The following is a 121896-nucleotide window of genomic DNA, read 5'->3' as shown; positions in this document are numbered from 1 at the left end:
ATAGTCTTAACTGTAATTGTTATTAATGCTACCTGAATATATTGTACATATTGTAGTTACGGTTTTACATGTATGTTTAGTGTGTATGTAATAAAGGTGCTCTTGTACCTTGCTATTGCGTGCTTACTGCTGTGATCCCAGAACCCATAGCGACCCCGGGGCCCCGTGCAGAGCTGTGAATGCTGCCTTTCTCAAGGCAGAGATGAGCAATAGGCGAAAATAATGCAAAGATCAACCCAGGGTCCTCACAAGCATTTTGGGTGTAGAACAGTGTAACATGACACCACAGACCTCTTCCTCCATATAATAATAACAGTAAACCACAGGTCACTCGCCCAGTATAATAGAAATAACAGGACACCACAGGCTGCTCCTCGTGTATAATAATAATAATAACAGGACCCCACAGTAGGGATGGCCATCGATGATTCTAAATCCTTGATGGTCTATGACCGATGGTAACTACTTTTACCATCGATGCGGGAGAACCAGATGGTTTTCCGCCATAGATGGTAAAGAGCTATAAAATATTTATTATTATTTTTTCTCTAGGGTGTCAGGTACACGTAGCATAGCTCCACCCCCGGACACCCATGAAGCCACGCCCCCGGGCTCTGATTGGCCCGCGTCTAGCTCAATACTATAGTAATGGGGACTCTTGATGGGAAAAACCATCGATGGTTCCCTTACAGATGGTTGCCCACCACTGAGGTTATCCACCGATGGTACCATCGATGGATAACCCACCGATGGCCATCCCTACCCCACAGGCTGCTCTCACTGTATAAAAATAATAATAAAAACAACAGGACACTACATACCCCTATCCCCGTATAATAACAACAACAAGAAACCACAGGACGCTCCAATTGTATTATAATAATAATAATTATAGGAGGGCACCACAGGCTGCTCCCCCTGTATTATAATAATAACAGGACAACACAGGCTGCTCCCCCTGTATACTAATAACAGGACACCACAGGCTGCTTCCCCTGTAAAATAATAGGACACCACAGGCCACTCCTCCAGTATAATAATAATCATAATAACAACAAGAAACCATAGGTCACTTACCCCATATTATAATAATAACAGGACACCACAGGCTACTCCTCCAGTAAAATATTGACAAGCTAACACAGGCCACTCCCCCTGTATAACACTAATAACACAACACCACAGGCAGCTCCCCCTGTATAATATTACTATTTACAGTACACACATTCCACTCCACCTGTAAAATACTTATAAGAGGACACCACATGCCACTCCCCCAATATAATAATACTAATTAAAAACCATTGGTCACTCCCCCTGTATAATAATAACAGGAAACCACATGCCATTCCTCTGTATATTAATAATAAATAATAGCAGGACACCACAGGACACTCCCCCTGTATAATATAATGATAACAGGACGCCACAGGCTGCTCCCCCTGTATAATAATAATAATAATAATAATAATAATAATAATAACAACAACAGGAAACAAAATGCCATCCCCCTGTATAATAATAAATAATAGCAGGACACCACAGGCTGCTCCCCCTGTATAATAAGGAGATTTATGGTAAGAAGTTAACTTTGTTAAATCTCTTTCTGTGAGGTACACTGGATTTCACAGGGAATAACATCGGGGTGTAGAGTAGGATCTTGATCCGAGGCACCAACAGGCTAAAAGCTTTGACTGTTCCCAAGATGCTCAGCGCCGCCTCCTCTATAACCCCGCCTCAATGCCAGTGAGCTCAGTTTTGTTAACCAGTCCAGTGCAGTAGCAGGTAAAAGAGACGACAACGGTTAGTAGCCACAGATAACCACATTCTCACGACAGGAGAAGGTATCAGCGGCTAATGCCATACCAACCCAAAGAAGCTAAGTGCGTCAGGGTGGGCGCCCTGTGGAATCCAGTGTACCTCGCAGAAAGAGATTTAACTATGGTAAGTCTTACCATAAATCTCCTTTTCTGCAGCGGGAATAACATCAGGGATGTCCTAAAGCAGTTCCCTATGGGAGGGGACGCACTGTAGCGGGCACAAGAACCCAGCGTCCAAAGGAAGCATCCTGGGAGGCAGAAGTATCGAAGGCATAGAACCTTATGAATGTGTTCACTGAGGACCATGTAGCCACCTTGCACAATTGTTCAAGGGTCCCACCACGGCGGGTCGCCCAAGAAGGTCCAACAGACCGAGTAAAATGGGCTTTGATGGTAGCAGGAGCTGGAAGTCCAGCCTGTACATAAGCATGTGCAATCACCATTCTAATCCAACGGGCCAAGGTCTGATTGTTAGCAGGCCAGCCACGTTTGTGAAAACCAAACAGTACAAAGAGAGAATCAGACTTCCTAACGGAGGCTGTCCTCTTCATGTAGATACGGAGAGGCTAGACCACATCCAAAAACCGCTCTTTGGAGGGCACATCAGGATAGACAAAGGCCAGAACCACAATCTCCAGGTTAAGGTGGAAAGAAGACACCACCTTTGGTAGATAACCAGGGCATGGTCTAAGAACTGCCCGATCACGGTGAAAAATCAGATAGGGGGACCTATAAGACAAGGCACCCAAGTCTGAGACCAGTCTAGCAGAGGCAATAGCCAGCAGAAACAAGACATTAAGAGAAAGCCACTTAAGGTCCGCAGATTCAAGAGGTTCAAACAGAGACTTCTGTAAGGCCTCCAGAACCACCGACAAATCCCAAGGAGCCACAGGCGGGACACAGGGAAGATGAATCCGCAAAACACCCTGAGTGAATGTATGAACATCAGGCAGAGTCGCAATTTTTCTCTGAAACCATACCGACAAGGCAGAAATATGAACCTTGAGGGAGGCCAGAGGAAAGCCTAAGTCCAGGCCCTGTTGGAGGAAGGCCAAAGTTTGGCCGTACTAAACTTGTAAACGTCATGATTGTTAGATGCGCACCAAGCAAAGTAAGAATTCCAGACCCTATGGTAAATCCGAGCAGAAGCCGGCTTACGGGCCTTCAACATAGTCTGAATGACAGCCTCAGAAAATCCTTTGGCCCTCAGTATGGAAGCTTCAAGAGCCACGCCGTCAAAGCCAGCCGGGCCAAATCCTGGTAGGCACAAGGGCCCTGAACGAGGCGATCTGGTCGATGTGGAAGCAGAAGAGGACGCTCTAACAAGAGACCCTGTAGGTCTGAGAACCAATGCCGTCTGGGCCATGCTGGAGCGATCAGAAGTAGGATTCCTCCTTCTTGCTTGAACTTCCTTATTACCCTGGGCAGGAGTGACACCGGAGGGAACACGTACGGCAGCCGAAATTTCCATGGAATTGCCAGTGCGTCCACGAACGCTGCTTGAAAATCCCTTGTTCTTGCTCCGAAGACCGGAACCTTGTGATTGTGTCGAGATGCCATCAGGTCTACATCTGGTAGTCCCCACTTGTCCAACAGGAGTTGAAATACATCTGGATGAAAACTCCACTCTCCGGCGTGTACGTCCTGATGACTGAGGAAGTCCGCTTCCCAGTTGAGGACCCCCGGAATGAACACTGCCGATAGGGCTGGCAGATGGCGTTCTGCCCATTGAAGAATTTATGACATTTCCAACATCACCATGCGGCTTCGAGTGCCACCTTGATGATTTATGTATGCCACCGTGGTGGCGTTGTCATACTGTACTTGAACAGGCCTGTTTTGTACCATATGCTGGGCCAGTTTCAGAGCATTGAACACTACCCGCAATTCCAGAATGTTTATTGGGAGGAGAGACTCCTTCCTGGTCCAGCGACCCTGAAGAGAGTGTTGCTCCAACACCGCGCCCCAACCCCTCAAACTGGCATCTGTCGTCAGAAGGACCCAGTTGGTGATCCAGAAGGGACGACCCCTGCTCAATCGTTGGTCCTGTAGCCACCAGGTCAGTGACAGATGAACCTCCGGAGACAAAAAGATCATTTGATTCCTGATCCGGCGAGGCAGGCCGCCCCACTTGGCAAGAATCAGTTTCTGCAGAGGGTGGGAATTAAATTGAGCGTACTCCACCATGTCGAAAGCCGACACCATGAGGCCTAGTACTGGCATCGCCGAGTGTATCGACACATGCGGACGAGAGAGGAAGCAACGTATCTTGTCCTGAAGCTTGAGGACTTTCTCCTTTGACAAAAACAACCTCTGGTTGTCTGTGTCAATAATGCCCCCAGATGCACCATGCTCTGAGCAGGGACCAGGGATGATTTCTTCCAGTTGATGAGCCACCCGTTGGCTTGTAGAAACTGGACCGTCAGATCCAAATGACAGAGGAGAACTTCTGGGGAATTGGCCAGGATCAGCAAATCGACCAGATACAGCAGGATCCTGATGCCCCGACGGTGGAGTGAAGCCGTCATAACTGCCATGACCTTGGTGAAGATTCTCTGAGCCGTGGTCAGTCCAAGCGGTAAGGCCCTGAATTGGTAATGGAGGTTGCCAATAGCAAATCGCAGGTATTGCTGATGTGACATGGCAATAGGGATATGCAGGTAAGCATACTGTATATCCAGGGATACCATATAGTCTCCTGGCTCCAAAGCCAGAACAATAGAGCAAAGGGTTTCCATACGAAACTTGGAGACCCTCACAAACTTGTTCAAAGATTTTAGGTTGAGAATGGGCCGGGAGGAACCATTCAGTTTGGGGACTAGGAACAGCGTTGAATAGTACCCCCTGCCCCTCTGAGCCAGAGGCATCGGCACTATCACTCCTGTGTCCAGGAGGGATTGTACCATTACACGGAGAGATGTCGCCTTCACCTGATCCGAAGGGGTGTCCGTCAGGCAAATGCGAGGAGGGGGACGTGTCTTGAAGGATATAGCGTATCTGTGAGTGACAACTTCCCGTACCCAACCATACCTGGGTAAACTGTAGAAGTCGGCCTCCCACCCTGGGATCCCCCAGGGGGAGGCCCGCCCCATCATGCCGCAGGCTTGTCTGATTTGGAAGCAGGCTGACGGGCAGCCCAGGCACGTTTAGGCTTGGGCTTAGTGGTTTTGGAAGTGCAAGACTGTTTCGGGTATGCCTGGCCCTTTGCTTTACCTGGAGGGCGAAAGGAACGAAAGGAAGTACTCTTAGCCTTCGGGGCTGAAGTAGTATTAGGTAGACATGCAGACTTAGCAGACGTTAAGTCAGCGACAATCTTGTTGAGATCCTCACCAAAAAGGATGTTCCCTTTAAATGGGAGCACCTTCAGGGTTTTCTTAGAGTCCAGGTCCACAGACCAGAACCGCAACCAGAATGGAAGTCGTAGAGGTCTTGGCCGCCAGAACACCAGCATCTGAAGCTGCCTCTTTAATGTAATGAGAGGCTGTGACAATATAGGAAAGACATTGTCTAGCATTTTCAGGAAAATTGGACGGCAGCTCAGCCTCCACCTCCTGAGCCCATGCCTCAATAGCTTCAGCAACCCAAGTAGCCTAAATGGTGGGCCTATGCACAGCTCCTGCAAGTGTATAGATAGCCTTTAAGCAACCCTCCACAAGCTTATCCATCGGTTCCTCGAGGGGAGGGACGGTAGTGACAGGCAGCGCAGATGACACCACCAGCCGAGCGATTTGCGAGTCCACCGGCGGTGGCGTTTCCCAAATTTTACTCAACTCTGCCGCAAGGGGATAATGAGCTAGCACCTTCTTGTGCAGGGTGAATTTCTTTCCTGGGTTCTCCCAGGATTCCTGACGTATGTCAACCAAGTGGTCAGAATGAGTCAAAACCAATTTAGTAACCTTCTGACGTTTGAATCTATCTGATTTCTTAGAGGTAGCAACAGGCTCTGGATCATCAATTTGAAGAATGAGCCTCTTCTAAGAGGTCAGGAACATCCGCCTGTGAAACAGACTCCCCATCAGAAATGTCAGGATCAGTGTCTGTGGGGTCAGTATACACGCCATCTTCATCGGAAGAGGTATCCGTAACATGCGTGAATTGAGAGGAAGTGAGGGAAACAGAAAGATGCAGCGCCAGGCAGGAACATTTACTCTAAATGGCGCCCACGGGCTGGGGGGAGGTGATACAGGTCAGAGCCTTATTCCCTAGCTGGATTTCACCTTTGGGTGCTGCGGGCCTTAATAAAACGGATTATTAGGTAATCTGACCTGTGCCCCTGCCCTGGTGGTCTAGTGGGGTCCATGTACTGCCACAGTGTCCACGCCACCGCGCGCGGTCCGCCTCCTGGGGGACCCTTTTACCTCCTCCCTGAATGCGGCCACGCGATCCCTGAGAACTGCGGTGAGTGTGTGTGCCCTGGGTGAAGAACCGGAGCCTCTGCTGTAAGTACCTGGCAACCAGGGACGCGGGAGTATACAGCACCGCTGGGAGGTGATGGAGCTGCAGCAGGAGATGTCAGAATGACATCTAGCACTAGAGTGCCTCTGATGCAGCCCTTGAAGTCTTCTATCTTCTTTACTATAGCTCTTCTTAGAGCTGCTGGAGCAGCCCTGCCTATTAGTGTCCTGCCTGCAGGCACCAACTTACAAACTAAGCTCCTGTGCACGGAGGCGGGGTTATAGAGGAGGCGGCGCTGAGCATCTTGGGAACATTCAACGCTTTTAGCGTGTTGGTGCCTCGGATCAAGATCCTACTCTACACCCCGATGTTATTCCCTGTGACAGTGCAGAAATAATGATAACAGGAAGCCACAGGTTGATCCCCCTGTATAATAATGGGATCTGGTCAGGATCCCAGCAGTGAAAATACTGCCACCGGAATCCCGATACTGCTTGAAATGTCAGCGCCTCCATCCCTGCTAGGTACACAATCCCGTCGCTAGAATCCCAGCCACCGGGATTCCAATTGTGTGTGGAAGCAGCCACAGACTGCTTCTCCTATAAAATAATAGGCCACCACAGGGCACTCCTCCTATTTACTATTACCAGGATACCACAGGCCACTCCCCCTGTATAATACTAATTATAGGACACCATAGGCCGCTCCCCCTGTATAATAATAATAGGATACCACAGGCTGCTCCCCCTGTATTATAATAATAACAGGACACCACAGTCTGCTCCCCCTGAATAATAACAGGACACCACAGGCTGCTCCTCCTGTATAATATTACCAGGACACCACAGGCCACTCCACCTGTATAACACTAATAACAGGACATCACAGGCTGCTTCCCCTGTATAATAATGATAACAGGACACCACAGGTCGCTCCCACTGTATAATAATAATAGTAAGACACTACGGACTGCTCCCACTGAATAACAACAGGACACCACAGGCCACTCCCTCTGTATAATACTAATAACAGGACACCACAGGCTGCTTTCCCCGTATAATAATGATAACAGGACACCACTGGCCGCTTCCACTGTATTATAAAAACAGGACACCACAGGTCGCCCCTCCTGTATAAGAATAATAACAGGACACCACAGGCTGCTCCCCCTGTATAATAATAATAACAGGACATCAAAGGCTGCTCCCCCTGTAAAATAATAATAACAATAACAGGACGCCACTGGCTGCTCCCTCTGTATAATAACAATAATAATAATAATAATAACAGGACACCAGAGGCTGCTCCCCCTGTATAATAATAATAACAGGACACCAGAGGCTGCTCCCCCTGTATAATAATTATAATAATAATAGTAACAGGACACCACCGGCTGCTCCTCCTGCACAATCAACTGATGTCTTTAGCCTCCTACATATCAGTCACCGGATATCCGCTTTACAATCCTCATAGGGCAGGCAGATCAGGCGGCTGCGGCACTGGAAGAGCTGTGGTACGCACATCCCGGAAGTACGCTGGAACGCACATACAGGAAGTGATATGGAACGCAGATCAATTTTGTGTGGTGGAACTCAAGAAAAGCGGAAGGAACGTACCGGAAGTGGGATGTGTAATTTCCTCTGTTTAAGAACAGACGTTGTGTGGCCGGGGGTGAGTATCTCTGTAGATGTGTAATGAGAGAGATGTGATGTAATGAGGCATAGGGGGCAATGAGGCAGGTGTGAGGGCGGGGCAATGAGGCAGGTGTGAGGGGCGGGGCTATGAGGCAGGTGTGAGGGTGGGGCAATGAGGCAGGTGTGAGGGGCGGGGCTATGAGGGTGTGACCCCCCACAGTGTGTGTGTGTGTGTATATATATATATATATATATATAAAAAATACCACAGACCCCCACTCCCAATCACCGTACCTGCAGTATATATTCCCAGTGTGGCAGCAGCATGTATACCCTCTCGTGCTCACCATGCCCACAGTATATATTTCCACTCACTCCCACTGTGCCCGCAGTTTGTATTCCCTGTCATGCCCACCGTGCCCGCAGTATATTTCCCCCTCTCGCACCCAGCTCTCACCGTGCCCGCTGTATACATACCCTCCATCATGACCCGCTCCACTAGGTACAAAATGCTCTGTTTCTGGACTTCCCTCTTAATTTATTATTGCCATCACCTGTGAAGAAACAGCTTTCTTATCATTTAACTAGTTCAATACAGGTGATGGAAATCATAAATTAAGAGGGAAGTTCAGAAATAGAGCATTTTGTACCTAGTGGGGCGGGTCATGATGGAGGGTCTGTGTATATATTCCCCCTCACACCCAACTCTCACCGTGCCCACAGTATATATTCCCCCTCACACCCAGCTCTCGCCGTGCCCGCAGTATATATTCCCCCTCACACCCAACTCTCACCGTGCCCACAGTATATATTCCCCCTCACACCCAGCTCTCACCGTGCCTGCAGTATATATTCCTCCTCACACCCAGATCTCACTGTGCCGCAGTATATATTCCCCCTCACACCCAGCTCTCACTGTGCCCGCAGTATATATTCCCCCCTCACACCCAGCTCTCACTGTGCCTGCATTATATATTCCCCCTCACACCCAGCTCTAACCGTGCCTGCATTATATATACCCCCTCACACCCAGCTCTCACTGTGCCCCAGTATATATTCCCCCTCTTACACCCAGCTCTTGCCGTGCCCGCAGTATATATTCCCCTTCACACCCAGCTCTCACTGTGCCCGCAGTATATATTCCCCTCACACCCAGCTCTCACTGTGCCCGCAGTATATATTCCCTCTCACACCCCGCTCTCACCGTGCCCGCAGTATATATTCCCCCTCACACCCAGCTCTCACCGTGCCCACAGTATATATTCCCCCTCACACCCAGCTCTCGCCGTGCCTGCAGTATATATTCCTCCTCACACCCAGATCTCACTGTGCCGCAGTATATATTCCCCCTCACACCCAGCTCTCACTGTGCCCGCAGTATATATTCCCCCCTCACACCCAGCTCTCACTGTGCCTGCATTATATATTCCCCCTCACACCCAGCTCTAACCGTGCCTGCATTATATATACCCCCTCACACCCAGCTCTCACTGTGCCCCAGTATATTTCTCTATCGTCCTAAGTGGATGCTGGGGTTCCTGAAAGGACCATGGGGAATAGCGGCTCCGCAGGAGACAGGGCACAAAAGTAAAGCTTTTACAGGTCAGGTGGTGTGTACTGGCTCCTCCCCCTATGACCCTCCTCCAGACTCCAGTTAGATTTTTGTGCCCGGCCGAGAAGGGTGCAATTCTAGGTGGCTCTCATAAAGAGCTGCTTAGAGAGTTTAGCTTAGGTTTTTTATTTTACAGTGATTCCTGCTGGCAACAGGATCACTGCAACGAGGGACAGAGGGGAGAAGAAGTGAACTCACCTGCGTGCAGGATGGATTGGCTTCTTGGCTACTGGACATGAAGCTCCAGAGGGACGATCACAGGTACAGCCTGGATGGTCACCGGAGCCACGCCGCCGGCCCCCTCACAGATGCTGAAGCAAGAAGAGGTCCAGAATCGGCGGCTGAAGACTCCTGCAGTCTTCTTAAGGTAGCGCACAGCACTGCAGCTGTGCGCCATTTTCCTCTCAGCACACTTCACACGGCAGTCACTGAGGGTGCAGGGCGCTGGGGGGGGGCGCCCTGGGAGGCAAATGAAAACCTTTAAAAAGGCTAAAAATACCTCACATATAGCCCCAGAGGCTATATGGAGATATTTACCCCTGCCTAAATGTACTAAATAGCGGGAGACGAGCCCACCGAAAAAGGGGCGGGGCCTATCTCCTCAGCACACGGCGCCATTTTCTGTCACAGCTCCGCTGGTCAGGAAGGCTCCCAGGTCTCTCCCCTGCACTGCACTACAGAAACAGGGTATAACAGAGAGGGGGGGCAGAATAAATGGCAATATATTAATATAAAAGCAGCTATAAGGGAGCACTTAATCATAAGGCTATCCCTGTCATATATAGCGCTTTTTGGTGTGTGCTGGCAGACTCTCCCTCTGTCTCCCCAAAGGGCTAGTGGGTCCTGTCTTCGTATAGAGCATTCCCTGTGTGTCTGCTGTGTGTCGGTACGTGTGTGTCGACATGTATGAGGACGTTATTGGTGTGGAGGCGGAGCAATTGCCAAATATGAGGATGTCACCTCCTAGGGGGTCGACACCAGAATGGATGCCTTTATTTGTGGAATTACGGGATAGCGTCAACTCGCTTAAGCAGTCGTTTGCCGACATGAGGCGGCCGGACACTCAATTAGTGTCTGTCCAGGCGCCTCAAACACCGTCAGGGGCTGTAAAACGTCCCTTGCCTCAGTCGGTCGACACAGACCCAGACACAGGCACTGATTCCGGTGGTGAAGGTGACGAATCAACCGTATTTTCCAGTAGGGCCACACGTTATATGATTTTGGCAATAAAGGAGATGTTACATTTAGCTGATACTACAGGTACCACTAAACAGGGTATTATGTGGGGTGTGAAAAAACTACCAGTAGTTTTTACCGAATCAGAAGAATTAAATGACGTGTGTGATGAAGCGTGGGGTGCCCCGATAAAAAACTGCTAATTTCAAAGAAGTTATTGGCTTTATACCCTTTCCCGCCAGAGGTTAGGGAGCGCTGGGAAACACCTCCTAGGGTGGACAAAGCGCTAACACGCTTATCAAAACAAGTGGCGTTACCCTCTCCTGAGACGGACGCACTTAAAGATCCATCAGATAGGAGGATGGAAAATATCCAAAAAGGTATATACACACATGCAGGTGTTATACTACGACCAGCTATTGCGACTGCCTGGATGTGCAGTGCTGGGGTAGTTTGGTCAGAGTCCCTGATCGAAAATATTGATACCCTGGACAGGGACAATATTTTACTGTCGTTAGAACAAATAAAGGATGCATTTCTTTATATGCGTGATGCACAGAGAGATATCTGCACACTGGCATCACGGGTAAGTGCTATGTCCATTTCGGCCAGAAGAACTTTATGGACACGACAGTGGACAGGCGATGCGTAGAGGAGTTATTTGAGGTCGGTCTATCGGATTTGGTGGCCACGGCTACGGCCGGGAAATCCACCTTTCTACCTCAAGTCACTCCCCAACAGAAAAAGGCACCGACCTTTCAACCGCAGCCCTTTCGTTCCTTTAAAAATAAGAGAGCAAAGGGCTATTCATATCTGCCACGAGGCAGAGGACGAGGGAAGAGACAGCAACAGGCAGCTCCTTCCCAGGAACAGAAGCCCTCCCCGGCTTCTACAAAAGCCTCAGCATGACGCTGGGGCTTCGCAAGCGGACTCGGGGGCGGTAGGCGGTCGTCTCAAAAATTACAGCGCGCAGTGGGCTCACTCGCAGGTAAATCCCTGGATCCTGCAGATAATATCTCAGGGGTACAGGTTGAAATTAGAGACAGAGCCACCTCGCCGTTTCCTGAAGTCTGCTTTACCAACGTCCCCCTCAGAAAGGGAGACGGTTTTGGAAGCCATTCACAAGCTGTATTCTCAGCAGGTGATAGTCAAGGTACCTCTTCTACAACAAGGGAAGGGGTATTATTCCACTCTATTTGTGGTACCGAAGCCGGATGGCTCGGTAAGGCCTATTCTAAATCTGAAGTCCTTGAACCTATACATAAAGAAGTTCAAGTTCAAGATGGAGTCACTCAGAGCAGTGATAGCGAACCTGGAAGAAGGGGACTTTATGGTATCCTTGGACATCAAGGATGCGTATCTCCACGTTCCAATTACCCCTCACACCAGGGGTACCTCAGGTTCGTTGTACAAAACTGTCACTATCAGTTTCAGACGCTGCCGTTTGGTTTGTCCACGGCACCTCGGGTCTTTACAAAGGTAATGGCCGAGATAATATTTCTTCTTCGAAGAAAAGGCGTATTAATTATCCCATACTTGGACGATCTCCTAATAAGGGCAAGGTCCAGAGAACAGCTAGAGATGGGTTTAGCACTATCTCAAGAGGTGCTAAAGCAGCACGGATGGATTCTGAATATTCCAAAATCCCAATTAATGCCGACAACTCGTCTGCTGTTCCTGGGGATGATTCTGGACACAGTTCAGAAAAAGGTTTTTCTTCCCGAAGAAAAAGCCAAGGAGTTATCTGACCTGGTCAGGAACCTCCTAAAACCAGGAAAGGTGTCTGTACATCAATGCACAAGAGTCCTGGGAAAAAAAATGGTAGCTTCTTACGAAGCAATCCCTTTCGGCAGATTCCATGCAAAGGGATCTGTTGGACAAATGGTCAGGGTCGCATCTTCAGATGCACCTGCGGATAACCCTGTCGCCGAGGACAAGGGTATCCCTTCTGTGGTGGTTGCAGGAGGCTCATCTATTGGAGGGCCGCAGATTCGGCATGCAGGATTGGATCCTGGTGACCACGGATGCCAGCCTGAGAGGCTGGGGAGCAGTCACACAGGGAAGAAATTTCCAGGGAGTGTGGTCGAGCCTGAAAAAGTCTCTTCACATAAGCATTCTGGAACTAAGAGCAATCTACAATGCTCTAAGCCAGGCGGAACCTCTGCTTCAAGGAAGACCGGTGTTGATCCAGTCGGACAACATCACGGCAGTCGCCCATGTAAACAGACAGGGCGGCACAAGAAGCAGGAGGGCAATGGCAGAAGCTGCCAGGATCCTTCGCTGGGCGGAGAATCACGTGATAGCACTGTCAGCAGTATTCATCCCGGGCGTGGACAACTGGGAAGCAGACTTCCTCAGCAGACACGACCTTCACCCGGGAGAGTGGGGACTTCATCCAGAAGTTTTCCACATGCTATTAAACCGTTGGGTAAAACCAATGGTGGACATGATGGCGTCTCGCCTCAACAAAACACTGGACAGGTATTGCGCCAGGTCAAGAGATCCGCAGGCAATAGCTGTGGACGCGCTGGTAACACCTTGGGTGTACCAGTCGGTATATGTGTTTCCTCCTCTGCCTCTCATACCAAAGGTATTGAGGATTATACGGCAAAGAGGAGTAAGACTAGTGGCTCCGGATTGGCCAAGAAGGACTTGGTACCCGGAACTTCAAGAGATGGTCACGGACGATCCGTGGCCTCTACTTCTGAGAAGGGACCTGCTTCAGCAGGGTCCTTGTCTTTTTCAAGACTTACCGCGGCTGCGTTTGACGGCATGGCGTTGAATGCCAGATCCTAAAAGGAAAAGGCATTCCAGAAGAAGTCATTCCTACCTTGATAAAGGCAAGGAAGGAAGTCACCGCGAAGCATTATCGCCGTATTTGGCGAAAATATGTTGCGTGGTGCGAGCAGCGGAGTGCTCCGATGGAGGAATTTCAACTGGGTCGTTTTCCTACATTTCCTGCAATCAGGATTGTCTATGGGTCTCAAATTGGGATCTATTAAGGTTCAAATTTCGGCCCTATCAATATTCTTCCACAAAGAATTGGCCTCAGTCCCTGAGGTCCAGATTTTTATCAAAGGAGTACTGCATATACAGCCTCCTGTGGTGCCTAAGGTGGCACCGTGGGATCTAAATGTAGTTTTAGATTTCCTCAAATCCAATTGGTTTGAACCACTAAAGAATGTGGATTTGAAATATCTCACATGGAAAGTGACTATGTTACTGGCTCTGGCTTCGGCCGGGAGAGTATCTGAACTGGCGGCTTTGTCTTATAAAAGCCCTTATTTAAATTTCCATTCGACATAGGGCAGAGCTGCGGACGCGTCCGCATTTTCTCCCTAAGGTGGTATCAGCGTTTCACCTGAACCAGCCTATTGTAGTGCCTGCGGCTACAGACGACTTGAAGGACTCCAAGTTGTTGGACGTTGTCAGAGCCTTAAAAATATACATTTAAAGGACGGCTGGAGTCAGAAAATCTGACTCGCTGTTTATACTGTATGCACCCAACAAGTTGGGTGCACCTGCTTCTAAGCAGTCGATTGCTCGTTGGTTTTGTAACAAAATTCAACTTGTACATTCTGTGGCAGGCCTGCCACAGCCTAAATCTGTTAAGGCCCATTCCGCAAGGAAGGTGGGCTAATCTTGGGCGGCTGCCCGAGGGGTCTCGGCATTACAACTCTGCCGAGCAGCTACGTGGTCAGGGGAGAACACGTTTGTAAATTTTTACAAATTTGATACCCTGGCAAAGGAGGACCTGGAGTTCTCTCATTCGGTGCTGCAGAGTCATCCGCACTCTCCCGCCCGTTTGGGAGCTTTGGTATAATCCCCATGGTCCTTTCAGGAACCCCAGCATCCACTTAGGACGATAGAGAAAATAAGAATTTACTTACCGATAATTCTATTTCTCGGAGTCCGTAGTGGATGCTGGGCGCCCATCCCAAGTGCGGATTATCTGCAATACTTGTACATAGTTATTGTTAACTAATTCGGGTTATTGTTTAGGAAGCCATCTTTCAGAGGCTCCTCTGTTATCATACTGTTAACTGGGTTTAGATCACAAGTTGTACGGTGTGATTGGTGTGGCTGGTATGAGTCTTACCCGGGATTCAAAATCCTCCCTTATTGTGTACGCTCGTCCGGGCACAGTACCTAACTGGAGTCTGGAGGAGGGTCATAGGGGGAGGAGCCAGTACACACCACCTGACCTGTAAAAGCTTTACTTTTGTGCCCTGTCTCCTGCGGAGCCGCTATTCCCCATGGTCCTTTCAGGAACCCCAGCATCCACTACGGACTCCGAGAAATAGAATTATCGGTAAGTAAATTCTTATTATTCCCCCTCTTACACCCAGCTCTTGCCGTGCCCGCAGTATATATTCCCCTTCACACCCAGCTCTCACTGTGCCCGCAGTATATATTCCCCTCACACCCAGCTCTCACTGTGCCCGCAGTATATATTCCCTCTCACACCCAGCTCTCACCGTGCCCGCAGTATATATTCCCCCTCACACCCAGCTCTCGCCGTGCCCGCAGTATATATTCCCCCTCACACCCAACTCTCACCATGCCCACAGTATATATTCCCCCTCACACCCAGCTCTCACCGTGCCTGCAGTATATATTCCCCCTCACACCCAGCTCTCACCGTGCCTGCAGTATATATTCCCTCTCACACCCAGGTCTCACCGTGCCCGCAGTATATATTCCCCCTAACACCCAGCTCTCACTGTGCCCGCAGTATATATTCCCCCCTCACACCCAGCTCTCACTGTGCCCGCAGTATATATTCCCCCCTCACACCCAGCTCTCACTGTGCCCGCAGTATATATTCCCCTCACACCCAGCTCTCACTGTGCCCGCAGTATATATTCCCCTCACACCCAGCTCTCACTGTGCCCGCAGTATATATTCCCTCTCACACCCAGCTCTCACCGTACCCGCAGTATATATTCCCCCTCACACCCAGCTCTCACCGTGCCCACAGTATATATTCCCCCTCACACCCAGCTCTCACCGTGCCTGCAGTATATATTCCCCCTCACACCCAACTCTCACCGTGCCCGCAGTATATATTCCCCCCTCACACCCAGCTCTCACTGTGCCCGCAGTATATATTCCCCTCACACCCAGCTCTCACTGTGCCCGCAGTATATATTCCCCTCACACCCAGCTCTCACTGTGCCCGCAGTATATATTCCCTCTCACACCCAGCTTTCACCGTGCCCGCAGTATATATTCCCCCTCACACCCAGCTCTCACCGTGCCCACAGTATATATTCCCCCTCACATCCAGCTCTCACCGTGCCCACAGTATATATTCCCCCTCACACCCAACTCTCACCGTGCCCGCAGTATATATTCCCCCTCACACCCAGCTCTCACCGTGCCTGCAGTATATATTCCCCCTCACACCCAGCTCTCACCGTGCCGCAGTATATATTCTCCGCACACCCAGCTCTTGCCGTGCCCGCAGTATATATTCCCTTTCACACCCAGCTCTCACTGTGCCCGCAGTATATATTCCCCTCACACCCAGCTCTCACTGTGCCCGCAGTATATATTCCCTCTCACACCCAGCTCTCACCGTGCCGGCAGTATATATTCCCCCTCACACCCAGCTCTCACCGTGCCGGCAGTATATATTCCCCTTCACCCCCAGCTCTCACCGTGCCCACAGTATATATTCCCCCTCACATCCAGCTCTCGCCGTGCCCGCAGTATATATTCCCCCTCACACCCAACTCTCACCGTGCCCACAGTATATATTCCCCCTCACACCCAGCTCTCGCCGTGCCCGCAGTATATATTCCCCCTCACACCCAACTCTCACCGTGCCCACAGTATATATTCCCCCTCACACCCAGCTCTCACCGTCCCTGCAGTATATATTCCCCCTCACACCCAGCTCTCACCGTGCCTGCAGTATATATTCCCTCTCACACCCAGCTCTCACTGTGCCCGCAGTATATATTCCCCTCACACCCAGCTCTCACTGTGCCCGCAGTATATATTCCCCTCACACCCAGCTCTCACTGTGCCCGCAGTATATATTCCCTCTCACACCCAGCTCTCACCGTGCCCGCAGTATATATTCCCCCTCACACCCAGCTCTCACCGTGCCCGCAGTATATATTCCCCCTCACATCCAACTCTCACCGTGCCACAGTATATATTCCCCATCACACCCAACTCTCACAGTGCCGCAGTATATATTCCCCCTCACACACAGCTCTCGCCGTGCCCGCAGTATATATTCCCCCTCACACCCAACTCTCACCGTGCCACAGTATATATTCCCCATCACACCCAACTGTCACCGTGCTGCAGTATATATTCCCCCTCACACACAGCTCTCGCCGTGCCCGCAGTATATATTCCCCCTCACACCCAACGCTCACCGTGCCCGCAGTATATTTTCCCCCTCGCACTCAGCTCTCACCGTGCCCGCAGTATATATTCTCCCACACACCCAGCTCTCACCGTGCCGCAGTATATATTCCCCCTCACACACAGCTCTCGCCGTGCCCGCAGTATATATTCCCCCTCACACCCAGCTCTCACCGTGCCGCAGTATATATTCCCCCTCACACCCAACTCTCACGTGCCACAGTATATATTCCCCCTCACACCCAACTCTCACCGTGCCGCAGTATTTATTCCCCCTCACACCCAACTTTCACCGTGCCGCAGTATATATTCCCACTTACAACCAACTCTCACCGTGCCGCAGTATTTATTCCCCCTCACACCCAGCTCTCACCGTGCCCGCAGTTTTTATTCCACCTCACACCCAGCTCTCGCCGGGCCCGCAGTATATATTCCCCCTCACACCCAACTCTCACCGTGCCGCAGTATATATTCCTCCTCACACCCAGATCTCACCGTGCCTGCAGTATATTTCCCCCCCTCGCACCCAGCTCTCTCCGTGCCCGCAGTATATATTCCTCCTCACACCCAGATCTCACCGTGCCTGCAGTATATTTCCCCCCCTCGCACCCAGCTCTCACCGTGCCTGCAGTATATATTCCCCTCACACCCAGCTCTCACAGTGCCCATAGTTTATATTCCCCCTCACACCCAGCTCTCACCGTGCCCGCAGTATATATTCCTCCTCACACCCAGCTCCTGCCGTGCCCGCAGTATATATTCCTCCTCACACCCAGCTCTTACCGTGCCCGCAGTATATATTCTCCCTCACACCTAGCTCTCACCGTGCCGCAGTATATATTCCCCCTCACACACAGCTCTCGCCGTGCCCGCAGAATATATTCCCCCTCACACCCAACTCTCACCGTGCCCGCAGTATATTTTCCCCCTCGCACCCAGCTCTCACCGTGCCCGCAGTATATATTCTCCCTCACACCTAGCTCTCACCGTGCCGCAGTATATATTCCCCCTCACACACAGCTCTCACTGTGCCCGCAGTATATATTCCCCTCACAACCAGCTCTCGCCGTGCCCGCAGTATATATTCCCCCTCACACCCAACTCTCACCGTGCCCGCAGTATATTTTCCCCCTCGCACCCAGCTCTCACCGTGCCGCAGTATGTATTCCCACTTACACCCAACTCTCACCTTGCCACAGTATTTATTCCTCCTCACACCCAGATCTCACCGCGCCCGCAGTAAATTTTTCCCCCTCGCACCCAGCTCTCACCGTGCCGCAGTATATATTCTACCTCACACCCAGCTCTCACCGTGCCGCAGTATATATTCCCCCTCACACCCAGCTCTCACCGTGCCTGCAGTATATATTCCCCTCACACCCAGATCTCACCGTGCCCGCAGTATATATTCCCCCTCACACCCAGCTCTCACTGTGCCCGCAGTATATTTTCCCCCCTCGCATCCAGCTCTCACTGTATCCGCTGTATATATACTCCCTCACACCCAGCTCTCACCGTGCCGCAGTATATATTCTCCCTCACACCCAGCTTTCGCCGTGCCAGCAGTATATATTCCCCCTCACACCCAACTCTCACCGTGCCGCAGTATATATTCCCGCTCACACCCAGCTCTCAACGTGCCCACAGTATATATTCCCCCTCACACCCAACTCTCTCCGTGCCGCAGTATATATTCCCACTTACACCCAACTCTCACCTTGCCGCAGTATTTATTCCTCCTCACACCCAGATCTCACCGTGCCCGTAGTAAATTTTTCCCTCTCACACCCAGCTCTCACCGTGACCGCTGTATATATTCTACCTCACACCCAGCTCTCACCGTGCCGCAGTATATATTCCCCGTCACACCCAGCTCTCGCCGTGCCCGCAGTATATATTGCCCCTCACACCCAACTCTCACCGTGCCGCAGTATATATTCCCCCTCACACCCAACTCTCACCGTGCCGCAGTATATATTCCCTCTCACACCCAGCCCTCACCGTGCCGCAGTATATATTCCCCCTCACACCCAACTCTCACCGTGCCCACAGTATATATTCCCCCTCACACCCAGCTCTCGCCGTGCCCGCAGTATATATTCCCCCTCACACCCAACTCTCACCGTGCCCACAGTATATATTCCCCCTCACACCCAGCTCTCACCGTCCCTGCAGTATATATTCCCCCTCACACCCAGCTCTCACCGTGCCTGCAGTATATATTCCCTCTCACACCCAGCTCTCACTGTGCCCGCAGTATATATTCCCCTCACACCCAGCTCTCACTGTGCCCGCAGTATATATTCCCCTCACACCCAGCTCTCACTGTGCCCGCAGTATATATTCCCTCTCACACCCAGCTCTCACCGTGCCCGCAGTATATATTCCCCCTCACACCCAGCTCTCACCGTGCCCGCAGTATATATTCCCCCTCACATCCAACTCTCACCGTGCCACAGTATATATTCCCCATCACACCCAACTCTCACAGTGCCGCAGTATATATTCCCCCTCACACACAGCTCTCGCCGTGCCCGCAGTATATATTCCCCCTCACACCCAACTCTCACCGTGCCACAGTATATATTCCCCATCACACCCAACTGTCACCGTGCTGCAGTATATATTCCGCCTCACACACAGCTCTCGCCGTGCCCGCAGTATATATTCCCCCTCACACCCAACGCTCACCGTGCCCGCAGTATATTTTCCCCCTCGCACTCAGCTCTCACCGTGCCCGCAGTATATATTCTCCCTCACAACCAGCTCTCACCGTGCCGCAGTATATATTCCCCCTCACACACAGCTCTCGCCGTGCCCTCAGTATATATTCCCCCTCACACCCAGCTCTCACCGTGCCGCAATATATATTCCCACTTACACCCAACTCTCACCTTGCCGCAGTATTTATTCCTCCTCACACCCAGATCTCACTGTGCCTGCAGTATATATTCCCCTCACACCCAGATCTCACCATGCCCGCAGTAAATTTTTCCCCCTCGCACCCAGCTCTCACCGTACCCGCAGTATATATTCCCACTTACACCCAACTCTCACCGTGCCGCAGTATATATTCCGCCTCACACCCAACTCTCACCGTGCCGCAGTATATATTCCCCCTCACACCCAACTCTCACCGTGCCGCAATATATATTCCCACTTACACCCAACTCTCACCTTGCCGCAGTATTTATTCCTCCTCACACCCAGATCTCACTGTGCCTGCAGTATATATTCCCCTCACACCCAGATCTCACCATGCCCGCAGTAAATTTTTCCCCCTCGCACCCAGCTCTCACCGTACCCGCAGTATATATTCCCACTTACACCCAACTCTCACCGTGCCGCAGTATATATTCCGCCTCACACCCAACTCTCACCGTGCCGCAGTATATATTCCCCCTCACACCTAGCTCTCGCCGTACCTGCAGTATATTTTCCCCCTCACACCCAGCTCTCGCCGTGCCCGCAGTATATATTCCCTCTCACACCCAACTCTCACCGTGCCGCAGTATATATTCCCACTTACACCCACCTTTCACCGTGCCGCAGTATATATTCCCCCTCACACCCAGCTCTCACCGTGCCGCAGTATATATTCCCCCTCACACACAGCTCTCACCGTGCCCGCAGTATACAGGTTGAGTATCCCTTATCCAAAATGCTTGGGACCAGAGGTATTTTGGATATCGGATTTTTCCGTATTTTGGAATAATTGCATACCATAATGAGATATCATGGTGATGGGACCTAAATCTAAGCACAGAATGCATTTATGTTACATATACACCTTATACACACAGCCAGAAGATAATTTTAGCCAATAATTTTTGTAACTTTGTGCATTGAACAAAGTGTATCTACATTCACACAATTCATTTATGTTTCATATACACCTTATACACACAGCCTGAAGGTCATTTAATACAATATTTTTAATAACTGTGTGTATTAAACAAAGTTTGTGTACATTGAGCCATCAAAAAACAAAGGTTTCACTATCTCACTCTCACGCAAAAAAGTCTGTATTTCGGAATATTCCGTATTTCGGAATATTTGGATATGGGATACTCAACCTGTATATTCCAGCTCACACCCAACTCTCACCGAGCCGCAGTATATATTCCCCCTCACACCCAACTCTCACCGTGCCGCAGTATATATTCCCCCTCACACCCAACTCTCACCGTGCCGCAGTTTATATTCCCCCTCACACCCATCTCTCACCGTGCTGCAGTATATATTCCCCTCACACCCAGATCTCACCGTGCCGCAGTATATATTCCCCCTCACACCCAGCTCTCACAGTGCCCGCAGTTTATACTCCCCCTCACACCCAGCTCTCACCGTGCTGCAGTATATATTCCCCTCACACCCAGTTCTCACCGTGCCCGCAGTATATTTTCCCCCCTCGCATCCAGCTCTCACTGTGCCCGCTGTATATATTCTCCCTCACACCCAGCTCTCACCGTGGCGCAGTATATATTCCTCCTCACACCCAGATCTCGCTGTGCCCGCAGTATATATTCGCCCTCACACCCAACTCTCACCTGGCCGCAGTATATATTCCCCCTCACACCCAACTCTCACCGTGCCGCAGTATATATTCCCCCTCACACCCAACTCTCACGTGCCACAGTATATATTCCCCCTCACACCCAACTCTCACCGTGCCGCAGTATATATTCCCCCTCACACCCAGCTCTCACCGTGCCGCAGTATATATTCCCCCTCACACCCAACTCTCACGTGCCAAAGTATATATTCCCCCTCACACCCAACTCTCACCGTGCCGCTGTATATATTCCCCCTCACACCCAAATCTCACTGTGCCGCAGTATATATTGCCACTTAAAACCAACTCTCACCGTGCTAGAGTATTTATTCCCCCTCACACCCCGCTCTCACTGTGCCTGCAGTTTATATTCCCCCTCACACTCAGCTCTCGCCGTGCCAGCAGTATATTTTTCCCCCCTCGCACCCAGCTCTCACCGTGCCCGCAGTATATATTCCCCCTCACACCCAGCTCTCACTGTGCCCGCAGTATATATTCCCCCTCACACCCAGCTCTCACCGTGCCGCAGTATATATTCCCCCTCACACCCAGCTCTCACCGTGCCACAGTATATATTCCCCCTTACACCCATCTCTCACCGTGCCCACAGTATATATTCCCCCTCACACCCAGCTCTCACCATGCCTGCAGTATATTTTTCCCTCTCGCACCCAGCTCTCACCGTGCCCGCAGAATATATTCCCCCTCGCACCCAGCTCTCACCGTGCCTGCAGTATATATTCCCCCTCACACCCAGCTCTCACAGTGCCCATAGTTTATATTCCCCCTCACACCCAGCTCTCACCGTGCCTGCAGTATATATTCCCCTCACACCCAGATCTCACCGTGCCCGCAGTATATTTTCCCCCCTCGCATCCAGGTCTCACTGTGCCCGCTGTATATATTGTCCCTCACACCCAGCTCTCACCGTGCCGCAGTATATATTCCCCCTCACACCCAGCTCTCACCGTGCCTGCAGTATATATTCCCGTCACACCCAGATCTCACCATGCCCGCAGTAAATTTTTCCCCCTCGCACCCAGCTCTCACCGTACCCGCAGTATATATTCCCACTTACACCCAACTCTCACCGTGCCGCAGTATATATTCCGCCTCACACCCAACTCTCACCGTGCCGCAGTATATATTCCCCCTCACACCTAGCTCTCGCCGTGCCCGCAGTATATATTCCCACTTACACCCAACTCTCACCGTGCCGCAGTATATATTCCGCCTCACACCCAACTCTCACCGTGCCGCAGTATATTTTCCCCCTCACACCCAGCTCTCGCCGTGCCCGCAGTATATATTCCCTCTCACACCCAACTCTCACCGTGCCGCAGTATATATTCCCACTTACACCCACCTCTCACCGTGCCGCAGTATATATTCCCCCTCACACCCAGCTCTCACCGTGCCGCAGTATATATTCCCCCTCACACACAGCTCTCACCGTGCCCGCAGTATACAGGTTGAGTATCCCTTATCCAAAATGCTTGGGACCAGAGGTATTTTGGATATCGGATTTTTCCGTATTTTGGAATAATTGCATACCATAATGAGATATCATGGTGATGGGACCTAAATCTAAGCACAGAATGCATTTATGTTACATATACACCTTATACACACAGCCAGAAGATAATTTTAGCCAATAATTTTTGTAACTTTGTGCATTGAACAAAGTGTATCTACATTCACACAATTCATTTATGTTTCATATACACCTTATACACACAGCCTGAAGGTCATTTAATACAATATTTTTAATAACTGTGTGTATTAAACAAAGTTTGTGTACATTGAGCCATCAAAAAACAAAGGTTTCACTATCTCACTCTCACGCAAAAAAGTCTGTATTTCGGAATATTCCGTATTTCGGAATATTTGGATATGGGATACTCAACCTGTATATTCCAGCTCACACCCAACTCTCACCGAGCCGCAGTATATATTCCCCCTCACACCCAACTCTCACCGTGCCGCAGTATATATTCCCCCTCACACCCAACTCTCACCGTGCCGCAGTTTATATTCCCCCTCACACCCATCTCTCACCGTGCTGCAGTATATATTCCCCTCACACCCAGATCTCACCGTGCCGCAGTATATATTCCCCCTCACACCCAGCTCTCACAGTGCCCGCAGTTTATACTCCCCCTCACACCCAGCTCTCACCGTGCTGCAGTATATATTCCCCTCACACCCAGTTCTCACCGTGCCCGCAGTATATTTTCCCCCCTCGCATCCAGCTCTCACTGTGCCCGCTGTATATATTCTCCCTCACACCCAGCTCTCACCGTGGCGCAGTATATATTCCTCCTCACACCCAGATCTCGCTGTGCCCGCAGTATATATTCGCCCTCACACCCAACTCTCACCTGGCCGCAGTATATATTCCCCCTCACACCCAACTCTCACCGTGCCGCAGTATATATTCCCCCTCACACCCAACTCTCACGTGCCACAGTATATATTCCCCCTCACACCCAACTCTCACCGTGCCGCAGTATATATTCCCCCTCACACCCAGCTCTCACCGTGCCGCAGTATATATTCCCCCTCACACCCAACTCTCACGTGCCACAGTATATATTCCCCCTCACACCCAACTCTCACCGTGCCGCTGTATATATTCCCCCTCACACCCAAATCTCACTGTGCCGCAGTATATATTGCCACTTAAAACCAACTCTCACCGTGCTAGAGTATTTATTCCCCCTCACACCCCGCTCTCACTGTGCCTGCAGTTTATATTCCCCCTCACACTCAGCTCTCGCCGTGCCAGCAGTATATTTTTCCCCCCTCGCACCCAGCTCTCACCGTGCCCGCAGTATATATTCCCCCTCACACCCAGCTCTCACTGTGCCCGCAGTATATATTCCCCCTTACACCCAGCTCTCACCGTGCCGCAGTATATATTCCCCCTCACACCCAGCTCTCACCGTGCCACAGTATATATTCCCCCTTACACCCATCTCTCACCGTGCCCACAGTATATATTCCCCCTCACACCCAGCTCTCACCATGCCTGCAGTATATTTTTCCCTCTCGCACCCAGCTCTCACCGTGCCCGCAGAATATATTCCCCCTCGCACCCAGCTCTCACCGTGCCTGCAGTATATATTCCCCCTCACACCCAGCTCTCACAGTGCCCATAGTTTATATTCCCCCTCACACCCAGCTCTCACCGTGCCTGCAGTATATATTCCCCTCACACCCAGATCTCACCGTGCCCGCAGTATATTTTCCCCCCTCGCATCCAGGTCTCACTGTGCCCGCTGTATATATTGTCCCTCACACCCAGCTTTCACCGTGCCGCAGTATATATTCCCCCTCACACCCAGCTCTCACCGTGCCTGCAGTATATATTCCCGTCACACCCAGATCTCACCGTGCCCGCAGTATATATTCCCCCTCACACCCAACTCTCACCGTGCCGCAGTATATATTCCCCCTCACACCCAACTCTCACCGTGCCACAGTATATATTCCCCCTCACACACAGCTCTCGCCGTGCCCGCAGTATATATTCCCCCTCACACCCAACGCTCACCGTGCCCGCAGTATATTTTCCCCCTCGCACTCAGCTCTCACCGTGCCCGCAGTATATATTCTCCCACACACCCAGCTCTCACCGTGCCGCAGTATATATTCCCCCTCACACACAGCTCTCGCCGTGCCCGCAGTATATATTCCCCCTCACACCCAGCTCTCACCGTGCCGCAGTATATATTCCCCCTCACACCCAACTCTCACGTGCCACAGTATATATTCCCCCTCACACCCAACTCTCACCGTGCCGCAGTATTTATTCCCCCTCACACCCAACTTTCACCGTGCCGCAGTATATATTCCCACTTACAACCAACTCTCACCGTGCCGCAGTATTTATTCCCCCTCACACCCAGCTCTCACCGTGCCCGCAGTTTTTATTCCACCTCACACCCAGCTCTCGCCGGGCCCGCAGTATATATTCCCCCTCACACCCAACTCTCACCGTGCCGCAGTATATATTCCTCCTCACACCCAGATCTCACCGTGCCTGCAGTATATTTCCCCCCCTCGCACCCAGCTCTCACCGTGCCTGCAGTATATATTCCCCTCACACCCAGCTCTCACAGTGCCCATAGTTTATATTCGCCCTCACACCCAGCTCTCACCGTGCCCGCAGTATATATTCCTCCTCACACCCAGCTCTCGCCGTGCCCGCAGTATATATTCCTCCTCACACCCAGCTCTCACCGTGACCGCTGTATATATTCTACCTCACACCCAGCTCTCACCGTGCCGCAGTATATATTCCCCGTCACACCCAGCTCTCGCCGTGCTCGCAGTATATATTGCCCCTCACACCTAGCTCTCACCGTGCCGCAGTATATATTCCCCCTCACACCCAACTCTCACCGTGCCGCAGTATATATTCCCTCTCACACCCAGCTCTCACCGTGCCGGCAGTATATATTCCCCCTCACACCCAGCTCTCACCGTGCCGGCAGTATATATTCCCCTTCACCCCCAGCTCTCACCGTGCCCACAGTATATATTCCCCCTCACATCCAGCTCTCGCCGTGCCCGCAGTATATATTCCCCCTCACACCCAACTCTCACCGTGCCCACAGTATATATTCCCCCTCACACCCAGCTCTCGCCGTGCCCGCAGTATATATTCCCCCTCACACCCAACTCTCACCGTGCCCACAGTATATATTCCCCCTCACACCCAGCTCTCACCGTCCCTGCAGTATATATTCCCCCTCACACCCAGCTCTCACCGTGCCTGCAGTATATATTCCCTCTCACACCCAGCTCTCACTGTGCCCGCAGTATATATTCCCCTCACACCCAGCTCTCACTGTGCCCGCAGTATATATTCCCCTCACACCCAGCTCTCACTGTGCCCGCAGTATATATTCCCTCTCACACCCAGCTCTCACCGTGCCCGCAGTATATATTCCCCCTCACACCCAGCTCTCACCGTGCCTGCAGTATATATTCCCCCTCACATCCAACTCTCACCGTGCCACAGTATATATTCCCCATCACACCCAACTCTCACAGTGCCGCAGTATATATTCCCCCTCACACACAGCTCTCGCCGTGCCCGCAGTATATATTCCCCCTCACACCCAACTCTCACCGTGCCACAGTATATATTCCCCATCACACCCAACTGTCACCGTGCTGCAGTATATATTCCCCCTCACACACAGCTCTCGCCGTGCCCGCAGTATATATTCCCCCTCACACCCAACGCTCACCGTGCCCGCAGTATATTTTCCCCCTCGCACTCAGCTCTCACCGTGCCCGCAGTATATATTCTCCCTCACAACCAGCTCTCACCGTGCCGCAGTATATATTCCCCCTCACACACAGCTCTCGCCGTGCCCTCAGTATATATTCCCCCTCACACCCAACTCTCACCGTGCCGCAATATATATTCCCACTTACACCCAACTCTCACCTTGCCGCAGTATTTATTCCTCCTCACACCCAGATCTCACTGTGCCTGCAGTATATATTCCCCTCACACCCAGATCTCACCATGCCCGCAGTAAATTTTTCCCCCTCGCACCCAGCTCTCACCGTACCCGCAGTATATATTCCCACTTACACCCAACTCTCACCGTGCCGCAGTATATATTCCGCCTCACACCCAACTCTCACCGTGCCGCAGTATATATTCCCCCTCACACCTAGCTCTCGCCGTACCTGCAGTATATTTTCCCCCTCACACCCAGCTCTCGCCGTGCCCGCAGTATATATTCCCTCTCACACCCAACTCTCACCGTGCCGCAGTATATATTCCCACTTACACCCACCTTTCACCGTGCCGCAGTATATATTCCCCCTCACACCCAGCTCTCACCGTGCCGCAGTATATATTCCCCCTCACACACAGCTCTCACCGTGTCCGCAGTATACAGGTTAAGTATCCCTTATCCAAAATGCTTGGGACCAGAGGTATTTTGGATATCGGATTTTTCCGTATTTTGGAATAATTGCATACCATAATGAGATATCATGGTGATGGGACCTAAATCTAAGCACAGAATGCATTTATGTTACATATACACCTTATACACACAGCCAGAAGATAATTTTAGCCAATAATTTTTGTAACTTTGTGCATTGAACAAAGTGTATCTACATTCACACAATTCATTTATGTTTCATATACACCTTATACACACAGCCTGAAGGTCATTTAATACAATATTTTTAATAACTGTGTGTATTAAACAAAGTTTGTGTACATTGCGCCATCAAAAAACAAAGGTTTCACTATCTCACTCTCACGCAAAAAAGTCCGTATTTCGGAATATTCCGTATTTCGGAATATTTGGATATGGGATACTCAACCTGTATATATTCCCCCTCACACCCAACTCTCACCGTGCCGCAGTATATATTCCCCCTCACACCCAACTCTCACCGTGCCGCAGTTTATATTCCCCCTCACACCCATCTCTCACCGTGCTGCAGTATATATTCCCCTCACACCCAGATCTCACCGTGCCGCAGTATATATTCCCCCTCACACCCAGCTCTCACAGTGCCCGCAGTTTATACTCCCCCTCACACCCAGCTCTCACCGTGCTGCAGTATATATTCCCCTCACACCCAGTTCTCACCGTGCCCGCAGTATATTTTCCCCCCTCGCATCCAGCTCTCACTGTGCCCGCTGTATATATTCTCCCTCACACCCAGCTCTCACCGTGGCGCAGTATATATTCCTCCTCACACCCAGATCTCGCTGTGCCCGCAGTATATATTCGCCCTCACACCCAACTCTCACCTGACCGCAGTATATATTCCCCCTCACACCCAACTCTCACCGTGCCGCAGTATATATTCCCCCTCACACCCAACTCTCACGTGCCACAGTATATATTCCCCCTCACACCCAACTCTCACCGTGCCGCAGTATATATTCCCCCTCACACCCAGCTCTCACCGTGCCGCAGTATATATTCCCCCTCACACCCAACTCTCACGTGCCACAGTATATATTCCCCCTCACACCCAACTCTCACCGTGCCGCTGTATATATTCCCCCTCACACCCAAATCTCACTGTGCCGCAGTATATATTGCCACTTAAAACCAACTCTCACCGTGCTAGAGTATATATTCCCCCTCACACTCAGCTCTCGCCGTGCCAGCAGTATATTTTTCCCCCCTCGCACCCAGCTCTCACCGTGCCCGCAGTATATATTCCCCCTCACACCCAGCTCTCACTGTGCCCGCAGTATATATTCCCCCTCACACCCAGCTCTCACCGTGCCGCAGTATATATTCCCCCTCACACCCAGCTCTCACTGTGCCCGCAGTATATATTCCCCCTCACACCCAGCTCTCACCGTGCCGCAGTATATATTCCCCCTCACACCCAGCTCTCACCGTGCCACAGTATATATTCCCCCTTACACCCATCTCTCACCGTGCCCACAGTATATATTCCCCCTCACACCCAGCTCTCACCATGCCTGCAGTATATTTTTCCCTCTCGCACCCAGCTCTCACCGTGCCCGCAGAATATATTCCCCCTCGCACCCAGCTCTCACCGTGCCTGCAGTATATATTCCCCCTCACACCCAGCTCTCACCGTGCCCGCAGAATATATTCCCCCTCGCACCCAGCTCTCACCGTGCCTGCGGTATATATTCCCCTCACACCCAGCTCTCACAGTGCCCATAGTTTATATTCCCCCTCACACCCAGCTCTCACCATGCCTGCAGTATATATTCCCCTCACACCCAGATCTCACCGTGCCCGCAGTATATTTTCCCCCCTCGCATCCAGGTCTCACTGTGCCCGCTGTATATATTGTCCCTCACACCCAGCTCTCACCGTGCCGCAGTATATATTCCCCCTCACACCCAGCTCTCACCGTGCCTGCAGTATATATTCCCGTCACACCCAGATCTCACCGTGCCCGCAGTATATATTCCCCCTCACACCCAACTCTCACCGTGCCCGCAGTATATATTCCCCCTCACACCCAACTCTCACCGTGCCACAGTATATATTCCCCCTCACACACAGCTCTCGCCGTGCGCGCAGTATATATTCCCCCTCACACCCAACTCTCACCGTGCCCACAGTATATATTCCCCCTCAAACCCAACTGTCACCGTGCCGCAGTATATATTCCCCCTCACACACAGCTCTCGCCGTGCCCGCAGTATATATTCCCCCTCACACCCAACGCTCACCGTGCCCGCAGTATATTTTCCCCCTCGCACTCAGCTCTCACCGTGCCCGCAGTATATATTCTCCCACACACCCAGCTCTCACCGTGCCGCAGTATATATTCCCCCTCACACACAGCTCTCGCCGTGCCCGCAGTATATATTCCCCCTCACACCCAGCTCTCACTGTGCCCGCAGTATATATTCCCCCTCACACCCAGCTCTCACCGTGCCGCAGTATATATTCCCCCTCACACCCAGCTCTCACTGTGCCCGCAGTATATATTCCCCCTCACACCCAGCTCTCACCGTGCCGCAGTATATATTCCCCCTCACACCCAGCTCTCACCGTGCCACAGTATATATTCCCCCTTACACCCATCTCTCACCGTGCCCACAGTATATATTCCCCCTCACACCCAGCTCTCACCATGCCTGCAGTATATTTTTCCCTCTCGCACCCAGCTCTCACCGTGCCCGCAGAATATATTCCCCCTCGCACCCAGCTCTCACCGTGCCTGCAGTATATATTCCCCCTCACACCCAGCTCTCACCGTGCCCGCAGAATATATTCCCCCTCGCACCCAGCTCTCACCGTGCCTGCAGTATATATTCCCCTCACACCCAGCTCTCACAGTGCCCATAGTTTATATTCCCCCTCACACCCAGCTCTCACCATGCCTGCAGTATATATTCCCCTCACACCCAGATCTCACCGTGCCCGCAGTATATTTTCCCCCCTCGCATCCAGGTCTCACTGTGCCCGCTGTATATATTGTCCCTCACACCCAGCTCTCACCGTGCCGCAGTATATATTCCCCCTCACACCCAGCTCTCACCGTGCCTGCAGTATATATTCCCGTCACACCCAGATCTCACCGTGCCCGCAGTATATATTCCCCCTCACACCCAACTCTCACCGTGCCCGCAGTATATATTCCCCCTCACACCCAACTCTCACCGTGCCACAGTATATATTCCCCCTCACACACAGCTCTCGCCGTGCGCGCAGTATATATTCCCCCTCACACCCAACTCTCACCGTGCCCACAGTATATATTCCCCCTCAAACCCAACTGTCACCGTGCCGCAGTATATATTCCCCCTCACACACAGCTCTCGCCGTGCCCGCAGTATATATTCCCCCTCACACCCAACGCTCACCGTGCCCGCAGTATATTTTCCCCCTCGCACTCAGCTCTCACCGTGCCCGCAGTATATATTCTCCCACACACCCAGCTCTCACCGTGCCGCAGTATATATTCCCCCTCACACACAGCTCTCGCCGTGCCCGCAGTATATATTCCCCCTCACACCCAGCTCTCACCGTGCCGCAGTATATATTCCCCCTCACACCCAACTCTCACGTGCCACAGTATATATTCCCCCTCACACCCAACTCTCACCGTGCCGCAGTATTTATTCCCCCTCACACCCAACTTTCACCGTGCCGCAGTATATATTCCCACTTACAACCAACTCTCACCGTGCCGCAGTATTTATTCCCCCTCACACCCAGCTCTCACCGTGCCCGCAGTTTTTATTCCACCTCACACCCAGCTCTCGCCGGGCCCGCAGTATATATTCCCCCTCACACCCAACTCTCACCGTGCCGCAGTATATATTCCCCCTCACACCCAGCTCTCACCGTGCCTGCAGTATATTTCCCCCCCTCGCACCCAGCTCTCACCGTGCCTGCAGTATATATTCACCTCACACCCAGCTCTCACCGTGCTGCAGTATATATTCCCTCTCACACCCAGCTCTCACTGTGCCCGCAGTATATATTCCCCTCACACCCAGCTCTCACAGTGCCCATAGTTTATATTCCCCCTCACACCCAGCTCTCACCGTGCCCGCAGTATATATTCCTCCTCACACCCAGCTCTCGCCGTGCCCGCAGTATATATTCCTCCTCACACCCAGCTCTTACCGTGCCCGCAGTATATATTCTCCCTCACACCTAGCTCTCACCGTGCCGCAGTATATATTCCCCCTCACACACAGCTCTCGCCGTGCCCGCAGAATATATTCCCCCTCACACCCAACTCTCACCGTGCCCGCAGTATATTTTCCCTCTCGCACCCAGCTCTCACCGTGCCCGCAGTATATATTCTCCCTCACACCTAGCTCTCACCGTGCCGCAGTATATATTCCCCCTCACACACAGCTCTCACTGTGCCCGCAGTATATATTCCCCTCACAACCAGCTCTCGCCGTGCCCGCAGTATATATTCCCCCTCACACCCAACTCTCACCGTGCCCGCAGTATATTTTCCCCCTCGCACCCAGCTCTCACTGTGCCGCAGTATGTATTCCCACTTACACCCAACTCTCACCTTGCCGCAGTATTTATTCCTCCTCACACCCAGATCTCACCGCGCCCGCAGTAAATTTTTCCCCCTCGCACCCAGCTCTCACCGTGCCGCAGTATATATTCTACCTCACACCCAGCTCTCACCGTGCCGCAGTATATATTCCCCCTCACACCCAGCTCTCACCGTGCCTGCAGTATATATTCCCCTCACACCCAGATCTCACCGTGCCCGCAGTATATATTCCCCCTCACACCCAGCTCTCACTGTGCCCGCAGTATATTTTCCCCCCTCGCATCCAGCTCTCACTGTACCCGCTGTATATATACTCCCTCACACCCAGCTCTCACCGTGCCGCAGTATATATTCTCCCTCACACCCAGCTTTCGCCGTGCCAGCAGTATATATTCCCCCTCACACCCAACTCTCACCGTGCCGCAGTATATATTCCCGCTCACACCCAGCTCTCAACGTGCCCACAGTATATATTCCCCCTCACACCCAACTCTCTCCGTGCCGCAGTATATATTCCCACTTACACCCAACTCTTACCGTGCCGCAGTATTTATTCCCCCTCACACCTATATCTCACCGTGCCGCAGTATTTATTCCCCCTCACACTCAGCTCTCGCCGTACCGCAGTATATATTCCCACTTACACCCAACTCTCACCGTTCCTGCAGTATATATTCCCCCTCACACCCAGCTCTCACCTTGCCCGCAGTTTATATTCCCCCTCACACCTAGCTCTCACGTGCCTGCAGTATATATTCCCCTCACACCCAGATCTCACCGTGCCCGCAGTATATTTTTCCCCCTCGCACCCAGCTCTCACTGTGCCCGCAGTATATATTCCCCCTCACACCCAGCTCTTGCCGTGCCTGCAGTATATATTGCCCCTCACACCCAACTCTCACCGTGCCGCAGTATATATTCCCCCTCACACCCAACTCTCACCGTGCCGCAGTATATATTCCCCCTCACACCCAGCTCTCACAGTGCCCGCAGTTTATATTCCCCCTCACACCCAGCTCTCACCGTGCCTGCAGTATATATTCCCCTCACACCCATATCTCACCGTGCCCGCAGTATATTTCTCTGACGTCCTAGTGGATGCTGGGACTCCGTAAGGACCATGGGGAATAGCGGCTCCGCAGGAGACAGGGCACAAGAATAAAAGCTTTAGGATCAGGTGGTGTGCACTGGCTCCTCCCCCCATGACCCTCCTCCAAGCCTCAGTTAGATTTTTGTGCCCGAACGAGAAGGGTGCAGGCTAGGTGGCTCTCCTGAGCTGCTTAGAATAAAAGTGTATTTTAGGTTTTTTATTTTCAGTGAGTCCTGCTGGCAACAGGCTCACTGCATCGTGGGACTAAGGGGAGAAGAAACGGACTCACCTGCGTGCAGAGTGGATTGGGTTTCTTAGGCTACTGGACATTAGCTCCAGAGGGACGATCACAGGTTCAGCCTGGATGGGTCCCGGAGCCGCGCCGCCGGCCCCCTTACAGAGCCAGAAGAGCGAAGAGGTCCGGTGAAATCGGCGGCAGAAGACGATCCTGTCTTCAGACTAAGGTAGCGCACAGCACCGCAGCTGTGCGCCATTGCTCTCAGCACACTTCACACTCCGGTCACTGAGGGTGCAGGGCGCTGGGGGGGAGCGCCCTGAGACGCAATATAACAGATAATACCTTAGGTTGGCAAAAGAATACATCACATATAGCTCTTGTGCTATATGGATGTATTTTAACCCCTGCCATTTTTACAGAAAAGAGCGGGAGATAAGGACGTCGTGAAGGGGCGGAGCCTATCTCCTCAGCACACAAGCGCCATTTTCCCTCACAGCTCCGCTGGAAGGACGGCTCCCTGACTCTCCCCTGCAGACTTGCTACAGAAGCAGGGTAAAAAAGAGAAGGTGGGGCACTATTGGCAGCTAAAAATTATATAAACAGCAGCTATAAGGGAATAACACTTATATAAGGTTATCCCTGTATATATATATAGCGCTTGGTGTGTGCTGGCAGACTCTCCCTCTGTCTCTCCAAAGGGCTTGTGGGGTCCTGTCCTCTATCAGAGCATTCCCGGTGTGTGTGCTGTGTGTCGGTACGTGTGTGTCGACATGTATGAGGAGGAAAATGATGTGGAGGCGGAGCAATTGCCTGGGTTAGTGATGTCACCCCCTAGGGTGTCGACACCTGACTGGATGATCGTATTTAAAGAATTAAGTGATAATGTCAGCACTTTGCAAAGAACGGTTGATGACATGAGACAGCCGGCAAATCAATTAGTGCCTGTTCAGGCGTCTCAGACACCGTCAGGGGCCCTAAAACGCCCGTTACCTCAGTGGGTCGACACAGACCCAGACACAGATACTGAGTCTAGTGTCGACGGTGAGGAGACAAACGTAATGTCCAGTAGGGCCACACGTTACATGATCACGGCAATGAAGGAGGCATTGAACATTTCTGACACTACAAGTACCACAAAGAAGGGTATTATGTGGGGTGTGAAAAAACTACCAATAGTTTTCCCTGAGTCAGATGAGTTAAATGAGGTGTGTGATAAAGCGTGGGTTTTCCCCGACAAAAAACTGCTAATTTCTAAAAAATTATTGGCACTATATCCTTTCCCGTCAGAGGTTAGGACGCGTTGGGAAACACCCCCTAGGGTAGATAAGGCGCTCACACGTTTATCTAAACAAGTAGCGTTAGCGTTACGGCCACCCTCAAGGAACCAGCAGATAGAAGGCTGGAAAATATTTTTAAAAGTATATACACACATACTGGTGTTATACTGCGACCAGCAATCGCTTCAGCCTGGATGTGCAGTGCTGGAGTCGCGTGGTCGGATTCCCTGACTGAAAATATTGATACCCTGGATAGGGACAATATACTGTTAACTATAGAGCATTTGAAGGATGCATTACTATATATGCGTGATGCACAGAGGGATATCTGCACCCTGGCATCAAGAGTAAGTGCTATGTCCATTTCTGCCAGAAGAGCGTTATGGACGCGACAGTGGTCAGGCGATGCGGATTCCAAACGACATATGGAAGTATTGCCGTATAAAGGGGAGGAGTTATTTGGGGCTGGTCTATCGTACCTGGTGGCCACGGCAACGGCTGGAAAATCCACCTTTTTACCCCAGGTCACTTCACATCAGCAGAAAAAGACACCGTCTTTTCAAACTCAGTCCTTTCGTTCCCATAAGTACAAGCGAGCTAAAGGCCATTCCTTCCTGCCCCGGGGCAGAGGAAGGGGAAAAAGACTGCACCATGCAGCCGCTTCCCAGGAGCAGAAGCCCTCCCCTGCTTCTGCCAAGTCTTCAGCATGACGCTGGGGCTTTACAAGCAGACTCAGACATGGTGGGGGCCCGTCTCAAGAATTTCAATGCGCAGTGGGCTCACTCGCAATTGGACCCCTGGATTCTACAGGTAGTATCGCAGGGGTACAAACTGGAATTCGAGGCGTTTCCCCCTCGCCGGTTCCTGAAGTCTGCTCTACCAGAGTCTCCCTCCGACAGGGAGGCAGTTTTGGAAGCCATTCACAAGCTGTATTCCCAGCAGGTGATAATCAAGGTACCCCTCCTACAACAGGGAAAGGGGTATTATTCCACGCTGTTTGTGGTACCGAAGCCGGACGGCTCGGTGAGACCAATTTTAAATCTGAAATCCTTGAACACTTACATAAAGAGGTTCAAATTCAAGATGGAATCACTCAGAGCGGTGATAGCAAACCTGGAAGAAGGGGACTATATGGTGTCTCTGGACATCAAGGATGCTTATCTCCACGTCCCAATCTACCCGTCTCACCAAGGGTACCTCAGGTTTGTAGTACAAAACTGTCATCATCAGTTTCAGACGCTGCCGTTTGGGTTGTCCACGGCACCTCGGGTCTTTACCAAGGTAATGGCCGAAATGATGATTCTTCTTCGAAGAAAAGGCATCTTAATTATCCCTTACTTGGACGATCTCCTGATAAGGGCAAGGTCCAGGGAACAGTTAGAAGTCAGAGTAGCACTATCTCAGGTAGTGTTACGTCAGCACGGGTGGATCCTAAATATTCCAAAATCGCAGCTGATTCCTACGACACGTCTACTGTTCCTAGGAATGATTCTGGACACAGTCCAGAAAAAGGTGTTTCTCCCGGAGGAGAAGGCCAGGGAGTTATCCGAGCTAGTCAGGAACCTCCTAAAACCAGGCCAGGTGTCAGTGCATCAGTGCACGAGGGTCCTGGGAAAAATGGTGGCTTCTTACGAAGCGATTCCATTCGGAAGATTCCATGCAAGAACTTTTCAGTGGGATCTACTGGACAAATGGTCCGGATCGCATCTTCAGATGCATCAGCGGATAACCCTGTCGCCAAGGACAAGGGTGTCTCTTCTGTGGTGGCTGCAGAGTGCTCATCTACTAGAGGGCCGCAGATTTGGCATTCAGGATTGGATCCTGGTGACCACGGATGCAAGCCTGAGAGGCTGGGGAGCAGTCACACAGGGAAGAAATTTCCAGGGCTTGTGGTCAAGCATGGAAGCATCTCTTCATATAAACATTCTGGAACTAAGGGCCATTTACAATGCCCTAAGTCAAGCGAAACCCCTGCTTCAGGGTCAGGCGGTATTGATCCAATCGGACAACATCACGTCAGTCGCCCACGTAAACAGACAGGGCGGCACGAGAAGCAGGAGGGCAATGGCAGAAGCTGCAAGGATTCTTCGCTGGGCGGAAAATCATGTGATAGCACTGTCAGCAGTGTTCATTCCGGGAGTGGACAACTGGGAAGCAGACTTCCTCAGCAGACACGACCTCCACCCGGGAGAGTGGGGACTTCACCCAGAAGTCTTCCACCTGATAGTAAACCGTTGGGAAGAACCAAAGGTGGACATGATGGCGTCCCGTCTAAACAAAAAACTAGACAGATATTGCGCCAGGTCAAGGGACCCTCAGGCAATAGCGGTGGACGCCCTGGTAACGCCGTGGGTGTACCAGTCAGTGTATGTGTTCCCTCCTCTGCCTCTCATACCAAAGGTACTGAGAATCATAAGAAGGAGAGGAGTAAGAAATATACTCGTGGCTCCGGATTGGCCAAGAAGGACTTGGTACCCGGAACTTCAAGAGATGCTCACGGACGAACCGTGGCCTCTACCTCTGAGAAAGGACCTGCTCCAGCAGGGGCCTTGTCTGTTCCAATACTTACCGCGGCTGCGTTTGACGGCATGGCGGTTGAACGCCGGATCCTGAGGGAAAAAGGCATTCCAGATGAAGTCATCCCTACCCTGGTCAAGGCCAGGAAGGACGTAACCGCAAAACATTATCACCGCATTTGGCGAAAATATGTTGCGTGGTGTGAGGCCAAGAAGGCCCCTACAGAGGAATTTCAACTGGGTCGTTTCCTCCATTTCCTGCAAACAGGACTATCTATGGGCCTAAAATTAGGGTCCATTAAGGTTCAAATTTCGGCCCTGTCGATTTTCTTCCAGAAAGAACTGGCTTCAATGCCTGAAGTTCAGACATTTGTAAAAGGGGTACTGCATATACAGCCTCCTTTTGTGCCTCCAGTGGCACCTTGGGATCTCAATGTTGTGTTGAGTTTTCTAAAGTCACATTGGTTTGAACCACTCACCACTGTGGACTACAAATATCTCACATGGAAGGTGACGATGCTGTTAGCCCTGGCTTCAGCCAGGCGTGTGTCAGAATTGGCGGCTTTATCATATAAAAGTCCTTACTTAATTTTTCATTCTGACAGGGCAGAATTGAGGACTCGTCCTCAATTTCTACCTAAGGTGGTTTCTGCATTTCACATGAACCAACCTATTGTGGTACCTGCGGCTACTAGGGACTTGGAGGACTCCAAGTTGCTTGACGTTGTCAGGGCCCTGAAAATATATGTTTCCAGGACGGCTGGAGTCAGAAAATCTGACTCGCTGTTTATCCTGTATGCACCCAACAAGCTGGGTGCTCCTGCTTCTAAGCAGACGATTGCTCGTTGGATTTGTAGTACAATTCAGCTTGCACATTCTGTGGCAGGCCTGCCACAGCCAAAATCGGTAAAAGCCCATTCCACATGGAAAGTGGGCTCCTCTTGGGCGGCTGCCCGAGGGGTCTCGGCTTTACAACTTTGCCGAGCAGCTACTTGGTCAGGGGCAAACACGTTTGCAAAATTCTACAAATTTGATACCCTGGCTGAGGAGGACCTGGAGTTCTCTCATTCGGTGCTGCAGAGTCATCCGCACTCTCCCGCCCGTTTGGGAGCTTTGGTATAATCCCCATGGTCCTTACGGAGTCCCAGCATCCACTAGGACGTCAGAGAAAATAAGATTTTACTTACCGATAAATCTATTTCTCGTAGTCCGTAGTGGATGCTGGGCGCCCATCCCAAGTGCGGATTGTCTGCAATACTTGTATATAGTTATTGTTACAAAAATTCGGGTTATTATTGTTGTGAGCCATCTTTTCAGAGGCTCCTTTTCGTTTTATCATACTGTTAACTGGGTTCAGATCACAAGTTGTACGGTGTGATTGGTGTGGCTGGTATGAGTCTTACCCGGGATTCAATATCCTTCCTTATTATGTACGCTCGTCCGGGCACAGTATCCTAACTGAGGCTTGGAGGAGGGTCATGGGGGGAGGAGCCAGTGCACACCACCTGATCCTAAAGCTTTTATTCTTGTGCCCTGTCTCCTGCGGAGCCGCTATTCCCCATGGTCCTTACGGAGTCCCAGCATCCACTACGGACTACGAGAAATAGATTTATCGGTAAGTAAAATCTTATTTTTTCCCCCTCGCACTCAGCTCTCACCGTGCCTGCAGTATACCCGTCACACCCAGCTCTCACTGTGCCCGCAGTATATATTCCCCCTCACAGCCAGCTCTCACCGTGCCCGCAGTATATATTCTCCCTCACACCCAGCTTTCACCGTGCCGCAGTATATATTCCCCCCACACCCAGCTCTTGCCGTGCTCGCAGTATATATTCCCACTTACACCCAACTCTTACCGTGCCGCAGTATTTATTCCCCCTCACACCTATATCTCACCGTGCCTGCAGTATATATGCCTCTCACACCCAGATCTCACCGTGCCCGCAGTATATTTTCCCCCCTCGCATCCAGGTCTCACTGTGCCCGCTGTATATATTCCCCCTCACACCCAGCTCTCGCCGTGCCGCAGTATATATTCCCACTTACACCCAACTCTTACCGTGCCGCAGTATTTATTCCCCCTCACACCTATATCTCACCGTGCCGCAGTATTTATTCCCCCTCACACTCAGCTCTCGCCGTACCGCAGTATATATTCCCACTTACACCCAACTCTCACCGTGCCTGCAGTATATATTCCCCCTCACACCCAGCTCTCACCTTGCCCGCAGTTTATATTCCCCCTCACACCTAGCTCTCACGTGCCTGCAGTATATATTCCCCTCACACCCAGATCTCACCGTGCCCGCAGTATATTTTTCCCCCTCGCACCCAGTTCTCACTGTGCCCGCAGTATATATTCCCCCTCACACCCAGCTCTTGCCGTGCCTGCAGTATATATTGCCCCTCACACCCAACTCTCACCGTGCCGCAGTATATATTCCCCCTCACACCCAACTCTCACCGTGCCGCAGTATATATTCCCCCTCACACCCAGCTCTCACAGTGCCCTCAGTTTATTTTCCCCCTCACACCCAGCTCTCACCGTGCCTGCAGTATATATTCCCCTCACACCCATATCTCACCGTGCCCGCAGTATATTTTTCCCCCTCGCACTCAGCTCTCACCGTGCCTGCAGTATACCCGTCACACCCAGCTCTCACTGTGCCCGCAGTATATATTCCCCCTCACACCCAGCTCTCACCGTCCCCGCAGTATATATTCTCCCTCACACCCAGCTCTTGCCGTGCCTGCAGTATATATTGCCCCTCACACCCAACTCTCACCGTGCCCGCAGTATATTTTCCCCCCTTGCACCCAGCTCTCACCGTGCCCGCAGTATATATTCTCCCTCACACCCAGCTCTCACTGTGACCGCTGTATATATTCTCCCTCACACTCAGCTCTCAACGTGCCCAGGGTATATATTCCCCCTCACACCCAACTCTCACCGTGCCGCAGTATATATTCCCCCCACACCCAGCTCTTGCCGTGCCCGCAGTATATATTCCCCCTCACACCCAACTCTCGCCGTGCCGTAGTATTTATTCCTCCTCACACCTATTTCTCCTTCATCCACTAGGGGCCACTGGAGCGTAGTTACAATGGGGAAATAGTAGGCAGTAATTGGGAGCTGGCACTTTAAAATTCTCACACTGTGGCTAGCTCCTCCCCTACTATCTCCCCTCCAAGCCAGTCTTAGTTAGTGCCCGATGTGAGCTGGTTCACTTGGGTTTAGCTGAAGAAAATTTTCTTTTTTCTTTATTATTTTATTTTTCTTCACACACACGCACAGACTGGCAGCTCTGCCACTGCCAGTCTGCACCGCGGGAGCTGCCGGCGGGGTCCCATCGCAGCTGCGTGCGGCTCGGGATGGGCCCCGGCTGAGGGAGACACTGAGCTCTCCTGAGTTGGCGGACACCGCTGCGTGCGGCGCGTGTAGGGGCCACTCCATCCAGCAGAAGATTCCGGCAGCATGGCAGCGGTGAGTATCAAAAATGGCCGGACACCGCTGCGTGCGGCGCGTGTCGGGGCCACTCCATCAGAAGATGAGTATCAAAAGGGACCGGACACCGCTGCGTGCGGCGCGTGTCGGGGCCGCGGGGTCGAGCTGGAGTACGCCTAAAGTGTGGTGAGTACAAACATCCCCCCTTCCAGACTGATGTATGTTTTACAGTTTCAAATTTCAACATATGTATGGACCCCTATACTCCAGTCATAGAAGGCTGGAGTGCATCAAAGGCGCTTACTAATTTGAACTTGGCGCCATTATATGGGGGGCGGAGCTTCAGCCCGCTCTGTAAGCGTGCTCAGCGCTCTTCACTACCCGGCTGCAGAAGGCAGCCGGGGGATACAGATCCAAGGCTGGTTGCCTTTTATAGTTGCCGCCATCTTATGTCAGTGTGGGCAAAAACATGGGGCTCTGCTCATGAAACGCTCCCCGGCCACAGCATACAAGCGGCCGGGGAGATACACGCTTCCCGCTTACTGTAGAGCAGGTTTGAATTTGGCGCCGAAGCGGAGGGGGCGGAGCTAACTCCTGCTCTGTTCGGCGGGCTAAGCGCTCTCCGTCCCCCGGCCGCTACAGGACACGCCGCTTCACTGTCACACCGCTCCCCGGCTGCTGCAAGCTCCCTTCCCTCTCCGGGCTGTTCAGGGAGGATAAAGGTAGGATGTGGGGGTGAAGGCTATTCCCGCTTTGCTCAGCGGGCTCCCGGCGGCGGATCGCAGCGTTCACTGCCTCTAGGCACAAATCCTGTCTCAGGGGGGTTTTAGTTTTTCTGTGCAGGGAGTTGCTGACATATTTGTAATATCTGACTTTGGCAGCCATTCCTCCCTGCAGGAGAGTCCTCTGCCAGGCATTTCATACAGGAGCCTGCTCTATTACAGGAGCTGGGGCTCATCTCATTAATGATTAAAAATTTCTTTACCCTACATATATTACAGTAGTTATCTACCCTATTGGGTTCACATACACGGTTGGATTTACTGTGGGTGTGTATATATATATATATATATATATATATATATATATATATATATATATAGATATGTATGTATGAATATATATATATGTGTGGAGGTATGTATATAGATATATGCATACAATACCGTATATAGGGCAGTGCGGATGGTGTAGTGGTTGTCATTGCTGCCTCGCGGCATGGAGGTCGTGGGTTTGGTTCCCACCGGTGCCCTAATTGTGTGTAGTTTGTACAGATGTGTCCACATACATCTTTAAGATAAAACAAACCACTTCCGCAATGTTTTCTAATAACACAATACCTCCTTGCCACATAACATTTTCCCCCATCTTTTCTCACAGTCTGGTCACCATTTTGAAAAGCCAGTGGAACCTCCGAGAAACATCGGGCGCACCTTAATTAGCGGTACACTACATACAGGGCGGGGTGTTGCCTTCCCTTTATTATTCCTTGGTGTCACTAGTTACTAATGCTATTTGTCATTTGGGGAATGCGTGTAAGGCATCGGACAAATAGCGCTGTGGCTCAGTACGCTAGTAGCGGGTATCTGTACAGGGGGACCAGGGTTTGAAAATAAAGAAACTTTAAGGGGAGCCCCTATAGCTTAGGGCTAAGACTCCTGTCCCACAGCGCGGCGCTACTGGTTCAGGTCTCCGCTGCTCCAGAAAGTTTATTTGAATCGTGTCGGTCACTACACATTATAGTGCAGACCTTACATAGGGCTGTGTTTCTTTAACCACCTTTTCTCCTCTCACCTGGGATAGTCAAAGAATTCCCTCTTAGGTGTGAAGTATGCGGTGGAGCCATCTGCTTAGCCCTCCACGCACCGGCAGAACACTCCTGTTTGAACAGCTCAGATTATGCAGGTAATGTCACTATTAACCAGAGATCTTGTACGTCATTTCACCTCTCCAGGTTTCTAAAGGAACTTTGCTAACCTTCCAGGTTACAATACTAATGATGTCTGTTTTCTGTGGAGTCTGAACCAGTGTCTCAGAATATCCAGGTGCATTATACAGCAGTTCGTCTGGTACTGCAGGTAAAGGAGGCGGACACGTCAAGTCCATCAGGGTTCGACGCCAATGACGAAATGACAGCGACTGGCCCAGTCTCGGATGAGCTGGGCAGGCTCCGGTAGGCGGCCGGCAGACACCCGAATACACAATATCAGGTATCAAACAATGTTTGTTTTCCCTACCCTCTCCCCACAGTCGGCAGGAGATGGTATCAGAACCTCTCTAGGGTATACCCCTCGATGTATCGCCGGTCCAACAAGCTGCCGTTTTCCTGAGCAACCTTGTTCAGGGACCCATCGAAGACATATACGGCAGCATGGTTCTACCTTGTCCGGAGCAGGTAGGTTGTGGAACAATTGTCCTCTAGGTTACAGGATGTTTCACATCAGGATCATTTGATACTTTGGTACAGGTCCGAATCACGATTCTGCTCTATGATCTTTGAAGGTCACCACGTCTGCAGACTCGGACCCTGCATTTTCGCTTGGGATGTCTTAAACCGACGACTTCTGGGGCTGGACAGTGACAGGTGAACATGTAATCCTACGGGGCAGATGGTTCAGGGGAAGGAACTTTCTGCAGGATTTCTTGAACCATTGGAGGTAAGTCCACTTTACTTTCTCCTAATACTGCCCCAGCTCCAAGACAGACCTTTACCGGTCTTTCCTTTAGATTTTTCCGTGCCCCTTCAAAAACTTTCGACTCCACACGGGCGATATTTCAGTCGCCAGGGGATCTCAAAAAAAAAAAAAAAAAAAAGCTGAAGCAGAAGTTCACATAAACCCACTACAGGTCAGACTTTCCTACCACCTGGAGGGTCCCAGGGTAGGCGCAGGTCGGTGGTCCTATGGGAAGAACTGAGAAGGCTTGGGCGGTTACAAACTAGATTTCGGAGTACAACCATCTCAGGAGTCCCTCGGCAGGGGTCGGCCGATTTACGATGACAAGAGAGTCATACTGCAGGTGGCGCTCCATATGCTTCTAACCGCAAAGGGTGTTAATCCCTGTTTTTCACATATCATTTGAATCGGGACAGTTCTCAGGCCTTTGTTTTCTTTTCACGTTCCGAAGCCAGTTGGCTCGGCCAGACCTATTCTGGCCTTAGAATCCTTTTCAGTCTGTGATTGCTAGTTTGAACAAGAAAGGGAGTTTTTACGTGTACCTTGTCTTCAGCGATGCCTGTTTACTGATTTCCGTTGGACGGGTTTTTCTCAGATTCGCATTACAGGATTCTCATTTTCACTGTCAGTCCTTTCCTTTCGGTCTGTCTTCCGCTCCCACAGAGTTCAGGAAGATCACAGAATAACTCTTTTTCAAGGGCAGTAGGTGACGTTGGTTCCCTAATGGGACAATCTACTGCTACTTTCCCACTCTGTACATTAGGTGGCTTCTGAATATCCGGAGGATCCAGGAGCTTCTGGTTCAACACAGATCCAATTTATGCTCCTCATAGACGTTTCTCAACACGGTCCGTCAGAGGATTTTTCCTTCCTCGGCACCAGGTACTCTATTTCTTCAGTCAAGTTGCGACGCAATGAGTGGTCGCCTACATTCCTCTCTGAGCGGGGGACAACAATCTTCTTTCCAGGTCAAGCCACCAGGTCAGACTCCCGGGTGAGAAAACATTCCCCGGAGTTTTGTCAGCTGGTCCGCTGTGGGCGGAGATTTCGGATCGACCTCAGGGCGTTCTGACTGACTTTTTAACCCTTTACTACTCTCGGACGTGAGCTCGGGCAGTAGCCGAGGAGGCCCTCAGGGCTCCGGGGAGTTTTCTGGTTATTCTATCCTGCCTCCCTTTTTGATTTCTACCTCAGGTTCGGTAACACAGGAGGGGATTATGCGTGCTAGTCCTCTCGGTGGCTCTGGTTGGGCCACACATGACTTGAAGATACAGATACACCTGTTGTCAGTAGAGGAGCCTTGGCTACTACCTCGACTGGACTGTCCACTTCAACAACTTTTTCTTTGTTCAATCTTACACTGGTTCCGTGTAACCGTGTGACTGTTCACGAGACCTCAGAAGGGAGTAGTTCCCTAGTTTGGTTAGGCCTACCGGGCCCCGATTTCAGAAGTCTGTTAGCTCTTCTCGCTTTTGCCACTTTTGGAAAACTGTATGGGACATAATAAGCATAAAAGGGGTTTTCCCCTTCTTTCAGTTACCATTCAGCCGTCATCCTTGGTTTCTCTGGGAGGTTTTGCTCCGCTGCGCTTCATACCACACTGACCTGAATTTTAGGTCTCTGCCTTTTTTCAGTTTTCTTCCAAAAGAGATTAGCCTAGCGGCCGTAGGTTCGGCCTCTTTTTCAGGGAGTGCTCTATTGGCAACTCACCCGGCTGAGCTTCGGTCTCAGCGGTCGTTTCTTCCAGAGGGGATGTCCATTTTTCCGACAAATCTGACACTAGTGTTTTTTGGTCCTCTTTGAATGTTGTCATGGCTCGCCGACTCTCCCTACAGAGGTCTTCGGCTATTCGACTAAGTGTTTTTTCTTCTTTGCGCTGTACAATGCTCCCGTGCTAAATAGCCGGGGTCCCAAAATATGCTGGGCCGTTGGATACATCTGACCATCAGACAGTCTTCTTGGAGGTTGCTAGAGAGCCTCCGTATTCCATTTCAGCGCACTTTACGCGCGTTGTAAGACCTTCGTGGGCGGCTGCCCGTGGGGTCTCCATAAATAGTTTGTCGGGCGGCTACTTGGTCGGACCGACATTCGTCTTGTCAAATTCTACAAGTTTGACACTTTTGCGGCCTCTGCATCACAGTTTGGCCGAGCAGTTTTTACAGGACTCTCAGCGCTCTCCCGCCCGTTTTTGGGAGCTCTGGGACGTCCCCATTGTAACTACGCTCCAGTGGCCCCTAGTGGATGAAGGAGAAATCAGGATTTTGGTACTTACCGATAAATCCCTTTCTCCGATTCCACAGGGGCCACTGGACGCCCGCCCAGCGCTGTTCATCATCCTTGTTTTTTGCTTAAACGTTTGCAGATCAATATATGACTGCTTGTTGAGTTCGGGCTAGCCTGGTTTTTGTCAGGTTCTGTTCCAGGTTTAGTTTGGATTATCCTGGTTTACAGGGCTTCATTAACCTCCTCTACCTTAAGGTTTGTTTATTCCATCTCTTATCGGGCACAGTTTTACGTAGACTGGCTTGGAGGGGAGATAGTAGGGGAGGAGCTAGCCACAGTGTGAGAATTTTAAAGTGCCAGCTCCCAATTACTGCCTACTATTTCCCCATTGTAACTACGCTCCAGTGGCCCCTGTGGAATCGGAGAAAGGGATTTATCGGTAAGTACCAAAATCCTGATATCTCACCATGCCTGCAGTATATATTCCCCTCACACCCAGATCTCACCATGCCTGCAGTATATATTCCCCTCACACCCAGATCTCACCGTGCCCGCAGTATATTTTCCCCCTCACACCCAGCTCTCACAGTGCCCGCTGTATATATTCTCCCTCACACCCAGCTCTCACCGTGCCCGCAGTATATATTCCCCCTCACACCCAACTCTCACCGTGCCGCAGTATTTATTCCCCCTCACACCCAACTCTCACCGTGCCGCAGTATATATTCCCCTCACACCCAGATCTCACCGTGCCCGCAGTATATATTCCCCCTCACACCCAGCTCTCACCGTGCCCGCAGTATATATTCCCCCTCACACCCAACTCTCACCGTGCCCGCATTATATTTTCCCCCTCGCACCCAGCTCTCACCGTGCCCGCAGTATATATTCTCCCTCACACCCAGCTCTCACCGTGCCGCAGTATATATTCCCCCTCACACCCAACTCTCACCGTGCCCGCAGTATATTTCTCTAACGTCCTAGTGGATGCTGGGACTTCCTTAAGGACCATGGGGAATAGCGGCTCCGCAGGAGACTGGGCACAAAGTAAAAGCTTTAGGACTAGCTGGTGTGCACTGGCTCCTCCCCCTATGACCCTCCTCCAAGCCTCAGTTAAGATTTTGTGCCCGGCCGAGAAGGGTGCAATCTAGGTGGCTCTCCTGAGCTGCTTAGAAGTAAAAGTATATTTAGGTTTTTTATTTTCAGTGAGTCCTGCTGACAACAGGCTCACTGCATCGAGGGACTAAGGGGAGAAGAAGCGAACTCACCTGCGTGCAGAGTGGATTGGGCTTCTTAGGCTACTGGACATTAGCTCCAGAGGGACGATCACAGGTTCAGCCTGGATGGGTCCCGGAGCCGCGCCGCCGGCCCCCTTACAGAGCCAGAAGAACGAAGAGGTCCGGAGAAAGCGGCGGCAGAAGACGTTCCTGTCTTCGGATAAGGTAGCGCACAGCACCGCAGCTGTGCGCCATTGCTCTCAGCACACTTCACACTCCGGTCACTGAGGGTGCAGGGCGCTGGGGGGGGAGCGCCCTGAGACGCAATAAAACCTGTAAAATACCTTATGTGGCAAAAGAAATACATCACATATAGCTCCTGGGCTATATGGATGTATTTAACCCCTGCCAGTTTTCCACAGAAAAAGCGGGAGAAAGGCCGCCGAGAAGGGGGCGGAGCCTATCTCCTCAGCACACAAGCGCCATTTTCCCTCACAGCTCCGCTGGAAGGACAGCTCCCTGACTCTCCCCTGCAGTACACTACGGTAACAGGGTGAAAACAAGAGAGGGGGGGGCACTATTTGGCAAAATATAACAATATAAGCAGCTATTAAGGGAGTAACACTTAGATAAGGTTATCCCTGTACATATATAGCGCTCTGGTGTGTGCTGGCAAATCTCCCTCTGTCTCCCCAAAGGGCTAGTGGGGTCCTGTCCTCTATCAGAGCATTCCCTGTGTGTGTGCTGGGTGTCGGTACGATTGTGTCGACATGTATGAGGAGGAAAATGATGTGGAAGCAGAGCAATTGCCTGTGTTAGTGATGTCACCCCCTAGGGAGTCGACACCTGACTGGATGGTCGTGTTTAAAGAATTGCGTGATAGTGTCAGCACTTTGCAAAAAAACCGTTGACGATATGAGACAGCCGGCAAATCAATTAGTGCCTGTCCAGGCGTCTCAGACACCGTCAGGGGCGCTAAAACGCCCACTACCTCAGGTGGTCGACACAGACCCAGACACGGATACTGAGTCCAGAGTCGACGGTGAGGAAACGAACGTAATGTCCAGTAGGGCCACACGTTACATGATCACGGCTATGAAGGAGGTGTTGAACATTTCTGACACTACAAGTACCACAAAAAGAGGTATTATGTGGGGTGTGAAAAAACTGCCGGTGGTTTTTCCTGAGTCAGATGAATTAAATGAGGTGTGTGATAAAGCGTGGGTTTCCCCCGATAAAAAACTGCTAATTTCTAATAAATTATTGGCACTATATCCTTTCCCGCCAGAGGTTAGGGCGCGTTGGGAAACACCTCCTAGGGTGGATAAAGCGCTCACACGCTTATCAAAACAAGTGGCGTTGCCGTCTCCAGATACGGCCGCCCTCAAGGAACCAGCTGATAGAAGGCTGGAAAATATACTTAAAAGTATATACACACATACTGGTGTTATACTGCGACCAGCGATTGCCTCAGCCTGGATGTGTAGTGCTGGGGTGGCTTGGTCAGAATCCCTGACTGAAAATATTGATACCCTGGATAGGGACACTATATTATTAACTTTAGAGCATTTAAAGGATGCTTTACTATATATACGAGATGCACAGAGGGATATTTGCACCCTGGCATCAAGAGTAAGTGCGATGTCCATTTCTGCCAGGAGAGCATTATGGACGCGACAGTGGTCAGGGGATGCGGATTCCAAACGACATATGGAAGTATTGCCGTATAAAGGGGAGGAGTTATTTGGGGTCGGTCTATCGGACCTGGTGGCCACAGCAACTGCTGGCAAATCCACCTTTTTACCTCATGTCACCTCTCAGCAGAAAAAGACACAGTCTTTTCAAAATCAGTCCTTTCGTTCCCATAAGGGCAAGCGGGCAAAAGGCCACTCCTTTTTGCCCAGGGGCAGAGGAAGAGGGAAGAAACTGCACCAGGCAGCCCCTTCCCAGGAGCAGAAGCCCGGCCCCGCTTCTACAAAAGCTTCAGCATGACGCTGGGGCTTTACAAGCGGACTCAGGCACGGTGGGGGCCCGTCTCAAAAATTTCAGCGCGCAGTGGGCTCACTCGCAAGTGGACCCCTGGATCCTGCAGATAGTATCTCAGGGGTACAAATTGGAATTCGAGACATCTCCCCCTCGCCGGTTTCTGAAGTCTGCTCTACCAACGTCTCCCTCCGACAGGGAGGCAGTATTGGAAGCTATTCACAAGCTGTATTCACAGCAGGTGATAATCAAGGTACCCCTCCTACAACAGGGAAAGGGGTATTATTCCACACTGTTTGTGGTACCGAAGCCGGACGGCTCGGTGAGACCAATTTTAAATTTAAAATCCCTGAACACTTACGTAAAAAGGTTCAAATTCAAGATGGAGTCACTCAGAGCAGTGATAGCGAACCTGGAGGAAGGGGACTATATGGTATCTCTGGACATCAAAGATGCTTATCTTCATGTCCCAATTTTCCCTTCTCATCAAGGGTACCTCAGGTTTGTGGTACAGGACTGTCATTATCAGTTTCAGACGCTGCCGTTTGGATTGTCCACGGCACCCCGGGTCTTTACCAAGGTAATGGCCGAGATGATGATTCTCCTTCGAAAAGAAGGCGTCTCAATTATCCCTTACTTGGATGATCTCCTGATAAGGGCAAGATCAAGAGAACAGTTAGAGGTCCGAGTAGCACTATCTCAGGTAGTGCTACGTCAGCACGGGTGGATTCTAAATATCCCAAAATCACAGCTGATTCCAACAACACGTTTACTGTTCCTAGGGATGATTCTGGACACAGTCCAGAAAAAGGTGTTTCTCCCGGAGGAGAAGGTCAGGGAGTTATCCGAGTTAGTCCGGAACCTCCTAAAACCAGGCCAAGTATCAGTGCATCAATGCACGAGAGTCCTGGGAAAAATGGTGGCTTCGTACGACGCGATTCCATTCGGAAGATTCCATGCAAGAACTTTTCAGTGGGATCTGCTGGACAAATGGTCCGGATCGCATCTGCAGATGCATCAGCGGATAACCCTATCTCCAAGGACAAGGGTGTCTCTCCTGTGGTGGTTACAGAGTGCTCATCTTCTAGAGGGCCGCAGATTCGGCATTCAGGATTGGATGCTGGTGACCACGGATGCCAGCCTGAGAGGCTGGGGAGCAGTCACACAGGGAAGAAATTTCCAGGGCTTGTGGTCAAGCATGGAAACGTCTCTTCACATAAATATCCTGGAACTAAGGGCCATTTACAATGCCCTGTGTCAGGCAAGGCCTCTGCTTCAGGGTCAACCGGTATTGTTCCAGTCGGACAACATCACGGCTGTCGCCCACGTAAACAGACAGGGCGGCACAAGAAGCAGGAGGGCAATGGCAGAAGCTGCAAGGATTCTCCGCTGGGCGGAAAATCATGTGATAGCACTGTCAGCAGTGTTCATTCCGGGAGTGGACAACTGGAAAGCAGACTTCCTCAGCAGACACGACCTCCACCCGGGGGAGTGGGGGCTTCACCCAGAAGTCTTCCAAGTGATTGTAAACAGTTGGGAAGAACCAATGGTAGACATGATGGGGTCCCGTCTCAACAAAAAACTGGACAGATATTGCGCCAGGTCAAGGGACCCTCAGGCAATAGCGGTGGACGCTCTGGTAACACCGTGGGTGTACCAGTCGGTATACGTGTTCCCTCCTCTGCCTCTCATACCCAAGGTACTGAGAATTATAAGAAGGAGAGGAGTAAGAACTATACTCGTGGCTCCGGATTGGCCAAGAAGATCTTGGTACCCGGAACTGCAAGAGATGCTCACGGAGGAACCGTGGCCTCTACCTCTAAGAAAAGACCTGCTTCAGCAGGGTCCTTGTCTGTTCCAAGACTTACCGCGGCTGCGTTTGACGGCATGGCGGTTGAACACCAGATCCTGAAGGAAAAAGGCATTCCAGATGAAGTCATCCCTACCCTGATCAAAGCCAGGAAGGATGTAACTGCAAAACATTATCACCGCATTTGGCGGAAGTATGTTGCGTGGTGTGAGGCCAAGAAGGCCCCTACGGAGGAATTTCAATTGGGTCGATTCCTACATTTCCTGCAAGCAGGACTGTCTATGGGCCTAAAATTGGGATCCATTAAGGTTCAGATTTCGGCCCTGTCGATCTTCTTCCAGAAAGAACTGGCTTCAGTGCCTGAAGTTCAGACGTTCGTCAAGGGGGTACTGCATATACAGCCTCCTTTTGTGCCTCCAGTGGCACCTTGGGATCTCAATGTAGTTTTGGGGTTCCTAAAATCACATTGGTTTGAGCCACTCACCACTGTGGACTTTAAATATCTCACATGGAAAGTGGTAATGCTGTTAGCCCTGGCTTCAGCCAGGCGTGTCTCAGAATTGGCGGCTTTATCTTATAAAAGCCCTTACCTAATTTTTCATTCAGACAGGGCAGAATTGAGGACTCGTCCTCAATTTCTACCTAAGGTGGTTTCAGCGTTTCACATGAACCAGCCTATTGTGGTGCCTGCGGCTATTAGGGACTTGGAGGACTCCAAGTTGCTGGACGTAGTCAGGGCCCTGAAAATATGTTTCCAGGACGGCTGGAGTCAGAAAATCTGACTCGCTGTTTATCCTGTATGCACCCAACAAGTTGGGTGCTCCTGCGTCTAAGCAGACGATTGCTCGCTGGATTTGTAGTACAATTCAGCTTGCGCATTCTGTGGCAGGCCTGCCACAGCCAAAATCTGTTAAAGCCCATTCCACAAGGAAAGTGGGCTCGTCTTGGGCGGCTGCCCGAGGGGTCTCGGCTTTACAACTTTGCCGAGCAGCTACTTGGTCAGGGGCAAACACGTTTGCTAAATTTTACAAATTCGATACCCTGGCTGAGGAGGACCTGGAGTTCTCTCATTCGGTGCTGCAGAGTCATCCGCACTCTCCCGCCCGTTTGGGAGCTTTGGTATAATCCCCATGGTCCTTAAGGAAGTCCCAGCATCCACTAGGACGTTAGAGAAAATAAGAATTTACTTACCGATAATTCTATTTCTCGTAGTCCGTAGTGGATGCTGGGCGCCCGTCCCAAGTGTGGATGGTCTGCAATACTTGTATATAGTTATTGTTACAAAAAAATCGGGTTGTTTATAGTTGTGAGCCATCTTTTTAGAGGCTCCTAAGTTTATCATACTGTTAACTGGGTTCAGATCACAAGTTGTACGGTGTGATTGGTGTGGCTGGTATGAGTCTTACCCGGGATTCAAGATCCTTCCTTATTATGTACGCTCGTCCGGGCACAGTATCCTAACTGAGGCTTGGAGGAGGGTCATAGGGGGAGGAGCCAGTGCACACCAGCTAGTCCTAAAGCTTTTACTTTGTGCCCAGTCTCCTGCGGAGCCGCTATTCCCCATGGTCCTTAAGGAAGTCCCAGCATCCACTACGGACTACGAGAAATAGAATTATCGGTAAGTAAATTCTTATTTTTCCCCCTCGCACCCAGCTCTCACCGTGCCCGCAGTATATATTCTATATTCTCCCTCACACCCAGCTCTCACCGTGCCGCAGTATATATTCCCCCTCACACCCAGCTCTCGCCGTGCCCGCAGTATATATTCCCCCTCACACCCAACTCTCTCCGTGCCGCAGTATATATTCCCACTTACACCCAACTCTCACCTTGCCGCAGTATTTATTCCTCCTCACACCCAGATCTCACCGTGCCCGTAGTAAATTTTTCCCCCTCGCACCCAGCTCTCACCGTACTTGCAGTATATATTCCCTCTCACACCCAGCTCTCACCGTGACCGCTGTATATATTCTACCTCACACCCAGCTCTCACCGTGCCGCAGTATATATTCCCCGTCACACCCAGCTCTCACCGTGCCCGCAGTATATATTGCCCCTCACACCCAACTCTCACCGTGCCGCAGTATATATTCCCCCTCACACCCAATTCTCACCGTTCCGCAGTATATATTCCCCCTCACACCCAGCTCTCACAGTGCCCGCAGTTTATATTCCCCCTCACACCCAGCTCTCACCGTGCCTGCAGTATATATTCCCCTCACACCCATATCTCTCCGTGCCCGCAGTATATTTTTCCCCCTCGCACTCAGCTCTCACCGTGCCCGCAGTATATATTCTCCCTCACACCCAGCTCTCACTGTGCCTGCAGTATATATTCCCCCTCACAGCCAGCTCTCACCGTGCCCGCAGTATATATTCTCCCTCACACCCAGCTTTCACCGTGCCGCAGTATATATTCCCCCCACACCCAGCTCTTGCCGTGCCCGCAGTATATATTCCCCCTCACACCCAGCTCTCACTGTGCCCGCAGTATATATTCCCCCTCACAGCCAGCTCTCACCGTGCCCGCAGTATATATTCTCCCTCACACCCAGCTTTCACCGTGCCGCAGTATATATTCCCCCCACACCCAGCTCTTGCCGTGCCCGCAGTATATATTCCCCCTCACACCCAGCTCTCGCCGTGCCGCAATATATATTTCCATTTACACCCAATTCTTACCGTGCCGCAGTATTTATTCCCCCTCACACCTATATTTCACCGTGCCGCAGTATTTATTCCCCCTCACACTCAGCTCTCGCCGTACCGCAGTGTATATTCCCCCTCACACCCAGATCTCACCGTGCCCGCAGTATATTTTCCCCCCTCGCACCCAGCGCTCACTGTGACCGCTGTATATATTCTCCCTCACACCCAGCTCTCACCGTGCCCGCAGTACATATTCCCCCTCACACCCAACTCTCACGTGCCACAGTATATATTCCCCCTCACACCCAACTCTCACCGTGCCGCAGTATTTATTCCCCCTCACACCCAGCTCTCACCGTGCCCACAGTATATATTCCCCCTCACACCCAACTCTCACGTGCCACAGTATATATTCCCCCTCACACCCAACTCTCACCGTGCCGCAGTATTTATTCCCCCTCACACCCAACTCTCACCGTGCCGCAGTATATATTCCCACTTACAACCAGCTCTCACCGTGCCGCAGTATTTATTCCCCCTCACACCCAGCTCTCACCATGCCCGCAGTTTATATTCCACCTCACACCCAGCTCTCGCTGTGCCCGCAGTATATATTCCCCCTCACAACCAGCTCTCACCGTGCCGCAGTATATATTCCCCCTCACACCCAGCTCTCACCGTCCCGCAGTATATATTCCCCTTCACACCCATCTCTCACCGTGCCCACAGTATATATTCCCCCTCACACCCAGCTCTCACCATGCCTGCAGTATATTTTTCCCCCTCGCACCCAGCTCTCACCGTGCCCGCAGAATATATTCCTCCTCACACCCAACTCTCACCGTGCCTGCAGTATATATTCCCCCTCACACCCAGCTCTCACAGTGCCCATAGTTTATATTCCCCCTCACACCCAGCTCTCACCGTGCCTGCAGTATATATTCCCCCTCACACCCAGCTCTCACCGTGCCTGCAGTATATATTCCTACTCACATCCAGCTCTCACTGTGCCCGCAGTATATATTCCACCCTCACACCCAGCTCTCACCGTGCCCGCAGTATATATTCCCCCCTCACACCCAGCTCTCACCGTGCCCGCAGTATATATTCCCCCTCACACCCAGCTCTCACCGTGCCCGCAGTATATATTTTCCCTTACACCCAGCTATATATTATAACTGCATGCTTCAACCAGTGCTATCCTGTACACTTGCTCAAGCATTGTTCCACAAGCACTCCGCATACCTGCATATTTCAAGGATAATTTCCAAGTGTCTCAGCTTCTATTTCTTGTCTCATGTAGACCTGCATTTTCCTAGTCACTGTGTTATGCATTTATTTGGACACTCTGCAGCCATTTCTTGAAACCAGCATTCATCTGCACTTGTGTTACATAAACCTCTTGTGCACCTGCAATGGGTTCTGGATCAGTATTTTGTTTTATGTGCATAGGGCCTGATTCTGATTTGGAAGTAAAGCTTAAAAAAAAAGCAAGTAACTGTGTCTGGAAATATTTTATTAGATAAACGAGCAACCGAGATAGACATACATCTGTACAAAACAAAGACAATGGGGGTCATTCCCAGTTGATCGCTCGCTAGCTGCTTTTAGCAGCATTGCACACGCTAGGCCGCCGCCCTCTGGGAGTGTATCTTAGCTTAGCAGAATTGCGAACGAAAGATTAGCAGAATTGCGAATAGAAATTTCTTAGCAGTTTCTGAGTAGCTCGAGACTTACTACTACACTGGGATCAGCTCAGCCCGTTTCGTTCCTGGTTTGACATCACAAACACGCCCTGCGTTCGCCCAGCCACTTCCCCGTTTCTCCAGACACTCACGCGTTTTTCCCTGACACGCCTGCTTTTTTTTAGCCAACGCCCGGAAAATGCTGAGTTACCACCCAGAAACGCCCCTTTCCTGTCAATCACTTACCGAACACCAGTGCGATTGAAAAGCGCCGCAGACACTACAGCAAAACAGCTAAGCTTTTAGTAAAATAACTAAGCGCATGCGCTCTGCGTACCTTGCGCATGCGCAGTAAGCGACTAATCGCAGTATAGCGAAAATCGGCAACGAGCGAACAACTCGGAATGACCTCCAATATCTCCACATCATGAAAAAAAAAAAAGAGTTTAATTTCTCATAGTCCAGAGAAAAAGCTCTATAGCCAATAACAGGGCTTCAAAAATAAAAGCAATAAAGTGGGGCCACCACCAACAAAAATCAAAAACACACATATTTACACATTTACAACACAGGCAAAGCAGAACTGAGCAAGCACTTCATGCATACATAAAAAAACCACACCTTTAAACATCTAAGTGAGTGTAAAAGGATAGCATAAGCCAAAGTCAAGAGAAGTGCCCAACTTTGGCCACCCACTCAAGGGGATTTTAGGTGCGCCATAACCTGGTCCACCTTACGGCCTACATCCAATGCCTCTCCAGATCCCTTATCTTCCAATCCTCGTGCAGAATGTCAGCCACTACCACATCCGAGGAGAGGACTTTTTGCCTAATGGAGACCTGACCCCGTGCATTCCACGTGCAGTATCTAACTACTACACTGACTAAAAACAAGGTGGATAACGCAAAGGGACCAACCCTCTTGAACGACCCATAAGCCCACTCAGGGTAACTCAGCCCCGAAAGGCATGGAATGCCCAAGATCCTGGATAGTCTCCTTTAAACCTCCACAATGAAGGGATACTTGAGCAAGAAATGGTCCATTGTCTCCTCCTCCCCTAGACACTTCTCAGGTGGGCAGCCACGATCATCGGCATTTCTATACTTCAAGTTTCACCTCACGTAGAGCCTTCCGTGGACGGAGAGCCAGGTAATGTCCCGAAACTTCAGTGGGATCCTCTGGGAGTTAACCAGAGCAAGAAAAACTACCTGGGCAGTCCTTCGACGACAGCGGTTTCCAGAAGTGAGACTGCAAAATTCTCCTCTCCAACACCCTTCTAGAGCTGTTTTTGACCTCTCCCCTCTACAGACCCCATCGTCTTATCACTTTTAAGCTAAGAGACATGTAGGTCGGGTGGTACCCGTGCCTAACTCGCAAGCTCTTTACACTTCCTCCCTCTAACCATGCGTGAAGAAAGGAGACATCCAGACTCTAATACCCTCTACCCATCGAGGAGGAGCCTCTAACTGGAGGCTTTCCAGATGTAATTTAAGAAAGGTCAACAAAAAGAATAGCACTGGGTTGACCATTCCCAGGCCTCCTCCCCTCCTCGATCTGTAGGTGACAATCCTCTTAATTAGATTAAATAATTTCAAATAAGTGAAATAACTTCTATAGATCTCTATCTCATTACACAGGATTACACAGTAGTGAGAAGACGTCCGGTGACCATCTGCTTTGACTCCATCACTGATACATGAGAGACACAATGACCAGAAGATCCTGGAACTCACCAACAAGATCATTCAGCTGCTGACTGGAGAGGTGACTGCTGGGAATGGGATATTATACAGTAACACCAAGGGGCGTGTCTGGGTGATGACTGGAGAGGTGAATGCTGGGAATGGGACATTATACAGTAACACCAGGGGATGTGTCTGGGTGGTGACTGGAGAGGTGACTGCTGGGAATGGGACATTATACAGTTACACCAGGGGATGTGTCTGGGTGATGACTGGAGAGGTGACTGCTGGGAATGGGACATTATACAGTAACACCAGGGGATGTGTCTGGGTGATGACTGGAGAGGTGACTGCTGGACTGGAGAGGTGACTGCTGGGAATGGGACATTATACAGTAACACCAGGGGACGTGTCTGGGTGATGACTGTTGAGGTGACTGCTGGGAAAGGGACATTATACAGTAACACCAGGGGACGTGTCTGGGTGATGACTGAAGAGGTGACTGCTGGGAATGGGACATTATACAGTAACACCAGGGGATGTGTCTGGGTGATGACTGGAGAGGTGACTGCTGGGAATGGGGCATTATACAGTAACACCAGGGGATGTGTCTGGGTGATGACTGGAGAGGTGACTGTTGGGAATGGGACATTATACAGTAACACCAGGGGATGTATCTGGGTGATGACTGTATCACTGCGTGTGTGTCAGGTTCCTATAAGGTGTCAGGATATCACTGTCTTATGTCTCCATGCAGGAGGGGGAGTATATAGATGAATACAGGGGTCTGTACAAGGACGTGATGATGGAGAATCACCGGCCCCTCACATCACTGGGTAAGAGGAGACTGTCATGTATTGTACAGGGGAGAGCAGGTATGGGGGCCCCTATATACACACATCATCTGATAATCACATAAATACACTGTACTCAGTCACCGTGTGTCTCCTACAGATGGACCCAGTAACAGAGATACCCCAGAGAGATGTCCCCATCCTCTGTATTCCCAGGATTGTAAAGAGGAGAATCCCAGGATCCCACAGGAGGATCAGGTAGGTGGGATTTAGGGTCTCACCAATATACCAAAGTGACTGTCATTCTATGATCTATAGTATCTGTCTGATAGACTGACATTGTTCTCTGTTAATGAATTTAGACATTATTCGTGTATTATTTTATTGCATTTTGTGGGTTATTTAGAGTGAAAAATTGACTGAAATTAAGGCAGAAGATATAGATGGTGAAGAAGAGAGGTATGAGACTGATCGTAAAGGAGAAGATATAAAGAAGGAAGAGGAGAAATATGTGAGGGGAGAGCAACAGTGTAAGGAGGAGACAATCCCTACAGATATCAGCACAGGTGAGTAATAACCACTTATTACAGAAAATAGGATTTTAATACCTACCGGTAAATCCTTTTCTCTTAGTCCGTAGAGGATGCTGGGGTCACATCAAGAACCATGGGGTATAGACGGGATCCGCAGGAGACATGGGCACACTATAAGACTTTGAATGGGTGTGAACTGGCTCCTCCCTCTATGCCCTTCCTCCAGACCTCAGTTAGATTCTGTGCCCAGAGAGACTGGACACACACTAGGGGAGCTCTCCTGAGTTTCTCTGAAAAAACTTTATGTTAGGTTTGTTATTTTAGGCTCCCTGCAGCGTGGGACTGAAGGGAGAGATGCAGACATACTTCTTCTGAGTTCAAGGGCTCTGCTTCTTAGACTACTGGACACCATTAACTCCAGAGGGTTCGATCACTTGGTGCGCCTAGCTGCTTGTTCCCGGAGCCGCGCCGTCACCACCCTCATGGAGCCAGAAGACAGAAGCCGGGTGAGTATGAGAAGATCAGAAGACTTCAGTGACGGCAGAAGACGGCGTTTTGAGGTACCGTGCAGCGGCCACGCTGCGTGCCATGCTCCCACACATATCACGGCACTGAAGGGTGCAGGGGGCGCACCCTGGGCAGCATGGGGGACCTCAAACAGCACTGGCATAGGATAAAACAGTGCTCAGGCACTAGTTAAGGGACCCCCACCAGTGTAAATATTTTTTAAGCGGGACTGAAGCGCGCTATGTAGTGGGCGGGGCTTAGCCCACACAGCTCTGGCCAGCGCCATTTTCTCTTCACAGAATGCTGCAGAGACGCTGGCCCTGACCTCCACACTGCTGTACAAGTACCAGGGTGCAAAACGGGGGGGGGAAGGGGGCACAGTTGATTTGGTGCAAAATTATATATATATATTAAAAGCGCTAGCAGGTCTGGGCAGTCTTGTTACTGGCTCCAGTACCGGGATAGGTGCTGGGTGTGAGCTGGCTGATCTCTCTCTCTGTCTCTCTGGCAGGCTTTATTGTGGGTCTGTCTCCTATAGCCCCAGTGTGTTTGTGGGTGTCGGTACGTGTGTGTCGACATGTCTGAGGCTGAATGCTCTTTCCAGGAGGAGGCTGGAGTGGGGACAGATAATACTGTGAGAGTGACCGTGTCGGCACCGCCGACGGATGATTGGGTGAATATGTTGAGTGTTTTAAACGCAAGTGTGACTAAGTTGACTAAGAGATTTGATAAATCTGAGTCTAAGAACCAGACATGGAGGAAATCCATGGAAGATGCTTTGTCACAGGCACAGACCCCTTCGGGGTCACAGAAACGTGCATTTACTCAGATAGCAGATACGGATACCGACACGGACTCTGATTCCAGTGTCGACTATAGTGATGCCAGATTACATCCAAAACTGGCTAAGAGTATTCGGTACATGATTGTGGCGATAAAAGACGTATTACATATCACTGAGGACCCTGCTGTTCCTGATACTAGGGTCTGTATGTATAAAGGAAAGATACCTGAGGTAACGTTTCCTCCCTCTCATGAACTGAACGCTCTTTTTGAAAAGGCTTAGGAAAATCCTGACAAGAAGTTACAGGTTCCCAAAAGAATTCCAGTGGCATATCCGTTCCCCTCTGGGGACAGGGAAAGGTGGGAGTCAATCCCTATGGTAGACAAAGCTTTATCGCGTCTATCCAAAAAGGTGGCGCTTCCGTCCCCTGACACGGCAGCCCTAAAGGATCCTGCGGATCGTAAGCAGGAAAATACACTAAAATCCATTTTTCTGCTGCGGGGTACACTGGGCTCCACAAGGATAGACATTGGGGTGTAGAGTAGGATCTTGATATGAGGCACCAACAGGCTCAAAAGCTTTGACTGTTCCCAAGATGCATAACGCCGCCTCTATAACCCCGCCTCCCTGCACAGGAGCTCAGTTTTCTAGTTGGTGCTGCAGATAGCAGGCACGTAACAGAGGGGCTGCTCCAGGCAGCCCTAAGAAGAGCTTTTTTTATGAAGAAAAGTGAAGACTTCAAGGGCTGCAGCAGTGTGTAGATGTCAGGAGACATTTACTTCTGCAGCTCCATCTCTCCCCAGCGGTGCTGTACACTCCCGCGCCCTGGTTGCCGGGTAACTACAGCAGGAGGCCCCGGTTTTCTTCTGGTCAGGCACACACGACTGGGGCTCTCCGGGATCGTGTGGCCGCGCTTCGGGAGGTGGTGAGTGGGTCCCGCACGCGGGACCCGTGCTGTATCGCGATCCGGCGCGGCCGCTGGTAGGAGGGCCACGCGCGCTGGCGGTGGACACTGTGGCAGTACAGGCGATCCCACTAGATCACCAGGGCATGAGTGCAGGTCAGGTTTTTTCTTTAAACTTTTTTATTTGCAGCCCGCAGTACCAGGTGGTTTTGCCAGCAGAGGGGATAAGGCTTAGTCCTGGAGCCCCTCCCCCTTGCCCCAGGGCGCCATTTCCATTAAATGTTCCCGCCCTGGAGCTGCATATCTGTCTCTCCCTCACTCCCTGTCAGTGTTTGGGCGCCATTTCTCTCAGCTACACTGTTCCTGGGACTGCTTGGGCAAATCCTCCTTTGTAAAGCCGCCTGGTAGTCAGCGCTGTGACTTTACAAGACACTTAAGTATTCTACATGTCGTTTAGACAGTGATAGTTAAGAAAGAGTGCATTTAGTCAGGGTTTTCTGGTACAAGTACCCTGTGATATACATCCAGTTCTTACTGTGCAGTGTTATATCTATTGACTACATAGCTATATATAAGCTGGTCCAGTGCAGTATTATTGTTGGTAATAACCTCTGCATTGTATAACTGTGACTATATGTGTGTGCATTAGCTTGCTGAGTGGTTTCCATTTCGTGTCTCTCACTCAACTTGCTATCCCTATATTCTATAACCTGAGGGTGCTTGGTGCGTCAGGTTTACAATAATATAATATAGTATATTCACAAGATATACTCTAAATTGTATTTTTCTCTGTGATTTTAGTCACCATATCTCTCCTATATCTCTGCTTGTGCTGACTACACTGCGCAGGGGTTTGGGTAAGAGGTATTGTGCTGCTGATAATTGTACTGTGTTACCTGATACTGCAAGTTATATCATGTCTGCTTCTGAAGGTAACGGTTCTGGGGCTGAACACACTACCGGAGTTGCTGACGCCACAGATCCCTATGAGGAGAATATAGCAGCTGTGGGCTCTGGTTCTGGGGCTCCTTGCCCCCCCAGTGGAACTGTGGCAATGGGGGTCCATAATGACCCGCCGTGGGCTACTTTCTCCACACTTCTGAATACGCTAGTTACTAAACTAATGCCCCCTATGGGACCTCCTATGCCGGTTCAACCGTATGTGGTCCCCGCGGCTCACCCGCCGTGGGCAGATAACTTTTCTGCTCAATTGAAGAAATTGAACCAGTCCTTGACTACTAAAAAGTCTGACCCTCGCTCGCCTAAGACCAAAGGGTCCTCTAAGCGAGCTCTTACCTCCTCACAATCCACTGCTGTCACTGACACCTCGTCTAATGAAGATGACGCTTACACTGACCCCACAGATTCTGACACAGATACGGCTGATGGGGGGGGGGGGGGGGGTAGTGCACATGTGGATGTTCCTGATCTTTTGGAGGCTATTAAGTTGATTCTACAGACTACGGATGATCCCGAGCCATCCGTTCCTCCTAAGAAACCAGATAGGTTCAAGCGTCAGAAGGTGGTTAAACAAGTTTTACCTCATTCTGACCACCTAGTAGATATACGTCAGGAACCCTGGGGAAACCCAGGGAAGAAGTTTGTACCTCAAAAGAAGATGCTGGCTCGCTATCCCCTCGCGCCAGAGCTGTCTAAAAATTTGGAAACGCCTCCTCCAGTGGACTCGCATGTGGCTTGGATGGTGGTTTCCTCAGCTCTACCTGTCACTACCGTTGCGTCTCTAAAAGAGCCTACGGATAAACGTGTGGAGGGTTGTCTGAAAGCGATTTACACCCTCACTGGTGCTGCACAAAGGCCCACTATTGCAGCAACATGGGCTGCAGACGCTATTGAAGCATGGGCCCTAGAGTTGGAAGCTGAAATCTCTTCTGACCATGCTAGACAATGCTTGTCATATATTGTCACAGCTTCTCACTATATTAAAGAGGCGGCTTCTGATGCCGCTATTCTAGCAGCCAAGGCCTCTACTACGTCAGTCCTGGCTCGCCGGATATTGTGGCTGAGATCCTGGTCTGTGGATCTGGACTCTAAAAAAACCCTGGAGGTACTCCCTTTCACGGGAGATATTATGTTTGGGGAGGACTTAAATAAGATAGTGGCTGACTTGGCTACTGCCAAAACTGCCTGTCTACCAAGTACCGCTCCTTCTGTGTCGAAGGCTAAAGGTACTTCCTTTCGTCCTTCAGGTAAAGCAAAAGGTCAGGCGTACCACAGGCAGGCTCGCACTTCCAAACCTGGTAAGCCTAAGCCCAAAAGAGCCTGGGCTGCCCATCAGCCAGCTTCCAAGACCGATAAGCCTGCTGCACGACAGGACGGGCCTCCCTCTGGGGGATCCCAGGGTGGGGGGCCGGCTTCTAGGGTATACCCAGGAATGGTTGAAGACCACTTCAGATGCCTGGGTACGGGAAGTCGTCACTCGAGGTTACGGCATAGCCTTCAAAAACCGTCCCCCTCATCGATTTTGCCTGACACACGTCCCTTTGAACCAGACAAAGGCAAAAACTCTACATTTGGTGGTACAGACCCTCCTGGACACAGGAGTGGTAGTACAGGTGCCTCTTGCTCAGAGAGGCCGGGGGTACTATTCTCCGCTGTTTCTAGTCCCGAAATCGAATTGTGTCCTCCTGGCCCATTCTCAACCTCAAGGCATTAAACAAGTTTGTGAAAGTCTCCAAGTTCCGTATGTAAACCCTTCGCTCTATAGTTCTGGCCTTGGAACCTGGGGATTATATGGTCTCCCTGGATATACAGAATGCTTACCTGCATATTCCTATAGCAGTGTCGCATCAGCAATACCTGAGGTTTGCGATTGGCAACCTCCATTACCAGTTTTGGGCGTTACCTTTTGGTTTAACGATGGCTCCGCGAGTCTTCACCAAAGTTATGGCGGTGATGGCGGTGGTACTCCGCCGTCAAGGGGTCAGGATCCTACCGTATCTGAACGACTTGTTGATCCTGGTAAATTCCCCAGAACTTCTCCTACGTCATCTGGATATGACTGTCCGGTTTCTGCAAGCCCACGGGTGGCTCATCAACTGGAAGAAATCCTCCATGGTCCTTGCTCAGAGCATGGCGCACCTGGGAGCGCTATTGGACACTCACAACCAGCGGCTGTTCTTGTTTCAGGAGAAAGTCCTGAAGCTTCAGGAAAGGATTCGTTGCTTCCTTTCTCGTCCGCAAGTGTCGATACATTCGGCGATGCAGGTGCTGGGCCTCATGGTGTCAGCATTCGACATGGTGGAGTATGCTCAATTTCATTCTCGCCCCCTCCAGAGGCTGATTCTGGCCAAGTGGGACGGCCTGCCTCACCGGATCAGGTCTCACATGATCTCATTGACTCCGGAGCTCCGTCTGTCGCTGCACTGGTGGTTCCAGGACCAACGATTGTGCAGGGGCCGTCCCTTCTGGATATCCGACTGGGTCCTGTTGACGACAGATGCCAGTCTAAGGGGTTGGGGCGCGGTGCTGGAGCAACACTCCCTTCAGGGTCAGTGGACCAAGGAGGAGTCTCTCCTCTCGATCAACATTCTGGAATTGCGGGTGGTCTTCAACTCATTGAACCTGGCCCAGCATTTAATTCAGAACTGTCCTGTTCAAGTACAGTCGGACAACGCCACCACAGTGGCTTACATAAATCATTAAGGTGGCACTCAAGGCCGTTTGGCAATGAAGGAAGTCTCACGGATTCTGCAATGGGCGGAACGCCATCTACCGGCCATATCACCAATATTCATTCCGGGAGTCCTGAATTGGGAAGCGGACTTTCTCAGTCGTCAGGACGTACACGCTGGAGAGTGGGGCCTCCATCCAGAAGTGTTTCAACTCCTAGTGGAAAGGTGGGGCCTTCCAGACGTTGATCTGATGGCGTCTTGACACAACCACAAGGTTCCGGTCTTCGGAGCAAGGACAACGGATCCTCAAGCAGCATTTGTGGATGCGCTGGCGGTGCCGTGGAGGTTTCGGCTGCCGTACGTGTTCCCTCCGGTGTCACTCCTGCCCAGGGTAATTCGGAAGTTCAAGCAGGAAAGAGGAATCCTGCTTCTCATAGCTCCTGCGTGGCCCAGACGTCACTGGTTCTCAGACCTGCAGGGCCTATGTTCAGAGCGTCCAATCCCACAACGCCCAGACCTCCTTGTTCAGGGCCCCTGTGTTTACCAGGACCTAGCACGGCTGTCTTTGACGGCGTGGCTCTTGAAGCTTCCGTCTTGAGGGCTAAAGGGTTTTCTGAGGCGGTCATTCATACTATGTTGCGGGCCCGGAAACCGGCTTCTGCTCGGATTTACCATAGGGTCTGGCATTCTTACTTTGTTTGGTGCGCATCTAACAATTATGACGCTTCCAAGTTTAGTACAGCCAAGTTGTTGGCTTTTCTTCAGCAAGGCCTGGACTTAGGCCTGCGTCTGGCCTCCCTCAAGGTTCAAATTTCTGCCTGGTCGGTGTGGTTTCAGAGAAAAATTGCGACCTTACCTGATGTGCATACCTTTACTCAGGGTGTCTTGCGTATCCAACCTCCCTATGTCCCGCCTGTGGCTCCTTGGAACTTGTTGGTGGTTTTGGAGGCATTACAAGAGTCTCCGTTTGAACCTCTTGGTTCAGCTCATCTTAAGTGGCTTTCCTTTAAGGTAGTGTTTCTGCTGGCTATTGTCTGAGCTAGAAGAGTCGGATATGGGTGCCTTGTCTTGTAGTTCCCCGTGACCGGGCGGTTCTTAGGACTCGTCCCGGATATTTGCCTAAGGTGGTTTCTTCATTCCACCTTAATCAGGAGATTGTGGTTCCGGCACTTGTTTCTCCTGATCTGTCTCCCAAAGAGCAGTCTTTGGATGTGGTACGGGCTCTCCGTATCTATGTGAAGAGAACTGCTTCTATTAGGAAATCTGATTCTCTCTTTGTTCTGTTTGGGTTTCACAAACGGGGCTGGCCTGCTCGCAAGCAGACTTTGGCCAGATGGATTAGAATGGTGATTGCACATGCTTATGTGAGGGCTGGTCTGTCAGCTCCTGATCACATTACGGCCCATTCTACTCGGTCAGTTGGACCTTCTTGGGCGGTCCGCCGTGGTTAGACCCTTGATCAATTGTGCAAGGCGGCTATGTGGTCCTCCGGGAACACGTTCATAAGGTTCTATGCCTTCGATACGGCCGCTTCCCAGGATGCTTCCTTTGGACGCCGGGTTCTTGTGCCCGCTACAGTGCGTCCCCTCCCATGAGGAACTGCTTTAGGTCATCCCCAATGTCTGACCTTGTGGAGCCCAGTGTACCCCGCAGCAGAAAACGAGTTTTATGGTAACAACTTACCTTTGTTAAAACTCTTTCTGCGAGGTACACTGGGCTCCACAAGGCGCCCACCCTGACGCACTTAGCTTCTTTGGGTGGGTATGGCATTAGCCGCTGACACTTCTCCTGTCGTGAGAATGTGGTGTTTGTGGCTACTAACCGTTGTCGTCTCTTTTCCTGCTACTGCATTTGGCTGGTTAACTAAAAACTGAGCTCCAGTGCAGGGAGGCGGGGTTATAGAGGAGGCGGCGCTATGCATCTTGGGAACAGTCAAAGCTTTTGAGCCTGTTGGTGCCTCGGATCAAGATCCTACTCTACACCCCAATGTCTATCCTTGTGGAGCCCAGTGTACCTCGCAGAAAGAGTTTTAACAAAGGTAAGTTCTTACCATAAAACTTGTTATGTCACTACAGGGTCGCTACTCAGGTCTGCCGTTGCTGCGGCATGGGTGAGTAGTACTATTGAAAGGTGGGCAGATAACTTGTCTTCTGAGGTAGACACCCTAGACAGGGATAGTGTGCTTTTGACTCTGGGTCACATCAGGGATGCTGCAGCATATTTAAAAGAAGCTGTAAGGGATGTTGGCCTTTTGGTGTCTAGGGCCAATGCCATGACGGTCTCAGCAAGGAGAGCGTTGTGGATTCTTCAATGGAATGCTGACGCTGACTCTAAGAAGGCGATGGAGTCTGTTTAATGGTAGGGTCTTGTTTGGCGATGGCCTCGCTGACCTGGTGTCTACGGCTACCGTGGGTAAGTCTTCATTTTTACCCTATGTCCCTGCACAGCAGAAGAAATCGCCTCACTATCAGATGCAGTCCTTTCAGCCCAATAAATTAAAAAAAGGACGTGGGTCCTCCTTCCTGGGTACAAGGGGGAGAGGACGGGGAAAAAGGTCACAGGCTGTGGCAAGTTCCCAGGAGCAGAAGTCCTCTCCGGCTTCTACCAAATCCACCGCATGACGCTGGGGCTCCTCTGCAGGAGTCCGCACCAGTGGGGGCACGTCTCCAACTCTTCAGTCAGGTCTGGGTGCACTCGGCCCTGGATCCTTGGATAGTAGACATAGTAACCCAGGGGTACAAGTTTGAGTTTCAAGACGTGCCCCCTCACCGATTTTTAAAATCGGCCTTGCCAGCTTCTCTTCCAGAAAGGGAGATAGTTAGCGCTGCGATACTAAAGTTGTGTCAAAATCAAGTGATTGTCACGGTACCCCCGTCTCAACAGGTGGAAGGTTTTTAGTCGAGCCTGTTCCTGGTCCTGAAGCCGGATGGCTCAGTCAGACCGATTCTGAATCTAAAATCCCCCAATTTCTTTCTAAAGGAATTCAAATTCAAGATGGAGTCTCTACGAGCAGTGATCTCCAGTCTGGAGGAGGGGGATTTTATGGTGTCGGTCGACATAACAGATGCCTACTTACATGTCCCCATATATCCTCCACATCAGGCTTACCTGAGATTTGCTGTGCAGGATTGTCATTACCAATTTCAGACGATGCCATATGGTCTGTCCACGGCTCCGAGGGTTTTCACCAAAGTAATATCGGAAATTAAGGGTCTCGTGCGCAAGCAGGGAATCACAATTATCCCGTACTTGGACGATCTCCTCATAAAGGCGAGGTCCAAGGAGCAATTGTTGAAGAATGTTGCCCTTTCACTGACGATTCTGCAACAACACGGTTGGCTCCTAAATTTGCCAAAATCACAGTTGAATCCAACGACACGGCTGTCGTTCCTGGGTATGATTCTGGATACAGAATTGCAGAGTTTTTCTTCCAGTGGAAAAAGCTCTGGAAATACAGAACATGGTAAAACAGATTCTGAAACCGGCAAAGGTGTCAGTTCTTCACTGCACTCGGTTGCTGGGGAAGATGGTGGTGGCCTACGAGGCCATTCTGTATGGCAGGTTCCATGCCAGGGTGTTTCAGTGGAACCTGCTGGACCAGTGGTCCGGGTCTCATCTGGACATGCACCGGAAGATAATTCTATCTCCCAGGACCAGAATTTCCGTTCTGTGGTGGCTGCACAGTTCTCACCTTCTGGAGGGACGCAGGTTCGGAATTCAGGATTGGATCCTGGAGACCACAGATGCAAGCCTCCGAGGCTGCGGAGCAGTCACACAGGGAAGAAACTTTCAGGGAAAGTGGTCGAGCCAGGAAGCTTGTCTACACAAACATTCTGGAATTAAGAGCCATCTACAACGACATACTGAAGGCAGAACATCTTCTTCGAGGTCTGCCGGTCTTGATTCAGTCAGACAACGTGACAGCAGTAGCGTACATAAACCGCCAAGGCGGAACAAAGAGCAGAGCGGCGATGGCCGAGGCCATGAAGATTCTTTGCTGGGCGGAAAGACATGCCAGCGCTCTGTCAGCAGTCTTCATTCCAGGAGTCAACTGGGAAGCAGACTTCCTCAGCAGACACGATCTCCATCCAGGAGAGTGGGGTCTTCATCAAGAGGTCTTTGCAGAAGTGACAAGTCGTTGGGGAGTTCCTCAAGTGGACAAGATGGCGTCCCGCCTCAACAAGAAACTTCGGAGATATTGTTTCAGGTTAGGGGAACCTCAAGCGATAGCGGTGGACGCCCCTAGTGACACCGTGGGTGTTTCAGTCGGTCTATGTGTTCCCTCCACTTCCACTCATTCCAAAGGTGATAAAAATTATAAGAAGAACAAGGGTTCAGGCGATCCTCATTGTTCCGGATTGGCCAAAACGGGCCAGGTATCCAGATCTTCGGCAGTTGCTCATAGAAGATCCCTGGCCTCTTCCTCTTCGGGAGGACCTATTACAACAGGGGCCGTGCGTGTATCAGGACTTACCGCGGCTGCGTTTGACGGAGTGGCGGTTGAACGCCAAATCCTAACCCGAAAGGGTATTCCCAGTGAAGTTATTCCCACTCTTCTTTAGGCTAGAAAAGGAGTAACGGCAAAGCATTACAACCGTATTTGGAGAAAATATGTGTCTTGGTGTGAATCCAAGAAGGCTCCTACGAAAGAATTTCACCTGGGGCGTTTGCTCCATTTCCTACAAGCAGGTGTGGATGCGGGCCTAAAGTTAGGCTCTATTAAAGTACAGATTTCGGCCTTGTCGATCTTTTTTCAGAAAGAATTGGCCTTGCTTCCAGAAGTTCAGACCTTCGTAAAAGGCGTACTGTACATCCAACCTCCCTTTGTGCCCCCAGTGGCACCATGGGATCTTAATGTGGTGTTGCAATTCTTGCAATCACATTGGTTTGAACCTTTGCGCAAGGTGGAGATAAAATTCCTTACTTGGAAAGTGGTCATGTTGCTGGCCTTGGCGTCCGCGAGGCGAGTGTCTGAGTTGGCGGCTTTGTCTCACATAAGCCCCTATTTAATTTTCCATGCTGATTCTGCCAAAAGTGGTTTCATCATTTCACGTGAACCAGCCTATTGTGGTGCCAGTGGCTACTGACGCCTTGGCGGAGTCAAAGTCTCTCGATGTGGTCAGAGCTTTGAAGATCTATGTTGCCAGAACGGATCAGATTAGGAAAACAGAGACTCTGTTTGTCCTGTGGGCTCCCAACAAGATTGGGGCTCCTGCTTCTAAGCAGACTATTGCGCGCTGGATTTGTAATATGATTCAGCAGGCTCATTCTATGGCAGGATTGCTGTTACCGAAATCGGTGAAAGCCCATTCTACCAGAAAAGTGGGCTCATCCTGGGCGGCTGCCCGAGGAGTCTCGGCGTTACAACTTTGCCGGGCTGCTACTTGGTCGGGATCAAACACCTTTGCAAAGTTTTACAAGTTTGATACCCTGGCTGAGGAGGACCTCTTGTTTGGTCAGTCAGTGCTGCAGAGTCATCCGCACTCTCCTGCCCGTTCTAGAGCTTTGGTATAAACCCCATGGTTCTTGAAGAATCCCCAGCATCCTCTAGGACGTATGAGAAAATAGGATTTTAATACCTACCGGTAAATCCTTTTCTCTTAGTCCTTAGAGGATGCTGGGCGCCCGTCCCAGTGCGGGCTGTATCTGCAGTTTGGTTATAGTTACACTCATGTTGCGTTGAGTTCAGTCAATCTGTGACTGTTGTTGGTCATGCCGTTGCATGCGTTATGTTGAATGCCATGTTGTACGGCGTGTTGGAGGTGTGAGCTGGTATGTATCTCACCTTAGTTTAAATAATTAAATAAATCATTTTCCTCGAAATGTCCATCTCCTTGGGCACAGTTTTTATAACTGGAGTCTGGAGGAGGGGCATAGGGGGAGGAGCCAGTTCACACCCATTTAAAGTCTTATAGTGTGCCCATGTCTCCTGCGGATCCAGTCTATACCCCATGGTTCTTGAAGCATCCCCAGCATCCTCTACGGACTAAGAGAAAAAGTTTTACCGGTAGGTATTAAAATCCTATTTTTACGGGGAAGGTGCTGGCAACAGCTTCCCTTCTTCGTGGGACTTGAGGGGGGGGGGGAGTAGGAACCAACTTCTCAATTAGTTCAATGGTTCTGCTTCCGCTGACAGGACACCATTAGCTCCTGAGGGTACTGAACACAGCTCAAGCCTGGCTAGCGCTCACTCCCACAGCACTGCCGCCACCCCCTAACACAGCCAGAAGTCAGAAGAGTGGTGAGTATATTACCGGAGTCCTGCAGAGAGGGGTCCTCCGGTCATAGTTGGCGGCACACAGGTACAAGCGCATGTTAAAAATCCTTACTCTCGCTGGCATAATGTACATACATGGTAGCCACTGATGTACAACCCCAGCCAGTATAAATATTACACTTACTGAGGCAGAATCGCGCCATTACAGGGGGGCGGGGCTTCTCCTCAGACTTGTTGCCAGAACACTCACTGGGCGCCATTTTCTCCTGCAGAAACGCCAGACTGATGCTCCTGAACACTGTTTCTCATGACAATGCTGATACAAGTACCAGGGTGTTATAGAGGGGGAGGGGAGTGTTTATTACATTAGGTCTGCGGGCCTAATATTGGAAAAAGCGCTGTGGTTGTGTAATATTATACAATTTACATATAGGGCGCAGTGTGTGGACTGGCAAATCCCTCTGTGTATCTCTGACAGACTTTAGTGTGGGTCTGTCCCCGATAGCTCCCCAGTGTGATAGTGGTGTGTGTGTACACGAGTGTAACATGTCAGGAGAGCGCTCTACCACAGAGGAACTCATTTTAGATGCACAGGAGGGTAATGTGGTGGCCCTTCGCTCTCAGAAGGAGCCGGTGTGGGTGACAAAGTTGCAGAGTAATATGTCAAAGCTGGCAAAGAAATTCTCTGAGTCTGAACAACAGACTAAGTATTGGAGACAGTCTGTGGAGGATGCACTGTTTGCTGATCCCTCCATGTCATCCACTCGGGACCCCTCCAGTTCCCAGAAAAGGTCTCTGGCGCAGATTATGCAAGGGGACACAAACACAGATTCCGACACTGACGTCGACACTGGGGATTTGAGAGGGGTAGACCCAAAATTAGCCAAAAGCATTCAATGTATGATAGTCGCTATAAAAGAGGTGTTAGAATTTACTGATACAACACCTGCACCTGAGGAAAAAGATTATTTTAAATTAAATAAGAAACAGGTAGTGACTTTTCCTCCTTCAAAGGAATTGAATACATTCTTTGAAGAATCCTGGTCTAATCCAGAAAAGAAATGTACTATTCCTAGAAGGATACATGTAGCGTACCCTTTCCCTGAGGAAGACAGGCACAAGTGGGAGTCACCCTCAATGGTAGACACCTGAGTTTCTAGGCTGTCTAAGAAAATAATTTTGCCTGCCCCAGGGTCAGCTTCATTAAAGGAACCTGCTGACGATGAGTTAGAGACGACCTTAAAGTCCATATATACCGCTAACGGTACGTTACTCAGACCCACCATTGCTTGTGCGTGGGTGGGTAACGCTGTGGAAAAATGGTCGAACAACTTGCTAGTTAATATAGACACAGTTGATAAAGATGAAATGGTCCTAATTCTCAGTCATATCAAAGATGCTGCAGGTTACTTGGTTGAGGCTATGAAAGATGTTGGTTTGCTGGGTTCAAGATCCTCCACTATGGCGATTTCAGCCCGCAATGCACTATGGATCCGCCAATGGAATGCTGATGCGGAATCAAAGAGGAATATTGAGGCGCTCCCCTACTACAATGGTGAGGCCCTCTTTGGAGACAAGCTGGATGCCATGATATCAACAACTACATCAGGCAAATCAGCATTTCTCCCTTCTGCAGCTGCACCAGCTAGGAAATGGTATCATTTTCATACGATGCAGTCCTTTCGGCCCAACAAGTACAAAAAAAAAAGCAAAAGGTACCCCCTTCTTCGCAGGACAAGGGCGGGGAAGAGTTAGGAAACCTACCATGCCATCAGGCTCGCAAGAGCAGAAGCCAACCGCTGCTTCTACTAAAACCACAGCATGACGCTGGGGCTCCCCTGCGGTAGTACGATCGGGTGAGTGCACATCTACAGTTCTTCAGTCAGGTCTGGGTGCACTCAGATCTGGATCCTTGGATACTGCAAATAGTATCTCAGGGTTACAAGTTCGAATTTCAAGATCTCCCCCCATGCCGATTTTTCAAATCAGCCTTACCAGTTTCTGTTCAAGACAAAAGAAAGGTGCTGGACGCGATACAAAAAGTATGTCAAGACAAGATAATTTCCTTAGTTCCTGCACTACAACAGTAAAAAGGATTTTATGCAAGCCTGTTTGTGGTTCCGAAGCCGGACAGCTCGGTCAGACCGATTTTAAATCTAAAATCTCTGAATCTTTATTTAAAAAGATTCAAATTCAAGATGGAGTCCCTGAGAGCGGTGATCTCCAGCTTGGAGGAGAAGGAATTTCTGGTGTCGGTGGACATCAAGGACACCGAGGTACTGAAAGTATTTCTACCCGTGGAAAAGGCTCTGGAGATCCAGAGGATGGTCAAACAAATTTTGAAACCAGCACGCGTGTCGATTCATCAGTGCATCCACCTGCTGGGGAAGATGGTAGTGGCTTATAAGGCTCTACAACAGGGGTTCTCAAACTCGGTCCTCAGGGGCGCACACAGTGCATGTTTTGCAGGTAACCCAGCAGGTGCACAGGTGTATTAATTACTCACAGACACATTTTAAAAAGTCCACAGGTGGAGCTAATTATTTCACTTGTGATTCTGTGGGGAGACCTGCAAAACATGCACTGTGTGCGCCCCTGAGGGCCGAGTTTGAGAACCCCTGCTATACAATATGGCCGATTCCATGCCAGGGTGTTTCAGTGGGACCTACTGGACAAGTGGTCCGGATCGCATCTCCACATGCATCAGAAAATAATCCTGTCGACCAAAGCAAGAATTTCACTCCTGTGGTGGCTACACAGTTCTCACCTCCTGGAGGGACGCAGGTTCGGGATGTATGTCTGGATCCTAGTGACCACAGATGCAAGTCTCTGAGGTTGGGGAGCAGTCACACAAGGGGAAAGCTTTCAAGGAAGGTGGTCAAGTCAAGAAACACTTCTTCACATAAACACTCTGGAGTTGAGAGGCGTTTACAACAGCCTTCAACAAGCGGCGCATCTTCTTCAAGATCGTCCCATACAGATCCAGCCAGACAATGTAACAGCAGTAGCTTACATAAACCGTCAGGGACTATATTTTAGGCTCGTTTGCTGGTTTTTAAAAACTGTTCCCCATCATGCACTGGAATAACATAATTTCCTGTATAGGAGTATAAATATTTGTATCCTCACTGTCTGGACATACACCTTGAAAAAGACCCAAGTTGGTCGAAACGCCGTTGGTGCTACCAGACAGTGAGTTTTTATTTTTATTTTTGACACTCTGTCCTTTTCATGGGATACCATTTTAGAAGTATTTTCAACATGTTAGTACTGGTGTAAGTCCGGACTGCACCAGTTTCTGTCTCTTTTTCATCTGACCTGCATGTTAATCAACATACTGGAGGGTGGAATTTTTATAGAAAAGTGTCAGATTGCCCTTTTATGGATTTTGTATGCATATGAACGAATACCTTTGTTGGATTTTTTGATGTCGTGTTTGATCCTGGCTTAAAGAAACCTTGATATGTGGGATCAGTCCCCTCTAGAAGTGAGTGGGGTACGTTATCCAGAGCAGTTCTCTTTCTGCTATTACATCACGCAGGGTGCAGTGTCAAAGATACCTTTATACACCTGGTCTTGCTCTTTAATATGTGAGTTTCGGTACGTACACGTATACTGTGGAGTGGTGGCGAGTTACTATTCTCATCTTCTATCAAGTATCGGTTTGGCACAATAGGGCTCCATTTTCTGGATACTCTCGGGTTTTCATCCATTTGTGTCAAGCAATACCACCCATGTTTGTGCATTTTTTTCTTTTCCATATGTACATTATCTGGAATTTCTCATACGTCCTAGAGAATGCTGGGGTCCATATTAGAACCATGGGGTATAGACGGGTCCACCAGGAGCCATAGGCACTTTAAGAGTTTAATAGTGTGGGATGGCTCCTCCCTCTATGCCCCTCCTACCAGACTCAGTTTAGAAAATGTGCCCGGAGGAACCGGTCACAGCTAGGGGAGCTCTACAGAGTTCTTCTGGTAAAGAGTAATTTTTTTCTTTCAGGTTTTTTTGTTTTACAGGGAGGCTGTTGGCGACAGCCTCCCTGCAGCATGGGACTGGGGGGGGAGAGCAGTGTCCGCCCCGCGGGGTCTTGAGCCACTGCTCCGCTGACTGGACGGTGGCTCCAGAGGGGTCTGATCGCGCCCCGCTGCAGGGGAACACTCGCCCCGGCAGCAGGCCGCCACCCCCTCAGGGCGGCGAGTCAGTCACTGTCCCCCCTCTTCACACTGTCCCCCCGACAGTGTGAAGAAGGGCGGCTACGGGTCAGGAGTGCGGTTGTTCCCGCGCTCCTGGAAGGCTCAGCGGTACCTTGGTGCAGCGCTTGGGAGGGAGCGTCCCGGGCCAGCTCTGGACCCTGCACCGGTTTTTTTCAGCGTGTCAGGGTCTGCGTACCCAGGTCAGCATATTCCTCCGGCCAGTATAATCATCTTGTGAGCGGGAACACAGCGCCATTGAAGGGGGCGGAGCTTCTCAGAGCGGACCCAGCAGCGTTCAGCGCCATTTTTCCTGCCTGCAGCCACGGTTCACTGGATCCAGGTCCCTCCAGAGCTTTCTCCAGCAGTCTGTACGTACCAGGGGGCTGTAGAAGGGGGAAGGGGGGAGGCTGGTTAAAGGCTGTGTCACCTATTAAGGGACACAGTCAGCGCTGGGAAGGGACTCCCTTTGCCTGAAAAGCGCTGTGTGTGGGTTGGCTCCAATCTCTGTGTCTCTCTGCCATTCTTGGGGGGGAAACTCTGTCCTCAAAATACCCTGTGTGTTTGTGGGGTGTTTGTTTGTGTGTGTGTATGCAGCATGTCTAGGGACACTGTTGCATATGCTGCGGATGATTTGTCTTCCCAGGAAGACTCCATTCCATGTAATCAGGATTGCACTGTTTTAGCCCAGATCCCAGCTAGAGAGCCAGAATGGTTAGTCTCTCTGAGGGGGACTATTTCCCAGATTTCTGATAGAGTTGCTAGGACTGAGCATGCCACTCAGGTCCTCCAGTCCTCTATGGTTGTATGGTCTGATACTGCCTCCTCGGAGTCCCCTGCGGTACTTTCTAATAAGCGTGCGCTTGCAATTATGCAGGATGACACGGACACCGACTCTGACACTGCAGACGGTGATGGGGATGTGTTGTGGGGGACAGCATCACTTGCCATGGGGGTGCAGTTGATGATTGAGGCTGTTAGGGAGGTTTTACACATTTCAGACACAGCCCCGGAACAGGTGGAGGAGGCCTTCTTCACAGATCATAAGAAGCCCCCCCCGCCCCCCATACTTTCCCGGCATCCAAGGAATTGAATGCTATCTTTGAAAAGGCATGGGAAACTCCGGAAAAGAAATTCCAGATTCCCAAGAGAGTCTTGGTGGCTTTTCCCTTCCCAGAGGAAGATAGGAAGAGGTGGGAGTCCCCGCCGATAGTCGACGCCTCTGTATCCAGGCTGTCCAAACAGGTAGTTTTACCGGTACCGGGATCTACTGCGTTAAAGGACCCGGCAGATCGCAAGATGGATGCTACGCTGAAATCCATTTACACGGCTTCAGGGGCTATATTGCGGCCTATTATAGCCTGTGCTTGGATTGCTAAAGCTATTGCCAGATGGTCAGTCACTCTGCAGGAGGAATCGTCTACACTGGACAAAGGTGACGTTGATTTGTTTTTGCGTAATATTTAGGATTCTGCAGGATTCCTGGTAGATTCCATGAAGGACCTGGGTTCCATGGCTGCGGGGATCTCCTCCATGTCCGTCTCGGCTCGCAGGGGTCTAGACTGAGTCTGGTAGGAGGGGCATAGAGGGAGGAGCCAGCCCACACTATTAAACTCTTAAAGTGCCAATGACTCCTGGTGGACCCGTCTGTACCCCATGGTACTAATATGGACACCAGCATCCTCTACGGACTACGAGAAAAGGATTTACCGTTTCAGGTAATTAAAATCCTATTTTGTGAGATGATCAAAGAGAGTGGCTTTTTGAAAAAGACTTCCTATCATACAAGTGACGTATATTCACATTTATCATATTGTTATCGCCTTTGATCTTTCCTCATATTGTATGTTTTATATTAAGGGACACAGTCAGCGCTGGTTGGGGTCTCCCTATACCTTGTAAGCGCTGTGTGTGGGTTGGATCCAATCTCTGTGTCTCTCTGCCATTCTTGGGGGGAAACTCTGTCTGCCCTTACCCTGTGTGTATGTGGGGTGTGTGGGGATTGCAAGCAGCCATGTCTAGAGACTCTGTATCATATGCTGCAGAGGATATATCTTATCAGGAAGATCCCATTCCATCTAATCAGGATTGCACTGTTGTAGCGCAGATCCCGGCTAGGGAACCGGAGTGGTTAACCTCTTTAGGGGGGCTATTTCTCAGATTTCTGAGAGGGTTGCGCAGACTGAGAATGCAACTCAGGTTTTACAGTCCTATATGGTCCGGTTCTGTTCCCTCGGGCCCCCCTGCGATACACTCTCAAAAACGTGCTCTTGCCCAAATTACGCAGGATGACACGGATACCGATTCTGACACGGCAGGCGGTGATGGGGATGTGTTGAGGGGGGCAGCATCACTTGCTAAGGGTGTGCAGTTGATGATTGAGGCCATGAGAGATGTGTTAAATATTGCTGACACAACTCCTGAGCAGGTTGAGGAGGCTTACTTCACCGATAATAAGAAAGCCTCGCTAACCTTCCCTGCATCTAAAAAATGAAATGCTATATTTGAAAAATCCTGTGAAAACCCAGAGAAAAAATTCCAGATCCCAAAAAGGGTTCTGGTGGCTTTTCCCTTCCCTGAGGAAGATAGGAAATAATGGGAGACCCCGCCTATAGTTGACGCATCTGTCTCCAGGTTGTCTAAGAAGATGGTCTTACCTGTCCCGGGTTCTACCACGTTGAAAGAACCGGTAGATCGCAAGGCTGACACTACACACAAATCCATATATACGGCTTCAGGAGCGATACTGCGGCCTACTATTGCCTGTGCATGGATTTCTAAAGGTATTGCAAAGTGGTCAGGCACACTATTGGAAGACTTGGCTACGATGGATAAAGGTGACGTTGAATTGTTTTTACGTAACATACAGGATTCTGCAGGATTTATGGTGGAATCCATGAAGGATCTGGGTTCCATGGCTGCGGGGATCTCCACCATATCTGTCTCGGCTCGCAGGGGTCTCTGGCTGTGCCAATGGTCTGCGGACGCGGAATCCAGGAGAAGTGTGGAGAACCTACCCTACACAGGTCAGGCTCTTTTTGGGGAGGCGCTGGATGCGTGGATTTCCACGGAAACCGCGGGTAAGTCTCATTTTCTTCCCTCAGCTGCACCTGCTTTGAAGAAACTTTATTCTCCCAATACGTCACAGTCCTTTCGGCCCGCAGGACTAGAAAGAACAAGGCCTCTCACACCTTCTTTAGAGGAGGGCATGCTAAATCCAAAAAACCTGCACCTGCAGGTTCCCAGGACCAGAAGTTTGCTTCTAGTGCCTCAAAATCCTCAGCATGACGGTGGACCGCCCAGCCTGGAGGTCGGTCAGGTGGGAGCAACACTCCGGCATTTCAGCCACATCTGGGTGCAGGATATTGGATCCCTGGGTGCAGGATATTGTGTCCCGGGGGTACAGGCTGGAGTTTCAAACTCTTCCACCTCACCGATTCTTCAAATCAGGCTTGCCAGCTTTGCTGGCAGACAGAGCTATCCTACAGGAAGCTATCCAAAAATTGGAAATGTCAGAAGTCATTGTTCCAGTTCCACCTCATCAGCAAAACAAGGGTTACTATTCGAACCTTTTTGTGGTACCGAAGCCGGATGGTTCGGTCAGGCCAATTTTGAACTTGAAATCGTTAAACCCTTATCTAAGGGAGTTCAAATTCAAAATGGAGTCTCTGAGGTATGGTGGAGGGGGAGTTTCTGGTGTTCCTGGACATCAAGGATGCGTACCTCCACATTCCCATTTGGTCACTGCATCAGGCTTATCTCAGGTTTGCACTGTTAGATGATCACTATCAGTTTCAAGCACTGCCATTCGGTCTATCCACGGCGCCAAGGAACTTCACCAAGGTGATGGAAGAGATGATGGTTCTCCTCCGCAAGCAGGGGATGAACATAATTCCATATCTGGACGACCTGCTGATCAAGGCATCGTCCAGGGAGAAGTTGTTATGGTCCATTGCTCTCACAACGCATCTTCTCAGGGAGCACTGTTGGGTCCTGAACCTTCCAAAGTCTCATCTGGAGCCGACAAGGAGGCTGTCTTTCCTGGGGATGATCCTCAACACGGAGGTGCAGAGGGTGTTTCTCCCAGTGGAGAAAGTGCTGGTGATGCAGTCAATAGTCCGGGATGTCTTGAAGCCTGCCCGGGTATCGGTTCATCAGTGCATCCGCCTTTTGGGGAAGATGGTTGCCTCCTACGAGGTTCTGCAGTACGGAAGGTTTCATGCTCTGTCCTTTCCGCTGGATCACCTGGACCAGTGGTTGGTATCTCACCTACACAAGCACCAGAGGATACGTCTGTCGCCGAAAGCAAGGATTTCACTCCTCTAGTGGCTGCAACTGCCGCACCTTCTGGAGGGCCGCAGGTTCCTTCTAACCACGAATGCAAGTCTCAGAGGTTGGGGAGCAGTCACTCAAGGGGAAACCTTCCTAGGAAAGTGGTCAAGTCAGGAATCTCTTCTTCCAATAAACATCCTGGAGCTAAGGGCCGTGTACAACAGGCTTCTTCAGGAAGCACACCTTCTACAGGATCAGGCTTTTCAGGTGCAGTCGGACAACGTGACCACAGTGGCCTACATAAACCGACAAGGTGGAACAAAGAGCAGAACTGCAATGTCAGAGGTGACAAGAATCCTCCTCTGGGCAGAAAGGAACGCAGTGGCGATGTCAGCAATCTTCATTCCGGGAGTAGACACCTGGGAAGCGGATTTTTTCAGCAGACACGATCTCCATCCAGGAGAGTGGGGCCTCCACCCGGAGGTGTTCGAGGAGGTAACCGGTTGGTGGGGTGTACCTCACATAGACAAGATGACCTCAACAAGAAGCTGCGGAGGTACTGTTCCAGGTCGAGAGACCTACAAGCAGTGGCAGTGGACGCACTGGTGACACCGTGGGTGTTCAAGTCAGTGTATGTGTTCCCTCCACTTCCTCTCATTCCAAGAGTTCTACAGCTTGTAAAAAGAACAAGGGTACAGGCAATCCTCATTGCTCCGGACTGGCCAAGGAGGGCTTGGTACGCGGATCTGCTGGATCTACTACTGGATGATCCAAGGCCTCTACCTCTTCGGGAGGATCTTCTACGACAGGGGCCGTTCGCTTATCAAGACTTACCACGGCTACGCTTGATGGCATGGCGGTTGAGCCCCAGATCTTAACTTGGACGGGTATTCCGAGCGCGGTTATTCCTACCCTGATACAGGCTAGGAGGGGAGTAACGTCTAAACTTTACCATCGTATTTGGAAAAGATATGTGTCTTGGTGTGAATCCAAGAAGTTTCCTGCGGTGGAGTTTCAACTTGGACGGTTTCTCCTGTTCCTGCAAGCAGGAGTTGATATGGCCTGAGATTGGGGTCCCTAAAGGTCCAGATTTCGGCTTTATCCATTTTCTTCCAGAAACAATTTGCTGCCCTCCCTGAGGTTCAGACCTTTTTGACAGGGGTACTGCACATCCAGCCTTTCTTTGTGGCGCTGACAGCACCCTGGGTTCTTGACGTGGTGTTGCATTTCCTGCAATCGAATTGATTTGAGCCTTTACAGGAGGCTGAGGTCAAGTTTCTCACGTGGAAGGCTGTCACTTTGTTGGCATTAGCTTCTGCGCAACGTTTACTCATAAGGTGGGTTCTCCTTGGGCGGCTGCCCGGGGTGTCTCGGCTTTACAGCTTTGCCGAGCGGCTACTTGGTCTGGGTTGAACACGTCTGCTAAGTTTTACAAGTTCGATACTTTGGCCTCTGAGGACATAAAGTTTGATCAAGCAGTTCTGCAGGAGCCTGCGCGCTCTCCCGCCCATTCTGGGATATTTGGTACATCCCCATGGTACTAATATGGACCCCAGCATCCTCTAAGACGTAAGAGAAAATAGGATTTTAATTACCTACCAGTAAATCCTTTTCTCGTAGTCCGTAGAGGATGCTGGGCGCCCAGTGCTTCTTTACCCTGCAGTGGTTATTTAGTTCAATACTGCCTTGTTCCTAGGTAAGTACTGCGGTTCTTTAGTGTTTCAGTAATGTTTCAGCTGTTGCTGAGTTTTCCGGCTTGTCAGCTGGGTTTGCCTTGTTTGTGTGAGCTGGTATGAATCTCGCCACTATCTGTGTATTTCCTTCTCTCAAAGTATGTTGTCTCCTCGGGCACAGTTTCTAGACTGAGTCTGGTAGGGGCATAGCGGGAGGAGCCAGCCCAGACTGTTTAAACTCTTAAAGTGCCAGTGGCTCCTGGTGGACCCATCTATACCCCATGGTACTAATATGAACCCCAGCATCGTCTACGGTCTACGAGAAAAGGATTTACTGGTAGGTAATTAAAATCCTATTTATACTCCTGCTCTGCCTCTCGCATCATGTCACTGTGTGTTACCAGCCCAGAGATCTGACCAGTGTCCTCCCCACACTGTCTGGTGTATCTCATACATCAGGAGCCATCAGCCCCTATTATACTCCTGCTCTCCCCATCACATCATGTCACTGTGTGTTACAAGCCCAGAGATCTGACCAGTCTCCTCTCCTCACTCTCTTGTGTATCTTATACATCAGGAACCATCAGCCCCTATTATACTCCTGCTCTCCCCCTCACATCATGTCACTGTGTTTTACCAGCCCAGAGATCTGACCAGTCTCCTCCCCACACTCTCTAGTGTATCTCATACATCAGGAGCCATCAGCCCCTATTATACTCCTTCTCTCTCCCTCACATCATGTCACTGTGTGTTACCAGCCCAGAGATCTGACCAGTTTCCTCCCCCCACACTCTGGTGTATCTCATACATCAGGAGCCATCAGCCCCTATTATACTCCTCTCCCCTCACATCATGTCACTGTGTGTTACCAGCCCAGAGATCTGACCAGTCTCCTCCCCACACTCTCTGGTATATCTCATACATCAGGAGCCATCAGCCCCTATTATACTCCTGCTCTCCCCCTCACATCATGTCACTGTGTGTTACCAGCCAGATATCTGACCAGTCTCCTCCCCACTCTCTCTGGTGTATCTCATACATCAGGAGCCATCAGCCCCTATTATACTCCTGCTCTCCCCCTCATATCATGTCACTGTGTGTTACCAGCCCAGATATCTGACCAGTCTCCTCCCCACACTCTCTGGTATATCTCATTCATCAGGAGCCATCAGCCCCTATTATACTGCTGCTCTCCCCTCACATCATGTCACTGTGTGTTACCAGCCCAGAGATCTGACCAGTCTCCTCCCCACACTCTCTGGTATATCTCATACATCAGGAGCCATCAGCCCCTATTATACTCCTGCTCTCCCCCTCATATCATGTCACTGTGTTTTACCAGCCCAGAGATCTGACCAGTCTCCTTACCACACTCTCTGGTGTATCTCATACATCAGGAGCCATCAGACCATCTGATATTAGCCACAATCCACTATGTGCACCACCACATGACATTACCCTTTCGTTTTCCTTGTATGGTAATATCTCAGTCATGTCTTTGTAAATATGATTTATATTAACACTGCATTACTAAAGCAAAGTAGCAGGTGGAGGTCACACCCTATGGCTGCACACATCAGACATTCCCCATCTGGCTGCACACACAGAGCTGTAATGAGACACCCATCATTGTACAATAGCTGTCACCATTTTTGGTCTCTTTTTGCTTTTCTGCTCTGGTTGGACAATGCCTAATGAACTTTCCTCTTTGTGTCTTTACATTTATCTTATATCCAGCAGGTGGACTCCTAGGCAGGAACACCCGGGAAGGGCCTCTCAGTGTATCTTCTGATTTTGATAAAAAAGATAAAAACACACAAGATTCTCAAGGAGACAACCCCAGTATACAGCCAACACCTGACAGTGCAGCTATATCATCTAACTCCACTCATGAGGAACTCTCTCCTGATCACTCGGATGTTGCCACACGGAGACCTAATAGGAGAGCTCATAGAGTTCCTACTGTAATTTCCTGCTCGGAGTGCGAGAAATGTTTTCCATATAAATCAGAGCTTGTTAGACATCAGAAAAGCCACACAGGTGAGAGGCCATTTCCATGCTCTGAGTGTGGAAAATGTTTTAAACATAAATCACAACTTATTGTACATCTGAGAACTCACACAGGGGAGAAACCATATCCATGTTCTGAGTGCGGGAAACGTTTTCCAATAAAGCTGGCTCTTGTTAACCATCAGAGAATTCACACAGGTGAGAGGCCATATCCATGCTCTGAGTGTGGGAAATGTTTTACACGAAAATCAATTCTTGTTCAACATCAGAGAAGTCACACAGGTGAGAAGCCGTTTCCTTGCTCTGAGTGTGGGAAATGTTTTTCAAAGAACTCAGAGCTTGTTCAACATCAGAGAATTCACACAGGTGAGAGGCCATATACATGCTCTGAGTGTGGGAAATGTTTTAAACAGAAATCACAACTTATTGTACATCTGAGACGTCACACAGGGGAGAGACCTCATCAATGCTCAGACTGTGGGAAATGCTTTATAAACAAATCAGATCTTATTATACATCAGAGAAGTCACACAGGTGAGAGGCCATATACATGTTCTGAGTGTGGGAAATGTTTTACACAGAAATCAGTTCTTGTTACACACCTGAGACATCACACAGGTGAGAGACCTTTTCCATGCTCTGAGTGTGGAAAAAGTTTTATAGACAAATCAGAATTTATTACACATCAGAGAAGTCACACAGGTGAGAGGCCATATACATGTTCTGAGTGTGGGAAATGTTTTACACAGAAATCAGGTCTTGTTACACATCAGAGAAGTCACACAGGTGAGAGGCCATATACATGTTCTGAGTGTGGGAAATGTTTTACACGGAAATCAGGTCTTGTTACACACCTGAGACGTCACACAGGTGAGAGACCTTTTCCATGCTCAGAGTGTGGAAAAAGTTTTATAGACAAATCAGATCTTACTCAACATCAGAGAATTCACACAGGTGAGAAGCGGTTTCCTTGCTCTGAGTGTGGGAAATGTTTTGCACATAACTCAGAGCTTGTTAACCATCAGAGAATTCACACAGGTGAGAGGCCATATACATGCTCTGAGTGTGGGAAATGTTTTAAACTGAGCTCCCAACTTGTTAAACATCTGAGACGTCACACAGGGGAGAGACCTCACCAATGCTCAGACTGTGGGAAATGCTATATAAACAAATCAGATCTTATTATACATCAGAGAAGTCACACAGGTGAGAGGCCATATACATGTTTTGAGTGTGGGAAATGTTTTACAAATAAATCAAATCTTGTTCAACATCAGAGAAGTCACACAGGTGAGAAGCCGTTTCCTTGCTCTGAGTGTGGGAAATGTTTTGCATATAACTCAGAGCTTGTTAAACATCTGAGACGTCACACAGGGGAGAGACCTCATCAATGCTCAGACTGTGGGAAAGGCTTTATAAACAAATCAGATCTTATTATACATCAGAGAAGTCACACAGGTGAGAGGCCATATACATGTTCTGAGTGTGGGAAATGTTTTACAGGCAAATCAAATCTTATTAGACATCAGAGAAGTCACACAGGTGAGAAGCTGGTTTCTTCTTGAAGAACCTGAATTCTGCAAAATCTTAATTCTTGCTACTCATCAGAATTACACACAATAGAAGAGCAATCCACCCCTGTAGCCTTACTTCATTATCATCTAAATATGGGGAAAACATTTTGCTTTGAAATCTTTTAATTTTCTAATAATCTGTTTCAAAATAATCAGATTCCTGTAATACGCTGATAAAAAAAATAAACCTAGCACCATTAGCAGCTGGTGAGAGGTTATCAATAGACCTTTGCAGTATTAATACAGAGTATAAACTGATTCAGCAGCCTGCATAGTGGCTTTATACTAATCGTTTATTGTGGTCTATTGCATCGTTTTAACATTATCTTATGTTTTAATAAATGTGTATTTTCTATGATCTGTCCATAAATAGATTATTTACTATGTGTCCTATAAGACACTGGTTATCTATATTATAATCCTCTAAGGTCTGTCACATCTACATTCATGCACAATGGGAGCTGGGATGTGTGATGCCCCTCCAATGCCTAGCACTGCTAGAGCAATGGGACACACCCTAGCAGGAGAGGAAGAGAACCCAATGGGAGGTAAGTATACAGCCACAGGATGAAGGGGGCAAGATGGAGCCGAGGGGGCAGGGTCGGGCAAGATTGGGTTAGATGGGGTGGAGGAGCAGGAATAGTTGTGGAGCAGTGACGGGTATGGGAGTGGGCTACATGGGGCCCGTCAATGTTAATTGGAAATATGTAATTTGGGATTAAATTGGATCCACAGGCAATGTTATGTGGTAGGAAAAACGAGTTTTATGGTAAGAACTTACCTTTGTTAAAACTCTGCGAGGTACACTGTGCTCCACAAGTCTGGACAATGGGGTGTAGAGTAGGATCTTGATCCGAGGCACCAACAGACTCAAAGCTTTGACTCTTCACAGAATGCACAGCGCTGCCTCCTATATCACCCCGCCTCCCAGCACAGGAGCTCAATTTTAGTTAACCAGCCCAATGCAGTAGCAGGAAAAGAGACGACAACGGTTAGTAGCCACATACACCACACTCTCATGACAAGAGAAGTGTCAGCGGCTAATGCCATATCAACCCAAAGAAGCTAAGTGTGTCAGGGTGGGCGCCTTGTGGAGCCCAGTGTACCTCGCAGAAAGAGTTTTAACAAAGGTAAGTAATTACCATAAAACTCGTTTTCTGCTGCGGGGTACACTGGGCTCCACAAGTCTGAACAATGGGGATGTCCTAAAGCAGTTCCCTATGGGAGGGGACGCACTGTAGCGGGCACAAGAACCCGGCGTCCAAAGGAAGCATCCTGGGAAGCGGCAGTATCGAAGGCATAGAACCTTTATGAACGTGTCCACGGAGGACCACGTAGCCGCCTTGCACAATTGATCAAGGGTTGCACCACGGTGGGCCGCCCAAGAAGGTCCAACAGACCGAGTAGAATGGGCTGTAATGTGATCAGGAGCTGACAGACCAGCCTTCACATAAGCATGTGCAATCACCATTCTAATCCATCTGGCCAGGGTCTGCATGTGAGCAGGCCAGCCACGTTTGTGAAATCCAAACAAAACAAAGAGAGAATCAGATTTTCAAAGAGAAGCAGTTCTCTTCACATAGATACGGAAAGCCCGTACCACATCCAAAGACCGCTCTTTGGGAGACAAATCAGGAGAGACAAAGGCTGGAACCACAATCTCCTGATTAAGGTGGAACGAAGAAACCACCTTAGGTAAATATCCGGGACGAGTCCTAAGGACCGCCCGGTCACGGTGAAAAATCAGAAATGGGGAACTACAAGACAAGGCACCCAGATCCGACGCTCTTCTAGCAGAGGAAATAGCCAGCAAGAACACCACCGTAAGGGAAAGCCAATTAAGGTCAGCTGAACCAAGAGTTTCAAATGGAGGCTCTTGCAATGCCACCAAAACCACCAACAAGTCCCAAGGAGCCACAGGCGGGACATAGGGAGGTTGGATATGCAACACACCCTGAGTGAAAGTATGAATATCAGGTAAAGTTGCAATTTCTCTAACGTCCTAGTGGATGCTGGGACTCCGTCAGGACCATGGGGAATAGCGGGCTCCGCAGGAGACAGGGCACATCTAAATAAAGCTTTTAGGATCACATGGTGCGTACTGGCTCCTCCCCCTATGACCCTCCTCCAAGCCTCAGTTAGGTTTTTGTGCCCGTCCGAGAAGGGTGCAATCTAGGTGGCTCTCCTAAAGAGCTGCTTAGAAAAAGTTTTTTTAGGTTTAAATCTCAGTGAATCCTGCTGGCAACAGGATCACTGCATCGAGGGACTTAGGGGAGAGATTTCCAACTCACCTGCGTGCAGGATGGATTGGAGTCTTAGGCTACTGGACACTTAGCTCCAGAGGGAGTCGGAACACAGGTCCTCCTGGGGTTCGTCCCGGAGCCGCGCCGCCGATCCCCCTTACAGACGCTGAAGACGGAGGTCCGGAAAGCAGGCGGCAGAAGACTCCTCAGTCTTCATGAAGGTAGCGCACAGCACTGCAGCTGTGCGCCATTGTTGCTACACGTCTCACTGATTCAGTCACGGAGGGTGCAGGGCGCTGCTGGGGGCGCCCTGGGCAGCAATATTAAATACCTTTAGTGGCAAAATAAATACATCACATATAGCCATTAAGGCTATATGTATGTATTTAACCCAGGCCAGTTTTCTTAAAACCCGGGAGAAAAGCCGCCGAAAAAGGGGCGGAGCTTATTCTCCTCAGCACTCAGCGCCATTTTCCTGCTCAGCTCCGCTGGTGAGGAAGGCTCCCAGGACTCTCCCCTGCACTGCACTACAGAAACAGGGTAACAAAGAGAAGGGGGGCATAATTTGGCGATATTGATATATTAAAAGCGCTTATATCAAAAACAACACCTTCTAGGGTTGTTTATATACATTTATAGCGTTTTTGGTGTGTGCTGGCAAACTCTCCCTCTGTCTCCCCAAAGGGCTAAGAGGGTCCTGTCTTCGATTAGAGCATCCCCTGTGTGGCTGCTGTGTGGCGGTACGTGTGTGTCGACATGTATGAGGACGATGTTGGTGTGGAGGCAGAGCAATTGCCGGTAATGGTGATGTCACCCCCTAGGGAGTCGACACCGGAATGGATGGCTTTAGTTATGGAATTACGTGATAATGTTAGCACATTACAAAAGTCAGTTGACGAAATGAGACGGCCGGAAAACCAGTTAGTACCGGCTCAGGCGTCTCAGACACCGTCAGGGGCTGTAAAACGTCCCTTACCTCAGTCAGTCGACACGGGTACCGACACAGATGAATCTAGTGTCGACGGTGAAGAAACAAACGTATTTTCCAATAGGGCCACACGTTATATGATCACGGCAATGAAGGAGGCTTTGCAGATCTCTGATACTGCTGGTACCTCAAAAAGGGGTATTATGTGGGGGGTGAAAAAACTACCTGTAGCTTTTCCAGAATCAGAGGAATTGAATGACGTGTGTGACGAAGCGTGGGTTAACCCAGATAGAAAACTGCTAATTTCCAAGAAGTTAGTGGCATTATACCCTTTCCCACCAGAGGTTAGGGCGCGCTGGGAAACACCCCCTAGGGTGGATAAGGCGCTCACACGTTTATAGCCTCAGCCTGGAGGCTATAATAGTTTATAGCCTCAGCCTGGATGTGCAGTGCTGGGGTAGTGTGGTTGGATTCTCTGACTGAAAATATTGATACCCTGGATAGGGACAGTATTTTATTGACTCTAGAGCAATTAAAGGATGCTTTTCTTTATATGCGAGATGCTCAGAGGGATATTTGTACTCTAGCATCAAGAGTAAGCGCGATGTCCATATCTGCCAGAAGAAGTTTATGGACGCGACAGTGGTCAGGTGATGCGGATTCCAAAAGGCATATGGAAGTATTGCCATATAAAGGAGAGGAATTATTTGGGGTCGGTCTTTCGGACCTGGTGGCCACGGCAACTGCCGGCAAATCCACTTTTCTCTATCGTCCTAGTGGATGCTGGGGTTCCTGAAAGGACCATGGGGAATAGCGGCTCCGCAGGAGACAGGGCACAAAAGTAAAGCTTTCCGATCAGGTGGTGTGCACTGGCTCCTCCCCCTATGACCCTCCTCCAAGCCAGTTAGATTTTTGTGCCCGGCCGAGAAGGGTGCAATCTAGGTGGCTCTCCTAAAGAGCTGCTTAGAAAAGTTTAGCTTAGGTTTTTTATTTTACAGTGAGTCCTGCTGGCAACAGGATCACTGCAACGAGGGACTTAGGGGAGAAGAAGTGAACTCACCTGCGTGCAGGATGGATTGGCTTCTTGGCTACTGGACATTAGCTCCAGAGGGACGATCACAGGTACAGCCTGGATGGTCACCGGAGCCTTGCCGCCGGCCCCCTTGCAGATGCTGAAGTAAGAAGAGGTCCAGAATCGGCGGCAGAAGACTCCTCAGTCTTCTAAAGGTAGCGCACAGCACTGCAGCTGTGCGCCATTTTCCTCTCAGCACACTTCACACGGCAGTCACTGAGGGTGCAGGGCGCTGGGAGGGGGGCGCCCTGGGAGGCAAATGAATACCTATTTTGGCTAAAAATACCTCACATATAGCCTCCGGAGGCTATAGGGAGATATTTAACCCCTGCCAGAATCCGTTAAGAGCGGGAGACGAGGCCGCCGAAAAAGGGGCGGGGCCTATCTCCTCAGCACACAGCGCCATTTTCCCTCACAGAAAGGCTGGAGGGAAGGCTCCCAGGCTCTCCCCTGCACTGCACTACAGAAACAGGGTTAAAACAGAGAGGGGGGGCACTAATTTGGCGATATGCTTATATATTAAGATGCTATAAGGGAAAACACTTATATAAGGTTGTCCCTATATAATTATAGCGTTTTTGGTGTGTGCTGGCAAACTCTCCCTCTGTCTCTCCAAAGGGCTAGTGGGTCCTGTCCTCTATCAGAGCATTCCCTGTGTGTGTGCTGTGGGTCGGTACGTGTGTGTCGACATGTAGGAGGACGATGTTGGTGAGGAGGCGGAGCAATTGCCTGTAATGGTGATGTCACTCTCTAGGGAGTCGACACCGGAATGGATGGCTTATTTAGGAAATTACGTGATAATGTCAACACGCTGCAAGGTCGGTTGACGACATGAGACGGCCGACAAACAATTAGTACCGGTCCAGACGTCTCAAAAACACCGTCAGGGGTTTTAAAACGCCCGTTTACTTTAGTCGGTCGACACAGACACAGACAGGGACACTGAATCCAGTGTCGACGGTGAATAAACAAACGTATTCCTTATTAGGGCCACACGTTAAAGGCAATGAAGGAGGTGTTACATATTTCTGATACTACAAGTACCACAAAAGAGGGTATTATGTGGGATGTGAAAAAACTACCATAGTTTTTCCTGAATCAGAAAAATTAAATAAAGTGTGTGATGATGCGTGGGTTCCCCCCGATAGAAAATTATGGGCGGTATACCCTTTCCCGCCAGAAGTTAGGGCGCGTTGGGAAACACCCCTTAAGGTGGATAAGGCGCTCACACGCTTATCAAAACAAGTGGCGGTACCGTCTATAGATAGGGCCGTCCTCAAGGACCAGCTGACAGGAGGCTGGAAAATATCATAAAAAGTATATACACACATACTGGTGTTATACTGCGACCAGCGATCGCCTCAGCCTGGATGTGCAGAGCTGGGGTGGCTTGGTCGGATTCCCTGACTAAAAATATTGATACCCTTGACAGGGACAGTATTTTATTGACTATAGAGCATTTAAAGGATGCATTTCTATATATGCGAGATGCACAGAGGGATATTTGCACTCTGGCATCATGAGTAAATGCGATGTCCATAACTGCCAGAAGATGTTATGGACACGACAGTGGTCAGGTGATGCAGATTCCAAACGGCACAAAGGTGTATTGCCGTATAAAGGAAGAGGAGTTATTTGGGGTCGGTCCATCGGACCTGGTGGCCACGGCAACTGATGGAAAATCCACAGTTTTTTACCCTAAGTCACATCTCTGCAGAAAAAGACACCGTCTTTTCAGCCTCAGTCCTCTCGTCCCTATAAGATCATATCTGCCCAGGGATAGAGGAAAGGGAAGAAGACTGCAGCAGGCAGCCCATTCCCAGGAACAGAAGCGTTCCACCGCTTCTGACAAGTTCTCAGCATGGCGTTTCCCCTTCGCAGGCTCCTGAAGTCTGCTTTACCAAGTCTCCCTCCGACAAGGAGGCAGTATGGGAAAAAATTCACAAGCTGTATTCCCAGCAGGTGATAATTAAATTACCCCTCCTACTACAAGAAAAGGGGTATTATTCCACACTATATTGTGGTACTGAAGCCAGAAGGCTAGGTGAGACTTATTCTAAAAAAAAATAAAAAATTTTTTTTGAACACTTACAAAGGTTCAAATCAAGATGGAGTCACTCAGAGCAGTGATAACGAACCAGGAAGAAGGGGACTATATAGTGTCCCGGGACATCAGGGATGCTTACCTCTATGTCCCAAATTTGCCCTTCTCACTAAGGGTACCTCAGGTTCGTGGTGCAGAACTGTCACTATCAGTTTCAGACGCTGCCGTTTGGATTGTCCACGGCACCCCGGGTCTTTACCAAGGTAATGGCCGAAATGATGATTCTTCTTCGAAGAAAAGGCGTCTTAATTATCCCTTACTTGGACGATCTCCTGATAAGGGCATAGTCCAGGGAACAGTTGGAGGTCGGAGTAGCACTATCTCGGATACTGCTACAACAGCACGGGTGGATTCTAAATATTCCAAAATCGCAGCTGATCCCGACGACACGTCTGCTGTGCCTAGGGATGATTCTGGCCACAGTCCAGAAAAAGGTGTTTCTCCCGGAAGAGAAAGCCAGGGAGTTATCCGAGCTAGTCAGGAACCTCCTAAAAACTGCATCATTGCACAAGGGTCCTGGTAAAAATGGTGGCTTCCTACGAAGCAATTCCATTCGGCAGATTTCACGCAAGAACTTTTCAGTGGGATCTGCTGGACAAATGGTCCGGATCGCATCTTCAGATGCATCAGCGGATAACCCTATATCCAAGGACAAGGGTGTCTCTCCTGTGGTGGTTATAGAGTGCTCATCTTCTAGAGGGCCGCAGATTCGGCATTCAGGATTGGATGCTGGTGACCACGGAGCCCAGCCCGAGAGGCTGGGGAGCAGTCACACAAGGAAAAAAAAAATTTCCATGGAGTGTGATCAAGTCTGGAGACTTTTCTCCACATAAATATACTGGAGCTAAGGGTAAATTTATAATGCTCTAAGCTTAGCAAGACCTCTGCTTCAAGGTCAGCCGGTATTGATCCAGTGGGAAAAACATCACGGCAGTCGCCCACGTAAACAGACAGGGCGACACAAGAAGCAGGAGGGCAATGGCAAAAACTGCAAGGACTTTTCGCTGGGCGGAAAATCATGTGATAGCACTGTCAGCAGTGTTTCATCCCGGGAATGGAAACTGGGAAGCAGACTTCCTCAGCAGGCACGACCTCCACCCGGGAGAGTGGAAACTTCATCGGGAAGTTTTTTCCACATGATTGTAAACCGTTGGGAAATACCAAAGGTGGACATGATGGTGTCCCGTCTGAACAAAAAACGGGACAGGTATTGCGCCAGGTCAAGAGACCCTCAGGCAATAGCTGTGGACGTTCTGGTAACACCGTGGGTGTACCAGTCGGTGTATGTGTTCCCTCCTCTGCTTCTCATACCTAAGGTGCTGAGAATTATAAGACGTAGAGGAGTAAGAACTATACTCATGGCTCCGGATTGGCCAAGAAGGACTTGGTACCCGGAACTTCAAGAGATGCTTACAGAGGTCTTATGGCCTCTGCCGCTAAGAAGGGACTTGCTTCAGCAAGTACCATGTCTGTTCCAAGACTTACCGCAGCTGCGTTTGTCGGCATGGCGGTGGAAAGCCGGATCCTAAGGGAAAAAGGCATTCCGGAAGAGGTCATTCCTACCCTGGTCAAAGCCAGAAAGGAGGTGACCGCACAACATTATCACCAAATGTGGCGAAAATATGTTGCGTGGTGTGAGGCCAGGAAGGCCCCACAAAGAAATTTCAACTCGGTCGTTTCCTGCATTTCCTGCAAACAGGAGTGTCTATGGGCCTCAAATTGGGGTCCATTAAGGTTCAAATTTCGGCCCTGTCGATTTTCTTCCAGAAAGAATTGGCTTCAGTTCCTGAAGTCTAGAAATTTGTCAAGGGAGTATTGCATATACAACCCCCTTTTGTGCCTCCAGTGGCACTGTGGGATCTCAACGTAGTTCTGGGATTCCTCAAATCACATTGGTTTACAACCAGTCAAATCTGTGGATTTGAAGCATCTCACATGAAAAGTGACCATGCTCTTGGCCCTGGCCTGGACCAGGCGAGTGTCAAATTGGCGGTTTTTTCTCAAAAAAGCCCATATCTGTTTGTCCATTCGGACAGGGCAGAGCTGCGGACTCGTCCCCAGTTCTCTCCCTAAGGTGGTGTCAGTGTTTCACCTGAACCAGCTTATTGTGGTGCCTTGCACCTACTAGGGACTTGGAGGACTCCAAGTTGCTAGATGTTGTCAGGGCCCTGAAAATATGTTCCAGGACGGCTGGAGTCAGGAAAACTGACTTGCTGTTATCCTGTATGCACCCAACAAACTGGGTGCTCTTGCTTCTAAGCATACTATTGCTAGTTGGATGTGTAATACAATTCAGCTTGCACATTCTGTGGCAGGCCTGCCACAGCCAAAATATGTAAAGGCCCATTCCACAAGGAAGGTGGGCTCATCTTGGGCGGCTGCCCGAGGGGTCTCGGCTTTACAACTTTGCCGAGCAGCTACTTGGTCAGGGGCAAACACGTTTGCTAAATTCTACAAATTTGATACCCTGGCTAAGGAGGACCTGGAGTTCTCTCATTCGGTGCTGCAGAGTCATCCGCACTCTCCCGCCCGTTTGGGAGCTTTGGTATAATCCCCATGGTCCTTTCAGGAACCCCAGCATCCACTAGGACGATAGAGAAAATAAGAATTTACTTACCGATAATTCTATTTCTCGGAGTCCGTAGTGGATGCTGGGCGCCCATCCCAAGTGCGGATTATCTGCAATACTTGTACATAGTTACAAAAATCGGGTTATTATTGTTGTGAGCCATCTTTTCAGAGGCTCCGCTGTTATCATACTGTTAACTGGGTTTAGATCACAAGTTGTACGGTGTGATTGGTGTGGCTGGTATGAGTCTTACCCGGGATTCAAAATTCCTCCCTTATTGTGTACGCTCGTCCGGGCACAGTACCTAACTGGCTTGGAGGAGGGTCATAGGGGGAGGAGCCAGTGCACACCACCTGATCGGAAAGCTTTACTTTTGTGCCCTGTCTCCTGCGGAGCCGCTATTCCCCATGGTCCTTTCAGGAACCCCAGCATCCACTACGGACTCCGAGAAATAGAATTATCGGTAAGTAAATTCTTATTTTTTACCTCAGACCCCCTCCCAACAGAAAAAGACACCGTCTTTTCAGCCGCAGTCCTTTCGCTCCTATAAAAACAAGCGACCAAAAGGACAGTCTTATCTGCCGCGAGGCAGAGGAAAGGGTAAGAGAGGGCAGCAAGCAGCCCCTGCCCAGGACCAGAAGCCCGCCCCGGGTTCTACAAAGCCATCAGCATGACGCTGGGGCTTTACAAGCGGACTCAGGAGCGGTGGGGGGTCGACTCAAGATTTTCAGCAATCAGTGGGCTCGCTCACAAGTGGACCCGTGGATCCTGCAGATAATATCTCAGGGTTACATGTTGGAGTTCGAAAGGTCTCCCCCTCGCCGGTTCCAAAAGTCTGCTTTACCAACGTCTCCCTCAGAAAGGACGTCGGTTTTGGAAGCCATTCACAAGCTGTATTCTCAGCAGGTGATAGTCAAGGTACCCCTCCTACAACAGGGAAAGGGGTATTATTCCACACTATTTGTGGTACCGAAGCCGGACGGTTCGGTAAGACCTATTCTAAACCTGAAATCCTTGAACCTGTACATACAGAAATTCAAGTTCAAGATGGAGTCACTCAGAGCAGTGATAGCGAATCTGGAAGAAGGGGACTTCATGGTGTCCCTGGACATAAAAGATGCTTATCTGCATGTCCCAATTTACCCCTCACACCAAGGGTATCTCAGGTTCATGATACAAGACTGTCATTATCAGTTTCAAACGCTGCCGTTTGGTTTGTCCACGGCCCCTCGGGTCTTTACCAAGGTAATGACCGAAATGATGGTTCTTCTACGAAGAAAAGGCGTATTAATTATCCCTTACTTGGACGATCTCCTGATAAGGGCAAAGTCCAGAGAACAGCTGGAGGTCGGTGTAGCACTAACCCAGGTAGTGCTTCAGCAACACGGGTGGATTCTGAATCTTCCAAAATCTCAATTGACCCCGACAACTCGTCTGCTGTTCCTGGGAATGATTCTGGACACGGTTCAGAAAAAGGTGTTTCTCCCGGAGGAGAAAGCAAGGGAGTTATCCGAACTTGTCAGGAACCTCCTAAAACCAGGAACTGTGTCAGTACATCAATGCACAAGAGTCCTGGGAAAGATGGTGGCTTCTTACGAAGCGATTCCATTCGGCAGATTCCATGCACGGACATTTCAGTGGGATCTGCTGGACAAATGGTCCGGATCGCATCTGCACATGCATCAGCGGATAACACTGTCACCAAGAACAAGGTTGTCTCTCCTGTGGTGGTTGCAGAGTGCCCATCTGTTAGAGGGCCGCAGATTCGGCATACAGGACTGGGTCCTGGTGACTACGGATGCCAGCCTACGAGGCTGGGGAGCAGTCACACAGGGAAGAAACTTCCAGGGCGTGTGGTCAAACCTGGAGACGTCCCTTCACATAAATATACTGGAGCTAAGAGCGATCTACAATGCTCTAAGCCTGGCAAAATCGCTGCTTCAGGGTCAGCCGGTGTTGATCCAGTCGGACAACATCACGGCAGTCGCCCACGTAAACCGACAAGGCGGCACGAGAAGCAGAAGAGCAATGACAGAAGCTGCAAGGATTCTGCGCTGGGCGGAGAATCATGTCATAGCACTGTCAGCAGTGTTCATTCCGGGAGTGGACAACTGGGAAGCAGACTTCCTCAGCAGACACGACCTTCACCCGGGAGAGTGGGGACTTCATCCAGAAGTCTTCCACATGATTGTGAACCGTTGGGAAAAACCAAAGGTGGACATGATGGCGTCTCGCCTCAACAAAAAATTGGACAGATATTGCGCCAGGTCAAGAGACCCTCAGGCAATAGCTGTGGACGCTCTGGTAACACCGTGGGTGTACCAGTCAGTGTATGTGTTCCCTCCTCTGCCTCTCATACCAAAGGTACTGAGAATTATACGGAAAAGAGGAGTAAGAACAATACTGGTGGCTCCGGACTGGCCAAGAAGAACTTGGTATCCGGAACTTCAAGAGATGCTCACGGAGGATCCGTGGCCTCTACCTCTAAGAAGGGATCTGCTTCAGCAGGGACCTTGTATGTTCCAAGACTTACCGCGTCTGCGTTTGACGGCATGGCGGTTGAACGCCGGATTCTAAAAGAAAAGGGCATTCCAGAGGAAGTTATTCCTACCTTGATTAAGGCTAGAAAGGAAGTGACTGTACAACATTATCACCGCATTTGGCGGAAATATGTTGCGTGGTGTGAGGCCAAAAAGGCTCCAACGGAAGAATTTCAATTGGGTCGATTCTTACATTTCCTGCAAGCAGGATTGTCTATGGGCCTAAAATTGGGGTCCATTAAAGTTCAAATTTCGGCCTTATCAATCTTCTTCCAGAAGGAATTGGCATCAGTGCCTGAAGTACAAACTTTTGTCAAAGGTGTACTACATATACAACCCCCAATAGTGCCTCCAGTGGCACCGTGGGATTTGAACGTAGTTTTGAATTTTCTCAAATCTCATTGGTTTGAGCCTCTAAAATCGGTAGATTTAAAATACCTTACATGGAAGGTAACCATGCTATTGGCCCTGGCTTCAGCCAGGAGAGTTTCAGAGTTGGCGGCTTTATCATACAAAAGCCCATATCTGATTTTCCATTCGGACAGGGCAGAACTGCGGACACGTCCTCATTTTCTCCCTAAGGTGGTTTCGGCTTTTCACTTGAACCAGCCTATTGTGGTGCCTGCGGCTACTAGCGACTTGGAGGACTCCAAGTTACTGGACGTTGTCAGAGCATTAAAAATATATATTTCAAGGACAGCTGGAGTCAGAAAATCTGACTCGTTGTTTATATTGTATGCACCCAACAAGATGGGTGCTCCTGCGTCTAAACAGACGATTGCACGTTGGATCTGTAGCACAATCCAACTTGCACATTCTGTGGCAGGCCTGCCACAGCCTAAATCTGTAAAGGCCCACTCCACAAGGAAAGTGGGCTCATCTTGGGCGGCTGCCCGAGGGGTCTCGGCATTACAACTTTGCCGAGCAGCTACGTGGTCAGGGGAGAACACGTTTGTAAAATTTTACAAATTTGATACTCTGGCTAAGGAGGACCTGGAGTTCTCTCATTCGGTGCTGCAGAGTCATCCGCACTCTCCCGCCCGTTTGGGAGCTTTGGTATAATCCCCATGGTCCTGACGGAGTCCCAGCATCCACTAGGACGTTAGAGAAAATAAGAATTTACTTACCGATAATTCTATTTCTCATAGTCCGTAGTGGATGCTGGGCGCCCATCCCAAGTGCGGATTGTCTGCAATACTTGTACATAGTTATTGTTACAAAGATCGGGTTATTACTATTGTTGTGAGCCATCTTTTCAGAGGCTACTTCGTTTTTTGTTATCATACTGTTAACTGGGTTCAGATCACAAGTTGTACGGTGTGATTGGTGTGGCTGGTATGAGTCTTACCCGGGATTCAAGATCCTTCCTTATTGTGTACGCTCGTCCGGGCACAGTACCTAACTGAGGCTTGGAGGAGGGTCATAGGGGGAGGAGCCAGTACGCACCATGTGATCCTAAAAGCTTTATTTAGATGTGCCCTGTCTCCTGCGGAGCCCGCTATTCCCCATGGTCCTGACGGAGTCCCAGCATCCACTACGTACTATGAGAAATAGAATTATCGGTAAGCAAATTCTTATTTTTTCTCTGAAACCACACCGACAAGGCAGAAATATGAACCTTGAGGGAGGCCAGACGCAGGCCTATTTCCTAGGCCCTGCTGCAGAAAAGCCAAATGTTTGGCTGTACTAAACTTGGAAGCATCATAATTGTTAGATGCGCACCAAAGTATGAATGCTAGACCCTATGGTAAATCCGAGCAGAAGCCGGTTTCCGGGCCCGCAACATAGTTTTAATGACCTCTTCAGAAAAACCCTTAGCCCTCAAGACGGAAGCTTCAAGAGCCACGTCGTCAAAGATAGCCGGGCTAGGTCCTGGTAGACACAAGGGACCTGAACGAGGAGGTCTGGGCGTTGTGGAAGTAGAAGTGGACGCTCTGACGACAGGCCTTGCAGGTCTGAGAACCAGTGCCGTCTGGGCCACGCCGGAGCTATGAGAAGCAGATTTCCCCTTTCTTGCTTTAACTTTCGAATTACCCTGGGCAGGAGTGACACCGGAGGGAACACGTACGGCAGCTGAAACCTCCATGGCACCGCCAGCGCATCCACGAATGCTGCTTGAGGATCCCTTGTCCTTGCTCCAAAGACCGGAACCTTGTGATTGTGTCGAGACACCATCAGATCCACATCTGTAAGACCCCACCTTTCCACGAGGAGTTGAAACACTTCTGGATGGAGGCCCCACTCGCTGGCATGCACGTTCTGACGACTGAGAGAGTCCGCTTCCCAATTCAGGACTCCCGGTATGAATTTTGCCGATATTGCCGGTAGATGGCGTTCTGCCCACTTTAGAACCCGTGAGGTTTCCTTCATTGCCAAACGGCTTTGAGTGCCGCCTTTGATGATTTATGTAAGCCACTGTGGTGGCGTGCTCCGACTGTACTTGAACAGGACGGTTCTGAATTAAATGCTGGGCCAGGTTCAACGCCTTGAAGACCACCCGCAACTCCAGAATTTTGATCGAGAGGAGAGATTCCTCCTTGGTCCACCGACCCTGTAAGGAGTGCTGCTCCAGCACCGCGCCCCAACCTCTTAGACTGGCATCTGTCGTCAACAGGACCCAGTTGGATATCCAGAAGGGACGGCCCCTGCACCATTGTTGGTCCTGGAGCCACCAGAGCAGCGACAGATGGACCTCCGGAGTCAAAGAGATCATTTGAGACCTGATCCGGTGAGGCAGGCCATCCCACTTGGTTGGAATCAGCTTCTGGAGGGGGCGAGAATGGAATTGAGCATACTCCACCATGTCGAATGCTGACACCATGAGGCCCAGCACCTGCATCGCCGAATGTATCGACACTTGCGGACGAGAAAGGAAGCAACGAATCCTGTCCTGAAGCTTCAGGACTTTCTCCTGAGACAAGAACAACCTCTGGTTGTGAGTGTCCAACAGCGATCCCAGGTGCACCATGCTCTGAGCAAGGACCAGGGAGGATTTCATCCAGTTGATGAGCCACCCGTGGGCTTGTAGAAACCGGACCGTCATATCCAGATGACACAGGAGAAGATCTGGGGAATTTGCCAGGATTAACAAGTCGTCCCGATACGGCAGTGTCCTGACCCCTTGACGGCGGAGTACCACCGCCACACCACCATAACTATGGTGAAGACTCGCGGAGCCGTTGTTAAACCAAAAGGTAACGCCCGAAACTGGTGATGGATGTTGCCAATAGCAAACCTCAGGTATTGTTGATGTGACACTGCTATAGGAATATGCAGGTAAGCATCCTGTATGTCCAAGGAGAACCTGTAGTCCCCAGGTTCCAAGGCCAGAACTATAGAGCGAAGGGTTTCCATACGGAACTTGGAAATCTTCACAGACCTGTTCAATGCCTTGAGGTTGAGAATGAGCCGGGAGGACCCATTCGGTTTCGGGAGCAAGAGGCACCTGTACTATGACTCCTGTATCCAGGAGGGTCTGTACCACCGAGTGTAGCGTTTTTGCCTGTGTCCAGTCCAAAGGGACGTCTGTCTGGCAAAATCGATGAGGGGGTCGGTTTTTGAAGGCAATTGCGTAACCTCGAGTAACGACTTCCCGTACCCAGGCATCTGAAGTGGTCTTCAACCATTCCTGGGTATACCCTAGAAGCCGGCCCCCCACCCTGGGATCCCCCAGGGGGAGGCCCGCCCCGTCATGCGGCAGGCTTATCGGTCTTGGCAGCTGGCTGACGGGCAGACCCGGCTCTTTTGGACTTTGGCTTACCAGTTTGGAAGTGCGGGCCTGCTTATGGTACGCCTGACCTTTTGCTTTACCTGAAGGACGAAAGGGGCGAAAGGACATACCTTTAGCCTTCGACACAGAAGGAGCGGTATTAGGTAGACGGGCAGTTTTGGCAGTAGCCAAGTCAGCCACTATCTTATTTAAGTCCTCCCCAAACAGAATATCTCCCTTGAAAGGGAGTACCTCCAGGGTTTTTCTAGAGTCCAGATCCACAGACCAGGATCTCAGCCACAATATCCGGCGAGCCAGGACTGACGTAGTAGAGGCTTTGGCTGCCAGGATACCGGCATCAGAAGCCGCCTCTTTAATATATCGAGAAGCTGTGACAATATATGACAAGCATTGTCTAGCATGGTCAGAGGAGATTTCAGCTTCTAACTCAAAGGTCCATGCTTTAATAGCCTCAGCAGCCCATGAAGCTGCAATAGTAGGCACCCGTGAGGGTGTAGATCGCTTTTAGACAACCCTCCACACGTTTATCCGTAGGCTCTTTCAGAGACGTGACGGTAGTGACAGGTAGAGCTGAGGAAACCACCATCCTAGCCACATGTGAGTCCACTGGAGGAGGCGTTTCCCAATTCTTAGACAGCTCTGGCGCGAGGGGATAGCGAGCAAGCATCTTCTTTTGAGGCACAAACTTCGTACCGGGTTTTCCCAGGGTTCCTGACGTATATCCACTAGGTGATCAGAGTGAGGTAAAACCTGTTTAACCACCTTCTGACGCTTGAACCTATCTGGTTTCTTAGAAGGCACGGATGGCTCGGGATCTTCCGTAATCTGCAGAATTAACTTAATAGCCTCCACAAGGTCAGGAACATCCACATGTGAACTACCCTTCCCATCAGCCATATCTGAGTCAGAACCTTTGGGGTCAGTGTAAGTGCCGTCCTCATCAGACGAGGTGTCAGTGACAGCAGTGGATTGTGAGGAGATGAGCGCTCGCTTTGAGGACCTCTTGGACTTAGGCGAGCATTGGTCAGACCTTTTAGTAGTCAGGGACTGGTTCAACTTCTTCAATTGAGCAGATAATTCGTCCGCCCACAGCGGGTTATTTGCAGGGCCCACATACGGTTGTCCCGGCATTGGGGGTCCCATAGAGGGTGTTAGTTTATGAACTAGCGTATGCAGAAGCGTGGAAAAAGCGGCCCACGGTGGGTCAGTATGTGCCTCCGTTGCCACAGTCCCACTGGGGGGCAAGGAGCCCCCAGAACCAGAGCCCACAGCTGCTATATTCTCCTCATATCTGCCTGTGGCTTCAGCAACACCAGCAGTGTGTTCCGCCCCAGAACCGTTACCCTTTAGAAGCAGACATGATATAACTTGCAGTATGAGGTAACCCAGTACAATTATCAGCAGCACTATATCCCTAACCCAAACCCCTGCGCAGTGTAGTCAGCACCAGCAGAGATAAAGGAGAGATATGGTGACTAAATCACAGAGAAAAATACGTAATACAGTATATCTTTGTGAAAATCCTATATTAGATAACACCTGACGCACCAAGTCCCTCAGGTTATAGAATATAGGGATAGCAAGTTGAGTGAAAGACACGAGATGGACAACACTCAGCTATCAAATGCACACACAAATAGTCAGTCTGTACAATGCAGAGGTTATTACAGACAATAATACTGCACTGGACTAGATTACACAGCTATATAACAGTAGATATAACAGTGCACAGTAAGAACTGGATGTATATCACAGGGTATTTGTACTATAAAACCCTGACTAAATGCACTCTTTCTTAACTATCACTGTCTAAAAAGGCAGGTAGAATACTTAAGTGTCATGTAAAGGCACAGCGCTGACAACCAGGCGGCTTTACATAGGAGGATTTGCCCAAGCAGTCCCAGGAACAGTGAGCTGAGGGATAATGGCGCCGCAGACACTGACTGGGAGTGAGAAAAAGACAGATATGCAGCTCCAGGGTGGGAACGTTTGCTAGAAATGGCGCCCTGGGGCTGGGGGAGAGGCTTCAGGTCTAAGCCTTATCCCCCTTGCTGGCAAAACCACCGGGTACTGTGGGCTACTATTAAAATGGTTTAGAGAGGAAACCTGACCTGCGCCCATGCCCTGGTGATCTAGTGGGATTGCCTGTACTGCCACAGTGTCTACCGCCAGCGCGCGCGGCCCGCCTCCCACTGACCGCACCAAATCGCGATAAAGACCGGGTCTTGCGAGCGGGACCCACTTACCACCTCCCGAAGCGCGGCCACGCGATCCTGGAGAGCCCCAGCCATGTGTGTCTAACATGAAGAAAACCGGAGCCTCCGCTGTAGGTACCCGGCAACCAGGGCTCGGGAGTGTACAGCGCCGCTGGGGAGAGCCGGAGCTGCAGCAGTGACTGTCACAAGACATTTACCACCGCTGCTGCCCTTGAAGTCTTCACTTTTTACCTCCTAAAAAGCTTTTCTCAGGGCTGCTCTGTTAAGTGCCTTCTTACTGCAGCACCAACTTACAAACTGAGCTCCTGTGCTTGGAGGCGGGGTGATATAGGAGGCAGCGTTGTGCATTCTGGGAACAGTCAAAGCTTTGAGTCTGTTGGTGTCTCGGATCAAGATCCTACTCTACACCCCATTGTCCAGACTTGTGGAGCCCAGTGTACCCTGCAGCAGAAATACCTTTGACCTAAGGCTCAGGTAATGGGATGGCCGAGTCCTGGAGCCGTGACAAGGTTCACCACCACCGCGTTGTAACCGCAGCTAGCCGCTCAGCAGTGAGGAGAGGCGGTGTTTGGAGTGTGGCAAGCCACTTCCAATGATGTATTGACTGTTTGGATAACGATAGCCAGGGATCACACTTGCAGCCGTAGTTAGGTGTCAGCAGACGGACAATAGGATAGAGACCGGATGATGGTCTCCAATTTCACAGATAATATCCCTTTACGCTTTTCTCCGCTGTTTTAAGTAGAGTGGTTTCCTCAGAAGGGGTAGATAAATTGTGTTCCAGCAGTACCGATATTTAAATAGTTTACTGACCAATCCATGGTGTGTTTTAATTATGCACTAAAGGTGTGCAGACATTACCTATTTAATCAGTGCTCAAGTGTTACCAATAACAATCCATCTTATAAAATACTGTACACCACAATTATACTGCAAACACTTGTATTTTTGTGAACAAATAATATAGCAACAAAATTTGAAATCAGAAATAAATTCAGAAAAAGACGACACATTTAAAAATGGCATCACGGCAACTTTATAGTAATATCAGTATTAAATCAGCTTTCTATATTACTTCATTCACAGAAATACACGGACATGAGCTGTGGCTCAGCACATTAATACCAAGGTCAGGTATACGGTCAGGTATACACTAGGACCCGGGTTCAAACCTCGCCTCAGCCGCAATCAATTTTTCATTTATTAACTTTTATATTAATATTTCTTGTTCTCATTTACATATCATATTACTTATTAATGTTTCTGTTAAAAAATTGTAGAGTAAAGTGAAAAACAGATTGCTAGCTAGTTCCAATATGTAACATGAAATAATTATAAGGTTACAATAAAAGAGCAAAAGCACATTTATATATATATATATATATATATACATATACATATACACACAGAGAAAAAAAACCCACAGCACTCACCACACCAGAAGCGGGGCACAGCTATGCACTTACCACTCACAGGGTGGGGTGCATGTAACACTGCACTCTCCACCACAGAAGCGGGGTACACAGCTGTACTTACCACTCACAGGGCGGGGTGCATGTAGCCCATGACCACATCGCTCTAATAAATACAAACAGAGAACCCAGCACTCACCAAAGTAAACTCACTTATCCTCAACAATTCAATAAATAAATGATGGGGGTTTAGTTGGTGGATTGGCCAATGCACGGAAGCCTGCATACCGATTTTCAAGGTACCCCACCTTCATGCAGGTCCTACACTATCACAGAGTCTTAAAACCTGACTACTTCACTGCTGTTACACAACTCATCTGCCTGCTAGATTTAATGTGTACCTGCCACAGACTTTATGGCTTTTAAAGGCACACTAGTCACCTATTGCACTGGCTCAAAGATGATTGCTAAGAAACAGCTGAGACAGGTTCAGGATAATAAAGTCCACACAGGGGTGCATGAGAAAGCTAGAGGCCACGGTTAATAGGAGCAAACCATAGATTAACCCCATCGTATACACACAGAGAAAAAACCACAGCACTCACCACACCAGACGCGGGGCACAGCTATGCACTTACCACTCACAGGGTGGGGTGCATGTAACACAGCACTCTCCACCACAAAAGCGGGGTACACAGCTGTACTTACCACTCACAGGGCGGGGTGCATGTAGCCCATGACCACATTGCTCTAATAAATACAAACAAAGAACCCAGCACTCACCTTATTAACCGTGGCCACTAGCTTTCTCATCCACCAACTAAACCCCCATCATTTATTTATTTAATTGTTGAGGATAAGTGAGTTTACTTTGGTGAGTGCTGGGTTCTTTGTTTGTTTGTATATATATATATATATATATATATATATTCTAGTATCAGTACTGTATATAAAGAGAGGTAAGGATAAAAAATTGAAAACGTATATATATACATGTGATTCCAATATTGGATTTCTAAGCAGACAGACCTATAGGACAACTGCTGGGAAATTGTAGGGATATTTTTATCCCAAGTTTACCAAGTGGATCCCTTCTTTTGGACTTTACTGATACTTTGAGAAAGTGCAGAAACGTCAACCTAACGAGTCAAGATAAATTAATGAATTATATACCTATATGTGGGAGAAGAATATGATTAATTAGGTGGCCTACAATAAGGAACCCCATTAAATGTCATTATACTCTGGGAATAATCTTCTTCAAAAAAAATTTTTTGCAACCTAGTTTCAAATATTTTCCAGTACAACTTTGGTACAATTAGAACTCCATACCTTTTATGAATGCTACAGTTATTCCATTTTTAAACAGAGAACTGTTATTAGAAAACACCCCTGAAGAAGTCGATATAGACGAAACGCGTTGGGTGAAAGCTCATTATATTGTTTTATTTACATTTCTTATATAAACAATACTGAAATACATAATTGTATCTTCAATGTAATAGAAAATATTATTTTTTATGATTAATTCATTTTAATTCTAAATCTTTTAATAAAGAGATATATGTGATTCTATTATGGGTGTCTAAATGTGTAAGGTCATGCTCTCTTTATATAAACATCCGCTAACAATTATTTAATTACAACAATTTATAGAATAAGAGCACCCCACAGATATATTTCTTCTTCTCTATCTATTTTTGATCCTTATCGACAAAGGTTCCACTCTGTGTTGAAGCTTGCTTTCCCATTTGGAAATACAATAGTATTTTTTGTTAGCAAATTCAGACACTAACTGACATATAATAACCAAATATTTCAGTATTGTACACTAAGAGCGCACTAAGGGATCATATTAATATATATATATATATATATATATATATACATACACACATAAAAAATATATACATACATGTACACATAAAGAACCAATAAATATATATCCCCAATCATGTAGATGTCAGACAAATTTGACACATCAGTCAAAGGGTCATCATATCTATGCAGAATTATACTGTCCTAGGTGAGTAAATAGTACAGAGAGGAATTTAACACCATCAACGATCAAAAGTTTATATATATTACGTACATTAATATGTATATGCAGATTAGTGTAATATAATTGACCATCCGATATAGAGCAAATCTTTGGACAGAAATGTATCAAGACATACTCACATAAGAAATGCTTGCAAAAGCACGTAATGCAAGACAGAAGAACTGCTAATTGTTAAAAGATAAGAGACAAACATATTTGTGAACTTCCAGTATGAAACAATGTATATGGAAGATCATAGTTCCATATTAAACAGGAATATACTTAAGTATACATCAGCAGCCAGAGGCACATATACAAGGGGAAGTATGGAAAACCAATAATTATATGTTATTGAGTTCAATAGACTCATTTAGTCCTGAAGGGAACAATGTACCTAATGAGTATATCCAAAATGCCTCCCTTTTACATAAAAGGTTGACTCTGTCTCCTCTAGCTGTTGGTCTGATGGCTTCAGTGCCCCATAAATGCAAAACTTTAGCATTCCCCTGATGTTTGGAATGAACATGTCTAGGCAGACTGTATACACGATCTCCTAAGTATATGTCGTCTATGTTCTAGAAACCTAGTGTTCATTGTGCATGTGGTTCTAGCTATGTATTGTAGACCACACTCACATGTAATAAGATATAATATAAGTAGAGTTACAGTTAATATGACTAGAGATATCAAAAAAGTACCAAAAAGAGAAGAGCTACATTGTGTGCTACTATTAAGTATAAAGTTACAAGTTATGCAGCTCATTCTTCCACACTTGAAGCATCACTTTACATTAGCCATCTTAGGGTGTGTACACATGGTGAGATATTTTCTTTCGATTTTGACTATATAGTCAAAATCGCAAGAAAAGTTAGTGCAGATCGCAAGGTGAAAGTCACCTTTCGATCCCGATGCGCGGTCCCGCCAGGTCGGCATCGCAAGAAAAGATAGACTGTGCAGGCAAGTCAATCCTTGCTAGATCGGTGTACTATCTAGTTCATCTCACATGTCAATGACATCTCACATAAGCCAAAATCGTAAGCACACATAGTCCATATCTCAAGAAAAGTTAGTCACAATCTGTGCTATCTGGGCTCCAGGGAGTTCAAGGGAAATCGCAAGTGAAAATCGGGCATAGCAAGGATCTCACCGTGTGTACACACCCTTACCCAGCCAGGAGAGATTGTCTAAGGTAGGTTTAAGATTTGATTTGTAAACTTTGTAAATTCTTGTTCTTCTTAAATAGAAGTTTAGGAACTTCTTCTAAACATGTTGATAAAACCTTATTTGCTTTAAGAATAGCAAAGTTTTTATTAATAATCTTGATATTGGTAGACTCAGCATTAAACCTGGATACAAAGATGGGGTTACATTCAGAATCTATGGGCACCAATGGATCTGTAGCTTTAATGAAGTTTCTCTCTATCTCTAGCGCCAGCTTCCTCAAATGCTGTCTTTAGTAGACTATCTGGGTATCCTTGTTCTGAAAATCTATTAGTGAGATCTCTAGCTTGTAATACAAAGTGCTCTAATTCTGTGCAGTTTCTGGTATGTTGTCAACCAAGGTTTATAGTGACAGCTATGATAATTTAAATATCCATTGCAATCAACATCTTTTTTATAGGTGGATGTTGATATTGTACCATCTTCTACATTGAGGGCTATATCCAGGAAGTTTATATACCTATTATGCATAGTGCTAGTGAATTTCAAACCAAAATTATTAGTCTTAAAATGAGTGAGAAAGTTAGAAGCAGATTTATAATCCCAATCCCAAATAAAAAAACATATTGTCTATGTACCGCCCATAAAGCACCAGGTTGGCCCCGAATGGACCGTTCCAGATATATTAATCTTCGAAACTGCCTATCTAAAGATTGGCAAAACTCGGAGCGAACCTGGTGCCCATCGCGGTACCAAGAACCTGTAAATAAAAAGCACCATCGAAAGTGAAATAATTGTGAGACAGTATAAATTGCACCACATCCAAAATGAATTGATGTCTCGTGTCAAACAGACTGGAATCTAAATCCAAGTAATATTGGAGTGCTAAACCACCTCCTTTATGTGGAATATTAGTATATAATGACTCTGCATCGCAGGTCATTATTAGATATCTGTGATTCCATTCAACTCTATTAATGAGATTCAAAAAATGTGTTTTATCTTTAATATAAGATCTGAGTGACACGACATGTTTCCGAAGAAAAAAATCTTCAAAACTGATAAATTAGTGGTGAGGGACCCAACACCAGAAACAATAGGACGACCAGGAGGTGAATAGAGGGATTTGTGAATTTTAGATAAGTGATAGTAAGTGGGGATAACAGGATAGGGATGGAATAAAAATGAATATTCATTCCAGGATATAGCCCCCTCCTCCAATGCTCATTCCAAAAAGCCCTTGAATTCACACAGATATGCAGAAGTTGGCTTAGTAGGTAGAACTGTATAGAATTTTGTATTATTAAGCCGTCGATAAGCTTCAATTAAGTAATCTCTCATTATACAGTCATAAATTAAAGTAGGTCTAACAGTATCAGTATTTTCTTGTTCTAATTCTGTGAGTATACTGAGCTTCACTGTCCATATGATCAAGTAAGATGGGTGAAGTATTTCCCTCTATATTCTTTAAACGTTTATTAATAAAGTACCTTTTCCTACAAAGATCTCTAGTATATCTGTTCAACTCAACAAACAATTCAAAGGGGCCAGGTCCTGTAGAAGGTGCAAATTTGATACCTTTAGCAATAATAACTTTCTCGCTTTCTGTCAATTTCTTAGAAGATAGATTAAAAACTGGGGATACTTGCCTGATTTAGCAGCTGGGGCTGCACCTGAGACTCTTTGATTTAGGTTTGCTTCACTGCCCTTCCCTGGCCAGAGCATTGTATCAGTTTCCTGGTGTCATGTCCCAGTTCCAGATTCCTTGTGTGATTCTAGTGCTATCCAGTGCGTTTACCGTGTCATATTCCTTGTGTGCTCCCAGTGCTATCCATATTTCTTGCACTGCTCTGCAGTTTTCCGATTTGGTGATTCCAGTTACCTGCACTCACCTGGAGGGGTGGGACACATCATATCTACACAAAACCTCGGGGGAAAGGATTTTGAATGTAGGCATCCCACTGGGATGTGAAATTAGTCCTCTACTGTATTCATTATTCACCCATGATTGTAAGTCTGCTATGGTTTGACGAAGGTACCTGGGCAAACTGGCATGAAGACTGGGGTGACAGCTGATGACAAGTAGGACGAACTTGGAAGTTATGGTCTTCTGGACAATAATCTCAGATCTTCTGGACAATAACCCCAGACACCAAGGTGTAACACTCCTAGCGTGCACCAGCAGGTCTTCTTGCCTATAAGAGGTGCTTTTCCCTTAAGACTTTATGCGCCTACCAGTACTGGGATGCCCACCTGGACATACGCCACTGGTGCTTACCCCCAAGATGACCAGAGTTATCTGTTGGTAGAAAAGACAAGGACAGGAAGAGATCAACGGAGACCAAGAATTGGTCAGAGGATGGGCAAACAGAACCGAGACAAGGTATGAGGATGCAAGAGGACAGGGAGAGACACTGTAGTGGAATGGGACTGTGGTGATAGAGGGAAGTGTGGTGGTTATGTATGAAGCAGCTGTATGCACATAACAATGGTAATGGATAACTAGCAGAAAGACAAAAGATAAAGACAGATAAAGAACAAATACACCTGATGCTAAGGCAGACAGCATCCAGACAGGACAGGGTCCAGCAAAGATTCTTTAGCACGAGGGCTCACAGGGCTGGCAGTTTCTCACAAGAAGCAAGGACTATAACCAGCATTTGAATGCACAGGAAGGGAATATAACAGATGTCTGCACCAATTCAAACTAGGATGTAATCATACAACAACCTTGTACAGCTGCACGCACAGATACTAACTACTGTAAAAGTCAAATTGCTTTCTAACAAATATTTAAAATGCCAGCTCTAATATATACTGTGGACGCCTGCGAATCTTATTACCATGTGCTATGAATGTACGCTATACATCGCAAAACACTACATCCCATAAGAGAAAACAATACACCCACACATTATCTGAGTTCCAAAGCTCATTGATGTATAAATTTGTTATTAAAAGGATATGTATTCAATATATCACAATGTACAGTATATATATATATATATATATATATATATATAGTTACATGGTTACAATTTACACAGTAAGCAGTTATTACAAACTAATTCAAATACATACACGGCCAGCAATACAATTACCATCTCCCTCAATGCTCACTACGCTCCAGTTCCTCCATCTTTAGCTGTGCCTCAACTCAAGCTAATACCAGCAAAATATTACCAACACTCCATCTCACTCAGGACCCAGGGTAAAACAGAGCTCTCGTGTGTGTCCAGCAACACACTGAGTCTCATGGGGGCGTGCACAGATCTGTTATTAGTCTAGGGGAGGGAACCTTCTCATTCATGATGAGTCACTGGTCAGTGTGAGGGCTTTTGTTCAAGGTTGCTGCTCTCGGGATTCCTGTCTATCACATGCTTTAAATGGAATCCTTTTGTTCCAGTAAAAGTGACTTCATATTCATACATTCAATCATATCTACTCATGGCAATGTGCTACAACCTAATCACAGGCACCAAATGAATCTACACATTAATCTGGTTACTTTGACACCAAGCACGACATGTCCATCTTGCTCTGCTCCAATAATACACATACATGACGTTATATTCCATTATATAATTTGAAACCTTATAATGTCTGGTGCTTGGTATGTTTAAATTTATGTGCTGTATGAAATATATGTTGAATCTATCTCTGAGGCATGTCTGTGTAAATGCGTATGTTACCATATATTGCTGTGCGCGCTGCACGTATTTGCAAGCTTAGCGACTCATAATGTGTGGAGTCTGTATGTTCTCTCTATGTAATATTTCTCTTATGTCCTAGAGGATGCTGGGGACTCCGTAAGGACCATGGGGTATAGACGGCTCCGCAGGAGACATGGGCACTTTAAGACTTTAGAATGGGTGTGCACTGGCTCCTCCCTCTATGCCCCTCCTCCAGACCTCAGTTAGATCCTGTGCCCAGTGGAGACTGGATGAACTGCAGGGGATCTCTACTGAGTTTCTCTGAAAAGACTTTTGTTAGGTTTTTTATTTTCAGGGAGCACTGCTGGCAACAGGCTCCCTGCATCGTGGGACTGAGGGGAGAGAAGCAGACCTACTTAAATGATAGGCTCTGCTTCTTAGGCTACTGGACACCATTAGCTCCAGAGGGTCGGAACGCAGGTCTCACCCTTGCCGTTCATCCCGGAGCCGCGCCGCCGTCCTCCTCACAGAGCCGGAAGATAGAAGCCCGGTGAGTATGAGAAGAAAGAAGACTTCAAAGGCGGCAGAAGACTTCAGATCTTCAATGAGGTACACACGCAGCGGTAATGCTGCGCGCCATTGCTCCCAACACACACACAGAAGGCACTGTGCAGGGCGCAGGGGGGGCGCCCTGGGCAGCAATTTTTACCTCAAAAACAGCACTGGCACAGGTCTCAGATACTGCAGAGGCAGTATAGTATAAAATCCCCGCCAGTATAAAGAAATTGAGCGGGACCGAAGCCCGCCGTTGAGGGGGCGGGGCTTGATCCTCCAGCATTAACCAGTGCCATTTTCTCCACAGCATGCTGCAGAGAAGTGCTCCCGGACTCTCCCCTGCTGAACAATAATGGGGCAAAAACGAGGGGGGGGGCACATTTATTTGGTGCAGATTGTACATATATTTCTGTGACGTCTTAAGTGGATGCTGGGACTCCGTAAGGACCATAGGGAATAGCGGCTCCACAGGAGACTGGGCACAACTAAAGAAAGCTTTAGGACTACCTGTTAGGGTCTCCTGCTCTGTGCTGCCACGTCGTCATGGCAACCGGGAGACAAGTGCTAGCGGAGTAACCTGAGCGTAGCTGATACTCCGGTTCGGGTCTTTTGCTGTGCAGTGATTACAGGCTCTGTGCACGGCAGGGGATCCGGTGCTGGTTTTTGTGCTCACAGTCTGTGAGGTCTGAGTGGGGCGTGGACAGCACCTGCTATATAAACCCTCTTCTCAGGTTAGGCAGATGCTGCTGAATCTTTGTTGGTTAGTCAGTTCCTGAAAGCTAGCTAGTACTGTGTAAACTTTGTATTTGTTGCTTACTGCAAATAGGCCTTGGGATTTGGTATTACACTCTGCCAATCCAGACCTAGCAGTAAGACTGGAGTCAGTCGTTTAACCTGCTGGGGTTCTTTTGCTACTCTGTGAACCTAGCAAGTTTGCGGCTGTATTCTCAGACTTGCCTGCCAAAATCCTTTCTCACTGTGCAAGGTGTTCAGGTGTCAGTTTAGTGGCAGTAAGCTGAACCAGTGCACTGCAAGTGAGGACTAGGATTGTGGAGACTCTCCTTGTGTCTATTATTCCATCTCTGACCAAGGAATTTACGGCTACACCCATTGGTAACCCTTTAGGGTTTTGCTGTTGCCCTTAGCAACAGCATTTCGGGTTCTCTACGTATTAAATCACTACATCTCGCTTCTTTCCATCTGAGCATTCCTAATACTAGGGAGACACCCAGTTTCTTAGCCTTTGGGCTTCTCTGTTCACTTTGTGTTTATTTTGTTACCCTATCACCTTCTGTGTATGTAATGTCATATTCCCCAGTCTGTCTGTGAGTTCATTTGTTTTGCATCCCTCACCGTTCAGACACCAGTACATTCCTGCTGGCACTGGTGTGCATAACATATTCAGCAGCCTAATACTCCTGTTGAAATTTTGTGGGAATATGGAGCATACCCCTCAAAATACTTTGCAACAGGTGGTCGATCAGGTGCAGGTCCTGACTCGACAATTTAATGATTTGTCCATTAAAATGCACACCTCGCAGGCCGCTGGCGGAGCTCCCGCAGCAGCAGTACCTTCAGGGGTTAAGGAGCCGAAAGTAAATCTCCCGGATCGTTTTTCTGGAGATCGCTCGCAGTTCTTTTGTTTCAAGGAGAGCTGCAAGCTATATTTCCAGCTTAGGCCTCAGTCTTCTGGGTCGGAGATTCAGCGGGTGGGCATAGTGATTTCCTTGCTACAAGGAGACCCACAGGTCTGGGCATATGGGTTGCAGCCTGACTGTCCGTCGCTTAAAAGTGTTGATGCTTTTTTTACAGCACTGGGCATGTTGTATGATGACCCTGACAAGACGGCCTCAGCCGAGGCTCAGATTTCGATCCTTAAGCAAGGGCGAAGGCCAGTTGAGGTTTATTGTACGGAGTTTCGGAGGTTGGCCCATGATACCCAGTGGAATGACCCAGCCCTGAGACACCAGTACCGAAGAGGTCTTTCTAACCAGTTAAAAGACCATCTGGTACAATATCCCTTGCCTGATAGCTTGGATCAGCTCATGCAGTTATCCATTCGGGTGGATAGACGGCTGAGAGAGCGCAGGCTTGAAAGGGAGACCGAGGTTTCCTTCTTTCCCAAGGGAACCTCAGACTCTGAGGAATTTTCCGAGGAGCCTATGCAGATTGGGGCTACCCGCCTCTCCTCGCGTGAGAAGACGCGGAGGAGACAGCAGGGGTTATGTTTGTACTGTGGGAATAAAGGTCATGTGGTAGTATCATGCCCAGAAAAGCCGGAAAACTTCAGGGCCTGAGGGTGATGGGAAATATCCTGTCAGGCCAGAAGTCAGAATTTCCCAAGAAGACTTTTATCATTCCGGTGACCTTGAAGATCCTCGGTCAAACTGTCAAGACTGAGGCCTTTGTGGACAGTGGGGCCGACGGGGTTTTTATGGACCGCCAATTCGCCCTGAAACACTCTGTTCCCTTAGTACCCTTGGCATCGGAAATTGAGATTTGTGGGTTAAACGGGGAACCATTGTCCCAGGGTAAAATTACCTCTTGCACTAGCCAGATTTCTTTGTTTATTGGAGCCACACACTCTGAAAAATTGTCCTTTTATGTGACTGTCTGTACTTTTGCCCCATTGGTGTTGGGGTTACCCTGGTTAAGGGCCCACAATCCTCAATTTGACTGGGTCTCTGGGGAGATTCTTAGTTGGGGTACTGATTGTTTCAGGAGTTGCTTGAGCCTTCCAGTCAGGCTTTCGCAGCTAAGTTTGCCAGGATTGCCAGGATGTTATGCAGATTTTGCGGACGTGTTCTCCAAAAGAGTTGCAGAGGTACTACCTCCCCATCGCCCCTATGACTGTGCCATTGATTTGTTGCCGAATGCTAAGCTTCCCAAGAGCAGGTTGTACTCCCTGTCACGTCCTGAGACTCAGGCTATGGCAGAGTACATTCAGGAGAACTTGGCTAAGGGATTTATCAGACCTTCACAGTCTCCAGTTGGGTCGGGGTTCTTCTTCGTGGGTAAAAAGGACGGTTCGTTGCGACCCTGCATCGACTTCAGGGAATTGAACCATATCACGATTCAAAACTCATACCCACTGCCTCTCATTTCGGTCTTGTTTGACCAGCTTCGTACTGCCACCATTTTTTCTAAGATTGACCTACGCGGTGCGTACAATCTAATCCGAATAAGAGAGGGGGATGAATGGAAGACTGCCTTTAATACCCACTCAGGGCATTATGAATATTTGGTGATGCCTTTTGGGCTCTGTAATGCCCCGGCAGTCTTCCAGGACTTCATGAACGATGTGCTCAGGGAATATTTGGATAGATTCTTAGTTGTATACTTAGATGACATCCTAATCTTCTGCCATTCCCTGGAGGAACATCGGAAGCATGTACGCTTAGTCCTCCAGAAACTCAGAGACCACCGGCTTGGGGCGAAGCTGGAGAAGTGCGAATTTGAAGTTCAGCAAATCGCATTTCTAGGATATATTATCTCCCCAGAAGGTTTCCAAATGGAGGGTTCCAAGGTACAGGCAGTCCTGGATTGGGTGCAGCCCACTAGTTTGAAGGCGCTTCAGCGTTTTCTGGGCTTTGCAAATTTTTATAGACGATTTATCGCTGGATTTTCGTCTATAGTGGCGCCCTTGGTGGCACTCACTAAGAAAGGGGCGGATGTTGCTCACTGGTCTTGTGAGGCCAAAGCGGCTTTTGCCCGTCTCAAAAGGGCATTTGTCTCGGCCAAGGTGCTGCGACACCCAGATCCAGAGCGTCCTTTTGTGGTGGAGGTGGATGCCTCTGAGATGGGTATTGGGGCAGTGCTCTCTCAGATGGGGGTGTCTGATAATCGCCTTCATCCCTGTGCTTACTTTTCCCGTAAATTTTCGCCTGCCGAGATGAATTATGACGTGGGTAACCGGGAATTGTTGGCTATTAAGGATGCACTCGAGGAGTGGAGACACTGGCTTGAGGGGGCTAAGTTTGTGGTCTCAATTCTCACCGACCATAAGAATTTGGCATATTTAGAGTCAGCGAAGCACCTCAATGCCAGGCAGGCATGATGGGCTTTGTTTTTTGCTCGCTTTAATTTTTTGATAACATATCGCCCGGGTCAAAAAACATCAAGGCTGATGCGCTCTCGCAGAGTTTTGCTCCAATCCAGGAGACCACCGAGGAGCCATTGCCCATTGTGTCCCCATCATGTATTAAAGTGGGCATTACCCAGGACCTCTTGTCAATAGTCCTTAGAGCACAGGAGCAGGCTCCTCCAGACCTTCCGGTAGGTCTTTTATTTGTGCCTCCTAGGTTAAGACAGTGAGTGTTCCTGGAATTCCATGCCAAGAAGTCGGCAGGTCACCCGGGTATTGCCAGAACTCGGGAGTTGCTATCTAGGGCGGTGTGGTGGCCCTCGGTGGCTAGGGATGTGGATCAGTGGGTTCGGGCATGTGACATCTGTGCCCGAAATAAGACTCCTAGAGGGGTTCCTGTTGGCCCATTACATCCACTCTCTATTCCATCTAAGCCATGGACCCACATTTCAATGGATTTTGTGGTGGACTTGCCCAAATCCTCGGGGATGACAGCCATCTGGGTTGTCGTTGACAGGTTTTCGAAGATGGCGCACTTCGTTCCATTGGTTGGGCTGCCATCGGCCAGATGCCTGTCTGAATTATTTATGCTGCATGTTGTGCGCCTCCACGGGTTGCCACTTGATGTGGTCTCTGACCGCGGATCCCAGTTTGTGGCCAAATTCTGGAGGGCATTTTGTTCCGATCTCCAGATTTCTGTCAGCTTGTCGTCAGGCTACCATCCGCAGTCTAATGGGCAGACTGAAAGGGTGAACCAGTCCTTGGAGCAGTTCCTCAGGTGTTATGTCTCCAAGTGTCAGACTGACTGGGTTGCTCATCTGTACATGGCGGAGTTTGCCTATAACAACGCGGCTCACTCTGCTACAGGGATCTCTCCCTTCCTTTGTGTGTATGGGCATCATCCTAAGGCCAATTCTTTTGACCCCCTGGACTCCACGCCTGGTGGTTCCTCTGTGGTTTCGGTCCTTAGAGGTATTTGGAGGAAAGTGACGAAAGCCCTTGTGTCTGTGTCATTAGTGACCAAAAGGGTTTTTGATAAGCGGAAAAGACCCTGCAGCTTCAAATTAGGAGACTTTGTCTGGTTGTCTACCAAGAATTTGAAGTTGAGACAGCCATCTCATAAGTTAGGCCCCCGGTTCATCGGTCCTTATAAGATCACTAGGGTTATCAATCCGGTGGGATTTCAGTTAGATCTACCCCGTTCTTTGGGTATCAATAAAACATTTCATTGTTCCCTTTTAAAACGGGCGATTAGTAATCCTTCTTCCAGTGGAAGACCTTCCCCTCTTCTGATACGTGGCCAGAGGGAGTTTGTTGTTGAAAGGATTCTTGACTCCAAGATGGTTCGGGGTCGGCTGTCATTTTTGGTGCACTGGAAGGGGTATGGCCCGGAGGAGCGGTCGTGGGTGCGCAGTTGTGATCTTCATGCCCCCAGACTGTTACGCTCTTTCTTCTCGCAGTTCCCCGATAAACCCGGTGGTAGGGGTTCTTTGACCCCTCGTCAGAGGGGGGGTACTGTTAGGGTCTCCTGCTCTGTGCTGCCACGTCGTCATGGCAACCGGGAGACAAGTGCTAGCGGAGTAACCTGAGCGTAGCTGATACTCCGGTTCGGGTCTTTTGCTGTGCAGTGGTTACAGGCTCTGTGCACGGCAGGGGATCCGGTGCTGGTTTTTGTGCTCACAGTCTGTGAGGTCTGAGTGGGGCATGGACAGCACCTGCTATATAAACCCTCTTCTCAGGTTAGGCAGATGCTGCTGAATCTTTGTTGGTTAGTCAGTTCCTGAAAGCTAGCTAGTACTGTGTAAACTTTGTATTTGTTTGTTGCTTACTGCAAATAGGCCTTGGGATTTGGTATTACACTCTGCCAATCCAGACCTAGCAGTAAGACTGGAGTCAGTCGTTTAACCTGCTGGGGTTCTTTTGCTACTCTGTGAACCTAGCAAGTTTGCGGCTGTATTCTCAGACTTGCCTGCCAAAATCCTTTCTCACTGTGCAAGGTGTTCAGGTGTCAGTTTAGTGGCAGTAAGCTGAACCAGTGCACTGCAAGTGAGGACTAGGATTGTGGAGACTCTCCTTGTGTCTATTATTCCATCTCTGACCAAGGAGTTTACTGCCACACCCGTTGGTAACCCTTTAGGGTTTTGCTGTTGCCCTTAGCAACAGCATTTCGGGTTCTCTATGTATTAAACCACAACATCTCTCTTCTTTCCATCTGAGCATTCCTAATACTAGGGAGACACCCAGTTTCTTAGCCTTTGGGCTTCTCTGTTCACTTTGTGTTTATTTTGTTACCCTATCACCTTCTGTGTATGTAATGTCATATTCCCCAGTCTGTCTGTGAGTTCATTTGTTTTGCATCCCTCACAGTTCAGACACCAGTACATTCCTGCTGGCACTGGTGTGCATAACACTACCTGGTGTGCACTGGCTCCTCCCACTATGACCCTCCTCCAGACTTCAGTTAGAATCTTGTGCCCGGCTGAGCTGGATGCACACCAGGGGCTCTCCTGAGCTCCTAGAAAGAAAGTATATTTAGGTTTTTTTATTTTACAGTGAAATCTGCTGGCAACAGACTCACTGCAGCGAGAGACTAAGGGGAGAAGAAGCGAACCTACCTAACTGGTGGTAGCTTGGGCTTCTTAGGCTACTGGACACCATTAGCTCCAGAGGGATCGACCACAGGACCCGACCTCGATGTTCGGTCCCGGAGCCGCGCCGCCGGCCCCCTAACAGAGCCAGAAGCAAGAAGTGTTCTGGAAAATCGGCGGCAGAAGACTTCTGTCTTGAACATTGCTCCTCATGCACACCTCACACTCCGGTCACTGATGGGTGCAGGGCGCTGGGGGGGGGGGCGCCCTGTGGGCAATATAATACACCTTGGCTGGCAAATCATCACAATATATAGTCCCAGGGCTATATATGTGATAAATTACCCCTGCCAGAATACATAAAAAAAAAAAAAAAAGCGGGAGAAAAGTCAGCCGAAAAAGGGGCGGGGCTATCTCCCTCAGCACACTGGCGCCATTTTCTCTTCACAGTGCAGCTGGAAGACAGCTCCCCAGGCTCTCCCCTGTAGTTTTCAGGCTCAAAGGGTTAAAAAGAGAGGGGGGGCACTAAATTTAGGTGCAATATGTGTATACAAGCAGCTATTGGGGGAAAAATCACTCAGTTATAGTGTTAATCCCTGCATTATATAGCGCTCTGGTGTGTGCTGGCATACTCTCTCTCTGTCTCCCCAAAGGATTTTGTGGGGTCCTGTCCTCAGTCAGAGCATTCCCTGTCTGTGTGCGGTGTGTCGGTACGGCTGTGTCGACATGTTGGATGAGGCAGGTTACGTGGAGGCGGAGCAGAGGCCGATAAATGGGATGTCGCCCCCTGTGGAGCCGACATCAGAGTGGATGGATAGGTGAAAGGTATTAACCGACAGTGTCAACTCCTTACATAAAAGGCTGGATGACGTAAAAGCTGTGGGACAGCCGGCTTCTCAGCCCGCGCCTGCTCAGGCATCTCAAAGACCATCAGGGGCTCAAAACACGCCCGTTACCTCAGATGGCAGACACAGATGTCGGCACGGAGTCTGACTCCAGTGTCGACGAGGTTGAGACATATACACAATCCACTAGGAACATCCGTTGCATGATCTTGGCAATGAAAAATGTGTTACACATTTCTGACATGAACCCATGTACCACATAAAAGGGGTTTTATGTTTGGGGAGAAAAAGCAGCCAGTGTTTTGTTCCCCCATCAGATGAGTGAATGAAGTGTGTAAAGAGCGTGGGTTCCCCCGATAAGAAAATGGTAATTTCTAAAAAGTTACTGCTGGCGTACCCTTTCCCGCCAGAGGATAGGTCACGTTGGGAGATATCCCCTAGGGTAGATAAGGCGCTCACACGTTTGTCAAAAAAGGTGGCACTGCCATCTTGGGATACGGCCACTTTGAAGGAGCCTGCTGATAAAAAGCAGGAGGCTATCCTGAAGTCTGTATATACACACTCAGGTACTATACTGAGACCTGCATTTGCCTCAGCATAAATAGTGCTGCTGCAGCGTGGTCTGATACCCTGTCAGATAATATTAATACCCTAGACAGGGATAATATTTTGCTAACATAGAGCATATTAAAGACGTCGTCTTATATATGAAGGATGCACAGAGGGATATTTGCCGACTGGCATCCAGAATTAATGCAATGTCCATTCTGCCAGGAGGGTATTAGAGACCCGGCAGTGGACAGGTAATGCTGCCTTTAAAAGGCACATGGAGATTCTGCCTTATAAGGGTGAGGAATTGTTTGGGGATGGTCTCTGGGACCTCGTATCCACAGCAACAGCTGGGAATAAAAAATTTTACCTCAGGTTTCCTCACAGCCTAAGAAAGCACCGTATTTTCAGGTACAGTCCTTTCGGCTTCAGAAAAGCAAGCAGGTCAAAGGCGCTTCCTTTCCGCACAGAGACAAGGGAAGAAGGAAAAAGCTGCACCAGCAGCCAGTTCCCAGGATCAAAAATCTTCCCCCGCTTCCTCTGAGTCCACCGCATGACGCTGGGGCTCCACAGGTGGAGACAGGTGCGGTGGGGGCGCGTCTCGGGAACTTCAGGGACCAGTGGGCTTGCCCATAGGTGGATCCCTAGGTTCTGCAAGTAGTATCACAGGGATACAGGCTGGAGTTCGAGGCGACTCCCCCTCGCCGTTACCTCACATCAGCCTTGCCTGCTGCCCTCGGAGAAAGGGAGGTAGTACTGGCGGCAATTCACAAGCTGTACTTCCAGCAGGTGAAATCAAGGTACCCCTCCTTCAACAAGGCCGGGGTTACTATTCCAAAATGTTGTGGTACCGAAACCAGACGGTTCGGTGAGACCCATTCTAAAATTGAAAGCCTTGAACACTTATATACGAAGGTTCAAGTTCAAAATGGAATCGCTCAGGGCGATTATTGCAAGCCTGGAGAATTTCATGGTATCACTGGACATCAAGGATGCTTACCTGCATGTCCCTATTTACCCTCTTCACCAGGAGTACCTCAAAATTGTGGTACAGGATTGTCATTACCAATTCCAGACGTTGCCGTTGGTCTGTCCCCGGCACCGAGGGTATTTACCAAGGTAATGGCCGAAATAATTATCCCGTACTTGGACGATCTCCTTATAAAGGCGAGGTCCAGGGAGCAGTTGTTCGTCGGAGTAGCAGTATCTCGGGAAGTGCTACAACAACACGGCTGGATTCTGAATATTCCAAAGTCGCAGTTGGTTCCTACGGAGGCTTTACCTTGCAAGGGTGAAGTTTTATTTGGGGAGGGCCTCGCGGACCTGGTTTTCACAGCTACCGCGGGTAAGTCGTCTTTTTTTGCCTTACGTTCCCCCACAGCAAAAGGAAACACCCTAATAACAGATGCAGTCCTTTCGGTCGCGTAAGTTCAGTAAGGGGCGTGGCTTTCTTTCCTCACCAGAGGTAGAAGGAAAAGAACACCGGCTACGGCTAGTTCACAGTAAAAATGTCCTCCCTGGCCTCTACCAAATCCATCGAAGAGGTGCTTCCACACCGATTTTCAAACCGGCCTTGCCAGCTACTTCCCCGGAGAGGAAAATAGTTTTGGCTGCCATACTAAAGCTGTGTCAACAGCAAGTGATTATCATGGTTCCCCTAGTGCAACAGGGAAAAGGGTTTTATTCAACCCTATTTGTGGTCTCAAAGCCGGATGGCTCGGTCAGACCAGTTCTGAATCTAAAATCCCTAAACCTATTTCTCTGACGTCCTAGTGGATGCTGGGAACTCCGTAAGGACCATGGGGAATAGACGGGCTCCGCAGGAGACTGGGCACTCTAAAAGAAAGATTAGGTACTATCTGGTGTGCACTGGCTCCTCCCTCTATGCCCCTCCTCCAGACCTCAGTTAGAATCTGTGCCAGGCCAGAGCTGGGTGCTCCTAGTGGGCTCTCCTGAGCTTGCTAGAAAGAAAGTATTTGTTAGGTTTTTTATTTTCAGTGAGATCTGCTGGCAACAGACTCACTGCTACGTGGGACTGAGGGGAGAGAAGCAAACCTACCTGCTTGCAGCTAGCTTGTGCTTCTTAGGCTACTGGACACCATTAGCTCCAGAGGGTTCGAACACAGAGCCTGACCTCGATCGTCCGTTCCCGGAGCCGCGCCGCCGTCCCCCTTGCAGAGCCAGAAGACAGAAGAGAAACGACGAAATCGGCGGCAGAAGATTCCTGTCTTCATTAAGGTAGCGCACAGCACCGCAGCTGTGCGCCATTGCTCCCAGCACACTTACACACTCCGGTCACTGTAGGGTGCAGGGCGCTGGGGGGGCGCCCTGGGCAGCAATTATAATACCTTTTGGCACTAAAAATACACATATACAGTCTGGCACTGTATATGTGTAAAAACCCCTGCCATTAAGTTACACATGATAATGCCGATTTATTACCTTATAACATTCACTATATATGGGTAAGAGACTCAGTACGCAGTTGGCGTATGGGGGTACCGTAAGGGTACGCACTTAGCGTAGCAGACGCTCAGCCGTGGTCGAGACGCACATGCGGCACGCTCGCTCATGGCTTAACGCTTGGTGTCGAGCACGCTATAGGTGGCCGACTACCGTAATGCTACGCTACCAGCGTAGCGGACGCTCATGACCACGAGGGGAACACGAGCGGCGCAGACGCTCACGGGATGACACTCAGTAAACCTTGTATGCAACACACTGAAAGATTGAGTTTGTACTGTAAACCTTACTACTGAAATACTGTAGCGATATAGCGCTGCTTGACCTTGTTAATACTAAAGCTGCTTGAGCGATTGAGACGCTCCGAATACCCTCAGTAATGTAATAAACACACAATACCTTGCTAAGGTTCCAACACCTTTACTAACAATATTTAGCTATGTAAAAAGGGGAAAACAGTTAACAGTTCATACACTACAGACTAACATCAATACCTAACAGAATAACTACATGTGAATATACAATAGCGGCACAATCGCAAACACAAATACATAGACTAATAATGAACGGCTAACATTACACGGGTAACAAAGTGGCCACAGAGAAACATACCATACGGGGAACACGCGCTAGCGCAACTGGATCCAGTCCTCCAATTATCAGAGATAAATGTTGATGAGAGAGAGTACTGGCCGGTCTGGGGACAGTGACCCTTATATACACAATATACAGTGCACTACAAAGGGTCTTACAATCTTATTGTTCATTGGACACAGGAATGTCTCTCCGCATTAAAACAAAAGGTCATAGGTTGGTTTGAACAGGTGGGCTGTGACTATATCGAACTGCTCAGGTGGGAGGGAATCTCAAGATTCCCGCCGCATGGATAATGAACCGTAAATATAGTAAATGTCCAGAAACTACTAATAGACATAACTATACGCAGGAGCGATTAATCTTTACCTAACCAGCACCGGATTGTTCCTAATAAAATGTTCTTTAGTTAGGTAACAAACACCACCGCTCAGACCCTATCTGACCCTTCGTATCATGCAAAGGGGTGTCAAAGTCAGAAAAATATCACTATGCACACTGCCATATTTGCACCTCATACATGTCCGCTCTGCGCGTGCGTACACTCTCCCGTGCGTGCGCATACACGCAGTCGCATGCACCCACAGGCGCACGGTATGCGCATTTACGGTAGAGATTGTATGCGTCTAGCGGGCGACTCTTTCGTTACATATTTTCACCATATAATGTATTTTGTAGATTATGGTCCCTTTGATAGAATCTGAAAGTTTGGTTAATGTAGAATGTTCATGGACAGAGAAATCCCTCTTTGTTTGATACGAAGGGTCAGACAGGAGTAATACAGTGATGTTTAGTATCCATCGGAAGAGTATTTAATTAGCAATATTCCGGTGTTGGTTTGAAGCGAATTAATCGCTCGTGCGAAT

At 49.3% G+C, this 121896-nt stretch overlaps 1 protein-coding gene across 2 annotated transcripts; it reads left to right on the top strand.

Annotated features, from left to right (window-relative positions):
- The first annotated feature begins 7815 nt into the window (after positions 1-7815).
- On the top strand, positions 7816-84009 carry LOC135054591 (zinc finger protein 271-like). Of its 2 annotated transcripts, none has more exons than XM_063957760.1 (6): positions 7816-7886; positions 56546-56672; positions 57348-57426; positions 57545-57642; positions 57791-57950; positions 81840-84009. In XM_063957760.1, the coding sequence occupies exons 3-6, from the start codon at positions 57393-57395 to the stop codon at positions 83672-83674; spliced, it is 2127 nt and encodes a 708-aa protein (XP_063813830.1). In that variant the 5' UTR covers positions 7816-7886; positions 56546-56672; positions 57348-57392; the 3' UTR covers positions 83675-84009. The 2 variants fall into 2 exon arrangements, with proteins under 2 accessions (XP_063813830.1, XP_063813829.1); XM_063957759.1 differs by having other exon boundaries at positions 81837-84009.
- Positions 84010-121896: the final 37887 nt, after the last annotated feature.

The sequence above is a fragment of the Pseudophryne corroboree genome, chromosome 3 (genome assembly GCF_028390025.1).
Source record: "Pseudophryne corroboree isolate aPseCor3 chromosome 3, aPseCor3.hap2, whole genome shotgun sequence".
Classification (NCBI taxonomy): Eukaryota; Metazoa; Chordata; class Amphibia; order Anura; family Myobatrachidae; genus Pseudophryne; species Pseudophryne corroboree.
The sequence above is the reverse complement of the archived record's forward strand: the minus strand, read 5'-3'. Positions and strand labels throughout refer to the sequence as shown.

Bases quoted from the DNA above. Each gene is read 5' to 3' on its own strand.
- LOC135054591 (XM_063957759.1), top strand. From the start codon at position 57,393: ATGATGGAGAATCACCGGCCCCTCACATCACTGG. The intron at 57,427-57,544 runs GTAAGAGGAGAC...TGTCTCCTACAG, and splicing joins CCGGCCCCTCACATCACTGG to ATGGACCCAGTAACAGAGAT. The intron at 57,643-57,790 runs GTAGGTGGGATT...TGGGTTATTTAG, and splicing joins GGATCCCACAGGAGGATCAG to AGTGAAAAATTGACTGAAAT.